This window comes from Sciurus vulgaris (assembly GCF_902686455.1).
Source record: "Sciurus vulgaris genome assembly, chromosome: X".
NCBI lineage: Eukaryota > Metazoa > Chordata > Mammalia > Rodentia > Sciuridae > Sciurus > Sciurus vulgaris.
Window position 1 is genome coordinate 111,990,222 of NC_136471.1, and position 144,179 is coordinate 112,134,400.

The window sequence follows — 144,179 nt, forward strand, 5'->3', positions numbered from 1 at the left end:
TTCTGTTTCGTGGTACCTTGTTTCCTAGTACTATCTGATTTCATGCTGGTCATTGCCTTTGGAGAATTATTTCTGGTGGCCTCCAAAGGCCTAGGATGAAGAGACTTTGTGATTCAATTCAGTCAGGTGCCTGGGAGCACTTCCAGTCCAGATTGCCATGAACGAAGTTCAGGGCCTAATGGATCCTGCTCATTGGGGTGCAGATTTGCATAAGGAAAGGTATGTCCCTTTCAGGGATTCTTTACATTTTCATTCTTTTTTTCTTGCTTTGCTTGGATCCAAGGCAGCCTTCTCTGCAGTCTTCTCAACTAGGGAGTGAAGGAATTGAACTAATCCTTATACTGAAGGTGTGGTCTTTTTTGACCTTTCTATTAATCTGGAGAATACCCTATAAGATTCCCTGTATCTTGAAAGCATTCTTGTTCTGGGCTTCTCCATCTGGTTCCCCAAGTGTGAAGTCTGTTCACCTTTGATGCTCCAATAGCTCATCTCTCTGATTATAGGTTATCATCCAAATATTTTAAATTGCTGTCTTTCCATCTCAACACTTTACAGGTCTTGTTTTGACATTTTCAATAAGAAAGTTGATCTGAATAATCCAGTGTGATTGATTAATATGGCCACAAACTATTTGCAGCTCTCTTTATCATGCAGTGGAGTCTATTTTCCCTTCCCTTGAATCTAGTCTGGCCTCTGATTTGCTTTGACCAATAGAAAGCAGGGGAAGTCATATTGCGGGGTTTCCTTGGCCAGGAACTCAAGAGGCTTTACAATTCCACTTCTGCCCTCATGGAACTCAGCCACCAGGGGAAGATGTTTGAACTATCCTGTTGGATAGCAATATGGTAAACAACTGAGGTGTCCTGTTCAACAGCCCCAGTTACCTGCTGATGTGTGAGATCAACCTAGACCAATCAGCCTCCAGCAAATGGGCCATCTGACTGTAGGCCCAGGAGTGACTCAAGTGAGAACAACAGAAATGCCCCCACTGAGGCCAGAGCAGACTGATGGTCTATGGAATTGTGACCAGTAAAATGGTTACTGTTTCAAGTCACTAAGTTTTGGGGTGGTCTATTATGAAGCAATAGATAACTCATACACACAACTTACTGTTTATCCAAATCTGCAACCGTCATTAACTGAAAAATAAATTTTTTTTTGGTACTGGGATTGAACCCAGAAGTGCTAAACCACTGAGTCACATCCCCAGCCCTTTTTTATATTTTATTTAGAGACAGGGTTTCACTAGTTGCTTAGAGCCTCACTAAGTTTGAGGCTGGCTTTGAACTTGTGATCCTCCTTCCTCAGCCTCCCTAACCACCACACCCAGCCTTAACTGAAATTTTAATGTCAAAACTATCAACTTAGTTTTTGTTATTCATTAATCTGAGAAGACATTTATGTAAATTTGTTAATAAACTACATATATTTTACAATAGTAACCCAATATTTGAAAGCAGAATTGAATTTTTTCTTTCAGGAAAATCTTTCTGAATGTGCAGTTAAAATTGTCAAGTTCATTTGGATACATCATAGTCAAATGATTACCAAAGCCTGGAAAGAAAAATTGTACCTTCCTTTCTCTAATCAGTTCCTAAGGGGACTAAAATTAACTGTTAAATCTATATTTAGAAACAAAACTCATTATTCTTGAACCTAGAAACCTCAAAGCAAAGGAAGAAATAGCATAACCCTAAAGCCATTTACTGTATTTCAAGTTAACATCCTACTTTTGTTTTAGATAAAAACCTTTCCTATGACTTTCTACAAGAGAGCTCCAAAAACAGTTTTGGGAGCAAGACAATCTCTTTGACTCCACATTTATGGTTGTATCTTTTTAGTATCCATTTGGCTACAACCAAATTTCTCACAAATAGTTTAATGCAAAGACAAATGCCATTACTTCCCCTGGATAATAATTAATTTGGATTGCTCAATTTCAAAGTAGTTCCTGATTCTTTTAAGAGTACTGTATCCAAAGAATAAAATTTAAATTTCTTATTTTAAATAAAAATAATTCCACTGAAAATATGCTTTACGCAAAAAATGTCTATGGAATTAGGATGGTGAAATTGTTGGCTCAGTGACTGTTTTATGGCTAAAGGAATTTAATACTGTTTGTAGTTTTTTAACATTGATATGAACTTATTGTCATCTTACAAGTATACCCTTTGTCTCATACAACTGTATGTATACGTTTATTACGTAATATCCTATAAATTACATTAGTCACCTTTTTTCCAAATTAGCTAGACTTTATTACATTTGAATGCTACAGTGCTTATGGTGCTTAGAACATCTGATCAAAATGCTGATGGTTTAGAGTAATACAGAAAACTTTCTCAATAGCTTTGTAAAGTTCAATATGTAAGAAGCTAATGACAATGATAAGAGAATGTAAAAAAATTTGCTGCATATTGAGACCATAATGATGCTATCAACATAAGATACAATTAACATAACTGTATTTTAATTTGGTCATTTATAGATTATTATAGAGATTTTTTCTTTAAAATTTTCTACAACCAAATAGGTGAAAGTCAAAAACAATAACATAAGGAAGAGTGAAAAATAATTTGATTTATATTGGGACTATAATGGGGACACAATTTTGCCTTGGAATTGGTTGATTCTACTGTATCATCTCAACAGTCAATTATGAACAGAGGTTTTTTTAATTTTAAAGTTTCAAAAATAAAACAGGCTGTAACGAAGGATATATTTGTGACTGAATAATAAGTGTAGACAAGTATATAATGTGTAATTATCAACAATGTTTCAATTGTTAAATGTTGAACTGGAAGTTATGAAGAGAAATATCTATAAATCTGACTTTTATGATGAACTGAAAAGTCTAAGAAAAAGCAAAGATGTGGGAAAGCGTAGGTGAATTTATGGCACCAGTTAAGCCTTTGGTTTTTATGATTCTAGCATGAAAGCACCCTGAACATCTCCCACCGTCACTACAGTGCTTTTGTTTAAAATTTGATTACCAAAGACCAATTTCTGCAGCACTCGCGGCTGAGAGTCTTGAGACGACAGAGAAGCCTTGACCGTGGGGGCAGCGCCATCTAGTGGTTGAATTTGTTTCTTACAGAAAACCAACTTTTCAAAAGGTAATCAGATCACTAGATACTATTCTAGATGGCCTTTAGCAAGTGATAGAGTTTGGACTACAAGTGAATTTGGAAAAGAAGAGGAGTCTTGTAAGGTATATCTCTCCACAAATGTGATTGGATGTTTGACATATATTTCAGCATAAACGACTTAGCATCTGTGTATGTTATGATCATCTTATTGGCATTATGGTGTCTTAAGGTCTTAAGACTCCATAAGGAAAAAAGAAAAAAAAAAAAAAAAACAAAACACCAGCACCACTAAATTTGAACTTTGTCTACTATGATGAAATAAAAGAAACCTGTATTAACACAGCTTCACACTGTACCTTCCCCAGTTCTTCAAGCTGGGGACAAGAATCTTTGCCTTGAGTTACTTTAATTTTAAAGGACAATCTTTTCTGGGGGGAGGTCCCTGTGGTTACCAGTGAGTACAGTTCAATTAGCCAAACACAGATATTGGAGTTAATTAAGAAACAGTCATAAGAAGCAGCAGGCTCGAGTATATGAAGCCATTATCATAGGCATAGGCCCCCAGCCCTGGCATGTACCTGTGTGACTCTCTAAGAGATAAGGAAGGGGAATGTGCTGTCATGGATGAACAAATATGTACACTGGGGACCTGGCAAAAATTTCCCTTCAATAATGTTTTATTTGTGGTACCCCAGGACCTTGAGCATGCTAGGCAAGCACTTCACCACTGAGTGGGCCTTGAACTTGTTATTCTCCTGCCTTAGTCTCCCAAGTTGTCCCTTCAGTAATATTTATTATTCTATTCGATAACCCATAGAATAGCTCTGATCTTGGGTATTCTAAATGCACAGACTTAACAGAAAGTTTTCAGAACTCTCTTATGCTCACATGCGAGTATCCTGAATAAAATTATGTACGCTGCTGAGCATGGTGGCACACGCCTGTAATCCTAGCAACTTGGGAAGCTGATGCAATAGGATTGAAAGTTAACTTAATGAGACCTGGATGTAGTTCAGTGGTAAAGAGCCTCTGGGTTCAATCCCCAGTAACCCCTCTACCCCAAGTTACCCTGCATATGTGTGTTGGGGAGTAGAAGTACAACTTTACAGGATATACATAAACACATATACATTTAACATATAGAATTAAGAATTAACTTTATCCGTAGGATAAAGATAACATTAAAATTCAGAAGAATCCTGACAACTTCCTTTCAGTCATTTAGTTATGACTCTTAAAATCTATTAGCTAACACATATGGTTACTTTAGGAGACTAGGAACTCAGTATTTAACATTTTTCCTAGGCGTTTTCCAGGTGAAAAATATCTTATCTGAGGCCCTTTGAGTTCTCTGGTAAACAGCCTCCTTAGATGTGAGTCAGGTATCCTTATATTGAATTTATCAGTCTCTTGGAATAGCAGCCAGGTTTAAAAAAAATCTGGTGAAGGTGCTTAATCCTTACCACGAACCAAGAATAAATAAGTAAATAAATAAACAAATAAATAAAATCTTAATAAGTAGTTACTGAATTCAAAAAATAAATTAGTTCAAGCAACTAATTAGCAATAACATTTCCCTGAGTGTGAGCAAAGAGAACTTAAATGCCAAACCATAATGGCAAAAACCCAAAAAGCAAAAAAACCAGCATAGGTGAAATTGGATAATTGGTTTGTATCAGAGCCCAATATTCCCTTCAATAGCAGTTAACCATTTTTAAAAAATTTTTTTTGGAGTTGTAGATGGGCAGCATGCCTTTATTTTATTCATTTATTTATATGTGGTGCTGAGAATCGAACCCAGTGCCTCACACATGCTAGGCAAGTGCCCTACCACTGAGCCACGACCCCAGCCCAGCAGTTAACCGTTTTGATTATCATCCTACTGTTTCATTTTACCCATGTCTTTATGATCCTTTGAAAACAAATTCCAGTTTTATTATTTAGAGCTTTGGACCATACTGAACTAGAACCTTGAATGTAGTAAAAGAGGCCTTGTGTCTAACAATGGAATGATCACAATTATTTTTCACTTGAATTGAGACTTTTTGATTCAGAAATTTTCTAGCCTTAACATGTAATTATAAATATGGTGAGCTTACAAATGTATAGCTATTAAAATTTGTGGGACGTACTATGTAGGAGATAAAACAAACTGGAATTTCTTATTTGATTCATAAAAAGTGAATGGTTAAGGGTGAAATTATTTTTAGGATATAATTTCAAATACACTTATTTCTTCTATATATTGATATATACATAAGGTGCTCAAAATGATTTTGCCAGAAAACAAGATTTCAACCCTTTTAATTTGAGAAGGCTTTCAGGATAAACAAACTGATGGCCAGTCGGGCAGGGTGGCACACGCCTCTAATTCCAGTAGCTCAGGAGGCTGAGGTAGGAGGATCTTAAGTTCAAAGCCAGCCTCAGCAATTTAGCAAGGCCCTAAGCAACTCAGTGAGACCCTGTCTGTAAATAAAATACAAAGTACGCCTGGGAATGTGGCTCAGTGGCCGAGTGCCCCTGAGTTCAGTCCCTGGTACCCAACAAACAAAAACAAAACAAACAAAACACTCTGATGGCCAGTGAGTGATAGATTCAGATTCATGCAATCAGGAGGGCAATATATCTTACCTTTTTATTTTGAAATATATCAAGCATACTATTAATGTAGGGGATACAGTAAATGCACGTGTACTTACCATTAAGCAGTGGTATTTGCTGTAGTTCTTAATTTTTTTAGAAACAGCTTTTCAGGTTCCAGGGAAGCCCCTCTCCATGACTCCATCCTCCATTCCAGAGATAACCACTCTACACTTGGTTATTATCTCTAAGCACGTTTTATACTTCAGGTTCACCGGTATGTGTCCACGTACTTGATACCTCATTATTTTGCATACTAAAATTTTAATGTAAAGTTTGTGAATATTCATGATCTGTGAAATATTCCCTTGAAGTTTGGGGGGTATCAAAAATGATAACCACAATGATTATTTTAGGACTATGGATTATCTTCCCATTCTTTCTTACCTCTTTTATTTTCTAATTTCCCTTTTTCTTTTGGCACTGGGGATTGAACCCAGGGGTGCTTTACCACTATGCTACATCCCCAACATCTTTTTATATTTTGTTTGAGACAGGTTCTTGCTAAGTTGTCCAGGCTGGCCTTGAACTTGCAAACCACCTGTCTTGGCCTCCTAAGTAGCTGGGATTACAGGTGTGCAGTACCACGCCCAGTTTATTTTCCAATTTTTCTAAGAGTAGCATTACTTCCATTTCCATGCAAAGAGTTCTACCATAAATGTAAGTGGACAGAAATGCTCATTCTAAAGAGCTCCTCTGACAGCTGATGATGGAGTCACAATTCAGATGGAGTGACAATTCATACTGCTATATGAGTTGGAGGTACAATTAATTGAAGCAGTAGATTACAAACAAACCTATTGTTTTCTCCCATAAACTCTGTAGGAAAAAAAAGAGATTTAGAAGAAAATTAAGGGGTGAAGGTTTAAATTGAAGTTGGGAAGAAGTTGATTAACAGATGAAAAAATAAACCTCTATAGAAATTAGGAAATAGCCATTAAAAGTTTTCACTGAGGAAAAAGTTAAGTTACTGATAATTATGATAATGCTGTGGTTAATACTTTCAGCAGACTTCTTCATGTATCAAGTTTTCTTACTTTCCTTTTTGGTGGGGATAGTGGGGACCAGTCATCTACATACTTTATTATCAGTATATTCTATTGAGCAGATCATGAAAACTGCAGAAGGTGAATGGAAGGGTAGAATGTTTCATCATAATTCCTCTGTATCAGTGACAAAGCACCTTACTTTTTCCCAATATTAAACACTTGAAACGAGAGTTAATGAAAGTGGAATAAAAAGAAGTTCCCCAGCACCACCAAAAAGGGGAGTCAAATTTATTAACTTCTGTTTTTTAAGGAGTAAATAAGATTCATGTTAGGGATCACAAACTCAGGTGCCATCAGGGACTAGGCATTTATGTTTACTTTACACAGTGCAAATTTAAGATGATGTCGTTTTAAATGAGCCTGTGGGGTGAGTTCGGCTTGTGAGTCATTAATTTGTGACCTCTGAAATTCTAAATTACATTTTGGAGATATAATTCACATACCATAAAATGCACTCCTTTCAAGTATACATCAGTGGTTTTTAGTAAATTCACAAAGTTGTGCACCCTTTTTATCTAATTCCAGACCATTCTCATCACCCCAGAAGAAACTCCATACACATTCGATCAGTTCTGTTTTCCTTCCTCTGGCCCCTATTAGTCACTAAACTACTGTCTCTATGGATTTATAAATTCTGAACATTTTATATAAATGGAATCATACAATATGTGGTGTTTCACTTTGCATATTTCCAAGGCTCATCCATCTTGCAAGACACAACAGTACTTAAATCATTTTTATGTCTGAATATCATTTATTATATGGTCATAAAACTTTTGTTTATCTACTCATCAATAGATACTTGGATTGTTTCCTTTTTTGGCTATTATGAACAATGTTATGAATATTCATGTGCAATGACTTCTGAATTTAAGTTCAAAATTTAGTTTTGTAAATAGTTGATATATTAATATGATTCAATGGTATACATAGAAAACACTTAAGATTGTTCAAATATATAGTGAAAAAGTTTTTCCCTTCCTGACAAGGGAAGTTTTTCCCTTCCCTCCCAAACGCCCAATTTTCGTTCACTCCATTCTGTCCCAGAAGATAAGCACTATTAACACCTTATGTGATTTTCCATCAGGCACATATTCTAGTTTTTCCATGTATATTTTTAAAGGGGGGAGTACTGGGGGCAGAATCCAGGGATCCATGCATGCTAGGTTACACCCCCAGCGATTTTTCTAATAGTAATGTAGCACACTTACGTGCTTCTTCTATACCTTGATTTTTCACTTATCCTGAATGTTTCTATTTGTTTCTAGACAGTATCTTCCTTCTCTTACAAAGCTACACATTTCTCTTGAGTGGCTGTACCACAGTTTATCTTCTATGGATGCTTTGGTGACTTAAATATTTGCTGTTTACAAAATTTACTTGTAAACTAATCATACAATAAACAATGAGATAAATATTGAGATTTGATAATGAGAAATAAAAGCTGCCCTTTCAAAGAACGGCCATCCTCTCAACTGTTATGTCATTAGGTAGAACTGAAACTGTGAAAACTGGTAATCAATGATATTGGCCTAGTTAAGCACTTGAGGTTTGTTTTGTTTGTTTTTTGGTGATAGGGAGCAACCCAGGGCCTTGCACATGAGCAATTCATTTTTGGACTACCTTCTTTTTCTCAGAATATTTTTATAGTCCTCAAATTTAATGGGTCATTTTCATTAAATCTGATGACAAGGAAATCTCAGAAAATACTTGTGAGGTTTTTGCCTATGGTATTTGACATATATTATGCTTTATTACAGGCCAGATTTAAGATATGTATTCAAGTATAGACAATGCAGTAACCAAATTGCTTTCTTGGTTTTCTACTAATTGCTTACTATGTGAATTTATTATATTTGTTAAGTTGTAAGAACGAGGGATTGAGTAAACTTCAATATTTAAACATTAGTTAAACAAGCTATTACAAAGTTAATTAAAAATAATTTTTGTCACAATAGGCAATGGGGGAGGGAGGAGTGGAGGTTCACCGGATGGATCAGACAGGTGGGAGTTGGGGCAAGGGAGGAGGGACAGGAATGGGAAAGATAGAAGAATGATCTGGACATAACTTTCCTATGTTTGCATATGAATACATGACCAGTGTAACTCCATATCATGTACAACCACAAAAAAGGCAAGTTTCACTCCATGTATGTATATCAAAATGCATTCTATCACTTATAACTAAAAAGAACAAATAAAAATGAAAAAAATAGTATTTGTACATCTATTACTATTACTATTACATAAACATGGGATAAAAAGTACCTACCCTATTGGCATTGTCATTCGTTTCTATGCTCTGACAACTTCTATTTGGTGGTTTCTCCAAAACAGCGCCCATTCATTTCCCACAGTTTATAGTACACCAATAAACATTCCAAAGCATTGGGCTTTGGGCACTTAAAAAAATTCATTAAAAAACTCTAAGATATCATCACAGAAGTAAATATGCATTATTTATTTTACTGATTAGTTGGAGAACAAAAGACTGGGGTGTTGGCTATTGAGTTGAGAGAACAACGGTGCACTATACTCCACTGACTAACCCAGGAAGAGAGAGAGGTTGAAGTGAAGCACAGAATGAAACCAGTTGAAGGTTGTGGTTAGCCAGGTGAGACTCTATTGATAATGGCTGTTGATCTTGCCAAGTTATTTTCTGGAAATGCTGAGATGGAACATTTTAGTCTGTTCTAATAGACTGATTAAGGTGTTTATCACTCCAGAAACTATTTCTTCGGCTGTTGGTTAATTCTTCAAAGTATGTCTGATCAAGTGCTAACAGTTGAGTTTCATGTTTGCTGATACATCTTTGTTAATTTAACTTTGATCTAAATGAGAAATGCAAGTAAGAACGAGGGGGTCAATTTATTTTATGTAAGTTTATCATTAAATATCAATGTGTACAAGTCAAACATTTACAAATCTTGCAATCTGTAGAAAAATTAATGTAATCTTAAAATTATCTGAACAGTGATTTGCACCATTATTTACAATTATCTCAACCTACCTTTGTAGAAACATAATTACTTTTAAAAGTACCCCTGCCAAAAAGTGATAATTTCACAGTACCTTTCTATAGTATTTGTGTCACTTAAGTAGCAGCTGCATCAATAAAACCCAGCAGATTTAATAATTTAGAAATAGCACAATCAGAACAGTAAATACAAGCTACCATTAATTCCAAATAAAACCTCTTATATCAATATATAAATATTTTCCCATTCAGCACTGATAGAAGAAAAGAACTAGGAGGCAATATTTTCCTGTTTACTACAAAAAATAATTTAAAAAATCAATGTGAAGAAACTAGGTGAATTTTTATATAATACTAAATATTTTGAGAAATTATTAGTTTCACAGGAAGGCATTTCTAATGGTAAACCTTTTTTCATTTTTAATATGACATTAAGCATTGATATTTCTCTAGTATTTCCAGATAGAAATAATTTCTTATTAAGAATAGATAACAATTTAGATTGAAAGAGATTGTCTTTATTCCTAAATTTCCCTTAGTTTTTAAAATTTGACATTCCCTCAATTCCTCCAAAGAATCCCAAATATATAAAAAATTAATTCAAAGGAAAAATAACTTTATTTTGACTAGTGATTATGTTTGAGTACAGTATTTGTAATACTCCAGTTTTCTTCTTTTATTAAAGATATATCTATCTAGACAATTAAATAAAAAGATGAAGTATAAGAAATATAGTTGAAATGATAATAAAGTACATTTTCTTTTATTGACATAAGAGATATACTTAAATTTTAAATATTGGCTCTTTAAGAAAAAATTTCTCCTGGGTAAATAATATGCATAACCGTTGCCCAAACATGTATACAGCTGTTTTCCCCAAAATATTTATATACATAGTAGTCCACTTAAGACCAGCCATGTTATAACCTACTGAATACAATGTGCTCCTAATTTATAAATGGGCTACCAGTAGTATATAAAATATATAGGCATGTATGTTATACATATAAAGTAAAAAGTATAAAAAGGAGAGATGGAAGAAATAAGAAAAAGAAAGTGTCCTTCCCTATAAGATCCAGACAAAAAGTCACTCTAATCAGTCAGACAATGTAATGCATTTCAGTTTTGGCAAATACTTTTCAGAAAAATATCCAAACTATGAGATATTAAATTGTCATATTAATAATTTAGTAGAATTTTCCATTTAAGCATTCAGTGAAGATATGATCTTGTAATATATAGCAGAGAAAACTTTTGGGGGATCTGTTAAAAACAAACAAAAAATCACTCATTTTTAGCAGGTTAGTAATATCCCCTTAATCAGGCATGTGAGGTACAGAGAATCAAAATCCTGGTCCGTTAGCATCTGATGAAGACTCCAATGGACAGGATCTGAATTCTTCCTAGATCTTAGAGGGAATGGGGCAGGATGTTATGACAATGGAGGGGGTCAGCCCCCAATGTGGCTGGACCAACCTTAACTGTCAGTGTTAAAAAACACACCAAATATTTCTGTAGCATTCTTCCTGCTGCATTTTCTTTATTTCAAGCCACAGGTCTACTTGGAGGAGGATCATGCAGCAAGTGGCTTATAAATAAAATCAGAGTCTATGAATAGTGTCATCACATTAAGAGACAGAATTGCTGGATTCTCTCATTACATAAAAAGCTTGCATCTTGGCAATCCATGAGTTGGTATTATTTATGGGATACCTAAAATGGGGAACAAAAACCATGTAAGTCAATGAGACATATGCAATTCAGGAGTTAAAGCAATGAAGACTCTTCATTTATTGACTAAAAATTCCACGTGATTTCAAAATAATGCCTTGTAGTTAAAATGTAACAAATATTAACTGGACCAATTCCAAAATTAGCATATACTATCACTGTCGCTAATTGTTTACCTTGTAAACACTGTTCTTGAATCTTAGTATATGTCACCAAAGAGAACCTAAAGATGGTGACCATATGCATTTTAGAAGCCTAACAATTTGAACACAATGTATCTTAAGCTTAGAGAGGCAACATGTCTCAATTTAAGAGAGCCCAGGCCTTATCATGCTGTCATAGTACCAAAAGAAAAACACCATCATCACAACCAACAAAAACTTTCAGCTGCAATGCTTTTTTTTCTTTCCTTTCCAGACCATCATTATGCATTTCAAAATAGAATAATGAAAAGTAACAGAACAGTTTCTAAAAGTATATATTTATATTTCTCTATAAATTTAAATTACAGTTCTCATTGCAACATTAGAGTCTTCCACTAAACATCCCTTAGCATATTAGCACTAATATCAAGATAAAGTATTGTTAGTACAGAAGTGATGATTTGAAAAAAGTATCTTGAGTACACTTGAATATGAAATTTAGTTTTAAATTCTCATGCAAGTAACTCAAATTTTTCATGAAAAGATAATCTTATGTCCTGATATGTAATTTTCATTTCATATTTACATATAGCACTAAACTGATGATGCCAAGCTAAATAAATGCTTGTTAAATTTCTACAGACAGATGTTTCGCCCATATTAATAAAGTTTAAAATTTGCATTTTAAACCCAGGTCATCAACATGTTAACTAAGAGAGATAATTTAACTTTCTCTAATCATTAAGATTTTATAAAATGTTCTACTTTCATGGAAACACATATATAAAGCAAGTTGTTTCCACTTAAGTCAGTAATTTGAAGAAAAATCGAGCTATCATCAGGAGCAACTTCCAAAATGGCTACTATTTAAATTAACAGATTATGTTTTCATTTCATAATACGCAGAGGCATTGTACTTTACAAGAATATTAAGTAGATGTTAATGTGCAAATATAATCATTGTTTTCATTTAATCCCCAATTTATGCAATAATTTTAAAAACTTCAGTTCACCAAATATATTCTTTTTACCTAAAATAAAAGTGACTATAAATCTTCCCTGATTTTAGTTTTATAAAAACTCTGCTAACATGCTCTGGCTGAGACTTGCCAGAACTGAACTACTGTCTTATTTTAGCAAATTTCAAAAGTATGTAAAACAATTTATGTACATTTAAAAGTCATTAATTAATGTCAAAATTACACTTTCATCAGTCACTCTGATTTGCACTTTCCACTTTTGCTTACTGATATAGCTCACAGCATAACGTAGCTCCTCAAAGAAATCATCTACTAAAAATCAGTCCTTAATTCTAATTGCCCCCAAAAGATTAATTGACATAACTAATTACATCTTTCATTGATTTTCCAGGTTCTTAAACACAGAAAGAATAAAAAACACTGAAAACTTTCTGCTGAGTTATACATAAACACATTAAAGCTAACTAATAACAATTGTCTAATTTAAAGAGTAACTAACCTGAGATGTACCTTGCTCCGATTAACATTACCATGCTACTCACTATAAAAAAGCCCAAGGGCAGACTACAGAAGATACTAGGGTCACCTGTGGTCATCCAAGTAGAAGGGAATTCCAGTCAAGCAAACCAAAAGAGAGACACATAATTACAATATTTATGTTAAGAATCACATGATAGCAAAACAAAATAAGTTATAAAAATAGCATATTCATAAAAGCTAGCAAAGAGTTATTACTTTAAATCAAAAATATAATCAATATCAAAGGCATATGACAGATAACAAACGATACAGAGAGCATGCCACAAGTAGCCAAGAACATAATACATATAGACCAACATTAGCCTTCCACTGGCAAAGTCAAAGAGAGCCTATGGAGAACTTTTTGGGAGGCTGTTGAGTTTTGGAGTTTTCTCCCCAAAGATACTAAATGAGCATATTCACCTAAAGTTTAAATTATAGGTCCTTTGGCTGTCAGAGAAGAGTTTTATTAGTCTACTGAAAATGAATTCCAAACCCTATTTTTGCTAAAACATTGGTATGATCTCATTTTTGAAATAAAATTTGATGTGTAAGGAAAGGTACCTGTCAATATACTGTAAATGTAAAACTAAATTATATTAATCTACATTTAAAAATAACCCAAGAACATGACTATTTTGGTATTTTCTAACCTGAATTCTATTGGAATCCCTTCTTCTAAAGAATATTCCTTATACATACCCATTTTTTAAAATTTAAAGATTATGTATTTAGGGCTGGGGTGAGAGTACAGTGGTAAGGTATCTGCCTAGCATGCTCGAGGCACTGGGTTTGATTCTCAGCACTGCACATAAATAAATAAATAAAATAAAGGTCCACTGACAACCAAAAAAAATTTTTTTTAAAAAGTAAATAAAAAGATTATATATTTAGAATACATAATACTTTGTCTTTTGGTGTTGGGTATTGAACCCAGGACCTCTAAGCTATACCTCTAACCCCTAGAATATTTAATAACTCTTTAAAGGAGAAGCTTATTAACAAAACAATGCCCAAGAGTTGAGGAAATATAACCATTAGACAGGGGCTTCATTGAAATACGGTTAAAGATTCTCTGTGGGCATATTTTGTGATATAGTGAACTAATCACAGTCATTTCTTTGCTTTTGGAGAGGATTTTTTCCTTCCTCACCATGCATTTCTTTCCCTGTAGAAGGCAATTTTTCATTAGAAGGACATAATCCATTTTCCTTACTTTGTCACTATTTATGTTGTTCTTTCTTCCAAATAAAAAAGCATTTTGTTCCTACATTTATAGAGACAGCTGTGGCTTGGATATGAGGTATCTCCCAAAACTCTTGTGTTAATGCAGGAATGTTTGGAGGTAAAATGACTGGATTGAGATTAGTAACCTAATCAGTCCATCCTAGTTTGAATGAACTGAGTGGTAACTGTATTTACATGGGGTGTGGTTGGAGGAGGTGAGTCACTTGGGACAATGTCCTTCAAACATTAATCTTCCCTGTGGCCCCTTCCCCCTTCCTCTTTGTTTCCTGACCTTGCTAGGATCTGAGCAACTTTCCTCCACTGGGCCCTTCCCTGATGATGTGCTGCCTCGCCTTGGGCCCAAAGCAATGGAGTTGGTCAACCAAAGATTGAACCTCTGAAACCATGAGCTCAAAATAAATTTTTCCTGGGCTGGGGTTGTGGCTCACTGGTCAAGCGCTTGCCTAGCATGTGTGAGGCACTGGGTTCAATCCTCAGTACCATGTAAAAATAAATAAATAAAATAAAGGTATTGTGTCTGTCTATAACTAAACAAAACTAAAAACTTTTTTAAAAAATAAAATAAATTTTTCTTCCTCTAAGTGATCCTTATTCGATATTTTTGGTCACAGCAACTGATTAAAATGAAGAACATATTTTAACTTGATTTTAGGAAGGGGAATTTACGTTCTGGTTTTCTTGCAGCAAGTCATCAGTTACGCTAATGTGCAATATCTGATTTTTTTGGATGTTTCTACAGTGAGTTATTTTGAAAAGATTTGAGAATTATCTGTATTCAGGAGTTACTATTTATATAATGTTAATGAAGTTATTTCTCTTTTGGTGGAATATATACGTGTATATACATATTACATATATGCCTTATTACTCATATATGTATATATGTTAATGAAGCTATTTCTCATTAATTCCAACAAGAGAAATAGCTTCATTAAAAAGATGCCACCTAAGTTGATAGTAACTCCGTGATGCAGATAAACCTTAGATTATCATATATATGTGTGTGTGTATATGTATGAAAAGCTACTATACATATATTAGTAATATAGATAATGTTATATATAATGGCTATAGAATATATAGTATGTGTATATATAGTTATATATGTAATATACTTGTTATTTGATATGTGTAATATATTTAAGCCAATTTGACCTTTCAAAATGCTATTACAGTAGATTTTGAGTTCAAAGTCAAGTCATCATTTGTGATAAACTTTCTCTAAAAAAAAATCAAATCTCCCATCACTTCTAAACTTAAAACACATATCAAATGTTAATAACATATTCAAATATAGTTATAAGCAAAAAATAAATGACTCTTTTAACGTTGACAAACAGGTTTGGAAATTAAATAAACAATACTATTCCCATAAATTAAAGTAATTTAAAGAGGATAAGATATCAGGTAGCGATTCTAACATCCTTTAAAGTTTATGAAAATAGGGTTCTGTTTGTAATTCTATTATTGCATAGCTTATTATAGTTATATAGCTTAAAAGAATATGATGAGCAATTTATTAATCAAATATTTTGGAATTTATTATACAGCTTAGAAATCCCAAAAATATTAAATATTAGTGTTTTTAAAACTTCAGCCTTAAAGCCACTACTGTCTAACTAAAACAAAAACAAAATAAAATCTAAAACTCCTGAAAACTCAAATTACTTTTATCATCAATGCTGATAAGCAGAAACTGAAGAAATGTAATTTTTTGTAATTTTTTTTGTTTTCTTCTATCAACTTTTTCTTAGCATTTTAAATTAATTGATAGGTACATAAACAAGGGGAAAATGCTCAATTGACTTTGGGGGAATTCTGCAATTAAAATTATATCTTCAAGTACCAATAAAGAGAACTGTGAGAGTATAAGAAGTGGCCTAGAAGGAGGAAGGCAGGAGGTCTGTGCCATTAACAAAAATTCACCTAATCAAAGAAATCATGTAACCCAGCTTCTCATAAGCAATTTATTCAGGACAACTAGAAAAGAAGTCTGGACCCACATCTATTACATCTCATGTAACTAGCGTTATGCTAGAAAAATACTTCTGACTGAGAAGTGTAATTGTAAAGGGCTTCAGAATTGCAGTCTTGATAAGAAAGTCTTGGCTGCCATCTTGGAAAAGGCAGCTCAGTCTCAGTACAAAAAGGATATTAAGCTCATTTAGGAGAAAATACCAAAAAATTCAAGTAAGAATACCAGGACTAAAAATACAGATCACAGGGAGCTGGGGTGCTACATTGTTCTAGAAGCTTCATTTAAAAGTCAGATTCACTAAAAGTGGTTCTATACTCACTTTGGGGTTGGAAGGCAGGTAATAGTTCATTTACAAACTCTTCTCCATTAATTATTAGTATTATGTTCTTCAATATATTATTGGCCATTGTTCCGTTCATTATGCTCTTGTATTTAGCAAAGAATTATAATATTATGTCATATTTAAGGCAGTTTAAGGCTGGTTAAATCTAAATGGTTTACTTAGGTTAAATACCTTCCTGATTAAATGATTTGAAAAATAAAATAGTCCTTAATTTTCTGCTAAAAGCCTATCTCAATCTATTATATACTCCTAATTTACTATGTTTGGTAGATTTCTTCTTATTTCTAAAGAACTCCCAGTATGTACATTTCCTAAGTACTTTGAAGCATGCTGGGAAGTAGCAGAATATATTCTGAAATTAATATAGCTTTTGATTGGTTCAGTTCATAAAGATAGCCTCCCAAAAAGGTAAGATGAGAGAGAGAGGAGGGGGGAGGGAGAGAGAGAAGATTCTCATTGATTTTTTTGTTCATTAAGAAAAAACTAGAAATAATTTTACTTTTGAAAAATTCAATTATTAATTGAAGTGCCAGGAATAAACGAATAAGGACAGATATGGCAGTACAGAGTGAAAGAATGTACATTAACCTGATAATTTCCATTTTATATTAAGGACTTTAAAGTGCTTTCAAAATATTAGAAACTTTGGATATATGATAATGCTTTTCTTCAGAGCAGCCTGGCTAAGTGTTAATGGCCAGATACTGATATAAACTGTTTAACATACTTAGAAAAAGTAGAAATAATAAATAATAAAAACATTTTACCACTTTCTGGAGACTGAGTTGTAACCCAACCCATTGATTTCATCACAGCTTTCTTCCATGTAGAATAACGAATTTCACTTTCTAGAATTTGAAAGAAGGGAAAAAAACAGATATGAAAGGTAGTTTGCTGAGGTGTTCTAAGAGTCATACTTATCACTCTACATTTATTTTTTTTTTACTGAGGATTGAACCCAGAGGTGCTCTATATGGAGCCATATTCCTAGCCCTTTTATCTTTTGAGACAGGTCTCACTGAGTTGCTGAGATTGGCTTTGAACTTGTGAACTTCCTGCCACAGCCTCCTGAGTTGCTGGCATTACAGGTGTGCACTATTGCCTGTCATCACTTTGTGTTCTTGACATTGTTGCACACATTACAGTAAAGTGGGGCTTTACCAGGGCTCAGATTTTGGAAGGCATGGTTGTTGGTTCATGGCTGTGAATAGAAGAGACATTCACTTGGATGTTGTAGAGAAGCATAATGGGAAATTCATCATGGGACTGCAGGATGAAGGGAGAATGGGAGACACACTACCTACTATGAAGACAGGGCCATTCAGAAACAAATGGTGGTGAATTTGAAAAAGGAATCCCATTTCCCATTTGATCTCTCTCTCTCTCTCTCTCTCTCTCTCTCTCTCTCTCTCTCTCTCTCTCTCTCTCTCTCTCTCTCTCTCTCTCTCTCTCTCTCTCGTGTGCCAGGTGAAGGGGATTAGTGTGAGGAGAAGGGAATGCTACAATGTGGAAAAATTAGAATTGTTTTCAGTCCAGTTAAAGGATTTAGCAAATATTGATTTCTCACAAGATTCAAAGTGAATTCCTGTGAGACCCCTGACACCTAAAAGCAGGATTTCTTTAAGGTGAAAATCTACAAGAGGAAGACTGATCAAAAAATGAACACTGATGCTATACTCCTCTGAAGGGTACCAAACCACACATGGGACTAGCCTTCTGTCAAACCTCCCAGCACCCGAAGCCTGAAACTTCCAAGACATAAGGTTCAAGGATCAATTGCTTCAGAAAGTTTGCCAATATCCCACTTGTAGCCCCCTTCCCTCTTCCCACATCTCTCAAGATGTTGGTTACTACAGTGAAGTTTTATGGTTTGGTCTTCTTGTCTCAGTATATGTGAGTCTCCTGAAGGGCAAGGACTTGGTCTTATCCATCTCTGTAGCCCCATGAAAGTAATAATCTCTGACCTGCAATTGGCTCTAAATAACTGTTACCTGAAAGGATGAACTAGATGCCCATTAGTATGTGGGAGGTAGTGGGAAGGGACCAGTGAAAGGGAGGACAGCTAGCAGAACTGATCAACTCCAGGTTAAGGCCTTAAACGGTTAAGGCAAAGATGGTTTACCTAAGTAAACAGTAATCTTACCCCCTTTGTTCAAAACTTCCTTGCTTTGAGAGTGGGATAAGTATTTAGAGGCCACATACATGCTCTGAACATTATTTGCCATTAAGAAGTTGGTATATTTTTCAGAAGTAGAAAAAATTTGGAACTTCACATTTTATCCAGTATTATAAAAATTTAAAAAAATTCAGACAGAATATCAGATTTTGAAGTAAATTTCTACATTATGGTTCATGGCTTACTGTCTGACTATAAAATTATTTGCATTACAGCTCATTTTCTTCTTCTTTTTTTTTTTGCAGTGCTGGGGATTGAACCCAGGGCCTTGTGCTTGCAGGGCAGGCACTCTACCAACTGAGCTATATCCCCAGCCCCTCATTTTCTTATATATGAAAAAGAATGAAACTCTAGCATAATATTCTAGAAAATTAAAGAAAAATGCATTTGAAAATTTATTTTCCAACAGCTCAAAATCCATTTTGATGCTCTTTTATGCATAGGTTTCCAAAAGGTCATAAAATCAAATTTAACAAATAAAATCACATTTTCCTGTTGACATCTTTAATTTAAGAAGTGTATTGCTATATTTTAATGAAGATGTTGGGCAGAGCTTTGGCTTAGTTTAGTTGCTTAGGACAGTGAATCAGATATTTAATGCTCACTTACTTAAACTGCTGCCACTCTTCTTAGGCTAGTCCTGTTATGCTTTAAAGTTACCAGTGTCTCTTAAGCCAGCTAATCATGTTCTTTTAAAGCCAGGCCAGCACAGTTAAGATGATTTGGTATAGACATTAGGGATGGGTGGCTAATATGTCTCCCTTATCACTTTGTTATTGTCCTAAACAGTGTAGAAGGGAATGGTTTAAAAAGTGATTTTAGTTTTTAAAAAGGAAACAATTCTTTCATTTACAATTATTCAGTATAGCCCAATATGCTTAGCAGCCACATCTGAAATAGTAACATTTGCTATTTCACTTTGTTCCTTAACTTAAAAGTAAACAGAAAGGCAAACCCCCTCATGCTGAGGTCATTTTCACAGAATATCAAAGTTTCATTCTTTATATGTACCCTCAGCATTGATCTGAGGTTCAAACCGCTCCATCGTGACAGCTGACAAGTCCTCAGGTTCAAGACTCCAAACGCCAACTCCTTCTGCAGCCCCTGCTGCCATTGCAGCACCCAGTGCAGTTGTTTCAGGCATGGAGGGCTTTACTGAGGGGAGAAAACTACATCAACAGTTTTGCATTTATGTATGCCTAAAGAACTCATTCTTTTTTTTTTTTGGTGCCAGGGTTTGAACCCAGGGGCACTTAGCCACCGAGTCAGATCCCCAGTCCTTTCTTATATTTTATTTAGAGGCAGGGTCTCAATGAGTTGCTTAAGGGCCTCACTAAGTTGCAGAGTTGCTGAGGCTGGCTTTGAACTCATGATCCTCCTGCCTCAGTCTCCTGAGTTTTTTCTTCATTTTTATGATAGCATACCAGGTTTCGAAGTTTAATGGTGCAATTCTGTTTTTTTCTCCCTTGAAGAATGTAGTAAATATTTTCTGTTATTGTTGTTTGTATTGTTCATTTTGTTATTTTATACTCAGCTTATATTTTGTTATTATTCTAAAGCACAAATAAAAGAAACGGTGGCATAGATGTTCAGGGATTAACTTAAATGTAAACATACTAGATACTCCATTTTAAAAGTTATCGATATATTATATAAGTATATACATATATATATATGAATATGCACACACATGTATATGTAATTATATACATATAATATTAAAAGCAAATGCTTGGCTGAGATTACAGGCATGTACCATCACGCCTGGCAAGAACTAGTTGTTCTGAAGAAACCATTACTCCAGGAATTTAAAGGAATGAAGACTTACTAACCTACGGGAATATACAGAATGTCTGCTTGTAGCTGCATAAGAATTTTGTTGCTGGTCATTCCTCCATCTACCTGCAAATGACTGAGTGGAATTCCACAGTCGCGATTCATGGCATCCAAAATCTTAAATAAACCAATGCAATTAACATAATGAAACTAATTCATAGTAACATCTCTGAAAATGGCAATCCTTCACTCAAAAACTCTAAGGAGCTCCCCAAATCCTACAAAATGAAATTGAGGTATCTTATATTCATCTTCTAAGCCCTTCCTGATTTGGTCACAACCAATCTTTTCTCTCATTGTATCTGTGCATTCACCATGATATTCAGTAAGCCATTTGATTCTGTTCTGCATCCTGGTTTCCTGCCTTAATATGCCTACGTCTGTGCTGTCTCCTTTGTTTACTATGACTCCCTGCAATTGCGAAAAGCCCCAGTGCCCAGCAGATAACTTAGAAGGCAATGATAGCTGGGAAAAGGGGGGAAACATATTTAGATTTGTTTACACAATTTTCATTTTTTAAGTAAAAATAAATAAATAAATAAATAAATAAATAAAAATTTCAGGCATTAATGTCATTTAAAAATGATAAAAGAAGAGAAATTACAAGAAAACAGGTCAATATTTATTACCTCTCGGGTTTGGAAACAAACAGCTTCTAATGCAGCAAAAGCAATATGGCATTTATTGGTGAACTGAGTGAGTCCACAGATTATCCTAAAAATATACACAAAGATTTTCAGATTAGAGTGGAATAAATAAGTCATCCATTTGAAATGTCACAAATACAGAAAGAGTGAATTTGGTGGACAGAAACATTCAGGGAAAGAAAATTCAATATAATCATAAAATAACTTGGAATGTCTTTTTTTTTTTTTTTTTTTTGCGGTTCTGGGGTTTGTACCCAGGGCCTTGTGCTTGCGAGGCAAGCACTCTACCAACTGAGCTATATCCCCAGCCCTTGGAATGTCTTTATAGTTCACAATCCTGCATTCATGTATGGAAAAGTTCATGATCCATCTAAATAGATGATAGTAGATAAAATCAAATCTGCATTCATTTAGATGATGGCCCTTTGCTATACAATTTGAATATGCCTTGAATATAAAGAATAACAGTATTAACATGAATATGGATATGGCAGAAGCTATTATCTATGAATTTATAACTTCTTGGAGCTTAAAGGTTTTGAAGTTAGAATCTCCAAACAGAAAAGGTTTTCTTAACACTTTAAAATCATTTGAAAATAAATAGGAAACTATTAACTAATTTGTTAAATAAATCAAAACATCAAAAAGTAGACCATATTGTCAATACTTACTTTATTTTTTAATTGATAATAGTTGTGCATATTTATGGAGTACATTGTGATATTTCAATTCATGCACACAATATGCGATGATCAGGATATTATATCTTTCACCTCAAACATTTATCATTTCTCTGTTGGCAACATTCAAAAATCCTCTCCTCTAGCTACTTTGAAATAAGTGGTAAATTACTGTTACCTATAGCAATACTTACCCTCTTGCACTTGGTTCCCAGTAAGGTGCATATAACCCTGAAAATGCTGGAACGAAGTAGCAGCCATAAGAGGTACCTACTTCTTTAGCGAGTTTTTCTAAAATTAAAAAAAAAAAAAAAGAAAAAACAAAAACAAAAACAAAAATTATACAAATAATAGTAAAAAAATAAAGAAAATCAAAAATCACACAAGTATTCTACTTTTTTAATACATATACCTATTTTCAGAATTATTGCAGGGTTTTGGTTTCTAATTCATTGGGATAGCCAATATGTTCCTAATTACAGTAGTATGCTAGGAGCAACCAAATAGTTTCCCCACACTGAACACCCCCACTAAAATAAAACCCAGCTCAAGAAATCAAGAAACTAGATTGATTTCCTTAAGGTATTTTAGCTCTTTTCTATTACTTTTAAGGTTGCCTCTCATGTGTATAATCAAAAATGTCTTTCTGATTGTCTTACCTTCAGGCAAAGTTAAACAAGTAGATGAAGGAGTAAGTAGCTAAGTTCAAATTAATTATCCATAGATCGAACATAACCATATTAGTATAGAGTTTTAATGCTCACTATAATCTAGTTGTTAAAGCTTTCTTATCAGATAAATATAAAGTAGACTATCTGCAAATGGGCAATCTCTGGTGTTTCATTTTACACTTGGGTAATTTTTATGTTCTGCCTTTCCAGTTTATTAATAACTATTGCCAATTATATCAATTTGCTGTTTAATAAACCTTCACAATATAGTCTCTTTTGTTTAAGTCAAACCTATAATAGGGGCCCACATAATTTATAGAGTACCTATGTGTCGGGCAATGCAATAAACAGACTACAGAGATAAAATATTAGAAGTTTTCATTTTTCAGATTTTCTACCCCTCTGTTAGAACACACTCACCGATTTCCTCTGAAGACTTTATAATACCAAGATTGTCTCTTAGCCAGCGAATAACAGCACCAGCTATAGCTACAGAACCCTAAAGGAGGAAAGGAATCCAAGAGAGAATATATGTTAGCACTACAAAGCCTTTTTATTGACCTTATTCTCTGTATATGGCACTACCAAAAGGATAAAATTCAAGCAATTCGACCTTGGGACTCCCACAAACACAATAAATTAGGTCTTCTAATATAAATATAGTTTTATCCAGTTCACTAATAAAAGTTTTTTCATGGGATAGGGAAAAGAGATGAGCTCTCCAGCATACCCTTGGACCTGTCCCTATAAGTAGAAATCAATCTTTTGAGCAGTTTAATTCTTTTACAATTTTTTTATTTGTTGCTAAACTACTGAGGCATACTATCACCTAGAGTAAATTTCCATCTTATTCACAAACTTATTGGGAGAGGCCACATTAAGTTTCTTCAAACTGGGTGCAATGACGCATGCCTATATTACCAGCTATTCTGGATGCTGAGGCAGGAGGATTGACTGCAAGTTCGAGGTCAGCCTGGTAATTGAGAGAGATTCTGTCTCGAAATAAAAAAAAAAAAATAGCTGGGTGTGGTGGCACACACCTGTAAACCCAGAGACTCAGAAGGCTGAGGCAGGAGGATCATGAGTTCAAGGTCAGACTCAGCAACTTAGCAAGGCACTAAGCAACTCTGTGAGACCCTGTATCTAAATAAAATATAAAAAAGGGCTGGGGAAGTACTTGTGAGTACAATCCTTGGGACCAAAATAAATAAATTAACTAATTAATTAAAAGGGCTTGGGATGTAGCTTAGTGGTAGAGTGCCACAGGGTTCATTCCCCAGTACTGTCAAAGAAAATAAAAGTTTCTTCAAATCCATTTTCCACACCTAACAGCATATAAACTCTTAAGCAAAACAGCTGGTCATGGTGGTGCATGCCTATAATTCCAGTGACTTGGGAGGCTGAGGCAGGGGGATCAAAAGTTCAAGTTCAGCCTCAGTAATCTAGTGAGACCCTCAGCAACTTAGCAAGACCCTATCTCAAAATAAAACAATTTCCTACTATGCATGAGGCCCTGAGTTTAATCCCCAGCACTGCAAAAATTAATGAATTAATTAATTTAATTTAATAAAAATAAATTAAAAGAACTGGGGATATAGCTCAGTGGCAAAGCACCCTCGGGTTCAATACTCAATAACAAAAAAAAAAAAAAAAGAAGAAGTAGTTTAACATAACAAAAACACTAGCTCTAAGGTAATTATTCTTTAAGACCAATCACTAAGGGGTCTGGAGGTAGGGGCTGTGTCACAAGGTTGAAAACATACAATTCAGAGTCAGATCAAGTGAGTTTGAATCCAAGGTCTAGTACTTAACTACCATGTGGTCTCAGGTGAATTACTTAGGCTTTCTGAGTTTCCTTCCTTCCTTCCTTTTTTGTGCGACAAAGGATTGAACTCAGGGGTGTTCCACTGCTGAGCTACACCCCAGCCTTTTTTCTTTTATTTTGAGATAGGGTCTTGCTACATTGCCTGTGCTGGCCTTGAACTTATGATCCTTCTGCCTTGGTCTCCCACGTTCCTGGGATTATAGGTGTGTACCTTTGCACCTGGCTCTGAGTTTCATTTCTTTACATATAAAATGACAGTGACTATCACAATACGTACTTAAACAAATTACTGTGAGGCTCAGTATAAGAATACATGTGAAGGTTCTTAATGTAAATATTAACTTGGTTAAATAAATATCAGATAGGGGTGTAGCTCAATGGTACAGCACTTGCCTAGCATGAATAACATCCTAAGTTCAATTCCTAATATTGCCAAAAAAAAAAAAAAAATCAGCCAAATTCAATCAACAGATGAATGGATAAAAAAGTAAAATAATAACACTATGGAAAATTATTTGTCCAGTAAAATGAATGAAGTACTGATATATGCTATAGCATGGGGAAGCCTTGAAAACATTATGCAAAGTAAAAGAAGCCAGGTATAAAATATCATATATTGCCTGATTCATTATATGAAATATCTGAAATAGGCAAAGCTATAGAGACACAAAGAAGATTAGTGGTTGCTTAGGGGGGAGGTGGGCAGTTATGGAGTTTCTCTTGGGAATAATGAAAATTTTCTAAAGTTGGATTGTGGTGATGGTTGTAAATATGTCAATATTCTAAAAAACATTGACTTTTATACTTTTAAGGGGTAAATTTTGTGGTATGTGAATTAAATCTCAATAAAGTTATTATAAAAAGACCCTAAGGGCAGAAAAAGTATCAGCACAAATCAATAGGAATTTCAAAAAATATTTTGCTGATATAGATTATCAAAGTAAATTACAACCACTGAGTCACTCCAAATCAAATGTCACAGGATATTAAATGTAGAAACCTGTCAGTTCAATGAACTGAATTACAAATGGTCATTCCTTCTTCTTTTTTTTTTATTCCTTCTTCTTATCATTTTTTAGGATATATACAAATCAGAGAATGAATGTATTGATACAGTTCATCATTCATATATTCTATGAGAAGTCACTATGTTACTGCAAAGCTGCAGAATACCACAACTGTTCTACTTATACAATGGCTTTTTAAGTATAAATAATTATTTAAGGAGCATATTTGACATAAAGGTACAAATATAGCGAAGCTTTAAAACTGGAACTGGACTGGCGTGCAGGTCAGTAGAGTGCTTGTCCATGCACGAGGCCCTGGGTTCTATCCCCAACATTGCAAAAACAAAAACAACCCCCCCAAAAGAAGGGGGCAGGACAAAAGCAATTCAATGAGTAGGTACCTTAACCACTCCACTACTCCCAGCAAAAGTTCTTAGTACATTTCCCAGCTTTGATATGTTTACATTTGGGTACTTAGTGGGACTATTCAGAACTAAGTAACAATTTTTTAGAGAGACTTTACTTTCAAATTTCTTTTGAAGCAGACAATTCAGAGATAGTAGCTATCAAATACTAGCAAATATAAGAGTTTCTAGTCTAGTGCTATCTAGTAAAATATAATGGGAACCATAAGTAATTTAAATTTTTACCACACAGAAAAACCTAAACATTTGGGCATGGTGGTATGTGCCTGTAAACCCAGCAACTTGAGAGGCTGAGGCAGGAAGATCAAAAATTCAAAGCCATCCTCAGCAACTTAGCAAAACCCTGTCTCAAAATAAAAAATAAAAAGAGCTGGGGATGTGGCTCAGTAGTTAAGTACCCCTGGGTTCAATCCCTGGTACGAAAAACAAAATAAAAACAAACAACCTTCCCAATATATTAAAGTATTATTTCAAAATGTGATCAATATTACAATTACTGAGATATTTTATTTTTTGTACTATGCCTTTGAAATCTGGTAGATATTTTAAACTTACAGTACATCTCAATTCAAACTAGCTACATTTCCAATGCCCACTAGCCATATATCGCTTGTGGCTACCATATTGGGCAACACAGTTCTAGACCTTATTCATACAACAAATGTCTCCTCCCCTTTTATTCTCAAAAGATACTATACATAATTGGGATCTAACCAAGAAACATATATTTTCAATAGTTTTAGGTAGGTTAGAGTTAAACTATGAATTTTAAAGTTACTGTGCTAGAAGTCTAGTAGGGCGAGTCTGTGCCTATCACCTAGTGGGACTCTATACTTTGGGAAACCAAGTGCTAATATACCTTATTTCCATTGAAAAGGGTAGAATACTATATGTTTAGACATTTTTTTAAAAGAGGAAGCAATATGGTCCTAGCAAAATGAAAATCAAGGATTTGATAATAGGCAGACAACCAGAGGGCATTAATTTGACTTAAAAGAAACAAAACACAAAGCCACTGCTAAGACTTCAGAAGAAAAGTGTTTTAAATTTGGTCATCAGGAGGTACAGGAGTGTTTCACTGTAATCAAAGAAATAGAGTCAATATAAGAAAATAAAAGGTAGACTAAAAACACTGATCTGAAGGAAGTATATAATTTTAGTATCAGGATATAATACACAATATGGTTTAGCTTTTAATAAATTATTAAAAATGAGAGAAACCTCCAAACTCACAAAAAAATGTAGTCTTCTGAATTCAGAAATGGGATAAAATGGAAGATGATATAAAACTTTGAAGCTGGACAGGAAAAGAAAGGAGAAACAGAAACCTAAAATGATAGATGGAAGGTAACTGTCTACTTGTTATCAATTAAATTACCACAAATCTAAAATATAAAAATTCAGTACTTGGCTACACTATCTACAAATATGAAGCAGCCCTAGTTATGAGTCTTGACCCCCTGAGAAAGGTGCATGCAATTGTTGTACTTTAAGAAAGACACAATGGAACTGAGAGGGTATAATGAAGAATAAATTAAATGATAACAGGAATAAATTATGTAAAAACTAGACATGTAGTCTGGAAAATGAAAAGCTATGGGAAGACTAGACTAAAAATAATCAAGTAGAACTGATGTAATACCATAGGAAGCACATGCACTCTTCCTTCAAAGTTCCTTGACATGAATACCACTGTCACAACAGTATATGTAAAAGGGAGAATATTTCAGAATGCAAATAAAATAAAGTTGCATCTAACATTGGCGAGTGTGCAGAAAATGTAAAATAAAGATTATCATTAAAATTGTTTAAAACCATCCATTAGGCATAGTAAACATAATTTTTTGCATACTACAGTACTATGTATCCTATATGTATAATTTATACTGTACTTAATTTGTATATATTAGATTACAAATACAAAGTCTAACTCCACAGCATTTTTTTTTTTTTGGTGGTACTGAAGATTGAACCCAGGTCCTCACACATGCTAGGGAAATACTCTACAACTGAGTTACATCCCCAGCTTTTTCTAAAATTTTATTTTGAGACACAGTCTTGCTAAGTTACCCAGGCTGGCCTCAAATATGTGATCCTTCTGCCTCTGCCTCCCAAGTTGCTGGGATTAATGTTGTACACCACCATGTCCGGCTCCATGCAGTTTTTTTGGAGGTACTGGAATTGAACCTGGAAGGGACGTGGTTCTACCACTGAACTACATCCTGAGTCCCTCTTTTTCTTTTGAGACAGCATCTCACTAAGTTGTGTAAGTCAGCCTTGAACTTGTAGTCCTTCTGCCTCAGCTTCCTGAAACACTAGGATTACAGGCATGTGCCACTGTGCCATGCAATTTTAACCACAGGGAAAAAAGGATCACAGATTTGAGTTAGGGCAACATATTTTTGAAACATAGTCCATTTCATTGATACTTCAGTAAAAATTTAGGAAACTAAAATTAAAAGCATTTATGGCTCAGAAGATATACTTTTCAAGTAAGTACATTATGAAAGTCCATAAACAATGTTTACAAATTGTGACAATCAGACAATTTAGGTGGCCCCCATAATCCTCACTTCCTAATGTTTATACCCTTTCATGATCCCCTCCCCTGAGTGTGGTGGGACCTGTGACTTTCTTCTAACCAACAGTACACATCAAAGGTGACAGTATGTATGCAATGATGTGTGTATGATTATTTTACATAAGATCATTGCTCCTGTCTTGCTGGAACTCCTTCCCTTTCTGGCAGAGGCTATGTTGGGAAGCTCCATGTGACAAGGAACTGTTGGCCTCGAGGAGCTGAGAGTAACCTCCAGCTGAGAGCCAGCAAGAAACTGAAGACCTTAGTTCTATAACCATAAGGAATTAAATTCTGCCAATAGCTTGCCTGAGCCTGGAAGCAGATGGAGCCTCAGATGAGACCACAGCCTCAGCCAACACCTTGACTGCAGCCTCATGAGACTCTGAACAGCATACCCAGCTAAGCTGTGCTGGACCCATGAGAACTGAGAGATGACAAATGTGTGTTATTTTAAGCCACTTATGTTTGTGATGATATTGTTATATAGCAATAAATGACTACTACAAAGGCTTATACCTAAAATGCAAAAGTTAGTACAAGAAGGATGAAAAACTCTCACAAAAGAAATCTTAATACTATAATCATAAATAATACCAAAGAATAGCTGGGCAAAGAGACATTTAAAGAAACCAGTGGGGTGATATAAAAAACCCTATTTGAAGGTTATGTTTAAAAAGAAAAATGGAATAACACAGAATTTGGTGTTGAAATAATATTTACTGTCTACCGTCCGCCAGCCTGCTGGGATAGACCAGTGAACAAGACAGACGAATACCCTGACCTCAGGAATCCTATATCCCAATGTCAGAACACAGAACACAGAAGTCTCATGTCCTAAGTAAATTCAAGTTCATAATTATATTAAAGTCACCGTACCAAGGATTTTTGTTTTATGAAGCAATACGTAGAAAATGAAGCAGAACAAGGAAAAAGGAAAGCACAGCTTCAGGAAGATAGTGTACTATTAGCAGATGACAGAGGAAAGCAGAACCACTCAATTGATCTATTTTGCTCCAGTCTCTTCCACAACTGAGAAACATTTTCCAACTAGAAGGGGCAGGGCAAATTTAAGCAGTTTAATATGAGTTTAAAGTTGTAGAATAATTTAAGGATCATGTGTCCCAATTCCCTTATACAGATATAAATATGAGAATTCAGAGATGCTAAAATGTCATGTTTTGAATCACCTGACAAGGGATTGAGAGGGAAAAAAAAAAACCAAGAGTTCTCTTGGTGGTGAAAAAGAAGATGCAGATATCTATATCAACAGAGATAGTGAATTTGTACTTCAAAAATCCCATTCGTTCTAAACACAGAAGGTAACAGACAAAACAGAGAGAACTAAAGCAACACATGATGACTTAAATACAGAATAATGTCTATATGGATGGAAGAGAAAATATACAACTGAGCAGGACTGAAGGCACAAGCATGAGGGGTTCTGATTTATTTTTCTGTATGTGTCAGGGAATTAGGAGTGGTGGCCAGGAACTGGTTCCTCCAGAGGAAACTGTCCAAAATGCTTTGTGAACGACAGGGAATGGAATCAGACTCAGTGCTTAAAACCAGGGGCTAGGTGGCGCTCTCCTACTTGTGCTGGGATGCTGGAAAAAAATAAAGTAACTCTATTCTCGCTGACTAAGGCTATTGGCTTAACAGGAGGAGGCTGGAACTGAAAATTCCAAAATACATGAAGAAATCTATGATAAGTACTCAGCCAACAAAACTGAACACCTGGAATAGAAATCATTCTACTCTAACAAAGACATTAAGTATACTGAACTTATTCAAAAAGATAAATTAAGGTATGACTTCCATTAAAAACAAACATGAAATTATAATCAAAAGAAAAGAGGAATGAAACAAAATTGGACTGATCTAAAAAATAGCCAAATAAAACCCATGAAAATTAACATATTGAATTAAATTTTAAAATGTAATAGTTGGGATACACTCTAGTCTAAAACAGAGATGATAAATAAATTAGTGTTCCCTTAAATGGCTGGTGGGAGTACAACTTAATACATTTACCATGAAATGAATTTCAGTATCTACCCAAGGTGAAGATACACACATTCCATGGCATAGAAATTCTAATCCTACAGATGTGTACATGTACATATTACAAAAATGTTCACAGCAGCATTTTTTACAAGAGCCAAGAACTGAAAACTTGAATGTCATCAACATTGAATACATACAAAACTGTGGAATGAGAAAGAGTGAAAAAAAAACCAGCTATATTTAATAGCACCCATGAATCTCAAAAACATAATATTGAGTGAAAGAAGTCATAGTATCTGACTCAGACATGCATGCGTGTGCTTTTTCTTGCTCTCATTTATATTTTTAATATATAAACTATTAAAATCATGCAAACTAAATTCTAGTGTTTAGGGTTGTACATTTAAGTGTTAGAACTATAAAGAAAAGAAGTGATTCATGATAAAAGGCAGGGCAGGGTTTATTTCAGGGAAGAGTAAGGGTGGCATACAGGGGTTCCCAGGGGTTGGCAGTGTTCCATTTCCTGACCTGAGTACATGAGCTTCTTTTTATAACAATTTGTCAAACTCTACAGTGAAGTTTGAATGAATTTTCCTGTATGTATCTTATATTTTACAATACAAAAAAAGAGTTTTTATGGGTTTTTGGTTGTTTTAAAGAAAGTGTTCAGAAATGGAAGATAGTTACTGAGAAACTCACCAAGGATGCAGCACAGAGAAACAAAGAGATTAAAAAAATATAAAGGGCAGTTAAGAGACATGGAGGATGGTTTGAAAGGTTCCGACATTCATCCAATAGCAATTCCAGAAGAGGATGGAGGTAATGGTAGAGGAGCAATATTTGAAGAGATAACTGCTGAGAATTTTCCAGATTTGAAGACAGACTTGGATCCAAGCACCTAACAGGATAAATAAAAATAAATCCAAACCCAGGCACATCATACTAAAACTATAGCGCATCAATGATAAAAAGATATTAAAAACTCTCAGACAATAAACCAAATTATCTACAAAGGAACCACATTTAGAAATGACAGCAGAGGTCTCATTAGCATAAAATTGGCCCTATGGGATGTGGGAAAAACAAATGTTAATCTAGGACTTTATATCCACTTCGGAGGGAGGGCAAAATAAAGACAAACCTAAAAAGAATAGGCTTACTATCCTATAATCTTATTAAATGAAATACAAAAGGATGTTCCTTAGCAAGAAAAATTATGTGGGTTGGGACATAAAAGGTGCAAAATCAAAGACATGATACTAGACACATAAATGGATACAAGGCAGTGATATGATTTACTCTCAACTGTGAAATATTACTAACTATTGTATGTTGAAGGAAAATAGGGAAATGAAAATTTTAAACAAAATAACATGATTGCTGGTGGAGATAGTGGGGGTAAAGTATTTGAGATTCTCAAATTTAATCCTTGGGAGATTAAAGATGTTAAACAACTATATACACTGTTAGAAAAAATATAGCTAAATAATATCTTAAACATTTTAAAGTACACACAAAAGAGAAAACACATTATGAAACCCCCCAAAACAGAATTGCATCATGCTACTTTCAAACCAGCAGAGGGAAAATGAAAGCAGGCTTAATAACTGAAGATGGGTAGCTACAGTTTCAATTTTTAAAAAGGATAGAAAGTAAAATTTTAATATCCCAGACTTCTAAGTCTAATGACAACTTGTCAAGTTAAAGACTTGATTATTCAATAAATACTTTGTAAGCACTTCCCCCCACAAAAAGAGGGAACTGGTATGAATTTATTGAGAAAAAGTTTTACCAGTTTAGCATTATACCACACCTACTTTTTTTGGATGTGGTTTAACTTTTTAATGTTCATTAACAGAAAAAACTTAAGGAAAAATGAAAATAACTTGACCTACTAAAATTAACATGTAAATATATTTCTGTGTGTGTGTGTGTGTGTGTTGTTGCTCCTGCTGAGACTACTAAATTAGGAGGCAAAGGAGAGGACACATGCAAGATGCAATGAAAACTACCCCGGATTCAGGCTGGAGTCTAACATATCCAAACTTAGAAGGAGGAGATAGTAAGTGGGGTGTCCTAGGCAATGCGATATTGATGTTCAATAACCTGAATTTGTATTCTGGATCTGCTACTTACAGGGTGACAAAAATGGCACTGACCAAGTTACTCCAATTTCACTTCTCTAATTTTAGATTGTGTGTAAAACAATAAGGAGAGTGTACTAAGTGTGTTGTCATGTGATCTAATGTAATGTCTCTCTTGGCTTTAAAATTCTATAAATCTAAAAATTTTACATGAATTTAAAGAAAATCATAAAGCATATGCTTGTTAAGTCTCTAGATGAGATAAAACTGTAAGAGTAACAGAACAATGAAAAAGAATTCAACCTATATCAGAATAGACTTAAATCTCTATTATGAAATTAAACAGGAAGAAACAAAGACCTGAATTTAGAAAAACAAAAAATCTTATACATAAGCATACAATGGAATAGACTTGGTTTGACAATGATTCATTTGAAAGAGAGGTAGGTATTATACCATGTTCCTAGGTCAATGGTATGAAGGAGCTATTAAACTAAATTAATGGACTCTTGGGCTAGATTAGCAGAAACAGTGCTTATATTGAAAGAGGTACAAATCACACTATTAAACACAGGTCAGATTACATGTAGGATTTTATATTATGTTTGGGAAGACACTGGCCCATTGGAATGCATTTCATAAAGGGAGCTCAGAACTACTAAGCCTCTAGAAAGCATGTGATATCAGGCACTGGGACAGTTTATCCTGGAGGAGGAAGACCCACACCAACTGATAGCTGCCTCCTAGTGTTTGAACACTTGACAGCCAAACTAGGTTCATTATGAGATGTATTAGGAAGCGGTTTTGGTGTTAAGTCAAATAAACCAGACTCAGGAAATCAAGGGTCAAATGTTTTCTCTCATATGTGGAAGCTAGAGCAAAATAAGGGAAAGAAGGCAGTGGGGGAGGGGATTGAATATCATAAAGATAGCAAGATCAATGGAATAGATGTAGGAGAACCAAGGAAGGGAGGGAGGGAGGGAGGAAGGAAGGAAGGGAAAGGGGAAGAAATATGGAATGAATTTGACAAAATCATGTTATAAACATATATAAATGTACCAAAGGGAATTTCACATTTATGTATATGTAGAAAGTGCCAATCAAAAATAAAGGAGTGAAAGGAAGATCAGTAGTTTAGAGGCAGGAGAAAAGGGTGGGGAGTGGAGAAAAAAAGGAGGGATGGAAATTGAAATCAAATTCCTTGCACCTATAATTCTGTCAAAATGAACCCAAATACTACTAATTCTAACTGCTAATCGTCTCCTGTGCAAGGAAGAAGAGAGCATCTTACTACCATTACCATTATCATCATCATCATCATCATCATAGGCAAAACTGATCAAGTGCATATTCTATGTGCCTACTGCCATGCTAAGTACTCTCCATAGAGGAAAAAGAGAGAGGAAGAGGGCTCACAGGATTTTAAGTTCTGAGAAGTGTTAAGATACCTTAAATATACAGAGTAGTTATTTCACAAATTCTTCTCTCCAAAGGAAGAGACTAGGGGGAGAGCTTACACTGTTTATAGGGATTGGTGGGGGGTCTGCATAGGAAACCTGGAATGAAGTAACATTCTTCATGCTCTAAGCCTAATGAACAAGAATATATTTTTGAAACTACAATTAGAAGTCTGAAATTTTGGCCAAATTATTATCAGACACTCCAGGAAATGGACCTTAATACATTTTCAGGTCAATAATATATCTATATGTTACAAGGTAGTCATTCCTAAATTATTTGTATAGAAATGCTCACAAGAAATGCACCTGATTTTACAAAAAGAATATTGCTTCTTTGACTTTATAAATAAACATTTCTAATTTTTCTCATACAAACTTACCACATCCTATAGGCTTAGGAGGACATATTCCTACATATAATTTACGAATGTTTGAAAAAAAATGTTTCCACTAACAAATAGGGTAAATCATCTCTTTCCTTTCTGCACCAAAATGTTATACAGAAAAAAAATGTTACACAGAAATTATTTTAAGTGAAGAGAGCTGCTTTGCCTTTTTGTGCCCTGGGGTTCTCTTTAAATCACTGGGTATTTTAATTATAAAAATAAGACTTCTAAAGAAGTCAAGGCAATCCCTTCATTAAACTTCAAGGATAGAAAACCTTACATTACAGAGTCAAATAATATTCCCAAGGTGATACAATTAATTGGTATAATAATTAAGGAGACAATATAATAAGATTTCCTGGAAGTACTGATCCCCAGCTCAGTCCCAGCTTCTTTCCACTCAATCAAAGGCAAAGAAGAAAAAAAGAAAAATTTTGAGTCCTATGTATTTAGATTTAGCAGAAAAGGTATCAGAAAACACTGTAATTTTCATTTTCTTTGAATGTTTGTCATATCATCAATATTGATTGAAAAGAACTTACTTCCAATGCATAATACACCGGTTTGTCTCTGCCAAGTTTGTAAGCCACTGTGGTCAGAAGGCCATGCTCAGAAAATACACACTATCAGAAAGAAAAATAAAAGATGTTAATGTGGAGAAAATTTTAAAATAGCATATTTTTAAAATCTAAAAAGACACAGTTTCATAATGCTATATGCTTTAAATGTATACAATTTTTTATTTATCAATCATACCTCAATTAAAATAATAAAATTAGAAAAAACCTTAAAGTGACAGTTGCAAAATAATATAAGCAACAGATCAATTTTTTAAAATCTTAGCCAAAATTATCAGCATTAAAAACACTTGAGTTATGCAAAGTTTAGTGCTTCTTCCAAATTACATTTGCATTAGGAATCTGACAAGATCACTGTCTAGATTTCCACTAACAAAATTAAAAGCACACACATAAAATTGAAAGAACATAAAATGGTTCTTCCTATACTAAAATCATTCAGATGTCATGAGTTTCATCATTTTTGTTGAATTGTTAAACTCTGATAAAGATTAAGTAAAAATTTAAGACTCAAAAGTCAATTAATAGCAAATTATATTCAAGCATTATTCATATGAACTTAAATTAGACTGTGAGCAATCTTTTTATTTAACACGAACACCAACCTTATGGCCTGTATTACATAGTAAGAAACATCCTGTACCATACCTATAGGTGGAAGGAAGAATGAACAGTATGACAATTTTATTAAAAGCAAATGATGAAGTATCAATCATACAAATGATTTAAACTGACATTTAATTTAGTACAACAGAAGTCATTATATTAACATTTTAGTTAAGTCCTGAAAGCTAACAAGTATCATATACCCTTTATGGTAGAATGTTTCAGAGATCAGTCTAGAAGAAAATGTACTTAGTTTAACTGTAGTGGAACAAAAATGTAGCTACAGTATTTAGTACTTGGTCACAGCCCAGGGCTGTGCTTATACAAAATACCACTAAATGACAACAAACCTATGTTTGGTTGCAGTTATGTTATTACTAAGCTACGTGGAGTGAAGCATCATGGCTAACAGCCACTTGCCAATGGAGTTGGCCAGCTTAGTTCTGTCATTAATAGTCATTTTTAATATGCATATTTTAAATTTCTTTTTAGTTATATGCAACATTAGGATATATTTTGATATAACCACAAAAGCATGGAATATAATTTGCTCTAATTCAGTCCCTAGCACTTACCATCTCCCCTTTCTCCCTCCCCCTGCTTCCCTCCCTCTACCCTACTGATGGTTCTGTAATTTATTTATAGTTTTTTAAAAAATTAGTGTCTTGTGGATACACTTGATGTTGGGATTCACTGTGCTCTGTTCAGTTTGATCATATTCATTCCACTCTTCTTCCCTTTAATAAGTTAAACTGAGAATGCCTCTATCTTCTGGCAGGGTAAGGAGGCTAGGTGCAGAGTATGGGAAAATGTAGCTAAAAAACCAGGACAAAAGCAGCAGTAGAAAGAAGAGCTATTTAAGGTATACATTTCCCATTCTCTCTGTAGGAGAGGGAATTTTAACAGTGGTGACATAATCAGAGCCAGAATGTAACACAGTTGATAGGGAAGAACTGAATTTCCTCGTGGCAGCCTTATCACTACAAGCTCTGGACTCTGCAACAAGTCTGGCACTTGGACACGAATGAGTAGTTTTGACTTGTGCCAGGCAGATAAGCAGTCCTAACTGATATCAGTAAGGGTCACAGAGAAACAGTTTTAAACTGAGACCATTGGCTCTGCCCAAGCTTGGGATTCCCTCCACTCAAGCCTTGCTGCTGTGCTCTGTGCTATCACATTCGAACAAGTGGGAAAAGGGACAGTGCTCAGTCCAGGGGCTGGCAGAAGGATCCCAGTAGAAGCTACTATATCAGTCAACAGATTTCATCAGCTGAATTTTTCTTGTGCAACAAGCATGAACCAAAGGTAATTTTTTTTCTGATAAACATTTTCTTTAAACACCACTGCTCTGAATATGGATTAGCTCAAGGTAATTCCATCTCTTCTTACCCAGATAGATCTTTGGCTTGCTTGATGGACAGGTGACACATTCAAGGAGCACAGGACTAATGAATATTCAAGTTTGTAGACATTTGCCAAATAATACCACATACAGGTAATATATTTACAAACTAAAACACACAAATAGCTATACCTTTTTATTGCCAAATTGCTTAAAAAGCTATATATTCCAAGTTAGTCTCTTTTAATAAATATTAATAAAAATAAAAGTTATCATTTCATGGTGGGTTTTTTTGCATACTGGGGGTTGAACCCAGAAGTGCTCTACCACTGAGCTATATCCCAGCCCTTTCAAAAAATTTATTTTGAGACAAGGTCTTGCTAAATTGCCCAGACTGTCCTCAAACTTGTGATCCTTCTGTCTCAGCCGCCTGAGGCTGAGATTACAAGCATGTGTCATTCATTTCATGCTTTTTAAGGGAGAAATATATTCCAATTTAGTGCCCAGCTAAAAACTCAATTTTAAAAAATTTTTTCATTTTTTATTTTTTTTTTGGTACTGGGGATTGAACCCAAGGGCGCTTAACCACTGACTCACATCCCCAGCCCTTTTTTATATTTTATTTTGAGACAGGTCTCGCTAAGTTGTTGAGGGCCTTGCTAAATTGCTAAGGCTGGCTTTGAATTTGCAATCCTCCTGCCTTAACCTCCTGAGCTGCTGGGAGTACAGGTGTGTGCCACTGTGTCCAGCTTAAACACTCTATACTGAATGGTTATATATAAGTGTTAAAGTACAAAATTGACGAGAAGGCTCAAGGCACCTAACAAAATTGAATTCTTCAATTAATATAATTAGTAATTATGAGTTTGATCAATGTATGAAGAGACTTCTTTGCTACATTTTAGACTGTAGCTTTCAAAGCGGTACATGGGCAATTGCTTTAAATTACATTACTCTGTCTTCTCAGTCATCAAACACGTGGAACTTTCAGCATTTATGTGGTCTACCTAATCTGCCTCAACACTGTACTGTGTTCAAATATTCCAGAGAGATGTCTGACTTTTCTAACTCTGCAAAGGTAAAGAAGATGGCACACAGGGGCAGGGCAAGTGACCCTGAGCAAAGCTGGGAGTGAGGTAAAAGACACTATTATACCTAATCAGTGTCCCTGGGGAGGTAAGGTTCTCTTCCTGAAAAATGTAATTTAATGTTCAAAGAATTCATGTTCTTTCTAGAAAGACTGGGAAATACAGCTTAACTGAAAGAAAAATTAGAAGCATCCATAATCTGTTCCCCTACCCTAAATCAGAGATGGGCTTTCCATTGAATTCTGTGCTGCCTGTTATTTTCTCCCTGCTGATATTGGGAGAGATTAACTAAATACCCTAATATTTCCAGTCTCTTAGAACTTCATTTTGCCCATCATCTATCTCCCATGTATTTTACAACTTCCATCTGCTGTCTGCTCAGATTCCAAAGGAACATTCTGTGGTTTTACCATAACTTAAAAACAAAACCAAAATTCCCAAAATATTCAACAATTCTATGAACATCACAAACGTACTTCTCTCATTATTCCTAGATGGTAGCATTTCTGCAAAACACATTTCATTACATCTGTTATATACCTACTCATATCTCTTGTGATCACTTACAATTTAGCTTCCATGCTGAGCATTCTATTAAAACTTCTTTCTTGGAGATTACCAAATGAAGATCTAATTTCTACATACAATGGTCTGTTTTCAGTTCTTAGACTCCATGACCTTTGTAGTATTTTGCATTGCTGACAATGCCTCAGTCTTAAATATCTCTACTGTGACTTTCCACACTAATGAATACTGCATTCTGTGTTTCTGAGTTTTCTCTTAAGATGCCTATTTATCCTAAATAGCTCCTTGACCTGTATACTTATTCTTGGTAATGTCAGCTGCTATACCTATTACTTCAAAATCACCTCTTTATAGGGGAAATTTAAAAATCTCAAATTTCATATTGAACTCATCTCACATTTTCAAGTATGTGTGATACATTACCTACCTGTACCACAAACATACTCCAAACAGAAATTCTTCTACATGAACCTGTTCCTTACTTTGGCTAACCCTAACCACTGTGTCCCAGGACCTAGACTCCATAATTACTTTCTACAGCATTATACACATCCACCCACGGTCTCCTGTGTCCTCATCTGCTGAGTCCATTTCCTCATCACTGGGATGCTGTAGTGGCTTCCTCCATGGCCTCTTTTCCTCTAGTTTCTCCTCACTTTAAGCTAGGACTGCCATATTATTAACTGGCAATACCTATCCTCTCTCTATACCAGCTCATAAACCCTCAAAAGTTTCCCACTACCTCTCCGAAAAAGCTTCTTGGCTTAAAATTTGGGGCTTCACAACATGACCCGAGCCCAGTTTTCTACTACCTCCTTACCCTAATGTTCTCTACATTCTCTAAACTAAGTCTTCAATTTCCCTATTATCTTTGTTCAATGTTCCCTGCACTCTCCAATATTGCTCATTCTTTAGAACATCTCATTATTAACGTAATCTTTTGTGATTTTTCTTCCCTTGTTTTGAAACCCAACAGCATGTTAGGTACAGTGGTGCATGCCTATAATTCTAGCTACTCGGGAGGCTGAGGCAGGAGGATTGAAAGTTTAAGGCCAGCCTCAACAACTTAGAGAGAACTTGCCTCAAAATAAAAAATAAAAAAGGACTGGTGGCAAAATGCCCAAGTTCAATTCCCTAGGACTGATCCCCCAACAAAGAAAAAAAGAAATAGAAAAAGAAATCCAAAAGCATTACTTTGCAGTTTCTTATAGCACTTCAATTCCAATTGACACACAATTAACTGTATATCTGTGTCCTTTCTCTCAGGGAAAAAATATGAGAACAAGGATTTTACAATTTGTTATTTTCCTCCTCCAACCTGCAGCAGCTACAGAGGTACTCAAACATGCACTCCTTAACTTCACTTAATCACTTATGGATATGGTTGACAATGCTTAAGTAGGAGAGAAATAGAGAAGGAAAAATAAAGACTATTTCATTGGGGCCCTACCCTACCATGTGTCATCTACTGCGCTAGGCACTTGACATATAGAGATAGCTTCTGATTTACAAGCATAAGTGTTCCTGGAAGAGGAGGAAAGAAGGCAAAAATAGCCTAGTTTTCTATGACTCCTGATACAGCTGCCTGGAACTAGGATTCAAAGAAAATGTTCCCCCACTCAAGATGACGTAAGTGCTCCTTGATCTTAACCTTATTCTCACATAAATAATGCTACGCTCTTTTTTTATTTTTTTATTTATTTATTTTTTGGTACCAGGGATTGAACTCAGGGGCACTCAACCACTGAGTCACATTCCCAGTCCTATTTTGTATTTTATTTAGAAACAGGGTCTCACTGAATTGCTTAGCACCTCACTTGCTGAGTCTCACTTTGAACTCATGATCCTCTTCCTCAGCCTCCCAAGCCACTGGGATTACAGGCCTGTACCACTGTGCCTGGCCATTCTATTATTCACAAAAGAAGGACTTAATCACTGAAGCTAAAACTGATGAATTAAGAAATCATCATGAGAAGAATCATTAAATATAAAGAGACTCTTGCCAGGTAAATAGAAATCTTTTGGGCCTGGGGATATAGCTCAGTTGGTAGAGTGCTTGCCTTTCAAGCACAAGGTCCTGGGTTCAATCCCCAACACTGCAAAAAAAGGAAAAAAAAAACAACAACTTTTTCACACATGACAGTAAAGTACAAAGGGTAAGAGCCCCAGCTAAGGAATGAGATGACTGGGATGCAAATATTACATCTCCCATTCATTGGTTGTACCACCCTGCATAAGTTAGTTATCCTATTTAATTCTCTGTTTCCCAATCCATAAAATGGTAATAATATGACTTATGTATGGATGAAATGATATAATGTGATTCAAGCATATGGAACATTATATATAATCTGATAGCCATTGGTTGAGCCTGTGTTATAATCAGTATTATTTCAGTTTTTGGGGCATACTTATTTCTGTTCATCAATACATGTAATTGACAGGTATTTTCTTTAAAATTTAAAAGATTACCTTTGAATAGTACAATTAATTGTGTTAAAGAGCACCAGACTCAGAAGGTGTGGGCTTGAGATCTGGCTCTGCCTCTAAGTCAGGGCTATGACCTTTCTCTGATCATACATTTTCTTACCCTAAAATGGGAGTCAACTTCTTATTACTGTTAGATATGAGACTTGTTCCAGACTTTACATGGGTAAGTAGTAAGGAGATAAGATTAGGAGAAAAATACATCCGTTCTTTACTTCCTTCATTTTTTCTACATCTTGTCACAGAAGACACTTCAGATTGGGGGTGGGGGAAGCACAGTGCCAGGAAAATAATCTTGAAAATCCCACAAAAATATGACCTTATGATTACATTGAGGGAAACTTGAGCAGGAGTAATATGCTCAAAATTATACTTTGTTATGGCTCTTCCTCACCTCTTCCCAGCCCTCTCTCCTGCCCCACCAATCTTTCCATAAAAGGCAAAAATAATTTGAACCTAAATTTAGTTCCTCTGGAGAATAAACTTTATAAACTGAGATTTTTACAAGCTGCATCAGTGTGTTTGCATATGGTGTAATGTGTTTTATTTGAAGGAGACGAAGCAAAACAAATGACAACAAAATGTGCATATTTACTGGGCACAGTGGCCCACGTCTGTAATTTCAGCAATTCCAGAGACTGAGGCAGGAGCATAGCAAGTTTAAGGCCAGCTTAGGCAACTTAGAGAGACAGCCTATCTCAAAATAATAAATAAAAAAGAGCTGGGGATGTAGCTTGGTGGTAGCACACCCCTGGGTTTAATCTGCAGTGTCACAAAATAAAATAAATAACAATGAAAAATTACATATTCATATTGGAGAGATTATGGTATTGATTTTCAGCCTGGATGAACTTTCAAAAGTTTTCCTCCCACAAAATACAAAAGGGGAAAAACAAACAAAAATCACATTGGTTTTTAAATCTGTTTCTCAGACTCACGTGTTTTTTGCTTGTCCATCCTGGAAACACATTTGTCCCACCAAAGCAGCAGACTGGTCCCCCAAACACTGAAAGTATAAATGACAATAAAGAACACTAAAACAGCATTACTAATTTCCTTCTTAGAAGAGTGATAGGATTTCATTGTACTGATCATTCCATCTATGCTTCCTGCATGTTCTCCATTTAGCCATTTCCCCCATGTGTTTCATACCCATACCCTACAATATAATAGGTATGGGAAGGAGAGGGAAAATTAATTTCTTCAAAAGATTCTCAATGACTCACATTGTGTCACATAAGAACAAAAACTAGCTAATTTTGTGGTTCTCACTTGTTTTCTCCAGTTTAGGAAGGGGCTGTACAATTAAGATAGAGGAAGAAAGCCACAACACAGAGTGGGGCGGGTAAGGGGAGGCATCAGGGAGACATTTGGTGATGAAACTTACCCCAGATATTGGCACACCTTCCAAGGCCCCAGCTTTCTAATAAAAATTTAAAAAAGGATAATGAACAGTCACAAACTTTTGGTTCTACTAACATAACTGCAATAGGAATGAACATAGAGAGCAACGTGCCAGAGGATGTGGGCAACAAGACAAAGCAAGTGTTTCAACTACATGAGCAGTACAGAGACAGATACTAGAAGTATGCCTAGAATGACAAGAAGAGACGTGGTGGTGGAGAATGAACATGGAACACTGGACTGGGAGTCAGGAGACATGGGCTCTATTCCTGGTTAGTTAGTATTAGGCCACAAGCAGGCTGCTGAAACCTCTCTAATGCCTCAACTTATTACAAAATTAAATGATTAATATATCCTTTAAACAGCTATCAGACCAGCATGGGACATATTATTTTGGAAGGCTTTATTTTTATCAACTCTTCTTTCTACTCAAGTTGCTCTTAAGATAAGTAAGAAACAAGAGTATACAGGTATTAGATATTTGTTCATAGCGAACATCATTCTTCAAATTTAGATAATGTAATTTAATTTAAATTATGTAACGAATAATGGATTTTATTTTGATCAATATGGCCAACATTCTAGGAAGAAAACTAAGATTTAAGTGGCTAATTGGGGATGTTATAAACATAATTTAAAAATATACTAGGGCTGGGGGTTTAGCTCAGTGGTAGGGCCTTTGCCTAGTATGAACAGGGCCCTGAGTTCCATTCCTAGCATTGCCAAAAACAAACAAACAAAAAACCACTAATACAAAGCAAGTTTTACTGATATTAAAGAATTAGGGGAATTAAGAAACGTAATCCTTGAAGTAAGGGTGATGTACCAGGAAGAGCACCAAATTAAAGCTTTGCATTGAGTCCTCTGTCTGCCATTTGTGAGCATGTCTCCTGGGTCCTGGGAGTTTTGGCCTCCATATCTGTTAAAGTGAGTGTAAGAATAGAATCCTTCCTAGTATAGCTATGATGACAAGGAAATAATAGCATATATGTGGAAACCCTTTAAAAATATAAAATGCCTGGTATTATTCCATTTCTTTCATGTCTTCTGGTTAAATCAAGACCTGGTACTTTTATTTACTGTATATGTTCTTAGAGAATGTGGACATGGATACTAAGTGAAATCTAAAAGGCATAAAAAGGCTTAAATGGAGTCAATAGGAAACCTAGAGGCTTTATATCTTCTTTGTTTTGTGGTGCTAGAAAGGGAACCCAAGGCCTTGTGCATACCAGGCAAGTGCTTCACCACTGAGCTACACCCCCAGGGCTTTAAATCTTGATATATTTAAATACTATAAGAAATCTGCTTATACTTTTGAAATTATGAAACTCTCAGCAGGATCTACTGTGTATTCAGGCATGTAAAGCGCTCCTTTTTCTTCACAGGGAGGGGCATCCGGAGGATTCCTGGAGCGTCCTCTGATGAAGCATGCAGAAAAAGTGACAGTGCATTTCCAACTAACTCATCTGAAAGGTTGGTTAAGGTATCATTTAAGACAGATGTTCAGGACATTTAAAAACAGTATCGAAATTTCCCTACTTTATGCTAAAGGCCAAAGCACATCACAACTGTACTTTGGAATAGGTAACATCAGAATTTCTCACTCGAGGAAACTACCTAAGTCTTTTATTTTAGAAATATCATTCCCAGTCTATGGAAAACTTTAAAAAAATGAAAAAAACAAAATTAAGTTTTTTTAAAAAGCTCTAAATTCTGGCTAAAGCTTATAATGTTTTGGAGGGTCATGGACATTCTAGATCCATATATTTAGTAAATGGACTTCTGTTTGTCTAAATATAAATGGAAATGCACTGTATCTTTTCCAAATGAATGAGTAGCATAATTGGTGGGCAACCTACTCACCAGACTATGAGAGATTTTCTATAGTCAGCAAGGGGGAAAAAGGGACACAAGCATAATATTTTAAATGCAAGAGAAAACTAGGCCAGTTAAATGTTTTCTTTCAATCATTCTCTGAAACTAATTCTCAAGAGTAGTTTCTTTTCCTCTGATCCAATTTGTGATAGCTATGAAACTACCAAAGTACTTTTATTATAGATAAGCAGTGACTATGTCTCCCTTAAGAAATTCCATGTTGAGAGCCAGGTGCAGTGGCGCACGGATTAAGAACGCCTATAATCCCAGCAGCTTTGGAGGCTGAGACAGGAGGATGGAGAGTTCAAAGTCAGCCTCAGTAAAAGCAAGGTGCTAAGCAACTCAGTGAGACCCTGTCTCTAAAGAAAATACAAAATAGGGCTGGGGATGTGGCTCAGTGGTCAAGTGCCCCTGAGTTCAATCCCTGGTACCCATCCCTCCCCCCAAAAGGAATTCCATGTTGAATAAAAAATAAAAAAAGAAATTCCATGATGGCTTAAAGCTTTATAAAAAAATGAAACAGTTCAGAATTTTTATTCAAGCTTTGTCCAGAGCACTTAGTGTTCAACTCTATGATTACCAACTCTATAAATGGAATTTCTAATATTCTTCATGAAATGTCTACACAATCTTTTTGCATTTTATCTTAAACTTATTCTTGTTTTATCATAAATTTCACACTATTGTGCTCAGATACCAGTTCAATCCTCCTAGAGGTTTTCATTCCTGCTGTGTGATCATAGACTTTCAATGATGCTAAGCACACTTTTTGCTGAAACTACTTTTCTTCTGGCTTTCAATGAAAACAATAGTAAAAATGTCCATTATACAAATCAGTTTAATTAGTCATCCCAATTCAGAACTAGACTCTCTGTTTTGTTTCTTTGATAAATTTTTCTCAGGCTAAGAATGTAATATATAACAATGTTTTGGTTATTAAAAGAGATTCAACAGGAAAAGAACACATTAAAATGTGAACAATTGTTCTCTAAATTAAAAGCAGACATCACAACTACAAAATAGTTATTTGGATTGAAAGAATAAAGAAACTGGCTCAAACATTCCCACACCACTATTTGGACAAGTTAGAATATCCTGTTAATACTTTTAAAATACTAATACTCTTCAAAGAAAAGTCAATTGAAGTTTATCAATATAAAATCAATTGGTAAGAAGGATTCTAACATTCTTACTTATAAACTAATTTAAATAATATTAAATTCTTAGCTAACATACTACCAACATTCACAGCAAAGTCACAAATCCAAAAGTATAAAACAACAATATTGGCTGCTGAATTCTGAATGGTAAATTGTTTTTAAAAAACGAAGTTCCCTTCTCCACATTTATTTTATTTTATTTTACCATTAGGCCATAGATCTCAGAAGAACTTCGAACATTGGGAAGAATTTCCATTGGAATTCCAAAAAATCTGAAAAAGAGTAAGTTTGGGTATATAACACTTTAAACATCTGGAAACATTTATATGTATTCAAAGGAAAAAAATTAAATAATTAGAAAATGGCTATATTTGTTATATAGTAATAAAAATATACTTGAATATTCAGCAATCTAACATTATGCAATATAACTAATAAAAATTTAAAAGCACACACAGAAACCAAAGCACTTTTCTAGAAGGACCAAATCCATGAATAACAATTAATCTGTCCTCTTTATTATATATGCAATAATAGTCTCTCTTAAAAACACACAAAACATAAACTTGGCATACTGTAGTTGAAATATCAATAGTTAAATTTTAGTGCTTCACTGACATCTGAAAATAGTATGATTTAGGTTACAAATAAGTAAAGTGTGGGGAAAGCTATCCCAATTCTTGGGGCAAAACACAACTCACTCGCAGAGCTCTTTATCCCATTCCAAAGAATGAATGTTGAAAAGCATTGTCCTACTTGCATTTGTTACATCCGTACAGTGGACACCTCCATTGACTCCTCCTGTCAAACTCTAGACAAAATAAAAAGCCAGGTTAAATTTGTACTTACTTGCAACTTAATTTATACATTGTTAAGGGCAATAATCGGCAACAGAGCACATAAAGCAAAAGAATGGACCACTTCAATTATGTAGCTTTTTAGTTTTCGACAGTATCCAATGGAAATAAAATGTGAGCTACATGCATAATTTTAAAATGCATAGTACCTATATTAAAAACATAAATACATGAAATTAATTTTGATAATACCCTATATTTTATTTAGTCAAATGAATCCAAAGTATCATTTGAACATATAATCAATAAAAAATTATTACTGAGACATTTTACCTTCTTGTTTTTGTACTAAGTCTTTGAATCCTGTGTGTATTTTTTCACAGCACATCTCAATTCAGACTGACTACATTTTAAGTATTCATAGCCACATATGACTCATGGCTTACAGTAATAGTGCAATTGTAGTTAATTGGTGTTCTAAGAAAACATCAGTTGTTTTCATCTTATCTTTGGAAAATTCAGGGTCTCATTAAATTTGGCTAGGTGAAATAAACACAAACATCTGCCTCCTGAACCCTGTGTTATTATTATTGCTTTATTTTTCTCTTTTTTAATAACAATTTGTATTGGGCTGCATTTGTACTGACCCAAGCACATATTCTGAAAGCAGAGTTTTAAACTCTATGTTAACACCCTCCTACTGGAACTGGAAGCAATGTTGCCTTCCTTTATGCAGAAGCAATGAGATAAGAAAGGAACAAAGGTGGATAAATGGCATCCCACTGGGCAAAACCAAGATGTGCTCCCTCTAGCAACTCACAGTTCTCACACCTGCCTCACTCTAGTTCAAGGCATTGTCAGAGCTACTCATTCAACTGTGACTCACACATGAAAAAACAACTGGCCCAGAGCACAAAGACCAACCTGCCCTGGCCAAGCACAGGAGAAGGCACCTCTCTCTAGAAGTGGTTCTGAAAGACCTGCTCTGTGGATCCAGCAAGTGAGATTTGGGACAAAATTCCCTTGAAGTTCCCTTGTAAATACTTAAGTATTTTATTACAAATAAGATTATATGTCTAGGATTTGCATTAAAATTATCTATAGGGAGAAAGAATATATGGGGTATTGTTGAAACAAGATTAGTCCACAGGCTGATGATCACTGCACCTGGCTCACAGTTGGAATTGTTCATTACACTACTTTCTCTACTACTCTTGGGAATACTGGAAAACGACCATAATAAAAATAATAGAAAGAGAGAGAGAGAGAAAGAATAAGGGGGGGCACATGTACTTTTAAGATACAGGTTGGAAATATTTGAAATGTTAAGTTTTACTCATTTATGTTCAGCTTAGGCAAAAAGATTACAAAATAAATTTCTACTCTGATTTACTTTCATATTATGGCTTGATTACACAAGAGACATCTGTGTGATGTTGAAAGTGAATGATAAAAGTAGTAGGTGTTTTGTCATGTTAAATAGCTATTTCTTCTAAGAAATGGCTAGTGGCAAAGAAGAGAAAAGCTACCTAAATTATTCATCCTAAAAATAATAGATATATGAGATATGGTTTGATAATTGTCCACCATTTTCACTGAAATAAGGCAAGAAAAAATAAAGACAAAGTAGACAAAAATGCCTCTCAAATGGAGACTGAAATGGTTTGCTGCCTCTTGAGTGGTTTTTATCAATAAGGTTGCTAACAAAAAGTTCAAACTGTGGTAGAAAATGGTAGGCAAGGCAGTCTAAAAAAGGTCTGAAAAAATTCTCCATACATACATTATATTTAAACATACCCAAATAAGCCATGAATCAATGGTCCCAAAAAGAGCTCTATTTTCTTCAACAGCCTTTTGAACTTTTCTCACATTGTCAAGGAGCCAACGAAGTTTCACTGCACTGAAGTAAGTGCTAAGTGGAAGGCCTGTCTTGGACTAAAACAGTTATGAAGTTCAGTCAGAAAATTAAATTTAAAACAGTTTTAAACAAAACCTCCAAACCAAAGAACTCAACAAATGGCAAAATATTCACTGGTTCTAAAGACAATCCCATAGTATTATGAATGAAATACTTTTCCTATCTCGTGGCACAGGAAGCATGTTCACGAACAAAGATCAGAGTGATTATGTTTGCAGTTCAAAGAGCATCCACGTAGCAAAGTAAAGAGAAAATTAAATGACACGATGTCCTGTAATTAGATACATTGTAGACATTAACTTTCCCAATAGCTCACCATCATAGGTAGAACCTAGTCCAAAAGTCTGCAGCTTATTTTATATTTCACAAAAGTGTTAACCCATTGACAATCAGAGTACATCAAATCATAAAAATGACTGTAGATGGAAAATTTAATGTTTTCCAACACATGACTTAATAATAATAATAATATATTTTATCTATACACACATACACATATTCGAATAATAATAATATAAAATTAGTAGAGAATAAAGTTGAACTCAAAGACACACCAGATTAAAGCAACACAGAACTGCTCTTGTAAGAAAGTAGCTAGCTAATCAGGGAGTACAGTGAACAGAAGGAATGTGGACTGAATGAAGGCTAAAGGATAATAATGAAACACATATGGGCTTATTAATCTTCCTTGAGAATAGGTCAGGTCCAATTCTTATTTCTGTTAGTATATTTACTATCAAATTTATTTGCAAATGCTGATTAAAGTTAAGTGATTAAGAAAACTCATACATAAAAATAATACAACTATCTTTCCTTCCTCTGAACCCTATTCTCATTTAGTATCTACCTAGTGAAAAGTGTAACATTTCCCCTTCCTATCTGAAGTTTCATAAGAAAACTCAAACCAAAGAATTTAATACTTTAATGAAACCTAAAAGTTGAGAATCCTAACTCAAGGCTTTCTAGCTTTCCTAGAAAAAAGGATCAATGCTCCGAAATAATGGAAGGAAATAACTTATGGAAATAATATTATCTGAACTTGAAGGACCAAGAGTCATGCCACAGGATGACTCAGGAAGATTACACAAAGTCAAAAGTGAGATAGTATATAACATCTCATTTTTATGATGCAGGTAGGAAATGTAAAAGTTGCCTGAATGGCAATGTAGAGAAGAAAAACATGCATCCCTTGAAGCAGAGTGCAGCTGGAGGTGGGAGCAAGGGTTAGGCAGAGTGATAAAAAGAACAGAATAGAAATGGGCAAGGCTTTGTTCAGGACGAGCCTGAAGTTATTTGGGTAGGGAGAAGGGGCATGGAATGGTTTGCTGGATCACTGCCAATAATGGGATTTGAACACTACTTTTGGATCCAAGAACCAAAAGAAAATGCCTTAAGTGTCCCACTGACAACAAAAAAGGGGATAAAAAATAATAGAAAAAGGGAAATTCCTTTTGAATTCTAGAACTTGACCTTGATCTTCCTAAGAAAAATGCCTTGCTTATTTAAAAAATTCTCTCTCCCTTCATTTATCTTAAGAGAGAGATCTATGTAAGGACTGAAAATCAGGCAATTTTTGTTAGCCTTCTTCATATGAAGAAAGTAGAAGTAGTAGTCAACAAAGTGCTACAGTATTTTCTACTTTCTCTCCCTGAATTCAGATGCCTTAAAACTCAAAGGACACCCAGAACTTTCTTTAGTGGGAAATAGGAAACAATATGGATGAATTCAGAAAACATGGCTGAAATACAGAAAGCACCCCTTGGGGAATATGGCTTAAGCCACTGAGACTCATTATAATCCCCTCCAGCCTTTCAACATGGGGTATTATTTTCCAACCTACTACCAGGTGAGGAAAACAGGAAGGTAAAGACTTGATTTGGACTCAGTTATCTGCAAAAAATATTCTATAAGTTGTATAAAATAACTATCTTGCCAAAAGATATAAGGCCCAGATAGTCTTTCTGGTGAAACTGCAAACATTTTTTTTAAACAAACATTCTTATAGTATACTTTTGAAGAGATCTCTTACCTTGACAAAGTTATTATTTCCTGGAATTCTTTTACTAAGATTCTCAACGGTAGACTGGGTTCTTAGATCAAGCCACACTATGGACCAAAATATAATAATATATATAAAAAACTTCATTAAAAAACTTCATAATGAAATCACTGTCAAGGATAGGAGACTGATTAGTTTACATAAAGCAATTGAAATGCTACAGCTTTTAATACACAGAAATTAGAAAATTAGAAATGAATGGACATATTGTTAGAAGAGGATAAATTTATGAAGGAGAATTTAAAGCTCTTATGCAAAATTACAAACCAAATTAGGAGAATGATACAAACCTTAAGGTTCTTACTTTTATTTTTTTCATAGAAAAAATATGAAAGAAATGCTTGGAGTATGAATTTTCTAAGCATATATGAGTGCAAGGAAGACCTAAGAGCTAGGCAGTCTGGTTGGCAGTGTAAAATGCACAGCCAGGATAATGTGTGTATCTCAGAAAATTGGGAGCAATCTGTGACAAAGTGAACCTAATCCTATTACTGAAAGAACAGAAGATTGAGTTTCTCATGTATGGAATGCTTATTTACATTAAAAACTTTCAGTTAAAATGGTTAAAAGAATCATGTAAAAGTCACCATTCTTTCCCTATGCTGGATTGCAGGGGCAAAAACTACTCATTTTAACAGGTCAACATTATCTTTACTAAATAGCTATCAAATACTTTCTGATCCCCTAGTAGAAAGCTTCATGACAGAAGGATTGAGGAAGAGAAAGCATTAAATGGCACATAAAACAATTGTGAAAGGTAATAAATGTAATCAGAGGAGCTTTATTTGTCAGATTTAAGTTTTCTGTTTAAATCTATTAATGGTCACTCAATATTTTTAGGACCTCCTGAAAAAACTCAAGGTCTGTAGTCTATTTAAAGGACTCCAGGGAAGATAATACAAGCTTGCCCACTGCACATTTGAATACTGACAGTTATTATAGTTTGGTTCACTCTTAACTATATAGTTTGTTCTTTTCATCTTACATCTGTTCTTTCCTGTGGTGAATTTTAATCAATTCTTTCTAATTACTTAAAGTGTCATTTCCCTTGAGGGCCCTGTGCTTGATTTTGGCAGTAGCTACTTCCCATGAGATTTAAGTTGAGGACTTTAGGACACGATACTGGTTTCCATAAGTGTAAAAAGCAGCAAGGAAAAGAGTCATCATAACCAAGAAAGTAAGAGGAAAAAGATGACCATAAAAATAGATGGCTTATAGATGAGATCTGCATTTGCTGTCCAGCATCTACTCCTCCTGAGGTCAGGACCAGTATCTCAAATTCACTTTAGGGAATCAGGTCTCCTTCATCCTTAGCCTTGTGGTTTGTCTGAGTTTTGACCCTAGCCTCAGCTCCAGTATTGGGTCTGGACCTCAGTAGTTGATTCAGAAGAGAATATGTGGTGAAACAGTTCAAGAAAGAATTGTATGAAGTCTGCAAGAGCACCTCTTCCTAGCTGAGTATGGCAGTGTGTGGCTTGTGCCTGCTACCATCAAGAAGGGAGATCTCAATCCACCCCATCAGGAGCCATGCCAGAAAAGACAGACTTGAGGGGGATCTCTAAATTTGAAATCAAATAGCACCTAATAGCACTACACTACCCTTGGATGACTAGCTGTATTAGCAAAACAATACCTTTTCCCCCCACTTCACTTAATTGGAGTTGAGTTTTCTATTATTTGCACCAATTGATATAAGATATTAGTGACATCATCACAGAGGTGGCAAAATCTCTCATGCCCAGGGAACAAGGGCAATCTACTTTGTATACAGTGGCAGTACTGTAGGACTGTGAAAAAAGTGAAACTTCCTCTCAGGCAAGCAACCCTAGCAGGTATTACTGGATTAAAAGGAGTAAAGTGGAAGAATTAGAAAAAAATTTTAATTTGTGATAGGTAACATTAACAAGCACATCTCAATCCTCAGTGTTTCAAACTACCATGAGATATCAGTTCAAAACTCAACTTAGTGGATTTGACTGTCTACTTTAAAAATGAAATAGGATGGATTAGAATGGTAAATACTGTTAGGTGTACTAGATAAGATAAATATTATGAAACTTTTGTTTTAGTTATGTGGGTTGCTGAAGCACAGTGTAAAATATAGTTCTTACCAAAAGGATATGAACAAATACATTTGAAAGCCACTGTTCTAGTCTTTCTGATTAATGACAAGCCTTCTAGACCAGTATTTTTCTCATATTTTAATGGACGTAACATTCACCAGGAAGCTTCAAGATGGACCCCATCCCCTGAAATTCTGGGATAGTGGATCTGGGAATGGGGCCCAGAAATATGTCTTTTAAATAAGTGTCCTACCTTGAGAAACACTGCTAGACTCCACAGCAGTGGTTCTTACCTAGAAAGCATGTCAAAATCATCTGAAAAACTCTGAAATCACATATCTAGGCCTCATGTGCAGGATTCTGGTTACAGGCCTAGACAAGACCTACACTTCTGTACTTTGTTAAAAGGATTTCAAGACATCCAATAGAATACTGAAACTTAATAACCTCTTTCATAGGACATGTTCTTCATAATACTAGATATGTTTCAATCACTTTTTGAAAAACAAAACTAAAAATCTGATATCCTGGTGGCTCCCTAGTCCCAGTGGCTCCGTGACTCTATTGCACCTTGGCAAGGATCACTTTAGTAACTGGGCTTTTAATTCCTTACTTGAAAGTTTGTAGTTATGTCTGACAACAGTGGTGCTCACAGAGTTAAATCCTCACCAGAAAGAATCAAACACTGTATGTGACATCATGAAACCAAAGTTCTATGTTTGGCTTTGTCACCAATAGCTTTGTGATTTAGACCAGTCTTTCTGGCCTGGATTTACTAAATATAAAATAAGAAGTCTGGACTAGATGGTTTCTAAAGCTATTCTCCTTCCATTGTTCCATTCTCGCAGAAGGCTGACATGGTATTTACTTTGTTTTTATAGCCAAAAACTTTAAGACAATTAAAATACATGGAATGAATTAGTAAAATTGCCAAGGAGAAATGTCAGTGGTTGATAAACTACCAAGCAATTCACAAATGCTCATAATTAATTGAATTATGAACAAAAAAATTAGAAAACTCATTAAAGAAGCTAAGATGACAGAATTAGATTTGCAAAATAAGAGACCAAAAGCCAAAGAGAAGACCCCAAGCTGGAGGACTAAGCTGCTTGTGCAGGTAATTTCTGAGAAAAATCAAAAGAAGTGACAGATCCAGATCTGGCAGCAGCAATTTCCCCCAACACATTTGAGTTGGAAGGCTGGGAAGTGAGCAATAGCCAGAGCACCAATACCTGAGGAAGTACCAGCAGCTGGAACTGAAGCACCAGAGGGAACAACGGCAACTGGAACTGAAGGGCCAGGAGAAACTGGAGCAGCTAGAGCATTAGGAGAAATAATGGCAATTCATGCTAGAGATGGCCAGGTTCAAGGTCTACATACTCTTTTTGACCACTTAGGAACTTTAGATCAGTTGGGCAAGTTCATCAGAATGAAAATCTTTCTACACAGGTGAGTGTAGAAAAAGAAAAGGAAGAGGCTTGGAGTAGAAAGGGAACAAAGGAATGCCTTTCTGGACATCTGGCTCAACAATATTTCAATTTGGATGAAGACCAGGTAAATATCTGCTTCTTATTCAGAATGACTCTTACCTGGCTACATACATGTATCCTAGTTAGAAAAGTGGCTCAGGTGGTTATTGACCACTGAATTGAAACAATGCATGATATTATGAGGGTGCACATCCCCAAGGGATGTTAGAAAGGAATGCTAAGGAGCACGCTACAATCTTTGTTGTGGCCATCTGCTGTAAGACACAAAAGGGTTGCTTTGGGAAAGCATAGGTCTAAGAAAGCACTTTCCTAGTAAGGTAGCTGGAGGTAAAGGCCACCTCCCCAGAAACGAACAGCATGTCTAGAAAGAATCGGGAACTGCTAACTTCCAAAGAGATTTGGAAAATAGATACTAGGGAGTCCAGACCATCATACTCCTGCTTCTAGAAGATATGTCCTTTATCTAGACTAAGTAAAATTGAAATTAAATGGTCCAGACTACCAAATTAATAGGTTAAAAAATAATTTGAGTAATCTGAAACTCATTTGTATTAAATAAAGTCATATCCAACACATGTCAGGCAGACTTAGTTTTGGGGAAATAAAAGTTCAAAGAGTGGAGAGAAACGTAGTAGCCTCAGCCTCAGTCCCCATGAACCATGGTTTAGTGATGGAGTAACAGGACAGACAAAGACTTTACTTTTGGAGTATTTAGAATAACAAGCCTCACAAATTTACATAATTTTTGGATTGTCCTAACAAAAGGAGGAAAACGCATCTAAGAAACAAAATAAAACTAAAAATCAAACAATTAGAGATCATCTAAATTACTTCCAGCTGACCAGAAACAAAAGCAAATAGTAAGTCTACACTGCGATGAGGAACTTCTAGCTCGATAAGAAGTGAAATGACTGTGAAACTCCAGCTTGTGGAAACACATCTTAAGCCAGGACTAAATTGAGTTGTTTCCTCCATTACTATAATTATAAAACAGATTTTACAACTGTTTTACCACTTGTCAGAAGTTAAATTATTAAGTGTGGTAAGAGGTAATTTGCAAGGGGAAGACCCTATACTGATGACTGCCCCTCACTTGATGACATTTTCAGAAATAGGTGGGAAATAGGGGAGGCAAGTTAAAACCTATTTCCTCAGGAGATAGGTGTGTGTATACACACGCATGCACATGGGACAAAAGCAATTTATTTTGACTCTTAGGTATACAAAAGTCAAAACGCCTGAGTGTAGGTCAGCCCAAATAGGCCCTCCATTTCCCCTAGGAAAATGAACCATTTATAAACCAATCACTTCATCTGGCATTCTGGATTAAAAAGGCTATTGGCTAGTTCAGAACAGAGGCTCTAGGTAATACCTACTGAAGCCTTACAGTCTGCCAGGCACTGGTTAAAGTACCTTACATGAATTAACTCACTGATCTTCACCCTAAGCCCAAAATGTCCAGAATTTTAATTTTCCCAGTTTAAGTGTCAAAAGAACAGACATAAAATGATTGGAGGTAGAAAATCCAGAATTTGAACTCAGACTCTGAATCCAGAATGAAATCTCTATGATGTGGGTCTTAAATGGGATAAAAAGAAATATTAAAGATTGGAGACCTCAATATTGAAATCTATCTAAAACATTTTCTTTTTATTTAAACTAGTCAGTGTCAGCAGTATTTCTTTACTCAGTATTCAAGGAGCTGTAAGGCTTTCAAAGAACTAGGCAATAAAAAACCTGACATAATTGAGAATAAAGCTTTATAAAGTCAAATGTCCTAGATTTTACAAAGGTAAAACATCTTCTTTCTTCCAAAGAAACGATAACAAGCCCCTCCCCACATACGCACACACACAAGTGCACTTAAGAAGTTTTAAGTGGTTTGCCATCTCTGGCTTTCTTTGTTGTTGATTCTTTGAAACAAAATACAGTTCTTCAAAAAATAAAAGGATTGAGCTCAAGGTTCGTTCAGATCTCTCAACAGATGATAAGATAGGTTTAATAACTGGCTCAGAATTAACTGGTATGTCAAAAAAAGGGCAGAGATGAACAATGTTTAAAATTTTAACAGTTGCATAAAGAATTATGTTATGAGGAACTTTAAATCCAACATGTTAGAAAAAAGGTTTGCAATACCATTTAAATAAAGAAAAAGTTTCAGAGACAAAGAAATGATTTTTGTGGATGTTTTCTTTAACCAATGACTCTTATCTCACTAGATATTATTAGCCCTTATAATGACTGAAAATTTTATATTAAAACATTAATTGTGCTGGGTATGGTGGCACAAGCCTGTAATCCCAGCAGCCTTGGAGGCTGAGACAGGAGGATCCTGAGTTCAAAGCCAGCTTCAGCAATAGTGAGGTGCTAAGCAACTCAGTGAGACCCTGTCTCTAAATAAAATACAAAATAGGACTGGGGATGTGGCTCAGTGGTTGAATGCCCCTGAGTTCAATTCCCAGTACCCCCAAAAAATAAAAAATAAAATGAAATAAAAAACATTAATTGTGTCTGTAGAAAGCTGCCAAAGTGAGGGTCATATTGCACTAGGTGTGCCATGCATAACAATTAATTGCAGTGGTGAGTGACCCAACCTGGTCAATAAGAGGAAATTTTTCAAAAATCCTAGTTCAGTCAGAACCTTTTACTGGTAGCATTAATGAAATGAGTGTGTGTGTGCACATTTAAATATTGTAGACTCAAGACTTCTCTCACTCTGCATTTGAATCACTTCGATAGTTTTGTGTTTATCAGTTTAGTGTGTGGTTTGAACTCACACCTTTTTGAATAATACTTAAAAGTCAGCAAGACATGTAGACCACTAAGAAAAGTTGAATTTGGAAAGAAAAGGTTTAGAAAATTGGGTGGGTACAAGAAATATTTTGGAAAAGAATATTGATGAAGATAATGCTAAAAAGGAAAGAGAAAAGTTCCAGGGAGACAAGGATAACTGAAAAAAGGAGAGAGTAGCCAAAGGCCTATTTCAGTTTCAGGGCCTAAATGAAGTCATCATAGTAAATGGCTGCATCATGGCACAGTGGCTGGGAAGCAGTGATGCAAAGTAACACTTTCTATTTTAGATACCACACTAGAATTTACCTTGTTAATCTCAGAATGAACACATAAATTCTAAAGATACACAGAACTTCTAAAACAGACCATCTGTACTTCAATGGACCCATCAAAACTTTTTCCTATGCTTATAATTGTATCTGTTAGAAAAGATATCAGTAAACAAGCACACCTTTATTGCAATCAAGAACAAATAGCCTTCCTCAATATGCAGTTTCCTTAGTAAGTCTATGTCACCGCTATCAACAGTATCCTGAAATTCTCTTGTCCTGGTTTCCCTGTTAACATACTGAGGATGAGCATATTTATTGCTTACCAAGTATACCCAAGCCATAGAAAAAGGCCACATAAAAGGGATTTTTAAAAAAGAGAAACATTAACTGATCCTTTCATTTGCTGGTTTGTAATAAATATTGTCCATTAGTTATATAATTTAGTAAGAGATAAAGATGAAGAGGATGGACCTAAAGTGTCAGAAATTTATAAGAGGAAGAGGAGACAAGGAAGAAAGAAAACATACAAAGAGAGTGTTGTGTACTGAAAGTTTGTGTATTACCAAAACTCATATCTTGAAATCCTAACCACTAATTTGATGGTATTAGGAGGTGGGGTCTTTTGGAGATAATCAGGTCATGAGGGTGGAGCCCTCGTGAATGGGAGTAGTGCCTTCATAAAAGATAGAAAACTTGCTTTCTTGCTTTCTGTTACCCATCATGAGGATACAACTAGAAGACAGTCATCTATAAACCAGAAAACAGGACCTCACCAGACACAGGATCTGCTAGAAACCTTGATCTTAAAATTGCAGCCTACAGAGCTGTGAGAAATAAATTTCTGCTTTATAAGCAATCCACTCTATGGTATTTTTGCTATAGCAGCTCAAACTAATGGAGGGAGGGAGGGAAAGAGAGAGGGAGAGAGAGAGGGAAAGGAAGAGGAAGAGAGAGAGAGAAAGAGAGACAGACACTGACTGACTCACGGACTGATATAAACAAAACCAAAGTAGCTCAAAAAGAAGTCTACGTGAAAATCTGATTCTGTTTCCACCAATCCCATCTTTAGAATAAAGTTCCTAAAGATTTAATATTATGGTGATATTTTTAACTGAAGATTTACATGAAGATATGACACCTTAGTATTTTCTTAGAAGAAATAAAATTGGAAGTACATTATATCCTTGCAATTACTTGGTGGCTTTCTTCCTAACTAATTACTTCCTCTCCTCCCATTCTGTTCCCCTTTCTCCTTCTAGTTTCTAAATCCATATCCTTAGGAATTTCTGTGACCCAGAGGGAAGGACCTCTGATTGGTTTGTATGCCTGGTTTGTCATTATGTGCTTAGGGGTCATTATAGAACCTGCAACACAGAAAGGCATCTAAAGTTTCATTGAATTAGTTTTATATTCGTTTCTATAGTGAATTCATCTACAGTAAGTTGAGATAATTACATGTGCTATCAACTTTCAAGTCCACATATCAAACAAACAAATTTCTAATGGCCCAGAAATTAGCTTTGATCACAAGTCCATACTCACCTCATCCAAAACAGAAAGCTATATTTTTCCTCCCAGATTGGCATCCCTTATATATGACTTAATTTCCTTCTAGTCTCTCAGGATAAAAATCTCACATCTCTGTTTTTTTCCCTTCATCTTTATACCATATCCAATGTATAAACATACAGACTATATCTTTCCTTCTCTTCATTCTCATTGGACTAAGCAACTCACTGCAGTTTTAATTGACTCCTTTGCTGGATTTTATGGCAGAGACAAGAATCTTGTCATTTTAAATATAACTACATCCATATTTAGATTTATATGCTACTTGTGTGCACAAGTAATCCCAGCTACCTGGAAAGCTGATGGAGGATGGTAAGTTCAAGGTCAGCCTCAGCAACTTATAGAAACATGTTTCAAAAAAAGAGAAAAAAATTGCTACTTTTCCTTCTTTTTTTCATATTCCTTTCTTTCCTTCTTTTAAAAAAATCATTCCACTTATTAATTATACATCACTCTTCTTTTAATGCTTACAACATAAGCATTGATAACACAAGGACCTCAAAACACTTTAACTTCATTTACCAATTCTCTTCACATAGTACTGGTATCAAATATGTTAATTTTAAGTATATTTTAAGCATCAACACGAGTTATCATTTTATAGTCAAAATCTGCATATTTACCGTTCTTAGGGGTTTATATTCCTTCCTGCATTTCAAAATTTCCATTTGAGATTATTATTTTTGTTCTTTTTTTTTGTGGTGCTGGGGATTGAATCCAGGGTCTGTGCATGTAAGGCAAGCACCCTACCAACTGAGCAATATCCCCTTATTTTTGCTCTTAACACTGTTATGCTTTTCCTTTAGTGGGTATTACAATATGAATAGTGTAGTCTGCCAAAAATTCATATGTTGAGACCTAACATCCAAATCAATAGTAGTAGTAAGCGGACCTTTTGGAAGTAATTAAATCACAAGGGCTCAACTTTCATGAATGGGATTAGTGCCCCAAAAAAGTGGTTTCAGGGAACTCCCTTGACCCTTCGGCCACGTCGGAACACATAGAAAACACTGTTTATGAAGAACAGTCCCTGATCAGACATCAAACTTGCTTGTCTTGCCTTGTTAAATATGACTAAAACACAAGTTTTTTTTTTTTTTTTTTTGCGGTGCTGGGGATCGAACCCAGGACCTTGTGCATGCAAGGCAAGCACTCTACCGACTGAGCTATCTCCCCAGCCCTGCCTTGCTCTTGAGTTTACAAATTGCCAGGAATATGACCAATACATTTCTGTTGTTTATAAATTAGCCAGTCTAGGGTGCTTTGTTTTTTGTCTTGGCCTTTATATTTTACTTTCATTTCTGAAGAATATTTTTTATTGGCTCTAGAATACTAGGAGGAAGTTTTTTTCTTTCAACACTTTAAAGATTTCATTTCATTGCATTCTGACCTTACATTGTTTCCATGAGAAATCAGCTAAAACTCCTAGTGCTGCTATCTTGAAGATTATGTTTCTTTTACCTGTGGTTACTTTAACATTTTTTTTTTATCTTCGGACGTTTATATATGGTTTTCTATGTATTTATCTTGTCTGGGCACCACAGTGCTTCTTGAATCTGCAGTTTGATATCTTTGACCAATTTTGGAAAACTTTTTCTAATTATCTGTCAAATATTATTTATTCCTCATTTTCTCTCTCCTGTCTTTCTGGAGCTTCAATTATGTTAGACTTTCTCGCCTTAACCCATATTTCTCTTAGATTTTTTTCCTGTATTTTCTAAACTTTTGTCTCTTTGTGCCTTAGTTTGGATATTTACTTACCTCTCTTCCAGTTCACTGGTTTGTCTTTAGCTGTGTCTATTCTGATGTAAAATGCATCAAGTGAGTTCTTAATAGTTCTAAAAGTTCCATTTGTTTATTAATTTTGAATTTTTTGTCAAGATTACCAATCTTGTCAATTAATTCCTTGCACATGTTAATTATTATTATTTTAAATCTCATAACACAGTGGCCCATATCTGTAATTCCAGTGACTTGGAAGGCTGAGGGAGGAGGACTCAAATTCAAGGCCAGTCTCAGAAACTTGGCAAGACCCTGCCTCAAAATAAAAAATAAAAAGGACTGGGATGTAGCTCAGTGGCAAAGTGCCCCCGGATTCAATTCCCAGTACCAGAAAAAAAGTCTGCTGATTAATATTGAGATTCCTTACAAGGCAATTTTTAATAGCATTCTTTCATGTTGGTTTTCAGTATGTCTTCTTTTGTTTTGTATGTGTGGCTATTTTTGATAAAAAAGTAGACATTACACATGGAAATTTCCAGAGATAATCTAGGTGTTGTTGTCTTTTACCAGATGGGGTTTACTGTTATTTCTGAAAGGCTAGCAGCATTAGCAATCTCTAATAATACTAATTTAATCAGAGTTTAATATTATTTTAATCTGGGATTCAATTCCTGTAATGGTGATTATATTTCCAGTTTACCTTATTTTTAGGATTTGACCCTTCACAGTCCCAATCCAAAGTCTGGAATTTTACCAATACTCATCCCCATCCTTGGCAGTACATGACTCCATTTTTTCATTCCTATCTTTATGAGTCTGTAAAAGTGCTGCCTAGCCTCTCAGATCCTCCTTTCAGAACCTATAGATATCATTAGGCTATAAGCAACCCCAAATACCAGGCTTAACTCTCAGGACTTTCTTTATCATATCTTGGTACTATAATTTATTACTTCTCTGGTAACCATCTTTCTAGGCCCTCAGAATTTCATTTCATTTTTCTAGCTGTTCTCAGTGTGTGTTTGAAATAACCCATTCTACCACTGTGGGATGCTTAACTCTCCTTTATGACCTATATGTCCCAAACTGTCCAAGGTAGTAAGTCTGTAATACTCTGCATGGCTTTCAGTGTGTCCTTACAACCCCCTATCTATCCAAATTTGAACATACACTTTGGGGTTGCAGATTGTGTTCAAACTGTGACTTAACTTCAACTTAAAGCTACATGATATTGAAGAAGTTATAGAGCTTTTCCGTAATTAATTTATAAAATAAGTCTAGTAAAGCCTACTTTACAGGGTCACCGAGATGAAACAATTTGGGTAAAATATTTATTACAATCCCACAATAACAGCAGTCAGCACTTACTGAGCATTATTATCACTGCCAATTCTACCAAAAAGAATACATAAGTCAACCTATGCGTGAATCTGATCAATCTTGACTCTGGTGAAATATGTATACACATTTTTACCTTCGCAAGCTTGGTCACACTGTGGCTCCTCAATTTTCCCTTTTCCTAATGCAATCCAACACATGCTGTAAAGTCCAAGTTAAGTTTAACCTCTACTGTAACGGGCATGAAAAAAATAAAAAATTCATACTGATATAGACTTGTTCTAATTCTTATTCAGCTTAGCAGCAAAAAATTATCAACTATTCCCCAATTTTCTGTTGTTCCCTTTCCAAAACTGGACTATAAAGTGCTTGCCAAAACAATATAGTATATCCTTCATAACATACAGGTAATATCAAATATATAAGAGGTTCTCCAAATATATATGTAGCTCAGTATAGAAAAGAAAAGTTCTTCATTTGTGATAGATACATTTGAATGAATATTCCAAAGCACATAGAATGAGGGAGAGGTACACAGGTAAAAGAAAAGGAAATAAAAAGCACATCACGGAAAAATTTTGTGAAAAAGTATTTACTTAAAATCTTCACTGTAAGCCTAACTTCAACTAATCTAGTTGCATTATTTAAATATGATGATTCAAACTGAGATATGTAGGGAAAAAAGGAAGCTCTTGGACCTTTATCCATAACCCATTACCCCCTAAAATCTTTCCCTACTGCCCCACCTTCAACAATGTATAAACTATGCCTTTCCTCACCCTTTTAATCAAATCCACCACAGAAACAAGATGGTACAAAGATGTCTCCAAGGATCTTCCACAAGAAACTCTGAAAAAATTATCATACTTATGACTAGAGGAAAAATACCAGACCTTAGTAGGTCCATCTCAGCTTCTCTATGTAAGGCTAGCCCCTGTTTTTGTTCAGACCGGCGCCTGAATTTTCTTTTAATCTGTTGGTGTTCCTCTTCTCCTCAAGAAGAAACTATCACTGCTTTAATCGTCCCAATTAAAGCCTTACCTGTGTGTTTGTACTCTTTGACCCAGTTTCATTTCTATTGTCACTGGGTCAGGAGTTCCCATCTCTGGTATCAAAATTCCAAAGTTCTATTTTTACAATTCAAAACTTAGAATCTGATAGGAAATTTCTGGTTCCCTGAATAGGCCCTTCCTTTTGCTAGGGGAAAAAAGTAAAATTCTATTGTGAATTCTTATCATTTATGTTCTCTCAGCATCCATCTTAAATGTTTAACTTTCTCATACAGGGCTTAGTCACCCTTGATACAATTTCCAGTTCTACACCTTTTCTCGGTTTCTCAATGTAGTTAATCCAGATATTTGCCTTATACCACTTTTTCCTGGTGTCCACCTCCCTAAGGGACAGTACATATGACCCACTTGAGTGACCCCACTCATCTTCATGCCCCACAAGGTCTGTACAAATATGCCAGTGACCACCTTTCAGTCAGAATGACCTCCTTAAACTTGTCTTGCCTTAAACCCATCAAATAGAATTCCCCACAGGCAATCTGTTTGAATAAGTTTTGGATATAATTATGGTGTTAGCCCACAGGTCCCCCTCCCTATCTCTCCAGGCCTAAGCTATCTGATCTATGTGAGTATGGCCTCCAGGCATGTGTATCCCCAGGGGCCTGTGAGTAAAAATATCTTTATTTCCATCTTATGACACTCATAATCATTTAAGGGATATTCTCTATCTGAAAGATCCTAAATCACAACAAACCCTAACCAGTTCAAGAAATTGGCTAAACCTAACCTAGGAAAAAATGTTCCCCTAAATATTAGTTACTAAAATTGTAATAGTCTTGCTTTACTTATATTTTTTTTAAAAAACTGCTCATAAGACAAAACACAGTTGTTACCCTAAGTGTTAAAGTTTTTCATTTGGATTAAACTATCATTACAATTGAGTGAAAAATTGATCAAAACAATAAAGTATGTTCAAAATTTTGGTAAGTAGTTATTGAAATTAAAATCCTAATTCAAAACTCACATCCTCATGAGTTAAATGGCTGGTCCTCCTACAATTACTTCAGGTGTTCATGAATGAAAATAACCAACTGCTAGAATAAATGAGATTCAGCCTCAACAAAAAAAACTGCTCATGAGAATGAGAAAAAAAGATTTAAAAGATGTGATAGGATCTTTGGTTACAATTCTTTGAAATTTTTTTAGTATTTTTATCACAAAGAAGAAATATACACTAAATGTTTTCTTATGATACATTAACATTGAATATCTTAATTTCTTTATAAAGATTATTCCCAAAGAATTTATGCACCTTTTTCACATATCTTTTGCTTTAATATTTCTTTCTCCTAATCAAACAAATGTAACTATATTATTAAAATAACTGCAAGGTAAAAATAGATCACACCTGTAGTCCCAAGTACTCAAGAGGATGAGGCAGGAGGATCACCTGAGCCCAGGAGTTCAAGACCAGTTTGAGCAACATAGCAGACCCAGTTTCAAGTATAAAAAAGGCCTACTCTATATATCATCCCATCTCTGACAATTTCTACCTCCATTCCCTACCCTACAACCTGTTATTTTACTGATTAAAAAAATGTGCTTTGCTATTTCTGACAGAAGCTTTTTAATGGTTATAGACTTAGAACACAATTTTCCTTTTAGGAAGTGGCAGTATCATTTAGTGTTCACCAATTGTCACGTAAGAGAAAATACCCATGGTCATTTACATCTAAGATGTGTTATCTAAAATTAATATTTTTAAGATTTTGAGTTGTTTAATCCCTGCTGAAACAGCAATATTTGTAGCAGAAGCAGCTAAAACTGTGATATTTCATTTTTATAAACTCGGAAAAGTAATTCAGATTCTTAGAGGAAAGAAGTATAAAAGCACTTTATAGAGATGACTGTACACATTTGTAATTTTGACTTGAGGGTAGAAGGATGTGGGATCTCATTTAGATGTCATAAAAACAGGAATTATAAAACAGTTCTGGTAACATTCACCCATTTGTGTAGTACAAATGACAACAAATGGAGAGAATATGGAAGAAAGTTAATTCAATGTGTGAATAAATTTGATCTGAACATTTTAAATATACAATAGCTAATTTCTTAGGGTATTCTTCTACTCATCCCACAGATTATAGGAAACGTGACTACATGCTTTTTTAGCACGATATTTTAGTGTGACCACATTTGCAAGTGGAGGAGGCCCTGTACTTGACCTCTGAGCATAACAGCTTACCCACAGCATTGTAGAGAGGCTCTCCAGTTAACTTGTCCCAGACTACAGTGGTTTCCCTCTGGTTGCTAACGCCGATAGCTTTAAAGCAAAAGTTAAAGAGAAGAGAGGAGAAAATTAAACAAGTATAAAAGTACTTTAGGAGAATAGTTCTCATCTTTTTTTATAGGCACAACTAAAAAATAACTCCCCCAAAAACTTCTGGAAAATTTGTGGTGGGATTAAGTTTATTTTCCTTGAGTGGCCCTGGGAAAAGCAAACATATCATGTCAAGTTTCTCTTTTTATTTCTACACATGCCTTCTGGCTTCAACACTAGCACATAATGGTACACAGTCAGATAAGTACCCAAGGAAAGGGTCCCAGGTTGCCTTAAGCTATGCAATAACCTTCCAAGTTTATAATATCTAATTTATTATTCTGAGCAGACCAACATTCACCTCATTCATTTATTTACCAATTTGTACAAGAAATTTCCCTTCCCATATGTGTGTGGGTGCATACTTGAATTTTAAAAAACAGCCCAGACAAAATTCCTCATGTTGAGCAACCTCATATTATCATTGGTTAGAAATGCAATTTTAGTCCTATATTTTTATAATATGTCACAAGACATAAAAGTTTGAATTAGGCACAAACACAATATGTAGTGGCATTTATATTATACTAACTACATATAACTCAGGTGCTATATTTATAATAAGTTAATATAAGTAAAATATAAATCTATACTATCTTATTCAGATCCATTTGGTTCTGCTAAATCAGAGGTTTTCAGACTTGGCTGTACTTTAGAATCAACTGAGGAGCTTCTTAAAAAACACCAATGTTCAAGCCCTGGTCAAAACATTCTCAATTTAACTCACCTGGGGTGGGATCTGAGCCACTGGTATTGGTTTCTATAACTCCCTAGGTCATTCTAGCATGCATCCCATGTAGGGCACACTAGGCTAAAGAATGCAGCACTTCCTGAATTTAAGACTAGGATGGACCTTAAAGGTCATATAATCAGTATCACTTTTAACGCTCAGATCTCCTCTAGATCATCTGTCATGTGACCACCCAGACAGTACTTCCAGTAATAAGATACTACAGCTCTCGAGGCAGACCAATCTCAACTAGACAACTTTGATATTAAAAAAAAAAAAAAAAACCTGAGGCTGGGGACAGAGCTTAGGGGTAGAGCATTTGCTTAGCATTGATGAGGCCCTGGATTTGATCCCTAGCACCACAAAAATAAAATTTTAAAAAACCTTTTCCTTATAGCTTCCACCTACAGATCTTAGCCATATTCATTGGAGATATTTAAAATATGAAGTTAATCTTCCTTCCACATGCCAGTTTTCAAAATCTTGAAGCAGCTACTATGTCCTTAAATCTTCCCTTCCACAGTCAAGGCTAAACAATCCAATTTCCTCAACCGCCTCTGTTTTCACATGATATGACTTAAAGCCCCTCCTAGGAATATGCAACTATTTGTCCATATCTTTCGAACTGTAGACCCAGAATAAAACACAATACTCTAGCAGTGTTCAGAATGGCACAGAGCTGAGGGTGACCACCAGTTCTCTTGTTCTAATATCATTTATCCGGGAGTGGGCAATAGCTCAGCTTGCAGAGCACTTGCCTTGCGTGCACACAGGCCCGGGTTCGAATCCCCAGCACCTTGGAAAACAATGTGGTGGCTTCAAAAAAAGTCTTTGGGGGGCTGGGGAGATAGCTCAGTTTGTAGAGTGCTTGCCTTGTAAGCACAAGGCCCTGGGTTCGATCCCCAGCACCGCAAAAAAAAAAAAAAAAAAAAGTCTTTGGACTAATACCATTTATCCAATGTAGATTTACTTGCTTCATTTGACACCTTTTCTAGAGATACAAAGATGATTGAACATCTCTTCCAAAGAAAGTTGGAGAAATATGTTAAAGGGAAGAGATCCTGGGTTGGTTGGTTGTAAAAATAGAACACAAAAATACTTGTTGGAAGAAAGAAGAAAAATGAGGAGTGGGGCTGAGACTCAATGGAACATGGTTGTGATGTGGAGAGACAAGAGGTGGCATTAATAGCACAGGTGGAGGGAGGAGCCCTAAGTGGGGCAGAAGGAATTGCTTCCCTTGTGAGGAAGGAAAGGGGGCAAGAAATCCACATATTAAATACAGAAATAGGAAATGAAAGAATTAAGGTCCTAGAGCCTAACCCTTTTCTCTGAAGTAGGAGGCAAGGCTATATACTAATGTGAGGCCGAGCAAAAGTAGGATCAAGAGTTTGGGGCAGGGTTGGGCATGGTGGTGAGAGCCTGCAATCCCAGCAGCTCAGGAGCACTGAGGCAGGAGAACTGTTAGTTCAATGCCAGCCTCAGCAACTTAGTGAGGCCCTAAACAAGTTAGCAAGATTGGATCTCTAAATAAAAAATATAAAATGGCTCAGAGGTTAAGCGTCCCTAGGTTCAATCCCCGGTACCAAAAAAGAAAAACAAAAAAGGGTTTGGAGCAGTCAGGAGAGGTGACACACCTGTAATTCCAGCTACTTGTGAGGCTGAGGCAGAGGCAGGAGGATCTAAAGGTCAAGGCAAGTCTGAAGAACTTAGCTAGACCATGTTTCAAAACGTGTCAAAACAAAAAATAAAAATGGCTAGGGGTATAGCTTAGTGCCTAGCACGTGCAAGACTCTGGGTTCAATTCCCAGCTCTACAAAAAAAAATGGTGGCAGGGGTTTAGGGGACTCTTCAGTAGAGTTTAGGCTCTGAAGCCAGACAGTTGAAGTTTAAATTCCAATTCTGAGTCTCCTGTTTCATTGTGCCATAGATTTGTCTCCTATTAAAAAAAAAAAGTTCCCACCTTACTGGGTTATAGTGATGAGTCAACACATGTTAAGACAGATGTCTGGCATATAGTAAGTACTCAATGTTACCTACTACTGTTGCCATTATTATCATTAATACTGAGAGAGTGGGACTGAGTTAAGCAGGACACATAAAGGAATTTCCCAGAAGCTCTGTGGGTACAAAAGTAGGACTTTGGCAGTGGGTTGCTACAGTGGAGTTTTGTAAACTCGATATTTTAGTGACAACTTTACAATGCAGAATCACAATGAATTATAATGGAAAACTAGTCTCCTATTTTCTCCTCACTATATTATTTTCCTATAAATCAGCTATCTGATCCCTTAGCTAGAATCCTTGAGTCACCACTACGCAAGGCATCAAATAGTGCTACCTTCTTTGTTGGCTCCTCCTGACTTATATACAGAATCTAATCTAGAGCTATTTTCATCTGATTCTTTGGTCATGGGATCCTCCCTGACTACTACTCCTTTCTCTTCTATCTTAATTCCATTCCTTCATGCCAAATAAAATTGCTTTCCTTGCAGACAATCAAAGTCCAACAAAATAGCTTCTCAGGATTCTTTCCCAGCCAATGCATCTTTATTACCCATCCCTCCCCAGGGCACACAGGTCTTTTGCAATGACTCTGAGTTTTTCCAAACCTCTTGTCATTTTACCCTAAAATCTTCTATGTCTTTTAAAGAAAATTTTTCTATTAATCCCAGCACGTGTGCCATTTTTAATGGCTCCTAATTTTAATTCCCTTTCTCAGAATAATACATGCAGGTTTTGTAATTCTCCACCCGAGTTCATCTGTACCACATAGAGGAATGTGATAATTAACAGGTTAAAAAATTAACTTACAAAACTTTATACAGTTTCATATAGAAGAACTGTTCTTGACAACAGCAAACAAGGTGTGGCTGCTGGTGGAAAGTTACTTCAGAGAATGAGGTGCCTTTCTGAGGCTCCTGAGAGGCCCCAAAAGTGAGTCTAAGAGGTGACAGAAATATGTGTAAATGTTGGGCAGGGTAAGGCAGTGAAGGAATGGATTTGTGAGTTTTCCTTTTCTAGAACAAAATAACTGCTTTAGGTACAAGAGAATTTAATTCCTGAGAATTTTGTGACTTTGTCATTAAAACAGTTTATGTTGTGTCTTACTTCTCTCACATGAAAGAGAATGAATAAGAATATTTGGTATTGTATTCCCTTATATTTGGCGATTTCTTAAGTCCATGACAGAGCTGCATGACTTTAAGTTGAATAAGAAAGAAGCAGAATATTTACTTGCTTTGGGCTAGAATGTGCAGTTCAGTGAATTTTAATTTTGGAGGCAATGTTCATAGTGACTTGAAATCAACAAACTTTTTGACAGATAAAGACAACTAAAACCAATGAATCAGGAATTTGTAAAGGAAATACAACCAGATATGATGAACTCTGTTAATGATTATTAGGTAAGACTACACATGACATCCCTCATCAGCTGGCAAAGCTAATTTACCTGCCACCCAGCAAATATATAAACAAACGTTTTTTGAGATTATCATCAGCATACCTCAGGGGAAAAAAAGCACTGGTCTAGGAATTACAGGAACTGTACTGTAATGCTATTTAACATGAAACAGCAGCATGATCTGTAGTTAAGTCCCCTTCCCTCATTGTAGCTAGAGCAAGTTGGTCTGGGTGACAGGAAGATCTTTTAGAGCTTTAACAATTTGAGATCTAGAGCTCTACACAGGAAAGTCAAAGCTTGCCCCTTGGCAATGCCAATTCAATAAATTATCAGGGAAAAAATTAGCACAACCAGCCTGGTATAGAGGAGCTTGTGAGATGTTTTCATCCTTGGTCATAGTCTGGTAATTGTAGAGAAAGAAATGCTGGGTCACTTTGGCTCAGGTTGGGGTTCCACATAGGCCAAACACAGAGGAGTATAAAAAGAGAGCTGCATGTTCAATTATTACAGCCCAGTTAGTGCAAGTGGAAGATAAGTCCCTTGGGCAGGAGTTGTGTACATCTTCACATATACCACAAAAAAACACAAGAAAAATGAGTGGCACCCATGTGGGTCCAGAAAGGACATGTTGCAGCCCAACTTACCTGTAAGGAAGGTAGAACAATGTCAATGCATGGTCAGTCACCCTGGACTCTACATTCTGAATATGACTTTAAGCCATGTAGAATACCTATGTCTTTGGTAATGACAAATATTTTGACAGTCTGTTTCTGAATGCTTATTACTTATTTACACTGCTTAGAACATGAGAGCTGTAAACAGAGCTCTAAGAAATGATCAAGGGTAATCACTTTGATGTACAACTCATCTAAAATTTGGTGATTGCAACTCCAAAAGAAGTTTAAAGTACCTCCAAATAGATATAGGGATAAAAGAAGGGTAGGATTAAAACAAGAATGAGCCAGGTGTACAGCAACATACCTGTAATCCAAGTGACTTGGGAGGAGGCTGAGGTAGGAGGTCACAAGTTTGAGACCAGCCTTAGAAATTTAGTGAGACTCTGTCTCACAATAAAATATAAAGGGCTGGGGATCTAGTGGTAGAGGGCCTCTTGTTCAATCCCCAGTACCACAAAAGATGCATAATATTAAAAACTGTTAAAAGCTGGGCACGATGGCGCACACCTGTAATCCCAGCCTTAGGAGGCTGAGGCAGAAGGATTGAGAGTTTAAGCTTTCCTCAAGAATTTAGTGAGGCCCTAAGCAACTCAGTGAGACCCTGTCTCTAAATAAAATACGAAAAAGGGCCGGGGATGTGGCTGGGTGGTTAAGTGCCCCTAAGTTCAATCCTCAGTACCAAACAAACAAAAAAAACTGTTAATAAAATATCAAATTGTTACCTATGTGTTTTTATTAAAAAATCTGTAATAACAGAAATTACTATTGTTCTGATTGTTCATTTATTGTGATTATAAATTAACATGTTTCCCCCATTTGACCATTAGCTTCTTGACTCTATTTGTGCCCCCACTGTATACCTAGCACACCTAGCACACAATAGGCTTTCTACAGACTTGCTGAAAGAATGATCTGATTATATGTAGTCTTCTTTTGGTGCTGGGGACTGAACTCAGGGCCTTGTACATGCAAGGCAAGGACTCTACCAACTGAGCTATATTCCCAGCCCCATGTGTAGTCTTTTTTTGAAATGATTTTCTATTTATATAAATATGGGAAAGACTCAGGAGTGAAGGCAATTCTTAGAGATGATGTGAATCAAGACACCACCATCAGATAATGGTTTCTACTACCTATGGCCAAATTAAGATAATAAGAACTGCCCTTGAATGGTGAACTTGAAAAACATAGTTATAAAAAAGCAGCAATTACCACATTATGCTTCTACTACTCATGCTATTATATCAATCTTGGGTGACTGAATTATTTTCTTTCTCCCTGTATGAATGATAAAAAGGTATTCTACTAAAATACTAGGAATTCAGACAAAACTAATAATCTCACACTTTCAAGTAATTATTGTAGGGAAATTTTACAAGCAAAGTGTTTGGATTTCAAACACCCTTCCCCCAACCTACTACTTTAGTTTTTTTTTTTTTCTCTTTAATAAGAGGTCTATCTATCCAGGTCCCATCTACCAGGACCTCCAGCAAAAAAACCCAAGCACTAGGCTGGGGGTGTGGCTCAGTGGTAGAGCACTTGTCTAGCTCGCATGTGGGCCTGGATTTAATACTCAGGACTACAAAATAGAAAGAAAAAACAAAACAAGCATCATCCTTGACTCGTCTCTTTTCCTTATCCCACTACTTTCTCTAATACCTAATATCCAATCAATCACCAAGTTCTGGCTCTTCTTCCCCACCTCTGTGCTACCACTGTTGGTCAAGCCTCCATCCTTTCTCAGTCTCTACATTGGTCTCCCTGTGTCTGCACTTAAACCCATATACAGTCCACTTTCCACATAACAGTCAGTGACTTGTCTTTAAAGTGCAAGCCATCCCTAGTCATCTTGCTTAAAATCTCCTCATGGCTCCTTGTGATGCTAAGAATAACAAATTACTAACTATAGCTGACAAGGTCCTACCCACTTCCATGAGTTTCACTCCTTCTGAAACACTTATTCAGCCATTCTTACACCTTGACCTTCTTTTACTGTTCTTTTGACATGCTGGTCTTCTTTCTGCACCTGGAATGTCCTAAGCTCACTCTGACCTGGGGTCTTTGCATGTGCTGCCTTCTTTTCCTTAAACACTCTTTCCCCAAATAGTCACATGACTGGCTGGTCTGTTATGGCCTTGGAAATGTCAGCAACTGTAGCCTCCTTTACACCCAATTTAAAGTAAGCCCCTCTTGGAAAACCCCACCATATCACTTTTTATTTTCTGCATGGAGTTTACTGGTATCTGAAATTAGCTTCTATTTGTCTGCTTTGTTCATCTCACTCCCACCAAAATAAAAGCTCCAGAGAAGGAACTTAATCTTTCTATTCATAACAAGTGTATCCTCATGTTTCCAAAGAAATGACTGCCCTACCGAAGTACTCATTATGAGCTGAAAAAATAATTAATGAATCTGATCAAGAGTCATACCACATAAATTAAATATTCCATTAAAATACCTTTTATGTTGGAAATATCAATATTGAGCTGTCCAAGTTTCTCACAGGTTTTCTCTATGCATTCATAGACAGACTGCAGAATTTCCTTAGGATCTTGTTCCACCCATCTTTGAAAAAAAGGATGTGTTTGGTTAGTCTATAAGAAAGCAATACAATTGTAACTTATTTCTACAAAAATGTTAACTTACAGGTATGGCTGGTGCATAAAGAAAACCAGATAAGCAAAGTATACCTATATCCCATAGTCTAAAGAAATGATTTAAAGAAAAGTCTTTCCTCATATTTTTATTATTCTTCACACAGCAATCAATCATTTTAAAGGAGACCATTTTTTACAAGTTCAAAAATAAAATATATTAGTTTATCAATTCTTTATATCCTGTGGGTTTGATGACTTTTGATAAAATATCTTCGTGTTTCATCAGTTATTTCTAAATAGATAGAAATATATTATTCTTGTAAATTATATATTTTGGAAGCAAAAGGAACTTGAAAATAGCCACCTTTTTTGCCACATTTTTCTCCAAAATGTTTTATTGGAATTAAGGGGAAAAATTTAAACTTCTAATAACTATTTCATGTAGATAAATGATTGATCTGTATTTTCATACCCAATCCCAGTAAAATTTTGGTAAGGTCCAACACCTCAGAAGGATAGAAAGCTAATAATAAATGACAAGGAAGAGAAGGCTGGGAGTAACAAACAGCAATTTGAGGATGCCCAAAGTAGAAATGACACAAACTAAAAGAATTCTACTTTGAGGTTCTGGAAATAGCAATGGAATTCCAAATACCTTTTCTCTCTGCCTTCCTCGGGCCTGACTAAATGTTTCCCTTTCCTGAGCTTTGAGCTGTGTGTGTAACATTTCTCTTTTCAAAAACCCAATCTTCTTCCATGTATTTTTAATTCTCATCTCTCCAAGGACCAGGTATCCTCTTTCCAAATTGCACTGGGATCAGGCCTGTAGACAGACATTCTAATGGTGCTAACATATCAATAGCTTTTATTATTAAACAAACGAATGCTTTTAAAAATATAAGAATCACAGTCTCTGTGATGCAATCCATCATTAGTGCATTTGGCTATTAAGTGAAAGGTTGGTGGTTTGAGCCCACCCAGGTACTCTGTATTTTGCCGGGTGGTGGTGTGAGCCAGTAATCCCAGCAGTTTGAGAGGTTGAGACAGGAGGATCTCAACTTCAAATTCAGCTTCAGCAACTAAGTGAGGCCTTAAGCAGCTTATTGAGACGCTGTCTCAAAAATAAAACATAAAGGCCTGGGGATGTGGCTCAGTGGTTAAGAGTCCCTGGGTTCAATCCCCAATACCAAAAAAAAAAGAACATTTTTTCTTGGAAAGAAAATAATACAATTTGGTAAGACATTGCGTTTTTCTTTTTCTTAAATTGAGGTAAAATTTAGAATCAAACACATGTATCTAAAGTTGACGACAAATATATATACCCATCTAACCAATATCCCAGTCAAGATATAAAATATTTCTCTCACCCCAGAAAGTTCTCTCCCATACCCGAGTACCAGGAATGGAACCTAGGGTCCCTCACATGCTAGGCAAGCATTCTACTACTGAGCTATGCCCCCAGTCCATACCCCAGGAAGTTCTTTCATACTCCTTTCAAGTCAATCATATGCCCCATAGGCAATCACTTTTCTAATTTCTATCATCCTATATTAGTTTAGTCTACTCTTGAATTTCGGATAAATTGAGCCATGCAGTATATACTCTGTACTTCTTCCAACACCCATAACTTCAATGAGATTCATCCATGTTCAAAGTATCAGCTCACTTTTTAAAATGTTGAATAGCATTCCACTGTTATCCACTGTACTAATGACAGACATCTGGGTAGTTTCCAGTTTGGGGCTATTATGGATAAAAAGGTTAAAAACATTTGTGTGTAAGTCTTTCTATGGACATATGCCTTCATTTCTTTTAGATAAATTTCAGAGTGGAATGCTGCAGACATATGGTTAACATTACAAGAACGTATCATACAGTTTTTTAAAGGGGTTGTATCATGAAGAGCATTAAATTTTAAATAATATACTCAACATTACATTTAATTACAATTCTCACCTATGAATGTTATTCTAAAAAAGGATTATTTCATATTAGTGATAAGATAAACATGCTTTTAAAATAGCTCATACTCATATTAGTGAAACAGCATTTGGCAATAATGGGAACACAAAACTAAATGTAGAATTTTGGATATTTAGTACTTATTACAGTTTGGATGTAGAATGTTCCTAAAGGTTTATGTGTTGGCTTGGTACCCAGCTGGTGGCACTATTAGGAAGTGGTGGAAACTTTAGGATGTAGGGCCTAGTTGGAGGAATCAGGTCATTGAGAGCATGTTTTAGATGGTTATATCTTATTCCCAGTCTCTCTTCCTGCTCTCAGCACCACTGCCCCCAACATCTGCTTCCTGGTTGCTCTGAGGTGAGCAGCTATACTCTATCATGTGCTCCCCACCATGATATTCTGCCTCACCAAAGGCCCAAAGCAATGGGGCCAAGTGACCATAGACTGAAATCTCTGAAACCACAAACCAATATAATTTTTTCCTTCCCTAAGTTGATTTATCTCAGGTATTTTGTCACAGTGGCAAACTGACTAATACAATACTCATTTGCCTTATTATTTTATTATCCCTTTCTTTTGTGTCACTGAATTCCTAAACCATGAATTACCCTTTTTTTTTTTTTTTTTGGCAGTACTGGGGATCGAACTCAGGGCCTTGTGCTTGTGAGGCAAGCACTCTACCAGTTGAGCTATCTCCCCAGCCCCTACCCATGTTTTTTACTAACCTAAAGTTATCACTTCTTTTCTTGAATAATACCAATCCCTCAAGTCTTCTCAGGAGGGTGTCTGGTCAAGTTTACTTTAGAAATCTACAGGGAAGGGCGAGATGAACCAATAATCACAATTTGTCTTTACATATCAAATTAGGAAACATACCCTTCTCTTGGGAACTCCTGTTTTATTTCTACTTGATGATGACTAAGTAGTTCAGCTGTTTTTGAATTGAAAACCTGAAAAACATATTGCAATATTAGTGTAAAAATGCAAGAAGATATCAAACATGTCTAAATTTATTCAGCAACTGAAGTTCTTGTTCATAGGTTTTAAAAAGTCCAGTCAGATGAAATGTTACACAAGATATTGATCTTCTCTTCAGATGGAATTGTAAAAGTTATAAGACAGCATCAGGCATAACTTCTCCTAGCCAGGCAGAGAGGCACATGTCTATAGTCCCAGCTACCTGGGAGGCTGGGGTGAAAGCATCACTGAACACAGGAGTTTGATGCCAGAGTAGGCAACATAGAGGACCACATTTTTTAAAAAATAGAGACGGAGGAAGAAAGAAAAAAAGAAATAAATTCTCCTTAGAAAAGAAAACAAACAAACCCGAATAAAATCAAAAGAAATAACTTCCCTTTAGATGAAATGAAACTTATTGAAGGTAATGGTAAATTAAGACAAAATTTCTTAATAAACCAAAATGGCTCTCTGGTTTTAGGAAATTTAATACATCAACCAACTAATAGTATGGACTTCCTTAAAAGAATAGGAAAACCAAGAATAATAAAAGTGAGCTTGTATAATGCTAATAGCTGTGGCTTAAGGTTTCACTCCTCACTCATCTTGGATGTGGAGTCAGGAAGGGTCACTGACACTCAGGCAAGGATGCATACTGTGTGGATGCCTTTGCGGGGAAGTGCTGCAATGCCTTATGAGAGGGAAACAGCATGATCAGCAAGATTAGAAGTACATACTGGCCCCATTCAGCCAAGCAATCTCTGTGATATCCTTATCATAAACTCCTGACCCTTCAGATAAAGCATCAGAATCAAGGGATGAACACAAAGAAGAAATGCTACATAAGCCTCCATAATTTTAGTGTTATTAAAACATTACTTTAAAAAAATAGCAACATTTTTTCATATATATGTGTGTGTGTAGACATATATTTTGTTTTCCACCTGGTAATACCTATACTTGAGTACCAAAGCACTTACTCTTTCAGTAAAGAATGCCTATTTTAATTAAAATTAACTCCCCGAATCACTGTAGTTACGTAGTTATAGCAGTGAAAACACTTTCAATTAGTTAAGGGTTTCCATGTCTAGGCTTCCTGTGGGGGAAAATTACCTGTTCAGCAAATGCTAGGAAAAGATAAAGTAAGAGAAAACACACTGTGACCTATTGCCTCCCTTCCTCTGCATATGCATACCCCCTTTACTGGAAAAAAGGATAAACATAATGAAAACAAGAGGGCAAATTCTAAAGTTCTCTGAGGAGATAAATATCTTGAAAGTCAAAGGTTAACTCAACGCATTATAAATAAAAGGCACCTGGAAGAACCCCAAGTAACATTCCTGCAATTATAACTTAACATTAAGGTATGACATCTAGGATGCCAGCTCCATTTGTTCTGTTTTATTCACTGAAGCATCCCTAGGACCTAGAATGATACCTTGCACAGAATGGCTGCACAAAAATATTTGTTGAAGTTTTAAAAAATGGCCTATAACAAGCACTTATTAGAATAAAAATTATCAAATAAAATAAGTAGTGGTTATGTGGCAGAAAATCTCTTAACAGGAAACCATAATTATATTATTTTTATTCACATTACTGCTGCTCCCTTTTAACTCTTAATTCCCCAAAGAAGTCTGGGTCAAGACATGAGGTGTCCCTTTTTGCTGGCTGGATTCATAAAGACCCCATCGCATCGCAGATCTATGGGGCTATGAATGGACTGGAATCCCTCTTCTATCACCTCCTAGTTTTAACTAAATTACCTACAGGATCTTGTGCTAACTGTGAATTCATAGTCCTTTGAAATAGGCACAGAAAAGGGAAGAATTTTAGCAAATTCTATTTGCTGTATTAAATAATATGTGAAGCCATCTAATCGCACAGTTATTTGTATCTCCCTACTTCTTTAGACCTCTGAACCTTGGGCACTTAGGATGTGGTCCTGTGTACCAGTCCCAAGTTTGTGGGATACTTACAGGTTTAATATCTTCAGAACTGAAACTTCTCAATATAGCACTCTCCAATAAAATATAATGCAAACCACAAATGCAAGTCAAACATATAACTGGGTACTGGGAATAGAACTCAGGACCTCACACATGCTAGGCTAATGCTCTTCCACTGAATTATGTCTCCAACCCTTTTTATTTTTATTTTGAGACAGGGTCTTAACTAAGCTGCCCAGGTTGGCCTTGAATTTACAATCCTCCTTGCCTCAGATTCCCAAGTAGCTAGGATTATAGGCATCCAAATGTGTAATTTTACGTTTTCTCATAAAACCAGTAAAAAGAAACCAGGGAAATGAATTTTAATAATACATTTTATTTAAGTCAATATACCTATACACGATTATTTTAACATGTGATGAATGTTAAAAAATATTATTAATGAGATCATTCACTTTCTTTAATGCTAAGTCTTTGAAATCTGGTATATCTATAATTTATGCTTAAACATGAACTAGCCACATTGGTTTTTATTTACTTATTTTTTGCAGTGCTGGGGATCAAACCCAGCATCTCAAGCATGCTAGGCAAGAAAGCACTCTACCACTAAGCTACACCCCCAGCCTAGGACTAGCCACATTTAAAGTAGGCACATGTGACTAGTGACTACTGTATTGCACAATGAAACTCTTAGCATACTTTTTTTTCTTATATATCTAGGTTTACATCAAGAATTGTAATGAAGCCTCCTGGATGCCCATTTTTCTGCAGCTGGAAAAAGGCAGAAAGGTTAATGACTCTATGATGGACAAGACTCTATGATGAAGGGTAACTATCTCTACATGAGAACATATTGCCCAGTAGCAAGAATGCTAGATAGGTTTTGTCAAGATTTCAAAAACCATACCAATTAAAGATGGCAGTAACTGTATAATTTGTTTTATAAAATGGTAATTAAAAGTCATTTGATGGTAAGGGACAAACATTGTAGAATTACAGATACTCCTTACTTTTCTCTCTTTTCAAGTTTGAAATTCACCAAACTTAAAAGGTCAGTTAAAGCTTCTGATATGCAACAGCACAGACTAGAATACTATCTTTAAGAAAAGAAATTGAAAGGAATAATTAAGACACAGCAAGTCTATGGGAGCTAGAAGGCATTTTAGAGATCCTGTGGCCCAGCATTTTCAGAATGTGCTCACTGTACCTCCAGAAGCTGGGAAAGAGTGACAGGAAGCTCCAGTTGAGCCTGGGAACCAGGCCTGTCCTTTGAATTCACTTTTTTTTCCCCCGTGGTGCTGGGGAGTGAACCCAGGGCCTTGTGCATACGAGGCAAGCACTCTACCAAGCTATGTCCCCAGCCCTTGAATTCACATTTTAACTTCAGCTTTCAGATTCAAACTCTTACAGAAAAGAGGTTAGCAATGGAGTTCCAATGTGAAAATCAAATGACACCACCAACTCAAAAACCCACAGCCCTACTGTAGTATTCTCAAATTCACAAGGTGAGAGCCAGGAGTTTAGACAATATTAAAAAAGAGAACTAAGCTCCAGGTTTTTTGAATACCAATTCAATTCTTTTCAGATTCAAAATCATAATGATACAAATCATGATTTTTGGTAGTGAATACAAATAAGCCTTATAATTCCGTAGGACTGCCAAGGGCTGTGAAGAGGAGAAAAGTCATCTAATCCAGACATGTGGGAGTCAGAGCAGAACTCCCAGAACAGGTAACTTCTAAACTAGGACTTGAAGTTGAACAGAAGAATTCAGGTGGGAGACAAAGTACAGGTACACAGTGCTAGCTACTACTGCTGAGAGGATTACAGGGAGGTGAGTCTGGGGCCAGTAGAACAACTGTAGTGTCTGTAGAGATCCAGGTGAGTTGAGTTGCACAGGACTCCCACTAGGAGGGCAGCAGAAATAGGGATTGAGAGGAGTGAAGAGCAAATGCAGAGGTATACACAGGAAAAGGAAGAACACTCAGGGATGATAGGTACTGAGTAATAAATGTTCACAAGCCAAGGGACAGGGTAGAGCAGTAGTTGCAGGACAGGAAAAGGTAATGAGTTTGCAAACTTCATTTTACATAATGTGTGTTTGGGGTGTTGCTTTGGTAGAGTGGAGATGCCCAGCAGGCAGTTCCTTCTATTTTAAGTCATAAGTACAAAGAAAGAGATTTATTCTCAGAATTTCATGTGGGCCAGGAAGGCAGATGAGAATTTCACACCTGGTATAATGCAGAGGTAAAGAACACAAGCCTCAGAGGCACACAGATTTGGGAAGGTCAAGCCCCAGTCCTTCCCATGTCAACTGCTTAACTTTTCTGAGGTTCAATTTTTCCATCTGTAAAAAGACTGAGTAAAATAATTTAAGATTATTTAGCACAGAGCAAACACATAATATATATACTATATAAAAGTTATCACTATGGTTGTTGCTACTATTGCTACTAATTACTATTATTAGTACAACCACCAACAACATCAGTTAAGTCAATTCTAGATTCATCTCTAAACCTAAATCATGTCTTAATTCTAGAGTTTGTTTTGGGGGAAGGACAATCAAAAATTGAAGAGGAATTGGGGTTTTAGCTCAGTGGTAGTGTACTTGCCTAGCATGGTGGAGGTCCTGGGTTAGAGGAGGAAAAGAAGCAGGAGAAGGAGGAGGAGGAGAAAGAAAAGGAGGAAAAAGAAACAAGGGAAGTTAATGTAGGAAAAGAATTTAGCGCATTGCAGATACATAGTATACACCCCAAAAGTGATATTACTGCTACTGTGGCTGCTACAATTACTGTAACATTATTTTTTTTGGGGGGGAGGGGGGTTAACCAGGGATTGAACTCAGGGGCACTCGACCACTGAGCCACATCCCCAGCCCTATTTTGTATTTTCTTTAGAGACAGTGTCTCAGTAAGTTGCTTAGCACCTCGCTTTTGCTGAGGCTGGCTTTGAACTCGCGATCCTCCCATGTCAGCTTCCTGAACAGCTGGGATTATAGGTGTGCGCCACTGTGCCCAGCACATTATTATTTTTATTACCACTATTATTATTGCCTCTAAGTGGCAGAATAAGAAGTCGCCAGCTGTATATTCACCCCATGCCTAAATTATGACAAGTATAGATTTGGAGAAGGGAGGTAGTTAAAAATTAAAGAAACTAGAACATTTGTTTTTATATAATAAGTTTTAAAATAATCTTTTGAAACAAATGCATGCATTCTCAGTCTTATAAGGTGAATTGTGGACAGATGAAATGCTCTCCTAACTAAATAAATGTCTTATAGGTTTGCCTCTCTCATCCTATTACAAATTCAATCATCCCAACATAAACTTGCACATTCATTTCCTTCCCCACATGACCTCCTCACTAGCCTACTCTTTTATGGCACAATAAACTTCACTACGTGATAAGACATTGTTCAGGAATGTAAACTCTCTCTTGAGAACACCATGACTGCATAAATTTGAATGACCAAGAATAAAAATAGTAACTACAAATATATTGCATTACAAATTTGACCACAAAAGTTCTAATGGCATCTTCCAACAAGCCACAGAATTAAAGAAAAACAGCAACATCATTTTTCTTACACATGAAATAATATTAAATATCATATGCATCTATCTAACACAGTTATACTTGCCAAATATGACATATTCAAAGACCCCTTCGAATTTTATTGTACTATTCTTCCAGTCCAAGACTTGTAGACAACACATTTGGGCCCTGTATGCCCCCTCACTGCTGATATCAGTTCATGTAATAAGCACCTATTACATGCCTTTTGGGGGAAATAAAGACACTGTTCTGACCCTAAAGGAGCTCAAGTTGAAATTTCTTAACATGTAAGTAGGCTTGAGAGACAAAAAAAGTGCAGGTGGCAGCTCTCTGAGGAGAATGTGTTCATGCCACCTGTGTAACGTAATGGGCAAGAAAACAAGCCAATGGAGGAAAAAAATAACAAAGGAATCACAAGTTTCAGTTGTCATAAAAGTGGTCTCATTCCAGCTACAAGTTAAACTCATTTCAAGAAATTTACCATTTCTCAGTCCCTGGCCCATACCAGGTCCCTAATAAATATGTGTTTAATAAACGAAAGCAAGCAAGAAGGAGGAAATCTACCCATAAACCTTATGAGATCTCTAAGTATGATGAGACATCTGGGGCCCAGGCAATGTTTCCTGCCAAAACAAGCACAGAACTACAATTCTAGTCATTCTTCATATACACTGGCTGTTGGAACAAAATGATTATGCAACCATTATCCATGGTGACACACCTAAGCCCTGCCCAGGACCCACTGAATATGAGTCACGAGATGATCATAACCTGAAGTTCTTATTCAAAGCACCATTTTTAATATCTTGTGAAACCAATTAGTAAGTATGTTTTTCTTGGTGAAGAGCCATTCATTTGTGACCCTAATTCGATAATCAAAACTGACACTTGAGTGACAGATGAGGAAATAGTCTTCCCCATTGTTCCATCTCTTCACAGTACTCCAGGTAGCCAGGGATCCTAAGGCAGTAGTCAGGAGGACTGGCTTCAGAGCATGACAGATCTGAACTTGAATCCTTGTTCCAACATTACTGTGACCTTGGGCACTATCCTCAGCCATAGCAAAGGAGTTTACTAATACTGTAATACTGTCTACATCACATTAAATGAGATAATGCTGGAGAAATCCCCAACTCAGTACCTAACAAATTTCAAGTCTCAACGTATTTCAAGCGTTTTTGTAAACATTCGACATAAGGGGAAAAATTTAAGTTACCAAATTAAAGAAGGAAGTTGACTGCTAAAGCTGAAACTTTTGTCTCATAAAGAAATGGCCCCTCCTTAAAACCTGTTACACTAATTCCCTTTCCAGGAAGTTCCTACTCTGCAATCTGAGTAACCATGTACCAACCCCCAGTTCACTTTCCTATCAGACAAGTTGGAAATTTTTCTCTAGTTCAAAACATACACATAGGGCTCCACTTTGAGGAAATAAACATATTTTAAAATTGCAGGTCTAACACAAAAATAAATTAACTAATCAAATATATCCAAGTTATAAAGTTTTTGGATTTTTTTTTTTGTCAAAGTAAGAATAAAAACCAGGACTGAAATTCTGTTGAACTACTAAAGAGAAATAAAAAAAATCTATTCAATAAGCATGTATAAAGTTCTCTCTGTAACAAAACGTGTTCATTTGTCATTTTGATCAAGATGTTTTAGGGAACAAAGCTTAAAAGGAGGTCTCTGCTCTTAAGTATAGAAGGTATACAAATACAAGGGAGAATGTGATAAGAGCTAGTAATAAAAGTATTAAAAATGCGATAGTATGGGAGAGAAATTCCGATCAAGTGTTTGAGGAAAATTTTTACTAAGAGATGGCCATTGAGCCATTGTTTAGAGGTAGAAGAAGCAGATATGGGGGACAGGGGAGGAGGTATTTTACTCTGATAAAAGAGCACAAATAAGGCTTTTTCTCCTTATGGGTAAAGGCTAATATTGTTAACAGAGAAAAAGGGAGAAGAAAGCTTGGTGAGGTTATTGGTCTTGTGAAAGTTAAATTAGATATGCAAATTGCTGAATAATGGTCAGGAAATTAAATACTTTTAAATTCCTAAGCTTCATTATGACAGTTCTTATGCACGATATTCTTTCCTGAGACAGTAAGCAATTATTTTTGAGTCATAATTACAACATAGAACAGTATGACCACAATATCTCCCGGGAATCACCTCGAGATTAAAGCACTTGTTCAGCAAATCTATTATCTGCATTTCATAGGGAGTGGTTTAGCAACCTCTTCCTTATAACCAAAGGGAAAACCTCCCTTGTTAAACCATTCCCAAGGTTTTCTCTTTCACACATGATCTTTAAGTCTTGTATCTGTCTCTGAAGAGTTATTTCATAGTTGTTTGTCAAGGAGCAGAAAATTTTATTGATCAACCTTTATACATCATTCTCTAAGCAGGATGGGAACCTTCTGAATTTGCATCTTGGCTTACTAAGATCACGCCCTGTGGAGATCAGTAAAAGAAACACAATCTTTCAAAGTTCATATTGTTCATGCTGTATGCTGAACCAATGATTGTGGCATTGTGAAGTTGATCAATTCCTTCTCTATCAGTGTAGCAGATGCCCTTTAGGCAACAGAATCCAAGGAATTAGAAACAAACTGTAGTGGATAAAAATCGCTGGGCTACATGGACAGCAATAATGAAGAACTAAAAGGAAGCCAAGCACATTCAGGCTGACTCCTTAAAAGGAAGCTTGCAAAGTTATGAAATAGATTACCCACTTTTATATAGGGAAAACACTGTATAAACTTGAGAACAATTGCCATGCTTGGTTTGAGCCCCAGAGTGCTTAGAAAATAGTTGCCATCACTTAAGAATTAGAAGAGTTCACTGAAAACTCTAGACTACCAACTTTGCTTAAAGAATCTGATTTCTGCTTAGCAGTTACTGGCTGCTGGCTGTCCCCTTAGCCTGGTAAACTTTCCAATCTGCTGGCCCTCTTCCACCTACCTACAGGCATTTGTGTCTGCAATTCTTGATTATGGCTTTAAGACTCAATCCACACGTCTTAAGAAGTTGTGAAGATGATAATGATTGTGAATTTTATATATTAATCAAATCGAGTTAAGCAGACTTACTTCAGATTCAGGATTACTTTATAACATTTATATAAATTCAAGACAAAATGAAACCTGGCTTGGGTGATCAAAAGATACACAATACAGAAGACATGGAACTATGCCGTGGCAGCTTGGCAGCTCAAACCAGGGTATGTTATTAAATAAGATTCAAACTAAAAGTGGACTGAAAGTTTCTCAGTTTCAAAGTACAAGTGCAGTTTTTAGTCAAGTGCCAGCTAAACAGAATATAATGCACACACACAATGCATATACACACACATACATGCTAAATAAAACAGGAAAAATGATTTGAGTCACCATGAAGAGGGAGCTAAATAATCACTAAATATTTACATCAACTTGCCAGGTTTTAGTCAAGTGTCCATTGAAAGCATGGGCTTTTCCCAAAAAAATGTTCATTTAAGTTATCTTACTGAACTCAATTCTACATCACTTTAAGAGTAACTTTCCTAACTGCAGCAGAATTACTTAAATAGCACTCTTACATGGCAAAACTCTACTGTTATATATGGCAAATGAAGAGACAATTTCCCTGTCACATTATGCTGGGAAGCACGGAGGACAATAATCTGTTTATAATGGGCAAAGTATCAGAACCAAAATTTTCCGATCTTCGAAATTAATAGATTCTTGCAAAAGCAATGTAGTGTGACTGTTTCCTAATTTTTTCAGCCACCCCCTCAGTTTTCTACCATCTGCAATTTCTGTGGGAGAGAATGACAACGCATCATCACGCTAATACTTTATTCTTTCTACTGCTGGAAAGGACGCTGGGTTGAGCTACCACAGCCGTGACACAGCTTCCCCTCCATCCAAGGACGTCCTGCGCCTCGCAGGCCAAATGCTCCTGGGGAAGACCGCTGCAGCGGTCAATGTGGCCACCTGTCCCCTGCTGCACGCGGGCCGCTCTGCGTGGATGCTCAGCGAATTCTCGATCTCTTTGGGCGAAGATTCCCCCTATTAGTGCGTGACCCAGCTTCACGACCAAGACTGCAACTGCTCAACTCTGCCTCCGGGGTCCTGGGAAGCTGAGTTCCCCCAGGCCCGGGCGGGGCAGCCCCAGCGTGGCAGGTCCCTCTTCGGCCTTTTCCCCTTGCCCAGCCATCAGAATTTAGGGCCGCGAGAGGCGCGGGATGGGTACGCGATACCCAGCCCCTGCGTCCACGGGCTCCCGCCCCGGTCCTCGCCTCCTCAGATGTCACCCCGAGCTCACCAAAAAGCGTGTCGAGCTGGTACCCTGGTCCACTGCCCCCACCAACGGCCCCAAAACTGCTTTCTTCGCGGCTGCCATGAAACCAGCTTCAAGTCGGCCGGCTATCACGGCCGGTTTCCTGGGTGACCGCGGTGGGCGGGGGAGGGGCGAGCGCCGAGACCCAAGGGGAAGACCGCGCGTGTCCGCTAAACGCTCGGACCGCGCTGGAGGCAGCCCCTTTACCCGCGCGGAGCCTTCTCACCCCGCCCCTCCGGCCCAGGCCCCGCCCCTCAGCGCGTTCCCCCACGGCTTCGGGGGCGTGTCGGGGGGGGGCGCTGTCTGCCGGGCTGGCCAATTAGCGAACACGGAAAGAAACAGAACATTCGGACAGTCAGAGGGCGGTGAGACGTCATGGAGGCGGGGTCTGGGCGCGGTGGAGGCGGTGGCCCGCGCAGCAGGTCACGTGAGGGGAGGCGGGAGAGCCGACAGCTTAGCCGGCCTGCCGCAGTGCCTGGGGCGGAGGCGAAAACTACCCGTTGGCGAGGAGTGCCTCTGAGCTTCAGAAAGAACACACGTCCGCCCGCGCCCACGGTTAGGTCCGAAAGTGCAGAACTGCTTGTTCCCTCCGGTGGACTGTGCAGAGAACATGAATCGCTGTGTGGACCTCCTGGGGTCCGGCCTTCCCGCGCTTCCCACGCCCCGCCTACCTTCCCCGCGCTTGGCCCCTGTTAATAATGGCAATAATCTCTTCTATTGGGACTGACCCCATGTGCGACCACTACAAGGAGCAACGGGAATCCCTCACCTTTGTAGGATTTTCAGGGTCAACAAACACCGTAGTTCTTTCAGTTTAGCATTTAAGGGAAACACTCAAAAGCAACCTCCCCAAGTTCTTCAATTGACCAACCAGACAGAAGACGCCCGGCACCTCCCTGTCCTGACGCGCCCTTGCTCCTCTCTGGGCTTCAATCTGGTGTCCCCTCCCCCACACGCCATTTCCGCTCCCTTCATTAACTGCTCTGGACTGCCGAGGAGAAAGAAAAGGGATTGTCACTTGACCTTGAATTTACCTTGTCAAGATCCTGTTCAGTCTTGTGTTCTAGGGGCTTTCAAATTTTGGACCAAGACCTACAGTGTGAAATAGTTTACAAAACAACTTGGGGTATGTGGGTATATATGTGCGTGCTCATGCATTATATAAATACATAAGTTACATATATAAATACATTTTATATACATTTATATGTATTAAAATGTTTCCTAAATGACATTTCTCTTTCCATGCTGTACATTCTCTATTTTTTACATTATGGTATATCACTTTTTAGAAATATTGATTGAAAAAAAATCACTAATTCGATTAAGTCACATGCTCTCATATCAGTTTTCAAAAGCACTCTCACTTCTTTCCATCCCTTTCCCAAATCTCCCAGTGTTTTGGAACATCATTTCTATTTTTCGTCCTCTTGTCTTACTCTGTTCCACCTTACTTGTTCGTGTATTTATATAGTTATACCACAGTTGCTGTGGAAGCAAATTTTCCTATACTCTATTACATTCTGATGTTCCAGATGAAGCCTGCTTGTGGAGATACTGGACTTGATAACCATTAATAAACTGACTGACTTTAAGGAGGTAGTAGGGCAGAGAGGTATGTATTTCTGAATTTTCTTGAAAGAGGAAAAGAGACAGACAGGCATATAGGTAAATATTGAGAAACTAGGTCAACTTGCCTCTAAAAATTGTGAAAGGCATTAATTGAATAAGTGATGTAAATAAAGATTTCCTTGGTTCTAGAAGTTAGTAAAAACAAAGCCACCAAACCTATCACATGGATCCATTTATTAAAAAAAAAAAAAAAAGGCCCTGACCATGTTTGAACTTTCACACACTTTTGGCTCAGATTCTAACAGGACAGCAAATTATTTGTTTAGCAGCACAGTGGGGATCCGAATTCAGTCATTTCAAAATAAGTTGCACTGGATGTACATGATAGATACTTAAATTTAATGGTCCCGTGGCTCCTACAACAGTGTGCATCTCACATCCTCAATCCTGTCACCAAAACAAAATTGAAAAGCCAAAATATTATTTGAATTTTCAGGAGTTACACACATCTAAGTGCCCTCTAAGAGACCAGAAGAAGACAAAAGGAAGGGTCCTAAATGGAAGAATCAACAGCCTGTCTAAATTCCACACTCGAAATATTTAAACTCTCATAAATCTATTTTCTCTTACCCTTTTAGAATTATTCTCTTGCTTGCCCTTTCTCACCCCTTCGAGCCCCAGCTGCAGTCCAAAATATTTTTAAAAAAATTTTTTTAATGTGGTGCTAGGATCGAATCCCAGTGCTTCACACTTGCTAGGCAAGCACTCTACCACTGGGCTTCAACCCCAGCCCCTCAAATTTTACATAAATGTAAAAATCAACCAATACATACTCTGATTCCATTCCTCATACTATTACTGAGACAGAAATGGAAGTAACAGTGGGCTGAGGCCCAAACAGGATAAGTGATATACAAGTTTGAGACCAGCCATCCTTCTGTGGCAGAATCAGAACTAGAATTTCAGACTCCTGATATCAAACCTAGTACCCTTTTACAGTAGCCTGAGGCAATGGAAGCTGAAGGAAAATGGATGAAAAGGAAAAAGATGGGATGCTGGTCCACCTTTATTTCCCCACCACCCACTGCAGATCTGAAGGCAAAGTAGTGGAGGAGTAAACACTTAAGTGGAAACATAAGGACTTAGTCTGATTTTGGCCCTGCCATTCAACACTTACTTTTCTTGACCTTGAGTAACTCATTTCCTCCCATGGCTTCCTTTCGCTCATTTGTAAAATAGGGAAAATGTCACTGACACTGACGTGAGTAGGTTAATGTGAGACTTGACTGATGTAATGTCTGTGTCATGAAAGGCAAGATGCAGTCTCCCTGTCATTTCTGTTTCCACCAAAGAGATCCAGAAGTGAAGATAAGGACCAAAGTTCTTCATGCAAATGATTTAAGTAGTTTGAGTCATCTAAGGCTTGCTGTGATAATTTCTGACTGGTAGAGCAGGAAATCAAAGTTAACCCCCCTTAGAGAGTCTCTAGGTATTTCACTTATTCCTCCTTTGGTTTTTCCTGTTCTTTGTTAACTTACACAGAATTTATGTAAGCAGAAAAGCCTTACATTTCCCTAGAGAGTCTTTTTTTTTTTTTTTTTTTTTTCCTGGCATCACTTCTTGATTTCATGTTCTCATGAGTTGTAGCACTTACTTTTTCTAGTCTAGTCTGTTTAGAAAACTAGCCTTTCCTTAATTCCTCCTGGCTATTCTATTGACTTGAATATGCTATGGATATGGAAAGCATAACATGGAAAGTTAATGCTAGAAACGTAACTTCATTATTCTATGGAACTGGGATGATTTAAGCAGAGGAATTTGCCTGTGTTAATTAGAGGGAGTTAAAAACAGATTAAGAATTTAAATGTATTTGATAAAAATAGCCAAATTTGGAGCCTCTCCCTTCTACTTGCAGATTGGAGAATCCACTCACATGCATGTTAATAATCTAAATGTGACTACCTAATATTGTGTATCACTTTATACAATGTTGTACTCATAAAAGGGTAAGGATACGGCAGCGGTTCTCAAACTACTTGTGTCAAAACCACCAAGAGAATTTGTTAAAACCCAGGTTCCTGGTCTGCAACCCCACAGTTTGTTTCCTAAGTGAGGTCTGAGGATTTGCATTGCTAACAATTCCCAGGTGATGCTGATACCACTGGTACAGGGACCCTGCTTTGAGGACCATTAAGCTCTGGGTAGAATTTCACAAAACTGTGATAAAACCATGAGGTAAAAAGAGGTCTATTTTAAGAGTTGTTACTGTCCCTTTCTCCTAAACCTTAGGTCTGTGCTAAGAATCAACTTATTTACTTAAGATATTTGGTAAATTAAGGCTTAAAGAAGGTGGTTCTCAATTAGTTTATGTCAGAATCACCTTGGGCACTTGATAAGGATGCATATTTGTGCCTCTTTTACTCCACCCCAATAAATGCAATGAGGTAAGCTGCTTGATGCCAGCAATTTTGTCCTGCTCATTATTATGACCCCAGAAACTGGGTGTTCTAGGAATGATTATCAAAAGAACGAATAAATATGGTAGACTGCTAAATAGTGACTCCTAAAGACTCATGCCTTCTAGTAATAATGCCCTTTTATTGTGCTGTCCCACATTGACCTTTGGCTTGGACCATTGATGTGCATAGCTGAAGTGGGATAGCCCTTCATGATGGTGCCTGTAATCCCAGTGGCTCAGGAGGCTGAGGCAGGAGAATCGAGAGTTCAAAGCCAGTCTCAGCAAAAGTGAAGTGCTAAGCAACTCAGTGAGACCCTGTCTCTAAATAAAATATAAAATAGGGCTGGGGATGTGGTTCAGTGATTGAGTGCCCTTGAGTTCAACCCCCAGTACCTAAAAAATAAATAAAAATAAAAAAGACAATGGGATAATAGAAAACATGATAGGAGCAGAGAAAAGCACTTGTGCAGAAGTGAATGTTTCCCTCTTGAAACCCAGCTGCTGTAATGTAAAAAGACATCAGAGAAGAGGCCCTGTTGACAAAGACATCCCAGGTAACCAGCTCCAACTTCCAGATATGTGTATAAAGACATCTTGAACATTTTAGCCCTAACCCAGCTCCCAGCCAATTGCAGCTCCTGAATGAGCCACTCAGTTACTGAATAACCTTAGCTGATAGCACCTACAACAAAACACCACACAGTTGAGTCCAATTAATCCACAGATTCATGAGAAATAATACATTATTGTTGTTGTCAGCCACCTAGTTTTGGAGTCTTTTTTTCTTTTTTTTTCCGGTGGTACTATTGATTGAACCCAAGGCCTTGTGCACTGAGCTATATCCACAGCCCTTTTTAATTTATTTTGAGACGTGATCTCTGTAAGTACCCAGATTGGCCTTGAAAATTGTGATCCTCCTGCCTTCTGAGCAGTTGGTATTACAGGTATCATGCTTGACTTGAAGTCATTTTTTTTTTTTTTTTTGGAGAAAGTAGATATATTTGATATGGTGAGTCTTCTAATTCATGAACATAGTCTATGTTTCCATTTACTTAGATATTTTTTATTTCTTTCATGAGAAATTTTTGGTTTCAATAAATAAGCCCCATACATGATTTATCAGATTTACAAATATATACATAGGTGATAGTGAATTACATTGTTTTCAGTTTTGTAGTCCTTGCTTGTATATAGAAATAGAACTGATGTTTTAAGTTTGTCTTGTATACTAAGGTCTTGCTCATTTCACTTCATTTTAGGATTTTAAAAATAGATTCCTTGAGGTTTTCTACATAGAAATTAATTTCAAGTATAATTATATTCAGATTTTTTTCTTCTTTACAAGTCTGTAAAACTTTTATTTCCTGTTTTCTCCTTTTTCACTTCAGCAATATCTGGTATTAGAACAATGAGAATGGACTTTTCAATACTTCATTCACACACTCACATCAAAGGAAAGAATATTCAGCCTCCTGTATAAGTCATATAGTAGGAATGAAACACATATTGAAGGGATTGAATCAATGAGATCACAGTCATTCATTTACTGACTCTTTAAACAAATGTGCTGTTGAAAACAACTTTACCTTCTATTTGTTTAGACTTCATATTTAAACTTGATTGGGAAGAAAATGTATCATTCATCACTCAATGAAATTTAGGGAAAGAGGAAATGATGATTTTAATTGAAGAGTATTATCTTTTTAGTGGGAAAGTACTCCTCAAATATTCCATGGGGATCACATCTGTCTTTGGAGGCATTTCTGCTTTGTGATGCAATGTGTGGATTTATTTTTTATTAATTAAAGAATAGATTGTATTCTAAAGAATAGATTGTATTGCTCAACTACATTTACTAGAGATGAAGTAAATAAGGACAAATATCAGGGTACCTTGTCCAAGTTCACTTAAATGCATGGCATTGGTCACCAGGTAGTGAGATGCACATGTATATCTTTTGTATTTATCACTGTTCATGAAAATAAAAAGAGTGCAACCTAACCTATAATCAGTCGACAATATTATTTCCCCAAAAATATTATAAACATATGTATAAATATAATATAAAGAATACATATAAACATTATATATAAATAATTTATCCATTACTTTTATAAAGTGATTTTTTTCAGAGATCTTTCTATTATACTTTCAGTATTTCATTGTCTCAATATGCCTAACCACTTTTACAAAACCTAGGTCTCCATTCTTGTCATTAATCTCTCAGAGATAGGGATTAAAACCGTGGAGGAACATCAAATGCTGGAGAGGATATGGAGCAACAAGAACTCTCATTGATTACTGGTGAGGTCACAAAATGTTACAAACACATAGGAAGACAATTTGAAGATTTCTTACAAGACTAAACATACTCTTACCATATGATCCAGCAATCACACTTCTTGATATTTACCTGAATAAGTTGAAAATTTATGTTCACACAAAGACCTGCATGGGATGGTTACAGTGGCTTTATTGTTAATTTACAAAACATTGGAGGCAACCAAGAAGTCCTTCAGTAGGTGAATGGATAAATAAACTGTGGTATATCTGTACAATGAAATATTATTCAGTGATAAAAATTAATCAACTCTTGAGTCATGAAAAGACATGGAGAAAACTCAATGCATATTACTAAGTGAAAGAAGCCAATATGAAAAGCTGCATACTGCATGATTCCAACTATTTGACATTCTAGAAAAGGAAAAACTATGGAGATAGGAAAAAGGTCAGTGATTCTCAGGAACTCAAGAGGAGGTAGGATGAATCAGGAGAGCACAAGAGATTTTTAGGTCAGTAAAACTACTCCGTATGATACTATAATGGTGAACACATGTCATTATATAATCGTTGAAATCCACAGAATTCACAATGCCAAGAGTGACTCTAATGCAAACTGTGAACTTTGAATGATGATGTTTCAGTGTAGATTTATTGATTGTAACAAACGTACCACTCTGGATGAGATGTTGATAATGAGAGAGGCTATGCCTTTCTCTGGTCAGGTTCCATGTGGAGAATCTCTGTACTTTCTGCTCAATTTTGCTGTGAACCTTAAACTGCTCTCAAAAATAAAGTATAGTTTAAAAACTGTAGAGATTATTTTGATAGATTTGGATGGTTCTGTCACCTACTCCTCCTCCTCATCTGACTGCTCATTACTAGGCATTCATTACCTTGGTTGAGAAATCACCACTTTCCCCTTTCTGTTGCCATTTCTATTTCCCCAGCCTTAACCTTCCTTATTGTTGGCCACATTGTTTACATTAGTATATTTCCTTGCTTACAATGGCATTAATTTTACTAGAATGCTTTTTGGTTACAATTAAATAACTTATTAATAATCATTAACATTAAATTATTAAATTAATAAATTATATTGTTAAAAGCTAAGGCTATTTTAACCAATTTTTTGACACTTTTTTGGGGGGTACTAGGGATTGAATCCAGGGGTGCTTAACCACCGAGACACATCCCCAGTCCTTTTTTAATATTTTATCAGAGACACAGTCTTGCTGAGTTGCTTAGGGCCTCACTAAGTTGTTGAGGGTGGCTTTGAATTCAAGATCCTTCTGCCTCAGCCTCCCGAGCTGCTGGGATTATAGGCATGTTCCACTGAGCCCAGCTATTTTATTTTTTTATTTTTTATTTTTTTGAAGTGGGAATGTGGGTGAATGTTTTTCTTTTTTATATTTAACTTTATTTATTTTTTTTCATTATCTTTTTTTGACAATGATAAATATTTAAAAAAAAATTTTTCATACATGTATACAGGGTAATAATGGAGCCTGACTATTTTAACTGTTTTATAAACTATTAGCACAACATGAAGTCACTAACTTATGGAGAATAAAATATTTTTTTCTTCTTTTAAAGACAATTGGCTTCCATTCCCTACCATTAAGAACAATTTCAATGGGGTTGTGGCTCAGTGGTAGAGCTCTTGCCTAGCATGTGTGAGGCACTGGGTTTGATCCTCAGTACCACATAAAAATAAATAAAGGTATTGTGTCCATCTATGACTATTTTTTAAAAAATTAAGAAAATAAAACTTTTTAAAAAATTTCAATTACATTTTCTATTTACATTTTCAAATGTACCTTAATTTCTCCCTCCCCTTCATGCCCTTCCCCCAATGACTGGTTAATGGCACTATAGTCCACAAATGGAAATTTTTTTCTTTTGTAGTTTGTGTCTGACTGCCTGGCAATGATGGTGATGTCACAATCATAGGTTTGAAGTTAGGCAACATAAGAAGAGGAACATGGTTAAAGGGGAAACAACCTCTGTTTGTAAATTAGTATTTGTACAACGTGGAAACCATAAGTTTGTGTGACTCCTGATTCCTTCTTCTTCTGGATGGAGTGATGTGGTATCTCCTCCCATTGAAGAGAATTTGCTTTAATGTAGTGTCTACATGTAGACACTTTGCGATACGTGCATATTCCATGGTTATGATACCACCATTTACCAGTGACGAGTTCTGCCCCCTCTAATGTTGAAGTTTGAACACGAGAGAAGCACGCCAAGGCAAGCATATTAAGCAGGTTTTATTTAAAGGTAATAAAACAGACTTCTTCCAGGAGGGAGAAGGGAACCATGACTGATGTTCTCAAGTCCCAAGAAGTGAGCGCACCCTACATCTTTTATAGGTTAAGGTCTCTTTTGTTCTCCAGTTCTCTCCCCCCCATCTCTTCTTCCTGCCTACATGACTAGGCCTGGTTTTGCAGGTGAGATGTAAAAAGTGAGAAGCGATCAGCAAGGGGAGGGCCAAAGTGATTCAGCCAGGCAAGGGCCCAGAGGGCATCAGTTAGCAGCTCCTTGCCTGCCATCCTTGATAAAGGCAGGTAAATTTGGTAATCAATGGGCTCCAGAGATCCTTGACATTCCATTCTTCCAGGGGCAGTCTCCAACTTCCAGAGGCAGATGGCTTTCATGACCTCCATTTCCTCCATTTGACCTGATCCCCTATTTCTACACTAACTGCCTGTCCCCAATTCTGGCTTCAGTTACAGAGCCCATTTTGCTTCAATCATTGGAAACCTCTGATCTGCGTGTCTTGCACTGATATGGACACCTAGAATGGCATATATTCAGGAATAAGGAATAGAGTGTCCAGTGTTAAATTATGATTCACGGCTATGTGATTATGAAGCTTAAGGGAACAAACCCCATCTCAAATGGTGTCCTTTGTGGCATCCCTTGGTGATATTCCTGAATTGCCTAACACATGGGCTTTTCATGGGACACTTCATCTCCAAACCATAACATTTGATCCTTGGCCCCTTAAAAGCTCATGCCCATCTTATGATGAAAAATGCATTCAGTCCATCTCCAAGAATCAATATGATCTTAACAGTTCCAGCATTACCCACAGTCCAAGTCCAAAGTCTCCTCTGAGACTGAAGAAAAACATTTAGCTTTTAGTCCCTATAAAATTCAAAAGCAAATTACATTCATCCAATATACAATGGCACAGGGTAAACATTCATATTCTAAAGGGAGGAATAGGGACGTAGAAATAAAGGATGGGAGCAAAGTAAGACTAAAACCCAGCTGGGCAAGTATTAAGTCCTGTAGCTCCGTGTCTAACTCTGTGGTACATGGTATTGAAATGTGATCTCCAAGGGGCTTGTGCAGCCCCATCCCTATAGCCTTACCAGTCATAGCCCACATGACCTGTCTCTTGATCTGGTTCTGCTCCCTTCCTACAACTTTCCTTGGCCAGCATTTCACATTACTGGCATTTCTTAATTCTTGGATTCTCTGTTTCAGTTTCGGTTCATCTCACAGCTTCTCACATTGCCTTCTTAGGGGTAGGCCATATAATATAAAGCTGCTCCCCTACCCTTTACGCTGTAGTCATTTCCCTGTCTCCCACATTACAACCTCGCTTGTCAGTCTGTGAACATCCTAGCTAGCTATTGGTTCACCAGTCAGCTTGCAAGTATTTTTCTCCACTATTGGTTCCTGCCAGCCTGTGAGATTCTAATATCTGGGAGAAGCTCCTGTGTCATTTCTCTTCTTTTCCTTCTTTCCAGCCCCGAGCGGATGCTCTAGTCGTCTGACTAATAAAATCTCTGGTGTGAGTTCCCATGTCCGGAGTGGGTTTCTGGGTGCTGTCGCTGGACTGCAACTCAGACTGGGCACACAGAGTACCTGCTCCCCTGGATTTAAGGGTCTGAGCTGCCTTGGGACCTGAGCTGAGCCCCATTTTTCTTACAGGCCCAAGGATTCTGACCCTGCTACACATTGCCTGGCCTCCCAAGCCTTCCTTTGAAATCTCAGTGAAAGCCTCCATGACCCCTTAACTCCAACATTCTGCATTCCTGCAGAACCAGCACCACATGGTTGACTCCAAGGTCTGCTGCCAGTTTTAGTTGCCAGGCCTCCCTTGGACCACAGCTGCAATGGGCCTCTGAGTGCTAGACATCTGAGCATAATGAAACAAATCAGAAGGAAGCAACTTTCTAGATTTTCCCATGTAAGTAGGGTGCCCCAAGTTCTCTTCTTAAAGGAGTTTTTACTTTTACACCTTTGAGTCTGTGACAGGTGTGGTTTTGTTCTTTGATAAGATGCCCAAGGCAGTTTCCTGTGATCTCCATGCAAAATATTTAGCTTCTCTTTAGTAGCAGTAATCTCTTCAATAACCACATCTTCATTGACCCCAATTTTACATATTTTTTGACCAAAAAGCAAGTTTTTGAAATTCTTCCACTCTACTATCTGCTCCCACTTATCCCACTAAAGCTAATATTAATATCCATGCCACCACTGAATGCTTCACTGCCTTGAAATTTCTTCCACCAAATTAATTTGTCCAGCCCCTTTAAATTCAGCCTCACAGAAAGTCTTAGGACATGGGCAAAATATAGACAACCTTTTTTTTTTGCCAGAATGTAACACCAATAACTTCTAGTCCAATTCTCAATAGAGTCCTTGGTCTCATCTGAAATATCATGAGCAGTCTTCACAGTTCTCCTTCCTGTGGGCATTCTGGTCTGAGCTTCCACCAGAATCACTGAGAGAGGTCTGCTTGCAATATTCTAAGGCTTCTCCAGTGTGCATCCAAACTTTTCTAACCTTCTCCCACAAACCAGTTCTAAAGACTTCTCAACCACATGGCCAGGTTAGTCACAGCAGTGACCCCACTTCTAAGTACCAATTTATGTGTTAGTCAGCTTCTCATTGCTGTGACCAAAATACCTGACAAGAACAACTTAGAAGAGGAAAAGTTTATTTTGGATCATGGTTTCAGAGGTTCAATCCATGGTTGGCCAACTCCATTGTTCTGGGCTTGAGGTGAGGCTGAACATAATGGTGGAAGGGCATGTTGGAAAAAGGCTTCTTAGTTCATGGCAACTGGGAAGAGGAGGCGGGGGGCAGAGAGGGAGAGGGAGAGAGGGAGAGAGAGGGAGAGAGAGAGAGAGAGAGAGAGAGAGAGAGAGAGAGAGAGAGAGAGAGAGAGAGAGTTCATAGACCATGTCCATAGTGATTTACTTCTTCTAGCCATGCCCCACCTTCCTATAGTTAGCGCCCAGTAGTCCATTTGAATTATTAATTCATCAAATGAATTAATCTATCAATGTGGCTACAGCTCTTATATTCTAATCATTTCACTTGTGAACATTCCTGCATTGCCTAACACATGAACTTTTCAGGAGATACCTCATATGCAAACCGTAACAGTTCTCATGCACCCTGAGTCTATACCTAACCAGATGACTTGCTTTGGCTAAGAAAGCAGTGATAAATATGACGTAAGCAGAGATTTAAAATAAGCTTCTTAAATGGGGCTAGACTTCCTTTGGGGAATCCTCAAACCACCATGTGAAGAAGCATGGGCTGATGGAGGATGAAAGTTCTCATGGAGCAGAGATAAGTCATCGTCAATAAGAAAGAGAAAACAGACTTGATAATCACCAGTCATATGAACAAGGCCATTATAGAACACCAAGCCTCAGCCTACCCAGCCAAAACCAGAAAAGCCATCAGAAGCATCCTAAATATTCCAGCCAACACCCCCCCAAATTGTTAGCTGAACATGTTTTACTCTAACCCCTAAATTTCAAAGTGGTTTGTTGGGAAAACAAAAAACTCTCTGTTCCATATGCACAGAGTTTGGTTTCCCGTAATATGAGGGAATACCACCTGGTTATACACCTGGATGCCCATTTTTCCTCCTTTGTCATTATGGAAAGTCTTACTTCTTCAGTTGCAAGGAACAAAAACCATTTACGCTAACTAAAAACAAAACTCCCTCTGGCACAATCTTTTCTAAAACTCTTTCAACATCTTTTCTATTTCCTACTTCACTCTGAAGACTGGTTTCTCAATCATTTGTCAGGTGGCACAGGGCTCCAAATGACACCTCAGTTTCCATGTCTAGAAGGCTCCATCCCTTATTGGTTACAATCAATTTTGCAAATCAAACCCTCAAGAAGATGATCTAATTGTCTCGACTTTTTCTTACTGCCTGTGGTCAAGTGATCACCCTGATCTGGTCAGCAGTGGTGACATGGGATAGATGGAGTGGGAAAGAAGATCTTGTACACTTTCTTGTTGGCTGGAGTTCTTCTGATCTAGGCTGGGTTCAGCTGGGAGTTCCCACTTGAGGTTCTGGCAACTAGAGTGACCTTTATTCTTACAGCAGACTGTGTATGGGTTCAGTGCCTCTGCTCTGTATGTGTTCCCAACTTCCTTGGACCAATGAGATTGCTTTTCTTGGGTATGTTTCCAGGATGATGTCAAGAGTATAAAGGAAGAAATGGAAACATGCAAGCCCATTAAGGTTTAAACTTGAAACTGTCGCACTGGAGAGTCCATTCAGATATCATTCTCCAAAGCAAGTTATTTGGCTAATCCCAAAATCAAGAGGCAGAGAAGTAAACTTTACTCATGATGACACCATGACAAGTAGGTACATGCCAGTAGGGCTAGGAAATTGAGGCCAATAATGCCACCTACTACACCTTCTTCTTTTCATATCTTGTATACTTGTTTGGATTAGCAAGGATGGTAGTGGTGGTGACTATTGGTAAAGAGCTAGAAGAGATGATCCACAAGACAGTGAGACTAACTTGTCTACAAGATTGACTTTTAAGATTGTTAACAGTCAAAATGTCAGAGTTTAAAGGGACACAGTGGGTATGGGCTTGCTCTGGATCAATACTATTATTTCAATATGATGTCATACCTGAAATCTCTAGGCCATGGCATGGCCCCACAGTGGAGAGCTGGCTGATCCAGAGCAGAGATACATTATGAAATGGGAAAACTGCTGAGCACATCAGGAAAGCAACATAGCTACGCAATCATATATCAGGCCAACATAGTTGAAGTCAAAGGCAAGGTGTCAGCATGACAGCAAACAATGGTCTGAGACTAAGAGGGGAAGATCATTTCAGGCACCAGAAGGTCTGCTTTGATCAGGATTGACTAGAGTCAGACACACAAGTTTATTAAAGGTCCTCAGGGATTGAAAAAAAAAAAAAAAAACAAAACACTGATCTTGCTAGCTAACAGTGCCTCTTCTGTCTTGTAAAACTTGCCACCCACCACCCCATTTCACCCCACTTTACTATTCTCTACACAACTCAGTTGGCATTCCTTTAATTTGTTATGTATGGATTATATGGTAAATCATATAACTAATTTTAAAAATCAAATTCAGAATAGGCCCTTTGTCTGTATGGTTGGTCTTGGTTATTTAAGGATCAGAATCAGGTTCATGAAGTCACAAGACCCAGTAAGTATCACCCTGTGGCAGGAGTAAGAGTCAATCAAAGTAAATTATGAATAGAGGTTCATTCTGATAGTCCCAGGACAGGCCCCAGATGCAAGCTAGTTACTAATGGAGGAAAGGATACCGTGGCCTAAGCATTAGAAGAAATAGGGGAGGAGCTCACTCCCAGCACTTAGGGGAAGAAGGTGACATATGCCAAGCAGGAGGGTGAACTCTTTACACTTCCTCATCTCTGAATTCAGAGTAACTCCTGTTTACCTTTCTAGCCTCATGTCTCACAACTTCCCCATGTGTACTCTAACCATTGCCAAAGAGAGTGCTTCCCATTCTCTGGAGACACCTTGCTCTTTCCCTGTTCTGTGCTTTTGACCATGCTGTTCCAGCCATCTGGGATGCTGCCTTTCCTATTTCTGCCTATCAAAATTGTCTCATTCTTCAAGGTCTATCTCCAATTCTACTTCTTCTATGAAGTGTATTCCCTAAACCAACATGACCTGTTCCTCCTTGAACTCCTATAGCACATCTCATAGTCAGCTTTGTATTATTATTTTACCAGTATTTGTTTTACCCATCTTTTCCCCACCTTCTTTCTATATTAGTTCTCTATTGGGCATCCCATATTTTATCTGCACCTACTACCAAGCACATCCTCAAAGTTTCTTCTCTCAAAAGGTTCGTAGAAATGAAAAGATGTATCCCATTTGTGTACAATGAATCAAAATGCAGTCTGTAAAAATAAAAAAAAATAATTAAAAAAGATTCCATTTGCAGTCAGGCATGGTGGTACACACATGTAATCCCAGAGGCTCAGGAGGCTGAGACAGGAGGATAGCGAGTTCAAAGCCAGCCTCAAAAAAAAAAAAAAAAAAAAAAATCAAGGTGCTCAGCAACTCAGTAAGACCCTGTCTCTAAATAAAATACAAAATACGATTGGGGACATGGCTCAGTGGTTGAGTGCTCCTGAGTTCAATCCCTGGTACCCCCCATCAAAAAAAGATTCCATTTGCTTTAGAGAGAGATACAACATGTAAACGAGAATAGCAACATATGGTAAAGACTAAACAAAAGTAAGAATAAGTGCTATGGAGACTCTATGAAGGAACTCTAACCAATCTTTTGGAGTGAGAATCCTGACAGTAAACAGGGCAGAAGTCATTCCAGCAGAGCCAGCAGTGTGTGCAAAGGACCGGAGGTTATTTACAAAAGGTTATAAGGAGCAATACTTTAGATATTCACACTTAGATACATTACATAATACTTTTCTACTTGTTGTATCTTCTGGCAACCTTCAATTAACTACCATCAACCTCAGTTTCTAAATGAGAAAACCAAGGCTTGGAATTCAAATGATTAGTCTAGAGTAAATCAAACTCAGAGGGCAGAGTATAAATGACAACATAGGCTTTCTGATGCCAAAGCCATGCTCTTTCCTCTACATTTTCCTCTTTCTCTCAAATCTGGTTCTCTTTGATAGGAGAGAACTGGACAAAAGGTTAGGCAGGGATTCCAAGAGAAAAGTTAGGAATTGGAGGAAAAATTATATGACCTTCCCAATTTTTGCCCAAAGGCTAATTGTGTTTAGTAAGGTATATAAAGTCCACTTAGGTAGACCTGAGTACCTTAAACCCTTTCCATGAACTCTTTCTGCTTTCAATACTTAACATTGCTATTCACATAGGTAATTTTAAAAAGGGAGGGGCAAGAAGGATGACTTCTAACCTATTTAACTAACGTGGATGCAGTCATGATTGCCAACAAGAATGTCATAACATGGCAAGTAAGTATGCAGAATTAGCTTGGAAGGGTTGCACAAATCACTGGACAGAAATTCTAACCTCAGTACTAGTGACACCCCAATGGTGTGGCTTTCATAAATAACACATTCGACCACAAAACAGAGTTTCAATTCATTTCCATTGAAAAACTATCATATGCAGTGCAGGCCATATAGCCTATCTCGTAGAGTGCCTGCTTCACATGCCGGAGGCCCGGGTTCAAGTCCCCAGCACTGTGGTACTGCGGAAATAACAAACAAACAAAAAACTATCACATGAAACATTAAAGAGAAGTACTAAGGATTTTGTGAAAATCTAACAAATAATAAGGTTGCTGTTTCCTGACAAAAATTTTTTGTCTCTATAGAGATCAGCATTGCCACCTTCAGTAAGAGGTGGAAATTGCAATTATCAAGTACAAATATTGTATCTTTAAATACAAACAGCAGTCTTTAAATATAATTTGCAGTCTTGAATGACAGAATATTTGTGTTGGAAGAAATCTTGGAGATAACTTCTAATTCTCTACATTGAAAATAGATTAAGCTGGGGAAGAGTTAAGGAAAGAACAGAGGAACTTTGGATTGTGTAGAGGGAAATGAGGGGAGGGGAGGGGGTCGGGGGAAGGACAGATGGTGGAATGAGACAAACAGCATTTCCCTATGTACATGTATGATTACACGAATGGTGTGAATCTACACCATGTACAACCATAGAAACCAAAGTCGTACCCCATTTGTGTACAATGAATCAAAATGCATTCTGTTGTCACATATAACTAAATAGAACAAACAATAAAAAAATAGATTAAGAGGCTTTAGCTCAGTGGCAGAGCCCTTGCCTAGCACTTATGAGGCACTGGGTTTGATCCTTAGCACCAAGTACAAAATAAGCAAATAAAATAAAGGCATGCTGTCCATTTACAACTATAAAAAAAAAGAAAATAGATTAAGAGAAATTTGGTGACTTTGCTAAGTAACTTATTTGGTTTTTTTTTTGTATATTTGCGTCATTTTATCTTGGAAGCTTGCAAAATAGACTTGACAAGTGGTATTCAATTTTACAGTCAAGAAAACAAAGGCTGAAAGAGTTTGAGACTTGCTAATTTATTAACACAGCATTAATAAATTATCATGCCAGGATGTTTGTGCTCTTAATTCTACCATGTGACTTTTCATGAATATTTATTGCTCTAAAGGAAACTATAATAAAGAATAATAAAAACAAAGAAAAAACTTAGAGTTTCAATGTTTTCCTATGCAATTCAATAAGAAGGTTGAAAGCGTTCTAGGTTGGAGACATGAAACTCATTATTGGCATCAGATCTGCTATTTTGCCGCTGCCATTATTCTGCCTCCCCGCAACACCATTTTACAACCCAGATTGCTAGCACCCGAACTTCCTAGTCAGTAATTATTTCAGATTGCTAGCCCGCCAACCTCCTGGCCAGCCATTGGTTCCATTGTTATTAGCCCTGTGAAATTCCACTAAAGAATAGCTCCACTGCCATTCCCCCCGCTCCTCACTCTCTCTCATTCTCTCTCTCACCTAGTGGGCAGACACTCTGCCTGTCTGCTTAATAAAATCTCTTGCATGAGTTCCCAAGTCCGGAGTGGTTTCTGGGTGCTTTTCACTCATTTTTAGTAGTTTTTGGCTAAGCGACCCTGGGCTAACTTCTTATACATCTTCCTCTCTGAAGTCACAGGCCTGGAACTGGACCTGTCTTACAGGATTGGTAGGAGGCTCAAATTAGATAATGGATGGGAAAGTGTTGTGTTAACCACAAAATGTTCAGTGATTATATGGTCAAAACAAGTCTGGATTTGCTTCATGCTTTAGAAATGTAGAAAATAATAAAAACATTAACTTTTAGGTATTAATCTAGTGAGAGACATCTATAACTTACAAAGGATTTGGCAACTGTAACAGCAGAAATGATAACTCTGAAGGCAAGAAAAATTATATATGTTCTTTGGGAAGATAGTATGATAAAGAGATATTTCACAAGTTAATTTATAGATTCAGTACATTATTAATTAAATTTTCAACAGAGTAGTTAACAGAACTTGAGTATCTTTGGTAAACCTTTTATGAAAAACATGCCATCAAGCAATATTTTTAGAAAAAAGATAAAAGTGTAAGATTTACTCTGTCAAATTTTAAACAATTGTTGCAATTTTATGGTACTATCTTAAGTAGAAAAAATAGAATGTTGAATAGAATAGATACAAAAAAGTAGACTTGAGATAGGGATTTAGGATAAGAAGAGAGGAATACAGAATCTTAAGGGAAATACCCTCAAGCCCTTGAAATGCAGAAAACACAGTAGGTAGACCTTGGTCCATGTCCTTGGACTATGCCCTTGTAAAATGAGGGAAAAAAACGCAAGCACAGGAAAATTGGTGCGAAAGTGTGCAGCTCCACCCTGGATCCACCTCCAGTCTGGCCCCTGATACAGCCCTCCTATCAGTATTGGATCCCCAGCCCAAGTCAGGTCTGCTTCTCACTCTTGAGACAGCATTCATTCTCCCTTGAATGTGTATCCACCTTCCTAAGTAAACCTCTGTCTATGCCTTTGTCTGGCTCTTGCTGAAATTCTTCTCGGTGGCTATGCCAAGAACCCTACTAGTCCTGAATTGAGTTTCCCCTCCCCTCTGGGAGAGCCTCAGACCCTTCTCCGGAGACATCTCTCCTCCGAGGCAGACTAAAACGTTTTAAGATCAATATATGGCAAATCAGGTGATATTGAGAAATAAAAATGAATCACTAATAATTGTGTTAAGGAAAATGGATATGAATATGGAGAAAAGTAAATTTGCAGTAATATCTTTTATTGCATTCAGTTTGGGAAGGAATAAAATTTCTTGATAATTGAAGTAATAAAAATATCTGTACTCAATGGGTTTGTAAGACAACATATAAATTATAAAATGAACAACTGAAGAAGAATTGTAGTCCTACTTGATATGTAGGAACAGAAGTTTTAGTCTCAAAATATATGAGGGAGAGCTACTGATTTATAAATGTAATAATCACTGTAATGGAAGCATTTTCAAGGAATATGAATGTATAGTTATATAAGAAGAAATATATGGAGTAAGTAAACATTATTCAAAAGATCAGCTTCCAGAGGAATTTTAAATTTCATGAATTAGAGCAACTGTCAAGTATCATCTTAGTTACATTAAATTAATAAATATAAATTAACTTTAATTGGTCATTGTTGACAAGATTGTGGGAAAAGGAGTATTTTTATATATTGCTGATAGAATATGGGCCATACATACCAAGAAAATACTTCAAAAAGAAGAGAAAATGACCCACTTGTACAAAGACATTTACATCTTCACATAATGCAAAATTGAAAAGTATTTGAAATACTCCTATAGAGAAATTGCTAGACAAATTGTAATATGTTTAGGCAATACATTAACATTCCCATTAGAAATGACAAATGTGTGGGATGGGGAGACCTCAGTTGGTAAAGTGCCTGGGTTCCATCCCCAGCACCCCCCCAAAAAAAATGACAAATGTGAAGACCATGTAAATATTTGAAAATAAATATATGAAGTAATGTTAAATAAAATACTGTACATACTTTGGTACCAGCCTCAAGAAAATTATAGTATAAACAGTAAGATGGGACTCTGCTAAGTAACAAATAATGTTTATTTTATTTATTTACTTTTAATAAGATGGAATTTCATTGTATTGCCTAGGCTGGCCTTAAACTTGTAGACTCAATTGATTCTTCTGCCTCAAGTAATAAATACTTTTAAAATGAAAGTTCCCTCTTATTTAAATATTTTGGTTCGACCTCATATGAGACCATCTAACTTGTAAGGTTAAAACATAAAAATTCAAGCTGGGTGTGGTAGTACAGGCCTATAATCCCAGTGATTCCTGAGTCTGAGGCAGGAGGATTCCAAATTTAAGGCTAGCCTCATCAATTTAACGAGTCCCCAAGCAACTTAGTGAGACCCTGTATCATAATTTTAAAAAATTTATAAGGGCTGGGGATGTGGCTCAGTGGTTAATCATTAGATATGTGGACTCTCTTTAATCCTTGGTCTCCACCCCCCAAAGAGGTAAAAGTACCTAAAATAGTCAAAGATGACTACAATTCTTTCCTGGCATGGTGCATTATTATTATCTTTTAAAGTGTTTTCACATTTACACATTATAATTTTATTTACTACTTATAATTGTAATGTCCTTTGATCCTTTCTTTCTTCTTTTCTCAATTAAACTTGTAGACATAGAACTAAATATATTCTCAGAGATGATCTAGCTCAATATTCTCATTTTGAGAATGAGGATATTGAGGCCTAAGGAGATTAGATGGCTGTCCCTTGTTGGTTGCTAATTAATTTTTAAATTATATATTAGTACTGGGCGCAGTGGCGCATGCCTGTAATCTCAGAGGCTCAGGAGACTGAGGCAGTAGTGAATTCAAGGCCAGCCTCAGTCAGCAATGTAGTGAGACTGTAAGCAATTTAGCAAGACCCTGTCTCTAAATAAGATATAAAAAGGGCTGGGGATGTGACTCAGTGGTTAAACGCCCTTGGGTTCAATCCCTAGTACCTTCCCCCCAAAATTACATATTAGCATTATTTATTTTCTTATAAGTTGATCTATTCTTCCTTCAAATGAGCATGTAATCCATCAAATATAGTAACTCAATTGCAAAAATATTATTGCATCAACCTTGCTCACGAAAATCAAAATAATGAAATATGCAACACTTATAAGATTAGCAATAAATTTTAGTGATAGTGGTAGTATGAGGAAACAGGGATCATCATAGTCTATTAGAGGGAGTCTCAATTGATAGAAAAATAATTAATTTGCAGTCATTTCTGAAGGGCAAAATGGGACTATTTACCAATCATTTAAATGTACTTTTCATCCAGAAATCCTATTGCCAAGAATTTACCTTAGAGGAATATTTGCAAGGGCTGGGGATATAGCTCAGTTGGTAGAGTGTTTGCCTTGCAAGCACAAGGCCCTCGGTTCAAATCCCCCAGCACTGCAAAAAAAAAAATTTTTTGCAAAAGTTTTCAAGGTGTGTTTAAAAGGATGTTTGTTACAACATTATTGTATGGGGTGAGAAAGAAATGACTCCACTTGAGGATAGTTAGACAAAGTATGGAATATCCTTTGGATGGAATACTATATGACCACTAAAAATAAGGAAGATTGTATATGTCAAATTGTGAAAGGTCTGTAAGATAAATTAAGAGCAGGTATATCATGAATGAACCCGTTTGTGTGTATATATGTTGTCTTCATCATTTTATGCTGCTATCAAAGAATACCTAATATTGGATAATTTATAATGAACACACATTTATTGGTTCACAGTTCTAGGAAGTCCAATATCAAGGTGCCAGTATCTGGCAAGGACCTTCTTGTTGAGTCACCACATGGCAGAAGGCAAGAGGGCAATAGAGGGCAAGAGGGACCCCAAACACAACCATTCATAAAGACATCAATGATTTTATAAAGACACCATGAGGATGAAGTCCTTACAGCCTCATCACTTTTTTAAGATCTCACTTCTTAAAATTGTTAGAATCACAATATTAGCCCGGTGCCACCTTGTGGTGCCCACAGCTGTAATCCCAGCTATTCAGGATGCTGAGGCAGAAGGATCCCAAATTCAAGGGAAACCTCAGCAACTTAGAAACCCTTGTCTCAAAATCAAATAAAAGGATTGGGAATATGGGATGTAACTCAGTACATTACCCCTGGCTTCAATGCCCAGTTCTGCAAAGTTTTAAAAAATGGCAGTATTATTTTTTAACTTTTATTTATTTATTTATTTATTGGCAGTATAATTTTTAACTTGAGTTTTAGAGGGCACAAACATAGCATGTGTGTGTGTATGTGAATTCTGGAATAAAACAGAAGAATCTTTGAACATTGCCTTTGGAGAGAGGGAATGTGGAAGAAGGGAAAGATGAAAGCTTTCACTTAATATCTTGTACCAATCTGCCCATTTACATGTATTACTAATATTTAAAAATTACCAACAGAGTTTACATAGGTTATGGAGTCATGGGCCAATGTTTTTCCTTCATTATGGTTTCAACTTCACTGTATGTTTTCTTTATATTTCTCCAGTTAGAAGGATAAAAATTTTAACTTTTATATTGTTATATCTCTATGAATTGATCTGGAAAAATGTCCATGGAATTTTTTTAGTTTTTTGTAATACTGGGGATTGAACCAATGGGTGTTTTGCCACTGAGTCACACCCCTAGTCCTTATTTTCAAATTTTATTTTAAGACTGGGTCTTGCTAAGTTGAAGAGACTGGCCTCAAATTTATGATCCTGCTGCTTCAGCCTCCTGAATAGCTGGGATTATAGGCATGTGTCACTATGCTTGGCTAAGCCCATGAAATCTTAAGTGAAAAAAGCAAGTTGAAAGTTGAAAATTTTCATTGAAAAAAGACCTAGGGAAGAATAACTATTACATTCATAACCTAAGATGAATGGGATAGGTAAGGAAGAACAGAAAAACCACTTTTCCTTTATATATAAAGCAAGCAATTTATAAAAATCCAAGAAAGTAAAAGAAATTATAAATACCACCAAGAAAAGAGGTCATATGATGCCTGTTTAGTTTCCCATGGCAGCTGTAATAAATTCCCACAAACTTAGTGACAATGCACACACACGCGCGCGCGCGCGCGCGCACGCGCACACACACACACACACACACACACACACACACACACACACACACACATTTATTATCTTACGGTTCTGAGGCTAGAATTCCAAAGTGGAACTCTGTGGGTTAAGATCAAGGTATTGGGAAGATTTCATGATCTTTGGGAGGTTCTAGGGGAAAATATGTTTTCTTTTTCAGCTACAGAGACTGCTTGCTTTCTTTGGTTCAGGTCATCTTTAAAGACAGCAATGGTGAGTCCAGTCCAGTATTTCTCACATCACATTACTCTCTTCTACTTTTAAGAATGCTTATATTTACATTTTTTTTATTGTAAACAAATGGGATACATGTTGTTTCTCTGTTTGTACATGGCGTAAAGGCATACCATTTGTGTAATCATAAATTTACATACAGTATTGGGCCCAGAACATAATCCAGGATCAATTCCCTATCATAAGGTCACGTAATTATCAATCTTAATTCAACTTGCAACCTTAATTCCCTGTTGCCATATAAGGATACATATTCACACTTACCAGGAATTAGAATATCGACATTTTGCAGATAACATTTTTCTGCTTTTCAGCACCTAAAGACAATGACGACTTCCGGGACTATGTAGGGATGCTTCCAATGTAAGGCAGATGCTGGTAATTTTTCTGGAGAGGTTGAATCTGGCTTTACGATCTCATCCTGACTCTACTTTAGTCCAGTATAGTCTGGAGGAAAACCTGTTATGCTAGTTTCATTGCTGAACTAATCCTGGGAAGCAATAAGACTTCTAATGACTTAATTCATTTACCCCTCTCCACATTTGTTTTGTACCAGGGACTGAATTCAGGGGCACTCAACCACTAAGCCACATCCGCAGCCCTTTTTTATATTTTATTTTGAAGACAGGGCTGCATTAAATTACTTAGGTCCTTGCTAATTTGCTAAGACTGACTTTAAACTCGCAATCTCTCTGCCTCAGCCTCCTGAGCCACTGTGATTACAGGTGTATACTATCATGCCTGGCCACTTCGTTTTAAGATGTGTTTGCTGCCCCTGCTTCTCCATCAGTGCTTTTGGTCTTTTGCAGAGTCCTTCATGAACAAGAACAACTAAAACTTTCAAAGACAGAAAGCTCTTCTCACAGAGGCCAATTACTTTGTCCTTGTATCCTTGGCACACCTCTTTTTTTTTTTTCTTTTTTTGCAGTACTGGGGACATGAACCCAGGGCTTTGTGCTTGTGAGGCAAGCACCCTACCAACTGAGCTGTCTCCCCAGCCCGTTGGCACACCTCTTGAGAGAGTTCTAGTGCTTGCCTCACAAGCACTAAGGCCCTGGGTTCAATCTCCAGCACTGAAAAAAAAAGTTCTACCACTTTTTATAGCTTCTGCTGTATCACACTTCTCATCACTATAAATTGACAAAAGGCAGGATTTACCTTGTTTATTTGAGGTATATGTGTGTGATATATACAGACACTCATACATAAATTTTACTTTGGAGGTTTAGGTGAGAAAAGAATTCAGTGTGGCTTGAAATAGAAACCTAATACAAAATTCGGGAGTAAAAGTTGAGTAAAAGTTCATTGGGGTAATAAAATAAATTGTTTCTATGATTAAATAAAATCATAGTTTAGGAATATCAATTCTTTCCTAAGTTCCAGAAGTGCACATTTTCCTGAACAATCATATAATTTTTCTTAAGCTTAATCTTCCCTCCTGGTTTTGTGGCATTAGTAGTACCCAACCTAGAATTTGAAAGTAGGGTTAGAAAAAGATATCATCATCTGAAATGGAACTAATGGAATCAAAATGGGAGTGATTAGTCATGAACTAGAGTGATCTGTCTACAGAGGTAATATAAGTTATTAGGGAACTAAGCCAGAAATTAAGTGCAGGTCTCAGAATTTCTAATTTCAGAAGTTTTACTCTTTATAGTGGATACAACTGGCTTGTTGTATCTGGGAGGGATAGGTAAAACTTCAAGGCTAAGGTGACTACACAAATAGCAGAATACCTCATTATTGATGATACAGGGTTATAGTTTCTTGCTAGAGAGGGCATTTTCTGTATTTTGTCTACCTGGCACTAGGTAAAGGTGTGGGCCTACAGCAGGCTGTCAGCAAATATTTGCTTGAAGCTTGACACATGTTTCTCCTTCAGTGTAATACATTTTTTTCACCTGGTTTAAAGGTGAATAATATTAGAAACCAGGCAACAACCTCCACAATGGTTGATTCTCAAGGAAATGGTATTAAGAGAGTGTGGGTGTAGGATGAAGAAGGGTAGGGATTCGATAAGGAGTGGAAATTATGTGTGGCTTTGGGCATGTAAATACAGGAAAAGACAGCTGAGAAACACACAATTATTGTGTCATTTTTCAAGGCAATATAAAGAGCTTCTTTCATCTGTATGGGGTTCCTTATGTAATGTGGGTGTGGGTGTGGGTGTTAAGTTTGGGGGATGAATAGGGAGCACATTAATTACTTTCTCTGAGCAAACCTATAAGAACATTTCTGTCATCCCTGCCTCCCTCTCCCTTCTCTTTCCATTCTCCTCACCAAGAGGAAAGACAGGAAGTAACAAGGCCCACTTCAAACCACCCTAACTATAGAACCAAGTATTCTCATGTACTTAGCCTATGTTATTTAAATATGTTGCTGCTGCCATATCCTGGAAGGTTATGTAATCTGATTGTGAAATGCACAACAAAGAAAGGCAATATCTTCATTGGCAGTTGTTTATAAGTTGCACACCTCTTTTGTTTTTCCTTCACTCAAAGTTGAATATCAACTTGCTCATCGACTTTGGAATTCAGAAAAAAAGGCACATCGACTGAAAGAAAACATTTTATTCTGTTAAAATCTGAAGAAAGTCAACACCCCCAGCCCAACCTCAGTGACCTTTATAAAGTTAAGTGTCCTGAGTTAATGGGAAAAACTTTAGTATTTGAAATTTAATGGTGCTATGCTTTTTTTCAAATAAATTTTATTTCATGGTTTGTCTTTCCTGTGTGTCCTTAGTGTTAGAAATTTTAAGTTAGCACTCTGTTTATCCTGACTACAGATCAAAACTAGTTAAATGTTCTTCAGTGAGGAAGAACATATTGAGAAATCACACTTCATTGCTCTGTTTACATTTCTATTATAAGCATTAAATATTTATTTTAGGTAAAAGATTATTACTTTCAGTCACCTTTTAATGAAGGTCGTTTAGTGAAACCACTTCAAAGTTATGAGAAAATGAAAAATCCGTCTTTCTCATTTTGTATTTTATAGCAGGAACCAAAGTTCAGCCAATGCGCTAACCTGCAGAGACTCCTAATGTAAGTTAATGAAGAACTAGTTTTTTTTGTGTATTTTGTCTCTGCTGGGCAATATTTAATGGATTTGTTAATTGCTCTTTGGAAATTAAGAGGTAGTTATGGAAGACCAAGTGAGGGGCAAGAAAAGCAATTACCTAGGCAAGGGAGTTCAATAGCTTAGTTGCAAGGCCATAATTTATTAACTTAATGACCTCTTGGATATGAATTATCTCAATTGCACTTGAATTGAGAAAATGATAACTGAAAAATCCTAACATGGAATGATTAGTATCATGGTTCTGAGCAAAGACTCTGAAGTCAGACTGCCTGGGTTCAAATCCCACCTCAGTTGCCTAGTGAGGAGCAAGTTACTTAGTCTCTCTGCTCATGACTTCACCACCTATAAAATGTGAATTAAAATAGTACCTATCACAGAGTCTCAATAATGAATATTTTCCAATATGTGCAGAGCACATAGGAAGTATAATTACTTCTATGTAAGAGTTACGCTGAGTGGTATTGAGTATAGAATTTGGTTATAGGTCAATCCTTTTACAGAGTAACTTGCTATGTAGCATTCTCAATTTTTTTAATCATCAAGAAAAAATGCCTTATGGATGACAATCAAAACCATCTACACTCACAGAGCTTACTGTAATATATGTATATAAAAATATACATGTAATGTATATAAAAGTGCCTAGTTTGATGTGTAGTAAAAGACACTTATAGTGCTTAATAATGTCCACATAAAAATGAACTTGATTAATGTAATAAATGTTTCTTACATTATTCTTCCTTTTCTATTTGGTTCCTCATTGGAGAAGAGTCAGCTGGGGAGATGACTATTAGTCTGTTTAATTTTATGGTAAGTGCCCCTTGGTCCCTACTAATCTACCTTGTGAATAGATCCAGTGCTAGTTAAAGACTCTGGGGAATGGGGATCCTTCCTTCCTGAGACACCATAGCTTCCTGAAAGTAAAGCACACAGGACTCAGAGCAAATATGAAACTGTCTTTAATTATAAAAGAAATAGTAGCTAATCCTTATGGATGGAGGTCACACAGAAAACCACCACTTCCTGCCTCTCTCCAGGCATAATCAGGACGCCGTTTGCTCTCTGCCAGTTGCCATCTTTAGACGCACGTGGAGTAACCCTGGGCCCCGGTCTCGCCCGCCACAACTCCCCCTTTCTATTTATAAAAGGGCCCATGCCTGTCTTAGGTTGTCCACGGCAGAGCAACATCCTTACCCGTCATTGGACAATGAGGCTCTAGCCCTCGTTTCCTGTCTTAGGTTGGTATGAGCTCCCCATGAATCTTACCCGTCATTGGCCACTGGTCCAGCGTATTTAACCAGACTTGGGGGGATGGGCCAGCATCAATTGCGACGAGAGCTTGGCGAATAATGGCTGTTTCTCTGCGTGGATGTATATGCATTTTGTATAAACACTATATGCACAGGACAGATACAACACACAAAAGACCTCCCCTGGACAAAAACCCAAACCATTCTTTTCCCCATAGAACAGTGGACTGCAGAAATGTGGCCAAATGTTGTAAAAATAGGAGGATATAGAATAGAGGAGTTGGTAAGGGATACAGGATAGGGCCACATCTTCACTATGCCCCATAGTTCACACGAGTCTCTTCCATTAACTTGGTGAGAATTTGCCAGCACCATCAGCGGGAGAAGCCTCCTCATCTTCTTCCTGTTTTTGGGTCTCTGATGAGGCCTTGACCAATCTCTCCGGCACCCAAATTGGTGATTGTGCGTCCTGTGGGAAAACACAGACAGACCCTCGGGTCCAGATTAATACCAGATCTGGGCCTTTCCATTGTCCTGATAGAATGTCCTTCCAGAGCACTTGAGGTAGATGCTTTTTATTAGGCTCTGAATGACGGTCAGCAGCTGATTGGCCCTCAGAATCAAGATTTAAAAAATTTAAAATGAACAAGACAACAGACAATTTGTCTTTTGGGGATCTGTATGATGCCCCTATTCCCCCTTTTTGTTTATAAATCATGTTTTTAAGCATTAAATGGGCAGCTCAACAATGCTTTGTCCAGTAGGATTATAGGGAATTCCTGTGACATGTTGAATACCAAAGGTGGAACAAAATTGTTTAAAGGCCTGGGACGTATATCCAGGGCCATTATCTGTTTTAATTTGTTTGGGAACTCCTAGGATGGAGAAAGAGTGTAAACAGTATTATTACATCTTTGGTTTTTTTCTCCAGTAAGAGCAGAGGCCATAATAAATCCTGTAAAGGTATCAATAGACACATGAATGAATTGTAGTTTTCCAAATTCTGAATAATGAGTTATATCCATTTGCCAAATATAATTGGGCTGAAGCCCTTTTGGATTTACTCCTAACGAGGGGTTAGGAATAAATGTAACACATTTAGCATAAGACTTGACTATGTCCCCAGCTGTTGCCTTAGTAATTTTATAGCTTGTGCGTAGAGTGGAAGCATTTACATGAAATTTGGAATGAAAAGTTTTTGCATTTTCAAGTGTATTAAAGATGTGTGGGTCTCTGGTGGCCATGTCTGTTAAATCACTGTGTACACTTAAAAGACCTGGAAGGCCAGTATGAGCGCGAACATGCCCAATAAAAAAAAGGATTTTTTTCTGTCCCAAATAAGTTTTTGTAAACTTTGTGCAAATATTTAGTAATAGTGGAGGTGAGGGAAATCAGACCAGTTAATTCTAAGTTTTGAACAGCATTAACAACATATTTGCTATCAGAGAATAGGTTAAAAGGCTCATGGTGGGTTTTGAATACTTCTATAGCTACTAATAGTTCCATTTGTTGTGCAGATAGAGTATTTAACAACAATGTTTCTGTAACATTATCTATAGTAATAGCACCCGTACCATTTTTTGATCCATCAGTAAATATAAGGGTAGCTCCTGTAATAGGTTCTTTTTGGGTGACTTTAGGAAAAATTATAGGATGTTGACTCCAAAATTGGAGAAGAGGATCAGATGGCAAATGATTGTCAAACACAGCAGAAGTACTAGTAAAGACTACAGCCCATGAATTTGAATAGTTAATAAGATATTGTATCTGATCAGCAGTATATGGAATAGTGATAGTTGAGGGATGTGATCCAAAGGTGAAAAGGGATACTTTTAATACCTTAAGGATTAATTCTGCCACAGATTCAGTAAACAAGGCTAAGACCTTGTTAGGGACATAATTCATGTGAACCCATAGAATAGGACCCTTTTGCCAAAACACTCCTGTGGGTAACTTATTTGTGGCCAAGACAATGAATGATAAAGGCTTAGTTAGGTCAATATGACCAAGATGAGCCTTTTCCATAGCTGTTTCAACAAGCTTGAGAGCTGTTTGAGCCTTAGGGGTAAGCACTTGCTTAGAAAGAGGGTCAGAATCACCTTTAAGAATATCAAACAGGGGGCCCAAACTTGAGGTGGGTAAATGAAGGTAAGGTCTAATCCAATTAATATCACCCAAAAGTTTTTGAAAATCATTTAAAGCTCTAAGCTCGTCCACCTGAACGGTAATTTTTGTGGGTTTAACCATAGTTTGATTTATGATAGATCCCAGGAAGTTTTTGGTGTCTGTGATTTGTACTTTATTAATGGCAATATGTAAGTCCCATCTTTCAAATGACTTTAGTAAGGAATTATAACATTGCTCGAAGACAGGTTTTTCCTTATGAGCTAGCAAAATATCATCCATATAATGATAGACTAAAAGTTGAGGGTTAATTTGTTGATACACACCAGGGTGGAAATTAATCTGATTACCTTGCCTTTCATATGGTCCTTGGCCTGTCAGCATGTTTAGATTCCATTGAGGATTGCCCGCAACTGCATTATGTCGGACAGTATCAGAACATAACTCCTGATTAGCCACCTTCCATTTTAATATGGCTGCGCTTTTGTAAGTCTGATCTGCCTGTTGAAGTGGCCAGGCTTTTGGCCATTCTGTAATTTTGATAATACTTTTGTCAGCCCCAGTATCTAATAAGCCCTCAAAACTTTTGCCTTCTATCACTAACTTTGTCATAAGCCTATCTATTAAACCCCATGTTAACATGACCATATTTTGGCCAGTAGAACCTAACACTTTATTTCCCCTAATAATATTTTTTGATGGATATTGATCATAGCAACTGGGTAAGACCAACAATTGTGCTATGCGATCACCCTGAGCTATTATTGCTACACCTCTTGGTGAAGAAGCAAGGATTTTTATTTCTCCTGTAAAATCAGGGTCTATAACTCCAGGGACAATATTTAGTCCTTTTAAAGCAGAAGAACTCTTCCCCAGAACTTGTCCCACTGTTCCTTTAGGTAATGGGCCGACAGCCGAAGTAGGTATTGGCTGTACTCCCATCTCTGGAGTTAATACTGCTCTGGTGGAGGCACAGAGGTCCAATCCTGCGCTTCCTCTTGTTTGTCTGATCGGGGAGTCAAGGGGTAATGGGTCCGAGGCACAGACTGGATTGTATGCCTGAGGGCGTGGCGCAGTAGGGGTTAAATGCCACTGAGGTAACTTCTTTTCCGGCTCTATCTCAGATTGCTCCTGTTCCTCAGAGTCTGAACATCTACTTTCTCTTTCAGAAGCTTGATTTGATTGTTCTTTTTCTACAATTTCTAATATTTTTTCTCCTTCTCTTAACTGTTTTTGAGATTTTGGTTTTTTGGAAGTCAGACAAAAACGAACTAATGTACACATTGCTATAACAACAACAAACAGAAACCAAACAAGAAAAGGTAACACAAAGAGCAATTTACACATATTTGTTATGGGACGTCCTTTGCTGTCTCTTGGGACAGCCTCTCAATATATATTCTCTGTCTAGGAGAATCTTCCGTTAATAATCCCTTTCTAGGGGACTCTTCAGTTAAAACCTTAAGGTAACCGTTTCCTCAAATAGGGAAACCTCGTTAATTACGCTAGCGAAACTGTCTATTATTTATCTGAGTGCTCACCACTTCCCAGTTCGATCCTCATTTGATTTTAGTCCAGACCACCACTTACTGACAACCGCCGCTTCCCGCCTCTCTCCAGGCATAATCAGGACGCCTTTGCTCTCTGCCAGTCGCCATCTTTGGATGCACGTGGCATAACCCTGGGCCCTGGGTTTCGCCAGCCACAGAGGTCTGAGGAATACCAGAACTCAGCTACTTTGTATACATAAGAACCTTGTGTGTGTGCATGGGGGGAGAGGTGTCCTATGTGAACATTTCCTGGGCTTTCAAAGAACTTCTTTCTTAGACATCACCTAGATCACTGCCTCCTCTTTCCTTTCCCTTTCAATTCCTGTCCCAGTTATTGATTTATTGACTCTCAGGTCCATAGTCACTCTTTTTACTTGCTATAAGAAAATGGATCTGGGCCCTTTAAATATGTTTCTTTTGCTAACTGCACTATGTTAAACTTTGTCATCATAATGTGCTGGAAAGACATTGAAAAAAGAAAGGATTTCATTTCATACTCTGGTGTGCTTACTCAGGCAGGCTCCTGAGAGGCTCCTGAGAGGCTTCTGCGTTGTAGTCAGCGTCCCAGCATTCTGTTCTCGCAGTGTAAAGCAGCAGTCAACATCTAGTGTCTGCGAATTAAATTTGGCAACCATGTTAGGTGATTTTGTAACAAAGTGCCTCTCATGTGAACAGCTTCCTGGGAATCCTTGAGCTTAGATTTTTTCCCCAGCAAGTCACAAAGGGTGGTTTTCTAGTATCAAAGATTAAAATTTTAACAAATCAAGGATTTGAAAAATTTGGGAGGATTCACCCGTCATAATTGCACATATCAATGGGGTACAATGGGATGTTTTGATACATATATACATTGTGCAATGATAAAATCAGCATATCCAATCACCTTAAACATTTATCACTTCTTTGTGTTGAGAACATTCACAATCTTCTCTTGTAGGGGTTGGGGTATAGCTCAGTGGTAGAGAGCTTATATAGTATACACTGGTTCAAAACCAGCATGACAAATACAAAAATAAAAAAAATTCTAGCTACTTTGAAATATACAATACATTGTTATTGATCTGACTTTTGGCAACTGACATTTAAAGATCTAATTGGCTTTTATTAGCTATCCATGAACTGGACAGCATCCGGTATACAAAATAAAAGCTCCACTGGGCATGGCAGAACAGTCAGGTTTTGTAAGATGACCTGACCATGAATAAGGAAACAGCATAGTGCAAAAAGCAAATTACTTAACATTAGGTTACCTTAGGTTATTTTCCTTGTAAGTTAAAACATAAAAGACTTCCTTATCATATTTGCTCACATTGCCTGGGCAGTTTTGGATTGATTGCTCTGAATATCTGATTTGTTTGGGGATTTGGAAATTTGAGAAATCTCCTGATTTCTCAGAAGGTCAGATCTTCTAAGTCAATAACTTAGGTTTCAGTTTGGTGACTTGGAACCCTAGCGTCAGTGACTCCATTTTGATTTGGTCTATAGGAACTTAGTCCAAATTAATTGCTTCTACAAATTGTATTAACACCAGCAAGCTCTATTGATGTGCTACTACAATTTTTCTGTCACATGATGAGTCATGAGCATGACTTTCCAATAAGGTCTAAACCTCAGTCTTGAGAGGAAGGTCATCTTCCTTGAGTACTTTATCTTGGGTCTAGGAATGATCCTTTCATATTTGCTATTCTTATATTCTGTAAAGTTCTCCTTGCCTTTTACTTTTGTGTTTGTCAGCTTTTCATTGCTGTGACCAAAATACAAGAACAACTTAGAGGAGGAAAAGTTTATGGGGGACTCACAGTTTCAGAGGTTCAGTCTATGGTCAACTGGCTCCATTGCTCTGGGCCTAAGGTGACCCAGAACATCATGGTGGAAGGGTGCAGTGGAGAAAAAGCTGCTTAGCTCATGGTAACTGAGAAGGGGGAAGAGACAGAGAGAGAGAGAGAGGGAGAGAGAGAGAAGAAAAGAGAACAGAGGGGAAGAGAAGGGAAGGGGAGGGAAGAAAAGGGAAGAGAAGATAGGGAAGCCAGGTACAAAATATAATCCCAATGACCTACTTCCTCTATGCATGCCACACCTGCCTATAGTTATCTTTCAGTAGTCCATTCAAATTATTAATCCAACAAATGGGTTAATCCACTGATAAGGTTATAGCTTTTATCATTGCCTAAAAGTCCCACCTCTAATCCTTGCTGTATTGGGGACCATGCTTCCAAATCATGAGCTTGTGGGGGGCCATTTCTAGATCCAAACTGTAACATTAGTAACTCTCTCATTACTTCCATCCCTGGTTATAGTGAATAATTATTGTTTATATTAAACTCTCTCTTAGTGGTTTTCTTTCCTGATTGAACCCAGAGTGATAAGCTTTCCATGTCATTTCTCTCCCATTATCCCATTCCTCTTGGGTGTAGAGTATAGGGAGGGATATGGGGACTTGCCATAAGTGTTCCCCAGTAGAAATAATTCACAGCATACATCAGTCTCTTCTGGAGCCTTCAGATTTTGTATCTTTAGGTACCCCTAATTTCAATGTCCTTTTTTCCTCCTTTAAGTTACTACTCCAAGGTAGACAGGCTCAGAGTTTGGTCGTCTAAGGAAGGGTCAGAGGAAGAAAGGCATGAAGAGTGAGGGGCTGTGGTTGATCTTCTAGAGAATTTAAAATCAAGTACCTCTTGCCTTCACAAAAATAAAATTTCTTTCTGTTTACAAGTGGAAAAAGACAAAATTCTGTATGGGAAATCAGTTATTCTCTTTCTTTATTTGGAATTAGAACCCTTTATTTGGAATTAAAAGATATTTTTGGCCAGGTCCATTGGCATATGCCTACAATCTCAGTGATTTAGGAGACTGAGGAAGGGGGATTGCAAATTTGAGTCTAGCCTGGGCAACTTAGAGTAACTTTGTCTCAAAACAAAAACCAAAAAGGATGGGGGAGAGTGTATCTCAGTGGTAAAACATCCCTAGGTTCAATCCTCAGTACTGAAAAAAAGAGCTTTTTTTGGTCTTCTCTTAGTCCTAGTTTCCTTAGAAAACATGCTACAGTATCTGATGACAGGTTGCAATGATTGCTATCTTCCTCCTTATTGAGATGTTATGTGGGTATTTCTGTTTTTAAAATGTTAAACAATAATAAAAAACTTCAAAGAATAATACAGACTACTAGCATAATATATTTAAAAATAATTTATGAAATTGAGAGTGATTGCATTTATTTCTGAAATTGCTTCCCTTCTCTGTACTTTCATTTAAGTTGATTGAAGTTTTTTTTTACATTCTTTTAATCCATGAGTCAGCTGCTATTTGACCATGTCCCTCATTCTGCTTATCACTTTGAATCTCTTGCACTGAAGCCAAATTTAACAGTGCAGAAATAACAATTTCTTTTGCAGAAATAAAAAAGTATATTATTTTAAACGGACTTACTGAGGTATAATGGTTACACAATGAGCTTCACATATTTAAGGGGCGAAATTTTATGAGTTTTGATATATTTACACACACATGAAGTCATCACCATAATCAAAATAATAAATATTGCACTTCCAGAAGCTTATTTGTACCCTTTTGTAATCCTCTCCTGCATCTTCCATCCCAAGGCAAACACTGATGTACTTTCTGCTGCTATTGATTAGTTAGGATATTCTAGAGTTTCATTTAAATGGAATCATAAAGTAGTTCTCATTTTTTGATATTTTCTTCACATTGAAAAGTTATTTCAAGACTCATCCATGTTGTTGTATATACCAAGAATCCATTTTTTTGTTTGTTTGTATAATAATATTCCATTGTATGATACACCACAATTTTTACTTCATTCACTTATTGATGGACATTTGTTTCCAGGTTTGTTTGCTTGTTGTAGTGCTGGGGATTGAACTCAGGGCCTGTGTGCTAGGCAGGTGCTCTAGTGTAACAGAGTAGTTCCTTCTGGAAGACTTTTTTTTTTTTTGTTCTGGGGATTGAGTCCAGGGGCACTTAACCACTGAACCACATCCCCAGCCCCCCTTTTTAAAATATTTTTTTAGTTGTAGATGAACACAATACCTTTATTTACTTATTTTTATGTGGTGCTGAGGATCGAACCCAGCACCTCACATGTGCTAGGCAAGCGCTCCACCACTGAACCACAATCCCAGCCCCCTCCCCAGCCCTTTTTTATATTTTATTAAGAGGCAGGGTCTCACTGAGTTGCTTAGGGGCTCACTAAATTGCTGAGGCTGGTCTTGAACTTGCAATCCTCTTGCCTCAGCATCCTGAGTCATTGGGATTACAGGCATGTACCACCCCATGCAGTTTGGAAGAGTCTTTAACAGTATTATTTCCAACTCTCTTCCACAATCTTTGCCCTAATCTTTTAAGGACCCATCCCTTTCAAATGGTATTCTAAATTTTAAATGGAGCCTTTCTGTTAAGCCCTTCTCTTCTCCTCAGTTCATATGAATTGGCTTGCAGAAAAGCAATTTGTCTGTCTGAAAACAGAATGGGGATGTTGTCTCCAGGAGGTTGAGCAAAGTTCCTTTCCACATTCCTAAGAGGGAGAAGAGGAGACTGAGACCTATGTACTTTGGAGAGGAAAGCCTCACCCAGCGTGTAGATTTCCTGCTCATCGTCTCCCCTTACCCCATTTTCTCCCATAAAAGCCTTTTGCGTCACTGATCCCTGGGAAGATGGATATTTGAGAAGAAAAGGGTTTCCTCTATTTTCCTCAGTGCTGGCCCTAAACAAACCTGTTTCCTTTCACTAACTTCTGTCTCCCAGTGAGCAGCATGAATCTTTAATTCTGGTAACAGTTTTTGACTATTGACAAGTAAAACTGTTATGGACATTTGCATACAAGTCTTTGTGTGAATGTATGTTTTCATTTCTTTTTCCCTGGGCAAATACCTAGGAATGCATAGCTGAGTCATATATATGGTAGGTGTATGTTTGTTTAATAAAGTGTGTGATTTCTTTTTATTTATTTATTCTTGGTACCAGGGATTGAACCCAGGGGCCTTAACCACTGAGGCACAGCCCCAGCCCTTTTTGATATTTTATTTTGAGACAGGGTCTTGCTGAGTTGCTTAGGACCTTCCTTGCTAAGTTGCTGAGGCTGGTTTTGAACTCATGATCATCCTGCCTCAGCCTCCTGAGTCACTGGGATTATAGGCATGCACCACTGCACCTGGCTAAAGTGTAAAATTTCTGAAGTGGTTGTACTATTTTTACATTTCCACTAGAAATGTTTGAGAGTTCCAGTTGTTCCATAGTCTCACCAATAGTATGTTCAGTCATTTTAATTTTAGATATTTCAATAGATGTATTAAAGTAGTAAGTAGCTCACTGTGATTTTAATTTGCATTTCCCTCAACAAGTGGCGTCAAACCAGTCTGTTTACAGGCTTGACATCCATATGTCTTCTTTCGTAAAGTATCTTTTCAAATTTTTTTTGCCTATTTTTAAATTGAGTTGTTTGTTCTCCCATTATCAAAACTTGAGAGTTCTTTAATATATTTGATTCTTTATAAGATATGCAATTTGCAGTGAGCATGGTAGTGCATGCCTGTAATCTCAGAAACTCAGGAGGCTGAGGCAGGAGAATTGCAAGTTCAAGACCAACCTCAGCAATTTAGTGAGGTCCTAAGGACTTGGTGAGACCTTGTCTCAGAATTAAACATTTTAAAAAGGACTGGAGATGTGGCTCAGTGGTTAAGTGATCCTGGGTTCAATCCTCAGTACAAAATAAAAAGATATGAAATTTGTATATTTTTATCTTAATCTATGTCTTATTATTTCTTAACAGCGTTTTTTAAAAGTTGAAACTCTTAATGTCATTGAAGAACAACTGATCTTTTTTTATGTCAAAAATCAATTGGTAATGGAGGAAGGAAGGACTGTATGGAGGGAAAAGAGGGGTGGGAGGGGTGGGGGGAAGGGAAAAAATAACAATGAATCAAACAACATTACCCTATGTAAATTTATGATTACACAAATGGTATGCCTTTACTCCATGTACAAACAGAGAAACAACATGTATCCCATGTGTTTACAATAAAAAAAAAGATAATGTTTCAAAAAAAAAAGCTTTGGTGTTTTAGGTTCCAAGTTATAATTTGGAATCTAAAACAAAAATAAATAAATAAATAAATTAATTAATTAATTAAAAAATCAATTGGTGGGGCTGGGGCTGTAGCTCAGTGGTAGAGCACTTCCCTAGCAAGTGAGAGGCACTGGGTTTGATCCTCAGCACCACATAAAAATAAATATATAAAATAAAGGTATTGGGCTGGGGATATAGCTCAGTTGGTAGAGTGCTTGCCTTGCAAGCACAAGGCCCTGGGTTAAATCTCCAGCACCACAAAATAAATAAATAAATAAATAAAATAAAGGTATTGTGTCCATCTGCAACTAAATAAAATATTTTTTAAAAAAATCAATTGCTGGGGCTGGGGAGATAGCTCAGTTGGTAGAGTGCTCGCCTCGCAAGCACAAGGCCCTGGGTTCGGTCCCTAGTACCACCAAAAAAAAAAAAAAAAAAAAGTCAATTGCTTATATAGGTGTGGATCTATTTAAATATATCCTATTCTGTCAATTGATGCATGTATTAGTCTTTTCACCAACAACCATTGCAAATTTATAATACGTTCAAATGTAGTTTTATTAACTCCAGCTCCGGAGGAATTGTGACTAAAAATATTGTTTCTTTTGGATCACAAGACAAAATTGGTGTATTTTTCCACACTAAACAGTGACAGTAGAGACTCAGGAACAAAATAAATAGGAATGCAAATTCAAGGCTCAAGGGGTTTGAGGAAGCCAGACTTTGAGAGTATTGTCAGTGCTTTTAAATTTATTTTGAAAGAATAGCAGAGAAAACTACTTTAAATTATTTCATTCATATTTTTATTCCTTGAGAAGATATTGTGAGTGTTGTCAAAAGACAATATTACAAAAATGTGCAGTGATGAGGATCAAATTCAGGGCTCACGTGTGCTAGGCCTTAACCCAGTGGTTAAGGCCCCTGGACTCAATCCCTGGTACCTACTGAGTTATATCCCTACCCCTTAGTTAGGAGAGTTTAATTGGCTTTATTTTGTGATTCTAGAATCGAGGAATGCTTAATTCTATAAAGCAGAATGTGTTCCAATCAGCTGAGCAGAAGAGGTTGATTTTATAGACAGACAGAGAACAGTGGACTGGTCATTTCAATGTTACTTCCCTTGTAAGGTAGAGACAGGGAGCCAGAACATTAGAAAAATAACTAATTGATTGGCAGCAGCTTACTTTCTCAATTATTTTTGTAAGGATTAAAGGATTATAAGGATTAATGCAAAGGACCTTCATTGTCATGCTGATTGGCTGGTTTTGGAAATTTGGCTGTCATTTTGATTTCTGGAAATGCAAGACAACCACTTAGTCTTAGTTTGAAGACATGGAACTTTAATGAGTTACTCCATTTTGATTTTTAGTCTGTTCTGTTGGAGCCTAGTACAAGAGCTTAGTCTCAACAATGGCTTCTGTAATTTTTTTCTAAATATGTAGACACACACACACACAAGAATGAGGAAACAGTTAAAATTTTAAAAAAATTAAAAGCTTTACATTAATTGGTATGCCTCATGCAGATATACTTCAGTCAAACCTAGACTCTCCAAAAAAAATCAATCAAGGATGGTATTTTCTTATTTACAAAGATGTTCAATATTCATAGAATTGTTTATCCACAAAACTTCAACTTTTGTGGGGAGGGTTTAAGGGAATTTTTAATATATGAAAAGTAATTTCAAACATATGAGTACATATGTACAAAGCTTAGTAATTTAGGATTTACTTTTTGTAAAAGCATTAAATGTTATATTTGCATTTTAAAAATTGTAACATAAATATAAAACATGAAACATCCAAAGTTAACACTGATATACCACACCCAACTTGAATTTAGATACTGAGCATTTTATATTTTATAGAAAGAAATTCTCCGTTTTGTCAATGCTTATAGTATATACTATAATTCCTATCAAATCTTCATGAAATTTAAAAGGTTGGTATTAAAAGTAGTTATTTCTTTTCTTGAACATTCTAAAACATGCCAGTTTGTATTAACCTTCAAATTTTCAGGGCATAAAAGATATACAAATATAGTATATGTTTTAACACAGGATAATTCTGGTTACAATTATGACAAAAATACCTTGAATTTTCAGATATTAAAAAAATCCTAAGCAAACAAAAAGTATTTGGGGTCAAGTTATTTCTTAGTACAAATAATATATCATGTCAATCAGTTTTTCAGCCAACAGCATTAAAAATTTGCCATTATTAATTGTTAAACAATGCATTTACCTGGTGAAATAAGATATAAGAAAACTTACAGAAACAAACAAAAAAAAAAACTCAAAAATACTCCAACTCCTAAAATAAGAAATAAGAAATCTGCAAATTGAAAAATTTAAAATGTTGCTTGGAAAATTTTTATGCCTTACTTGAACTCTCAAATTCATTTTAACTGCTTGACATATATAATTTAATACTTAAAAAGACCGTAGCTAAATTGTTTAATAATATTTATAGAATTTTACCTCTCTGGGTAGACATGTTTCACACAATAGTTTTTAATTAATTTATAATTGACTGACAAATGGAGTAACAATCTATTCAGTAATTTAGACCAATACAAGGAATAATCTGATAAATGCTCACTGTGCAATTCTGCCAATTGGTAAATCCAAGATTTTGACAGATATTTCACTCAGTTGAATTACATGTTTCCATGTGAGGTATGGATCAACAAAACTAATTATACAATGTCAAGCTTTTTCCTGTATATAATTTTTAAGAGCAGCTCAATGATTTGGGGTGGGAGGTGTTGCTTAGTACAGTACAGAGAACATACAGGAAAAGTATAAAATGGTACTTAAAACCAATGCCAGCACTTCTCTCATTAGGGCAATAACTAAGGATATTACTACTTTTCGCATTATTTGCTTTTCTTTAGAACATAAATCAAAGCCATTAACTTGAACTTGAGGTATATACATAATACATACACAACTTTAAGCAAAATACTTTTTTCATAAGTAACATGACATTTAAAATATTGCAAACAGTATCTGTGCTGATTTGTATTTTGACTTAGCAGAACAAGAAGAGAACAACATTCAATTAGGAAGGGGTATACTGATAATAAAGCTCTTAAAGTTCAAAACATCTTCCTCTCCCTTGGTACTTACCTGAGGCTATACATTATCCTGAGAAGATTCATTGAGAAAAATGTCAATCATAGCTTTAATAAAGTACTTTGGAAGGAACTAATGAGAAAGCAAATTGGAAGGTGAGACTTCATCTTGTTTTCAAATAAGTGGTCTTAATTTTCTTCTTATAGAAAAAATTGTAATCAGTTTATTATTATTATAAATATATCTAAACCATTAATTTTTGCAGCTTTCAGGTAAAATTCAGCACTTTGTCTATACAAAGTCTATGAGAAGAGGTCAGTAGAGATCATCTAATCTTTTTTAAAATTTTCTTATTGTTTTAGATGTTGATGGACCTTTTATTATTATTATTATTTATATGCGGTGCTGGGAATCGAACCCAGTACCTCACACAAGCTCGGCAAGCACTCTACCACGGAGCCACAACCCCAGCTCCGGAGATCATCTAATCTTAAATCGTGACATCATTCATTCAAATCCTTGGCATAATCCCTCCCCAGTAAGAGCACAGCATGCCTGAATGATCTTTAATAGAAGTAAGCTTCAAAAACTGGGAGATTTCTGCTACACTCATGCATTCTTTAACATCATGTTTTAGCAAAAATCAGTAACCCAGCTTTTCTTAGGTCCTCATGTGCTAACATTTTGTAGAGTTCTCTAGTTACAGAAATCCTCTCTGTCCTGTCCACAACTACTATTACAAACTCTGTGTTAGTATAATAAGTATTTCAGGAAGAATGAAGAGATTCTCGGCCACCAATATCTCACATTAGGAAACGTGTATTATTAATCACTATCTCTTCTACATTACTTCCTATTGTAGGGGATGTATGTACAACTTCATTCATAGAAAATTGGTAAAGGACGGTAGTTTTCCCTGCATTATCCAATCCAACAATGCTAACTTTCTGCTCCTGGTGATTGAACAGTCTCCATATCCTGGTGAACAGAATTCCCATTCTCGGGCAGCGGACCCCCTCCAGCCATCCGGTCCGCCTGGCCTCCCCTGGCTCGGGCTAAGGGTAGAGAGACGCGCTGGAGCCTCCCCTTCTGCTGCTGCTGCTGCCGTTCCCGCACTGTCCGCCCGCCCGCTTCCAGGGAACCGGAGGGAGGCCAAAACCCAGGCCGCTCTGCGGTGCGGTAGGCCCCACCGCTGCCGCCCCGGCACTCGCCGGGCTCTCGGATACCGCAGCCACTTTGTCTGAGATGAGCCTCATGTACCACTGTTCTCCCCCAGCTCTGAAACTTCAACTTTTAAGATAAATATACTTGTCCCACAAGTTCAGGGATGCTTCAACGTAGAGAATATGTTCCGACTATTGAAATGTTTCTTTTTTCTCCCCTTCCCACTCTTTTTCTTCTCTCCTTCTTTCCTTCCTTCCTTGACTACTTTTCTTTATTTCTTTTATTTTTTTGGCTTGGGGGTTGGAACCAGGAGGTGCTTTCTGCCACTGAGCTACACCTCCAGCCCTTTTAATTAATTAATTAATTAATTTTGTCTGGGGGATTGAACTCAGTTCACTGAGCCACATTCCCAACCCTTTTTTGTATTTTATTTAAAGACAGGGTCTCACTGAGTTGTTTAGGGCCTCACTAAGCTGCTGAGGCTGGCTTTGAACTTGGTGAAACTTCTGCCTCCAGCTTCCGAGCCACTGAGATTACGAATGTACACCACAGCACCTGACCCCTTAATTTTATTTTGAGACAGGATCTTACTAAGTTGCCCAGGCTGGCCTCGAACCTCCGGTCCTTCTGCTTCAGCCACCATGCCCACTGCAATTGAATTGCAAGGAAACATTAAACCTTCTTAGCAGAAGTGGTGTTTCCAGGAAAATCTGGTATTTATAAAGGGCATCTTGTGGGTGGAAAGCATGTCAGCAAGTCAGTACTCAATTGATAGACAAAAAGGAATGGTCTAAGAGCTAGAACTTTAAGAATTATGTCAGCCTAATTGAGTTATGGAATCATTGTCTTAGAGTATTGATTTTCTTTTCCCAGTGATCTTAATTTAGTTTAGTTTTACTTTTCAGTGATTTAGTTCTTAATTTGCATAATGGTACTTTGAGAGATGTCTTGATACAATATCTCAAGATCTACTTGAAGGCTCAGACCCAACAGGAACAAAACACTTTTTCAAGGATTTCCTCTAGAAACACCTCTTTTTATCTCTGCAGTAATTTACTTTTCACAGTATGGATTGGTCTTCCTTTTAGTAACCAATAAATCACAGAAGGGGGTGTGAACTCTTGCTTCAGTCATACTTGACTGTTTTATTAGGCATAGATCCAAGTGCAAAATCTCAGTTACCAGAGTACACACATGATAATTATTATGTCTAAGATCTTCTGACTTACAGTTTCCTTCAATAGACTTTCCACTTTTTCAAAATTAATATTTACAGAACAGCTAATTTCTCTGCTCAAAGACCATTTATAGAGTGGCAACATAGTTCTAAGAGCTATTAACAATATAGCATACCTTAAATTCTGGTTTCAGATCGAATTGAATTTAAACTTTGGCTTCATTATTTACCATATGTATGACCATGCCTCTGTTTGCTCATTGTAAAAAACAGGATGTGAATAGTATCTAACTCATGGTCATGGCAATAAGTAAATGAAATCAAACATGTAAAAGGCTTAGTAGTATGCTCAATGCACAGCAAAAACTTAAGAAGTTATTATTTTTGTCTCAGAGTAAAACCAGAACATGCCAGGTACAGAGGTACATGCCTGTAATCTAAGATACTAAGGAGGCTGAGGCAGGAGGATTTTAAGTTTGAGGCCAGCCTGTATAATTTAGAAAGACCCTGTTTCAAAATAAAAAATAAAAAGGGCTGTGTGTGTAACTCAGCAGTAGAGCCCCTTGGGTTCAATCCCTAGTATCACAAAATAGGTAAACAAAACAATAGAATAATAAATAAAAAATTTTAAAAATCTATGTCAAAGATTAGAATGTGATTGTCACCTCCAAAGTTCTGTAGTACAGTGAGTCCAGAGCCCATCATATATGTGGCACTCCTTGACTTGTACAGTGTATAGCCATATATGGAATAAGTCTAATTTCATGACTGTTATTAACTTTCACATTGACCACATGAAGAATCCAGAAAGATCCACGACACAGAATAGACTGTGGTTATCACACCTTGAATAGTGCCTTATGTACTATATCTATAATTGAAATAAGTGTAGACTCAGAAGACCATCACTTCCTACCACATTAGTAAGTGAGCAGTTTAGAAAGAACTATAGAACTTACCAGATAGTGAATGACACTTCTTCAGGTATATAGTGCATCTTAATGTACATGGATAAATTTATTTCCATGTGGTCATCTTTTATCTTCACCTTGAGCATATGAAGAGATTAAGAAGATCCATGGCATAGAATGGAATATGATTGGGACTACTTGTGTTTTTCAGTACAACCAAAATACATGGCACAACCTAATTTTGTGTGGCTAACACTTATTCCCACATCGAGTAATTCATGGTATAGACTGTGATATCAATAGAACTGATAAATTGTGGATTGCACCCACCTCTACATAGAATATATATATTGTATATTATATATATATATTATATATATAATTATATATATATATATGACACTGGGGACTGAACCACTCAGGGGTACTCTACCACTGAGCTACATCCTCAGACCTTTTTTATTTTGAGACAGGGTCTTGTAAATTCTCCAGACTGGCCTCAAACTTGTGATCCTCCTGCCTGAGCCTCCCCAGTAACTGAGATTACAGGTGTGCACCACCATACCCAGCACCTTATTGCCTGACCCAAACTTCTTCTAAGGCTTGGATTATTTCAGTCTATATAGACACTAATGTCCCTAACCCACTATTCTATTATCCTGATTAGTTTCTGCCACATAAATCCCTTCATCATTCCTTGCTAATATGTCTTCCTCATTGCTCCATCCCTAATACTGATTATGTACTCATCACACTAAATCTATTATCTTCTGGGATATCTCCCTGTTTGGAATCCTTTCTGGGTCTATCTGTGTGTGTTTGTGGTGTGCCTATATAAATAATATCTCCTAAGCAGGAATTTCTTTTGCAGGGAAATTCTAAATTTCAGCTTGCTTAACTTTAGGTGTATAGTTATGACTCTTGCAATGGAGAAAAGGTTAAAAGCCATTACTTTTGATACTAGGGCTTGAATCCAGTGGCACTTAACCACTAAACCACGTGCCCAGGACTTCGTATATTTTATTTATAGACAGTGTCTCAATAAGTTGCTTAGGGCCTTGCTAGGTTGCTGAGGCTGACTTTGAACTCACAATCCTACCTCAGCCTCCTGAGCCGCTGGGATTATAGTTGTGCACCACTGTGCCTGGCCTAAAGGCCATTTCTTGAAAAGAGATATTTGGAACAAGTTAAAAAATATTTTAAAATCATTTTTTGGACAATAGATAATACAGATATACATATTTTTTTAAAAGGGCAAACAGAAGCCAATTCCTTTCATAATCAAAAGGTAATCAAAACTGCTAGTTTACTGAGACAGGAGGAATGTAAGCTCAAAGCCAGCCTCAGCCACTAGTGAGGCTCTGAGCAATTTAGCAAGACCCTGTGTCAAAATAAAACATAAAAAGGGCTGGGTATATTGCTCCATAGTTCAATGCCCCCAAGTTCAGTCCCTGGTACCAAAAATACAAAAATAAGAACCAAAAAAGTCAATAACTCCAGTTTAATGTGAATTCTTTTTTTTTTTTTCTTGCAGTGCTGGGGATTGAATCCAGGGTCTTATACATGCTAAGGAGATGCTCTACCAGAGCTACAACCCCAGCCCATGAGTTCTTCTGGAGATAATCTAACATTTAAAAGACACACACACACACACACACACACACACACACACACACACACACGAGTAGGAGAGAACATGTTACACACATTATATAACTCCTTTTCTCACTGTATCTTAGGGAATGTTTTATATCTGCACACATAGAGACACTTCATTCTCTTGAATAGCTGTATTATGTTCCATTATATAAATAAACCATCATTTATTATCCAATTCCCTATTGGGAGGTGGTTGAGTAACCTGTAATCTCTTGCTATAACAAAAAATTCTGCAATGGATATATTTATATATACACCATTTCACACACATGTGAAGACATCTGTAAGATAAATAAGTAAAATCCTCTAGCCAGAAGATTTGTGAAATTCATTTTTTCATATATATATATATATCCTTGACCATTTTTGTAAGGGAAAAATACAATCTCTTTGTAGCTCCAATCTTCATTTCTCTGATTGCAATGAAATTGAACATTTTCTCTCCAGAAAATTGAGTCTTCATTTATATGTATATATATCATATATATTCCAGCTGCTGACTTCCCCACTCTGAATAAATTCTCCAATCTTCTGTTCTCCTCAATGTGTGCTTAGGCAAATGCAAAGAGACTGTGTGTCCTTATGCTGCAGGGTCTCTCATACTGAAACGCCAGATGGTGCAGCACCCACGTTGCTCCTGTACTATATTGTTCTTCTCTTCTGATTTTCTGATTATGTCTCTGGGACGTTAGTTTCAGGATCTTGTGGGAGGAGCCCACCAGAAGTTTTCTCTACTCATCTTAGTTGGCTGGGATTTTTAGGCTGTCTGTATTGCTCATGTGTTCATCAGCTTTCTGGTTGGTACGGTAACAGATTACATGAGACCATCAACTTTATAAGGGAAAAGGTTTATTTTGGCTAATAGTTTCAGAGGTTTCAGTCCATAGTCACTGGACCCTGTTGCTTTGGGCCTATGATGCCACAGTATATCATGGAGCGAATATATGGTGGAGGATAGCCGATTTTCTTCATGAAAAAGCAAAGAGAAAGAGAGGAAGGGGCCAAGGCCCCAATATCTCCTTCAGAGGCATGACCCCAAGACCTAACCTCCTCCCACTAAGCTCTACCTCTTAAAAGTTTCACCACCTTCCAGTAGCTCCACAGGCTGGTTTTCAAGTCTTCAACACATGAACCTTTGAGGGTCATTTATGATCCAAATCATAGCACTCAGGATTCTATCAGAGAAACAGAATATATTGCTAATATTATGTCTTACATAGTATAGCTTATTTTATATGAATAATTTATATAACATACATTACACTACATATTATATATTTCTTACAGGGATTGAACTTATCCTATTGTGGGAGCTAGTTAAAAAGTCAGTATATGGCTGTGTGTTTCTAAGGGTATTATTTCTGGAGTCTGAAGGCTCAGGGCAAACAAGCAGGAAAGAAACATAACCATTACTTGGGAGAAACAAGCTGAACCTGAGCCTGAGCTAGAGCCCAGGAAGGTGTATTAGAACCTTTGTCAGTCCCTCACAACCTTTAAGCCTCCAACTTTCACAATGGGAATATCCTGAAGGAATTGCAGTAGGTCTGGGAGTCAGCAAAATTGGAAAATCTGACAAGCTGGAAGAGCTATGATCCCTATTGTTATCACAAGTAAACCAGGTCAGCCAGCAGATAAATGACAAGTTCATGAGCTTCAACCATTATCTCATGACCCCACTCTAACCATCTGAACTAAGGAGAAAAAATGACTGCTGTTCTACTTCCATCTTTTGAATGATGTGCTGAGTGTCTCATGATTCCAGTTAACCTGGAATCAGAGAAAGGAGTTCTGGGAAATGTAGTTTCAAGTTAGCTAAGTTGACACAATATAAATCTACCACACCCTCAAAAATAGCCTCATTCATTCATGTTTATGCTCCCCTTATTTGGGAACCTTGAGCAAATTTCATCCAATTCTGATCTTGGGGCTTTATCAGTTAGCTTTTGCTGTGTAACAAACCATTTCAACACCTAATAGTTTAAAGCAATATATTATTCATTACTTCTCATGATTCTGTGTGCCAACTTTTTGGATCAGGTTTTGCTGGGGGCTGAGTGGTCTTGATATCTTCACTTACAGATAGTGGCCAGGCTGTTGGTCTCAGGTGACCTCAGCTGGGATAGCTTGTCTCTATTCCATTACATTAACTTAAAATGTACTGGCTTAAAATCAGCATACTACAGTGATACAAACACATCAATGTTTATAGCAGCTCAATTCACAATAGCTAAACTATGGAACCAACCTAGGTGTCCTTCAATACATGAGTGGATAGAGAAAATGTGTTATATATTTAATATATATAACATAATATAAAATATATTAATATATAATATCCTATGTTATATATAATATATTGTAATATGATATATTAATATATTATATATAATATAATATGATGGAATATTACTATATTATTAAAGAAGAATGAAATTATGGCATTTGCTGGTAAATTGTGGCGGGCGGAACCGGGGCCCAGGGTTACGACACGTGCATCCCAAGATGGCAACTGGCAGAGAGCAAACTGCGTTCTGATTATGCATGGAGATAAGCAGAATGCGTTTACAATTGGCTGTATTATAATCAGTTCAGCTGCCTAGCACGTGGACAGATATACTTTACATGTATGCTCCAGCGAGTGACTGCTTGACCTTTAACAGGATTGGATGGACATATCTGCTTACAATTGCTTATGCATGAGACTGCTTATATATTGAGGGTGTTATGCTTCATGAACTTCTAAAGAGTACGTGTCTTCTGTCCCGCTGGTCGGCCGTAAGTGCAAGGAGCGGCGGTTTTCCGCAAGCGGTTTTCGGTAAGTGAAAAGACAAAGAAGCCCCGGTTTCCAGTAAGAGAAGCTGCGTGGCAAGCCGCTTGAAGCAGCCCTGTCGGCAAGCAGCCGCGGTTTTCCGCAAGTGGTGGCCTGCCTGGGGAAGAAGCCGCGGCTTTCTATAGTAAATGGATGGAGTTGGAGAATATCATGCTAAGTGAAATAAGCCAATCCCAAAAAGGCCTTTTCTCTGATATGTTGATGCTAATTCATAATAAGAGGGGGCATGCTAGGGAAGAATAGAGTTACTTTAGATTAGGTACAGGGGAGTGAGGGAGGGGAAGGGGTATGGGGGCAGGAAGGATAGTTGAGTGAAACAGACATTATTATCTCATGTATATATATGACTGCATGATCAATGTGATCCCATAATATGTACAATCAGAAAAATGAGAAATTACGCTCCATTTATGTATGATTTATCAAAATGTATAAATGCATTCAACTGTCATATACAACTAATTAGAACAAATAAAAATTATTAAAAATTCCAAATATTTTAAAATTATTATTTTTTGGACAATAGGAAATACAGATATATTTTTAAAAATGGCAAAAAGCACCCAATTCCTTTCTTTGGAGGTAATCAAAACTGCTAGTTTACTGAGACAGGAGGAATGTAAGCTCAAAGTCATCCTCTGCAACTAGTGAGACTCTGAGCAACTTCGCAAGGCCCTGACTCCAAATAAAACACAAAAAGGGCTGGGTATATGACTCCATGGTTAAGTGCCCCTGGGTTTAATCCCTGGTACCAAAAGCAAAACAAAACAAAACAAAACAAAACAACAACTTCAGTTTAATGTGAATTCTTTTTTTTTTTCTTGCAGTGCTGGGGATTGAATCCAGGGTCTTATACATGCTAAGGAAATGCTCTACCAGATCTACAACCTCAGCCCATGAGTTCTTCTGGAGATAATCTAACATTTAAAAGACAAACACACACACACACACACACACACACACACACACACACATACAATGGTAGGAGAGAACATGTTACACACAATATATAATTCCTTTACTCACTTACTATATCTTAGGGAATGTTTTATATCTGTGGTTCATTCTCTTGAATAGCTGTATTATGTTCCATTATATAAATAAACCCATCATTTATTATCCAATTCCTTATTGGGAGGTGGTTGAGTAACCTGTAATCTCTTACTATAACAAAAAATTCTGCAATAGATATATTTATATATACACCATTTCACACACATGTGAAGATATCTGTATGATAAATAAGTAAAATCCCCTAGCCAGAGGATTTGTGAAATTATGTATGTATGTTGCCATTTATGTATGATTTATCAAAATGCACAAATGAATTTTGATAAATACTGTCATGTATAAGTAGAACAAATAAAAGAAAATTTAAAAAAAAGTCAAGCAAATGTACTGGTTCTATTCTCCTTTACCTAGAAAGGCCTCCAGAATCCTTCTGTACTCCTGGATTCACATCCAGTTATTCATTTTTTGAGTCTTGTTTGAGGCTTCATGTGTCAATGCTTGTCATTGAATGTTCTTCCTTGTCAGTACTCTTGTGGATATGTTTTCCACAAACAACTACAAGTTGGTGTCTACACCTTATCAGGGTGGCTGTGCCTTCACTCCATGAGAATACTGCTGTTTGTGTCAAGGGAACTGTCATCTGAGGTGTTTTTTTTTTTTTTTTTGCAGTACTGGGGATCGAACTCAGGGCCTTGTGCTTGCAAGGCAAGCTCTCTACCAGCTAAGCTATCTCCCCAACCTTCATCTGAGGTTCTTAATGCTGCAAATTCTTGTATTATTAATGTATCACCTCATTTCCTAGATTCTTTGATGTTCCCAAGCCAGGTGATTTTTACATGTGGAAGTGGGGAGAATGTCTGCCCTCTCTTACTCAGTGTTCTTTATCTCCTGGGTATTGACCCAGAACTGTTTGTCTCTGTGACAACATTTACTTTTTAAAAATCTGCTCTTCAGCTTCTGCCTCCAGGCCATATTCCCCATGGTAAGTCAAGAGTCTGGGGCCAGGGAAGCCATACCTGGGACAGACATCATACTACTTTCATCATGGACTGAGGGTATCCTTGTACAAATTGACTCCTCCTAACCTTACTGATCAGTGTATCATATAAATACCAGTTCAGGTGAAGTTTTTTTTTTTTTTTTTTTTGTACTTGTAGATGGTCAAAATGCCTTTATTTTATTTGTTTATTTTTATGTGATACTGAGGATCAAACCCAGTGCCTCACACATGCTAGGTAAGTGCTCTGCCACTGAGCTGCAGCCCCAGCCCTCAGGTGAAGGATTGGGTCACAGGTCTATAAAGGCATGTAGATCCTTTCCAGTGTGGGTCATTTCCCTGAATTCTTAGTTCTTCTGTTGCCTTTACCTCTGCACTTACCCACTACTTTTGGGTCTCTATGCTCTAGCTATAGTGAATTGTTGACTAGTCAGTTCCTCAATGTACATCAAATTTCATATCTCTTTAATTTTACTATGCCGTTCTCTTCCTGGAATCTTTTTACTTGAAGATTTCTCTTCTCTTGCTCTCTCTCTCTCTGGTACAAGGGATTGAACCCAGGGGCACTTAACCACTGAGCTACATCCCCAACCCTTTTTTTATATTTTATTTAGAAGTGGGATCTTACTGAATTACTTAGAGCCTTGCTAAGTGGCTGAGGCTGTCTTTGAACTCACATCCTCCTGCCTCAGCCTCCTGAGCCGCTGCACCACTTCGCCTGGCTTCATCTGCTTTTCTTATTACTCAGCTCTAATATTTATTCATCTGTTAAATATCCCTAAAGACTCTTGGTCATCCGTAATTACTCTAGTAGCACCCTTTACATGATTTCCCTACCAAAGTATTTGTGGTGTTAGTAAAAAATATTTATTATTAGTCAACCATGGAAGTTTAAGTGGATGTTTTTTTTTTTTTTTTGTACCAGGGAATGAACCCAGGGATGTTTAACCACTGAGTCACATCCCCAGCCCCCGCCCCCCCCCCCTTTTTTTTTAGAGACAGGCTCTTGCTAAATTGCTTAGAGCATTGCTAAATTGCTGAGACTGGTTTTGAACTTGAGATCCTACTGCCTCAGCCTTCTGAGCCACTGGGATTACAGGTATATACCACTGTGCCTGGCTCAACCTTGGAAGTTTCTAACTGGGAAGTCAAGAAGAGACAGTTGCTTGATGGTAAGAGCTAGTTTCCAGCCACTAGAACAAAGGGTATGGTCAAAAAGTATGATCTGGGCATGGTGGCCATGCCTCTAATCCCAGTCACTCAGGAGGTTGAAGCAGGAAGATCTCAAGTTTGAGGCCAGCCTCAGCAACTTAGCGAGGCCCTGAGCAACTTAGACCCTGTATCAAAATAAAAAAATAAAAAGCCTAGGTGTGGTGGCGCACATCTGTAATCCCAGCAGCTTGGAAGGTTGAGGCAGGAGGATCAAGGAGTTCAAAGCCAGCCTCAGCAACTTAGCGAGGCCCTAAGTGACTCAGCGAGACTCTGTCTCTAAATAAAATACAAAATAGGGCTGGGAATGTGGCTCAGAGGTTGAGTGCCCCTGAGTTCAATCCCCGGTATCAAAAAATAAAAATAAAAATAAAAAGGCCTGGGGATGTAGCTCAGTGGTAAAGTGCCCCTGGGTTTAATCCCTGATACAAAAAGTACTTACAGTGTGAATGACTAAGTGATTGAATAGATAATGAAGGAATAATGTGGATAATGAGACAGCACACAGGAGGTAAGTAGCAGGGCCATAGCAGAAAGCATGTAAAAATTACAAAAGTTGCCCTACTTCTGGGAGTGACAAATTATTTTTTTGAAGACTAAGAAGGGGGTCTATGGAAATGCTTGACTTATTAATTAAGACATTTGATGGTGCATTCAAAGGAATGAGGAGTTCCCAAAATGAAAACTTGACCTAGACTGGGGAGTGGGCCAAAGGTATTCATACACGAGTTACTTTGGGGAAGAGATGTTCTATGTGATCATGGACTGAGAATATTCTAAGGAAGGGGTTCTTAGATCTAAATAGTCTCTTGCAGTTTTGAGGATGTCTGCACAGACATTAGGCTACGCCCTATGTATGTGTAATTATAGTAAAAAATGAGTCACTCAGAATAAATAATAGAAAACAGTTTTGGCTTTAAATTGCAAAACCATTAGGAAAATGTTTGGACAAGTGTATGGTATAGTTCTGTGAATAGTCCCTTCCCTACTTTGTCTTCCTTTTTTCTTGTTGTTTGAAGCACTATAATTTTGTCTTTTTACATATGGCAATTTTCCAGTTATTTTATTTTTATTTTTAGTTACCAGAGATGGAAACCAGGGTTGCTTAACCACTAAGCCACATCCCCAGCCCTTTTTGTATTTTATTTAGAGACAGGGTCTCATTGAGTTACTTAGTGTCTCGCTAAATTGCTGAGGTTGGCTTTGAACTCATGATCCTTTTGCTTCTGTCTCCTGAGCAGCTGGGATTACCAGGGGTGCACCACTCCACCCAACTAATTTTATTTTTAATATACAAGTATAGCATATTTGTTATAAAAGTAAAAATCTCACATAAGCAAGAAGGAAGGAAGGAAGAGGAAAAATTTCCCAAATACTGTCTTTCAAGGAGAACCAGTGTTAGATTTTGGTGGGTAGATAGATAAACATTTCTCTTAATAACCTTGTTTATAAATTAACTGAGTGGAAAATAACTTTCCTTTAATGATATGATTTTATTTAAAAACACTCTTTTTTTGGAAAAGGTACAACATGCATGTAATCTACATTTCAGAAGTCATCAAAGGGTATACAATTTCTTATATACCTTTCCAGAGATAGTACATATATTTAGAAATCTGTACATATTCTCAAATAAATAGCACACTGTAAACATTAGTAAATGTCTTGTTTGTTTTTTACTTACACTAGATCTTGGAGACCTATCACATTTTAGGTCATTGAAATTTCTATAACTTTCATTAGGTGGAAGAACTATAAAAATAGAAATCACCTTTTTTTTGAGTGAGACTAATTGAAACAAGCAATTAAAGAGAAGAAAAGGCCTTTTGAATGCTACTCATCACTCTAAGCCACAGAAGTAGACAGAAAAGGGATCAGGCAAAGAAGGAGAGGGCTGGAGTGGGTGGGAAGGTGAAAGCCTGAGGAATAGTGGGGAAAGAGATGCCCAGTTCCAGTTGGGAAGAGGGAGACAGGAGAGAATGGGGGTGGCTGAGGTCAGTGACTAGAGATAGGAAGGGAAAGAGAAATTTGTGGAGAAAGAGTGAGAACTATGGCAAACCTAAATAATCCATGATTTTGTTGTACTTTGAATGTGTGGAAAGGGGAAATTTCTGCCTAGCTGCAATTCCCCATTTATGCTAACACCCCATCCTTTGAGCCTATCTAATACCAGTTGCTGACCTAGTTGGTTCTCCTGCCTCTTTCAGTGCTCTGCCCCACAGCAGGGCTGCCCTGATGTGAGGGGATGCTCAAGGCCTATTGGAGTCTATTTTCTATCACTCTTCTTATAAACTTTTTTTTTTTTTGGTACCGGGGAATGAACTCAGGGTACTCAGCCATTGAGCCCCATCCCCAGTCCTATTTTGTATTTTATTTAGAGACAGGGTCTCACTGAGTTGCTTAGTGCCTCACTATTGCTGAAGCTGGCTTTGAACTCAGGATCCTCCTGTCTCAAATCCTCTGGGATTATGGGCGTGGGCACTGGCTCTCTCACTCTTCTTGTGGTGACTTTTTCACCATGCTGAGACAGATACCAGGAGGAACTTGACCTCACCTTCTTTGATCTTCTCTTGCCCTCCCAGGGCATTCAGAACCCTCCTTTGGTATCTTTCCTCCCCTGTGATAGAGCTGTCTTCACAGATCCTCCTTTGTTCTTGGCCTAGAGGTGGGAAATCTTGGAAAATTAATGGTTGCTTCCTGCTTTCTAAGGGACTCAGGCTATCCTTTGTGTAATAACTCTTAGGTTGGGGTGAGAATTTGTTTAACCCCAATGATAGTCTTTGAATTAGGTCTTCCTTATGTGGGGGACTTTATTTTGTATAATACCTAACACAGTTCTTAGGACAGTGTGTACCTTAAAAAAATAACTGTTGAAAGAACAATTAGATAGATATGAAGTTAGGGTCCCAAGATAGAGCAGAAAGGCTAGTTTAAGCAGAATGGGGGTGGAGTCTATGCTAAGAGAGCTATAGAGGAGAACCTCCAGTTGCAGCTATTGCTTATCTCTTGGGGAAAATGTCTTCAAAGTTTCTGGACCCTTTGAGGCAGCTCTAACTGAGAGAGTCGATTTTTCCAGTTTTAAACACCTGGTGGATTTCATCCAGGTGGGAATTGGAGTTCTAGAGTTGGGACATAGAGACTTTATGGAGAGTGGGAAGGTCTGAGAAGGGAGAAGCCCATATTGAGCTGAGGGGCTGGTACTGGCATGAAGGAGTTGATGAGCCTCAGGAAAGGAGGGCTCCTTTAAAGTGGATGGGTTGGTGGTCCCTTCCTTTTGAATTCATATTACTGGGGAGATTTTGAATGGGATAAGCAGAGACTGAAACTAGAGAAAGAAACTAGAGAAGAAAGGGCAAATGAAAGGAAAGAGAGAGAGAAAGGGGGAGGGGAGGAACAGAAGCTAAAAACTTGTAGTTCTTGGTTACAGAACAGAATTTTCTCTTCCCTCCTTTCTTGGTGGTAACTGCTGTGGCCCACCAGGAGAGGGTTATCCTGACCCTTAAGTGCCTTTCCTTCTTGCAGAGATGCTCCGTCCTACTTTTAACTGGGAAAGGTAAGAAGGAGTAGTCAGGACTCAGGAAATGAAACTGCGAAAAGATTTAGGTGTGGCAAGAAAGGAGCATCAGGGCCCACAGTGGGGTGTAGAGTAAGGAAGGGAGAGAGGACAAAGGAGACACATCTGTTTTCCAACCCCAGCAATGGTCCAGAAAGAGGTGGTTTCCTGAATTGGGGACTGTTTGCATTTTTATGACTTTTTGTTTTTAGAAGTGCAGGGGATTAAACCCATGGCCTCAAGCATGTTAGGAAAGTGCTCTCTCCCACTGAACTTCATCCCCAGCACTAGGGTGCATTTTTTTTTTTTTTTACAAATTTGAAACAGGGTGTTGCTAAGTCATCCAAGCTGGCCTTGAACTTACCAGTCCTCTTACCTCAGTCTTAGGGGTAGCCGGAAGTACAGGTGTGCACCACTGGGCTGGGCATCTTTGGGTTTTTATTTTTTCATATGTTAAAAAAATAACTTTTTTTCTCAGATGACTAGTCTGGCATCAACCAGAGAAATGGAGTTTCACTCAGGAAAAACTCTTGTGTTGGAAGTTAACATATAAACCTATTTTGGTGAGTTGAATAGCAATACCACTGCCATTATTTTTAGAAAAAGGAAATATACCCAAGACAACTAATTCTTTTGGTGGTAAATGGCAAAGGAAATAGATCTATTGTTACACCCCTGATTGTTCCAGTGCCCCAGTCTTCTCCAGGAACAGGTGTGCTCTTTGATGGGCATCTGTCATATGCTCAGTGTGATGTAGACCACATCACTTTCCCATCTGCACACTTGGTCACCACATCCTGATCTCAAAAATCTAAAAATGTAAATTGAAGTATACCCTTCTAGGACTCTATTCTTGGTGATTTCTGTGAATTAACTTGTTTAAAATTTCCACACATTTTCAGAAGGCTTTTCCACACATGGTTTTATCTCTCCTTCAGAAATGAAACAGATAAACCAACACCTTTTGATCACGTGACATTTTAGATACAAATAGGCAAAAGTATTTTTTTGTTGAGCATCTAAGTAGCTTTTACATTTAAGAAATCAATTGCAAGTATGACAGTTGTTTTTTATTTGGGACTTCTCATTATTGTTTTTGCTTGGGAGATGTTTCAGTAAAATGGTTTTGAAATCAGTCTTCTTGGGTTAAAATATTAGCTCCATAGTTATTAACTCTGTGTCCTTGGGAAAACTGTACAACCTCTATGGATCTCATTTCCTTATGTCTAAAATAGGGCTAATAAGTACTCACCTTAATAGGAATACTCACCTGTTGAGAGGGTTAAATGAGTTAAGGTGTTTGAAGATTTCTTTTGCTTATTTAAAATTTTAATTGTTTTTCATTACTGGGTATTAAATTTAGGTGATTTCTATCACTGAGTTACATCTCCAGCCCATTTTATATTTTTATTAGACAGGGCCTTGCTAAATTGCCCTGGCTGGCCTTGAACTTGTGATCATCCTGCCTTCAGCCTCCTGAGTTGCTGGGATTACAGGCATATGCCCCTGTGCCAAGTGCATTTGAGGTTTTGAGATGTTTTCAGTGTATAAGTGCTTAGTACATCTTGGTTGTTATTATTGTTATTATTATTATTATTATTATTTGTGGTACTGGACATTTAATCCAGGGGTGCTCTACCACTGAGCTACATCACCAACCCATTTTATTTTTTGTTTTGAGACAGGGTCTTACTAAATTGCCCAGGCTGGCTTCAAACTTGTGATCTTCCTGCCTCAGCAGTAGTGTACCACCATGCCTAGCCTTAGTACTTATTATTTAAGCCCCAAATGGTTCGATAGAAGAAAAATGAGTTGGCACAGTAGCAACAGGACAAATTTACATTCAGGAAGATCTGGATTGAAATCTCAATCCTTGCTTAATCCTAGAAAATTATTTAACTTTCTGAGCTTCAGTTTACTTATTTGTAAAATAGAAATGATGAGCCACGTGTGGTGTCACATGCTCGTAATCCCAGCAATTTGGAAGGCTGAGGTAGGGGATGGCAAATTCGAGGCAAACCTCAGCAGAGACCTTAAGCAACTTAGCAACACCCTGTCTCAAAATTTAAAAAATATAAAGGGTTGGGAATGCGATTCAGTGGTTAACCATCCCTGGGTTCAGTCCTCTGTACCAAAAAGAAGAAGAAGGAGAAGGAGAAGGAGAAATAATAGTATCTGCTAGTGTGGCCTTCAAGTCCCTTTCATAGGGATCATGAGGCCAAAACTATTATCTTAGTAATATCAATATGTTATTTGACTTTTTCACTGTATTGACATTTGCACAGATGGCACAAAAACAGTAAATAAAAATGTGGCTCCTGAGAATGAATCAAGGCAGTGACACCAAACTCTCAAAATAGTCACTGTATTTGTCATCACCCCACACTCATGGTAAAAAGTCTCTCATTTAAGAATATCCTTAATGAAACCTCACAAATTATTAATTTTATTAAATCTTGACCCTTGGGACTGGGGTTGTGGTTCAGTGGTAGAGTGCTTGCCTAGCACATGCGAGGCACTGGGTTCGATCCTCAGCACCACATAAAAATAAATAAATAAAATAAAGGTATTGTGTCCAACTGAAGCCAGAATTGGGGACAGGCAGTTAGTGTAGAAATAGGGGATCAGGTCAAATTGAGGAAATGGAGGCTATGAAAGCCATCTGCCTCTGGAACTTGGAGACTGCTCCTGGGAGAATGGAATATCAAAGATCTGCAGAGCCCATTGATTACCAAATTTACCTGCCTTTATCAAGGATGGCAGGCAAGGAGCTGCTAACTGATGCCCCCTGGGCCCTTGCCTGGCTGAATCACTTTGGCCCCCCCACTGCCACATCTGCTTCTCACTTTTTACATCTCACCTGCAAAACCAGGCCTAGTCACGTAGGCAGGAAGGAGAGATAAGGGGGGAGAGAACTGGAGAACAAAAGAGACCTTAACCTATAAAAGATGTAGGGTGCGCTCACTTCTTGGGACTTTAGAACATCAGCCATGGCCCCCTTCACCCTCCTGGGAGAAGTCTGTATTATTACTACTTTTAATTAAAACCTGCTTAATATGCTTGCCTTGGTGTGCTTCTCTAGTGTTCAAACTTCAACATTAGAGGAAGCAGAACTTGTCGCCGGTAAATGGCGGTATCACAACTACAACTAAAAAGATCTTGACCCTTGAGTACACTGTTAAAAATATTATCTATGATGAAATATGACATGCACACATAAAGAACTTCTACTGAATATTGAAGTAGAAGAGATGCCTCCAGGAAAAGCATTTGAGAGACTGAGAGCTGAACTAGCAACTTTTCTCATTAAGTACTGTTTTTACTTGAAAGAACAACTGACAGGCATACTATGGTTTTTCGGACTTGGGGATTTAGACATTTTCTTGGAAATGAAGGAAGGATATTCGTTACTTTGAGGACAACATCTGGCAGTGTCTGTTGCTAATGATAAAAATTCAAGTTTTCAAATGAAAATTAAAGTTTTGGAAAACTTGTTCCACTATTGTGATCTTGATGGCATCTCAATATTGAGACTTTTCTATTGTCATGATATTAGCAAATGTGTTTTTTATATTTTTATATATATTTTTTATATTATACAATATGAAATGTGTCATAAAGGAAGATGAGGACTGCATAACACAGAGAACCACTATTTTTTAAAATGATCAACACATGATATAAAATTGTGCTTGAGTAAAAGATACATTCCAAGTGTAAGGTAGACTACTAGATTTTAATGTAACAGAGTATGAAAGGTTTGTTGATGATTTCACATTACAAACTACCTTTAAAATATTAGCTAAGGGATGTGTAAGAACCCAGAAACCACTCCAGACACGGGAACTCATATAAGAGAGTTTATTAAGCAAACATGCAGAGTGTCTCCTGTAAGGCAATTTCCACGAAACCACACCCGACATGGGAAATCACATAAGGGAGTTTATTAAGCAAACAGAGTGTCTCCCTGCAGGGTAAGAGAGAAAATGAGAGGAAAAGAGAAAGGAAAAGAAAGGGCGCGTGCTAGAGAGAGTGGAAAACCAGGAGGATAGAGAGAAGTGAGGAGAACAGACAGAAGAATGGAAAAAGATGGTGGGGGAGCTATGGTAAACAGGGGACCAATATCGGAGAAGGATACTTGCAAGCTGACTGATGAACCAATAGCTAGCTAGGATGTTCACAGATTGACAAGCTAGGTTGTAAGTTGGGAGGCGGGGAAATGACTGCAGTGTAAAGGGCGGGGGAGCAGCTTTATATTATATTATAGAATGGGAATGGGAAAGACAGTAGAATGAATCAGACATAACTTTCCTATGTTCATACATGAATACATGACCAGTGTAACTCCACATCATGTGCAACCACAAGAATGGGAAGTTATACTCCATCTATGGTATGTCAAAATAAACTCTACTGTCATGAACAAATAAAAATTAGCTAATTTGTCAAGTTTGAGTGTTGTATCAAAGAAGAATATTCACAATTATCTGAAAAGTCTATTAAAAAAATCTTTCTCTTTTCCGACTGTGTGTAACTGGGGGGCTGGATTTTCTTTATAATGTTCAAGTTGAAGTTTTCAACAACAAAAAAAATTCCAATAGATTAAATGCCGAATCTAGCCATCTATTATAAGTCAGACATTAAAGATATTTCTAAAAATAGAAAATGATGATACTATTCTCACTATTTTTTTAAAAATAAATTTTGCACAAAATCTACGGTATCTTTCTGGGCATGGTGGCACATGCCTGTAATACCAGTTACTTGCAAGACTGAGATGGGAGGATCACAAGTTCAAAGCCAGCCTCAGTAACTTAGAGAAGCCCTAAGTATCTCAGCAAGACTTTCTCTACATAAAAAAAAAAAAAAAATAGAGCTGGGGATGTT

General features: G+C 36.9%; 1 protein-coding gene and 1 pseudogene across 8 annotated transcripts; both read right to left on the minus strand.

The window, feature by feature from the left end:
- Positions 1–9,627: 9,627 nt before the first annotated feature.
- Positions 9,628–85,338, minus strand: GK (glycerol kinase). 7 transcript variants are annotated; one of them, XM_079122911.1, is made up of 22 exons: positions 85,102–85,336; positions 75,204–75,277; positions 72,224–72,330; positions 64,821–64,898; positions 53,614–53,697; positions 50,289–50,365; positions 48,139–48,276; positions 46,246–46,355; positions 45,750–45,816; positions 44,373–44,390; positions 42,493–42,528; positions 42,044–42,111; positions 35,663–35,705; positions 35,022–35,102; positions 23,128–23,206; positions 22,231–22,327; positions 21,339–21,423; positions 20,706–20,826; positions 19,885–20,028; positions 17,465–17,545; positions 13,109–13,195; positions 9,628–11,468 (listed from the first exon to the last, which is right to left on the minus strand). In XM_079122911.1, the coding sequence occupies exons 1-22, from the start codon at positions 85,177–85,179 to the stop codon at positions 11,458–11,460; spliced, it is 1,764 nt and encodes a 587-aa protein (XP_078979037.1). In that variant the 5' UTR covers positions 85,180–85,336; the 3' UTR covers positions 9,628–11,457. The 7 variants fall into 7 exon arrangements, with proteins under 7 accessions (XP_078979037.1, XP_078979042.1, XP_078979039.1 ...); XM_079122916.1 differs by lacking the exon at positions 19,885–20,028 and having other exon boundaries at positions 85,102–85,338; XM_079122913.1 differs by lacking the exon at positions 53,614–53,697 and having other exon boundaries at positions 85,102–85,335.
- A 39,923-nt stretch (positions 85,339–125,261) lies between these two features.
- LOC306651541 (ADP-ribosylation factor-like protein 5A) lies at positions 125,262–125,779 on the minus strand (annotated as a pseudogene). The gene has a single exon. The product of its transcript is annotated as an ADP-ribosylation factor-like protein 5A (transcript).
- Positions 125,780–144,179: the final 18,400 nt, after the last annotated feature.

Bases quoted from the DNA above. Each gene is read 5' to 3' on its own strand.
- GK (XM_079122911.1), bottom strand. From the start codon at position 85,179: ATGGCAGCCGCGAAGAAAGCAGTTTTGGGGCCGTTGGTGGGGGCAGTG. The intron at 50,366-53,613 runs GTATTGGTGCTC...TTTGGTCCATAG, and splicing joins AGCTGCTGGTACTTCCTCAG to TGTGGCTTGATCTAAGAACC. The intron at 48,277-50,288 runs GTAAGAGATCTC...TAACTGTTTTAG, and splicing joins GAAATAATAACTTTGTCAAG to TCCAAGACAGGCCTTCCACT.